The sequence below is a fragment of the Myotis nattereri genome, assembly GCF_964212035.1.
Source record: "Myotis nattereri genome assembly, chromosome: 1".
NCBI classification, from domain to species: Eukaryota; Metazoa; Chordata; class Mammalia; order Chiroptera; family Vespertilionidae; genus Myotis; species Myotis nattereri.
The window spans coordinates 107,847,447-107,983,935 of NC_138075.1; the positions used below are offsets into that span (position 1 = coordinate 107,847,447).

General features: G+C 42.3%; 1 protein-coding gene and 1 pseudogene across 3 annotated transcripts; one reads left to right on the top strand and one right to left on the bottom strand.

Annotated features, from left to right (window-relative positions):
* Nucleotides 1-4,721: 4,721 nt before the first annotated feature.
* TSPAN3 (tetraspanin 3) lies at nucleotides 4,722-88,434 on the bottom strand. 2 transcript variants are annotated; one of them, XM_081084368.1, is made up of 7 exons: nucleotides 88,098-88,434; nucleotides 42,206-42,397; nucleotides 41,903-41,977; nucleotides 39,493-39,594; nucleotides 38,391-38,543; nucleotides 36,031-36,114; nucleotides 4,722-5,611 (listed from the first exon to the last, which is right to left on the bottom strand). In XM_081084368.1, the coding sequence occupies exons 1-7, from the start codon at nucleotides 88,158-88,160 to the stop codon at nucleotides 5,519-5,521; spliced, it is 762 nt and encodes a 253-aa protein (XP_080940494.1). In that variant the 5' UTR covers nucleotides 88,161-88,434; the 3' UTR covers nucleotides 4,722-5,518. The 2 variants fall into 2 exon arrangements, with proteins under 2 accessions (XP_080940494.1, XP_080940493.1); XM_081084367.1 differs by lacking the exon at nucleotides 88,098-88,434 and adding an exon at nucleotides 87,652-87,802.
* Nucleotides 52,172-52,694, top strand: LOC308528179 (nuclear transport factor 2-like; annotated as a pseudogene). Its single transcript has one exon. The product of its transcript is annotated as a nuclear transport factor 2-like (transcript).
* Nucleotides 88,435-136,489: the final 48,055 nt, after the last annotated feature.

The following is a 136,489-nucleotide window of genomic DNA, read 5'->3' on the forward strand; positions in this document are numbered from 1 at the left end:
ATGATAAGGCACAGGCTGCCCCATGGTAGGTCCTAGAAGCAGAACCAGGCTAGTCCTCTGCTAGTGTCACTTACCACAGCTTTCACTAGCGGGTGTGGGGCAGACAGGGTGGGAAAAGGCTTTGGGTCTCTGAAACAAAAATCATAGTGAGGTTTAAATCCTTCCTGAAATGTCATTTCTTTCATAAAGCACATCCTGAAATAATTGACCAAATGTCCACACCTGTCACTGACCCATCTGAGGTTTATACAAAGGGATATCTGGAGAGCTAAAAATGTAATCTAATGCTTGGTCTTATACCTCCCTGGAGAGAGAGAGAAAGAAGTCAGTGAATAAAGGCCTGGCTATGAAAATGCTTGCTCTGAGCACAAATGTTACCCAGGTACAAGATTTTGGCCTAGATATTTATCGTATCTGGCAGATGCCAGCAGTGTTTATGAGTTCCATAGGTGATGGGCAATGAGTGTTTCATAGCACCGTCTGCAATTCATTCAGGTAATCAGAGAATTTATACCAGAGAAAACACACACACACACACACACACACACACACACACACGAATCTAAGTCAGATTCACTGTTTCTACAGCTTTCTCCATTCTCTCTGTGCACCAGGTCACAACCTCAGCTTCTGGGAACCAATCGCATGGACAGTGTTCCCAACAGAGGAGATAGTGCCAGATAAAGGGGGAGCTGGCCTCTGTAACTGGGTGCATAAATAATCACAGCCCTCTTCCTGATAGAGGGCTGCTCAAAGGCAGAATGGAGCAGGGGAAAGCATGGCCTCTGAAGTCAGAACGTCAGGATCTGAATCCATGCTCATACTTCTTTGTGTATCCTCAGGAAAGTCACAATTTCTCTGGACCTAAGTTTCATCATCAGTAAAATGAGGGCAATAAGCCCCTGTGCAAATTGAAACTAGATAGGAGAGATAGTTGCACAACACTGTGAATGTACTAAATGACACTGAATTGTTCACTTTAACATGGTTAATTGATGCTATGTGAATGCACCTCAATAAAAAAGTCATTAAAATTTTAAATGCCTGACAGTATGTGTATGAAGGTGTTCACTGCAGCAAAGTTGAAATCAACCTGAATGATTATCTATTGTACATTGGTTACTCATGGTATTAATATACCCATCCAGTAAACAAAAAGGAATGATAAATCCTACAGTCTGACAGAAAGAGTAGCAAAATATGTTGTGAAGAGAAAAAGTGAACCTTGTAAAAGAGGATTCAGGTAATAGTGAAGCAATACCACAACCACAAGTCTGTATGTAGAGAAAGTACAGTTCACCCTCCAACAACAGGGGTGTTAAAAGAAATGGACCCTAGCCACCCACAGTAGAAAATCCACATAATTTTTGACTATCCCAAAACTTAACTATAGTCCCTTGGTATCTATGGGAGACTGGTTCCAGGAACTCCTGCAACACCAAAATCCATGGCTGCTTAAGTCCCTTATATAAAACTAGAGGCCCGGTGCACAAAAATTTGTGCACTGGCGAGGAAGGGGGGGGTGTTCCTCAGCCCCACTTGTGCCCTCTCACAGTCTGGGACCCCTTGGGAGATAACCACCTGCTGGCTTAGGCCTGCTCCCTGGGTGGCAGATGGCAGGCCCGATCCCTCGGTGCCTGCCCTGCCTCCCTGGGTCGCGCACACAGCAGGGCCGATCCGGGGGTTGGGGTGCTGCCCCGGTTTGGGTTGCACATGGGATACCTGGGCAGGCCGGCCGATCGCTGCTGCCCTGCCTGGACGCCCCGGATCAGATCGCACACGGACGCCTGTAGCCCCAGGTTGCAGATAGCAGGCCCGGATGGCGGCAGGGCAGGCGGGATGGCGCTGTCCTGCCCCACCGCCCTGGGTTGCAAATAGCAGGCCCAAATGGCAGCGGGGCAGGAGGGATGGCACTGTCCCACCCTGCCTGCAGTATGCAAATTAGCCGCCATCTTTGTTGGCGGTTAATTTGCATATCGCACTGATTAGCCGATGGGAGGCGTAGCGAAGGTGTGGTCAATTACCATGTTTGTCTATTATTAGATAGGACTAGTGGCTCAGTGTGCAAAATTGCACGCAGTAGTCCACCCGCTGTCCATCACAGGAGCCAGTGGGAGCTGTACTGCTTCCATGGGAGGGAGGCAGGAGGTGGGAGGAAGCCGAGCTGCTTCTGCGGGAGGTGGGAGGGAGCTGTGCCACTTCTGTGGGAGGTGGAAGAGAGCCACCACCACCCACGGGAGCTAGGCATGCAATCAGGGGATGGTGCTGGCCCCTATTGCCCTGCCACTGGTCACCGCCACCCCCCCCACCCATCACCATCCCCTCCTTCTGCCTGCTGGCACGTGCCTTGGCTAGCCTCGTGCTACCTGCTCACTGGCCCCCACCCCCCACTGACTGGTTGTTCTGCCATTCGGTCGATTTGCATACTATGCTTTTATTATATAGGATATATATATATATATATATATATATATATATATATAATCATTGATGTTTCTAACTCTCTATCCCTCTCCTTTCCTCTCTGTGAAAAATCAATAAAATATATTTTTAAAAAAATTAAAAAGGCAATAGGATATAGGGGTGGGCAAACTTTTTGACTCGAGGGCCACAATGGGTTCTTAAACTGGACTCAGAAGAAGGAGCTGCGGCCGTGTTTCCTGACGTTGCCATGTTAACACTGCTGCTGGTGAAGGAGCGGAGGGGAGAGCAAGAGAACCCTCCGCTCTTTCGGCTCTACGAGCCAGATAGAACAGCCAAACGGGCCAGATCCGGCCCGCGGGCCGTAGTTTGCCCACAGCTGGGATATAGCAATGGTTCTCAGCCTTCATTGCGTTCTGGAAGTACCCAGACACCTGCAGTTCTGTTTCCCAGATGACTCCAAAGTACAGACAAGGGTGGGAAACACTGACACAGTGGGAGAGCTCGATCATTAAATTCATACACAGCAAGTAGCTCTTCTACCCTCAGAAGAATAAGCACTGTGGGACAGGGTGTCAGGATAATGAAGACTTGTAGTCTTAGCTCTGTGTGGCATGGCAGAAACTCTGGAGACATTAAGCAGGTAGAAGTTGAATTTGTATGGAACTGGCCAACATGGACAGATTCCCATTCAGTGGTTTCCAGACAAAGGAAAAAAGACAATTCCAGGACTATGCTAGGAATTATGCACAACTTAAAGGTGGCAGAAACTAGAATGGTTTAACAGGTCCCAAAGTAACCATCTTTTTTGACTTCACTGGTAACATGGTCTATTTAGGTGTAACTTTCAGGGCACAGGGGAGGAAGCTGCTCTTTCACCAGGCAAGCAGAGTGGAGTCAGTGAATGAGGGATGTATGGAATTAGTCTCTTGGACAAGTTCAAGGAGTGAGCTAGCAATTGGCACATTTTCCCAAAGCACTTTCCTACTCTAGAGGCTCAGTTCTGTCATGCAGAAATCACTGAGGGCAATCAACATCACAGTCCATACTGCTCACCTCGGCTCCACTCTGTGAGAGGGTAGCCATGGAATGGTACATAATGAAACCTGGAAGGGGGAGGGGGAGAAACAGGGCTGGGTGCAGAAGGTGGCTGTAAAAGATCATGAAGATAAGCAAAATATTCTTACCCACTGTGCAAGAGGTGGGACAGGTTAGTGGAACATATGAAATCTCCTATAGTTCTCAGAAATCATGAAAGTTTTAACTTCCACTCTGTGAACAGGAGTTAGTTTGTTCTCCTCTCCTTTCTCACATCTCCATTTTTCAGGCAGGACAGACTTGCATGATATTCCAGTATCTCAAAACTGATAGGTTCAAACTGAATTTGAACTCCTAGATGTGGTCCTTTCTTGCTCCCTACCTCTGTGACTAATTCTGTTTCCTTAGTTGGCTGAACCCGAAACCTGGGACTCATCCTAGACACCTTCCTTCCACTCCTTTCTCTCTCTCCCACATTGAACCAATGATAAAATTCTGCCATTCTCCCTCAAATTCCCTAAACCCAGCCCCTCACTAGCTCCAAAAGTGCCCTACTCCATGCTCTTCAGCTCTCTACTGAACCATCCAATCCACCTCACGGAAGTCTAGTCATATCCCCTCCAGTCTGTCCTCCCCACCACAGCCATAGCCACAGGGGTCTCTAAAACAGGTCCACTCATATCACACATACTGCCTCCACCCATAAGTAAAGTCTGACTCTCCATAGGATGTCATGTAAGACTCTAGAGGACCCAGGCTTTGCCACTTCTTTTTCAAGCCTTGTATTTTAAGATCCAGGCACAATGAGCTACTGGTAGCTCCCTGTACATTCCATCCCACTTCACACTCCTGGTACCATCTTCCACAAAGCCTATCCAGCTACTGAGCTTGGACCTCTTCTCTAGGAAGTTGCCCCTGACTTCTCTAGGCACCTCCTTTAGGTTTCCATTCTTTTGTCACTACAATCACTGTATTGTATGAAAATTATCTGCTTCTATGTATGTCTGCTATACTAGGACTCCACATACCTCGAAGGCAAAGACAGCATAATCATTGTACCGCCAGCACCATGCACAAGTAGATGCTCCATATTTGTGAGATATATGAAACTGAAAAGCATCTGTGCATTTTGAATACCAAGGCCTTTAGAATTTGGCAAGAGATATAAATAAAACACATGCAAATCATGATGAACTGTACATGGCACCAATATATAAATCACTGAAATGCCCCCAAATAATTAAAAACTACATAACTACATGTTAAGGGGTAATACAGAGTTTATTGAATTATATTTTTCTATTTACAACTGAGATCACATCTACACACTATTTTGCTAGCCTACATGGTACATTATTTCTAACAAAATTAGACTTATAATGAATGGGCCCAATCATACAAACACATACACACACACACACACACACACACACACACTCTGTTTTAAAACAGTAGTGCATACTTTGTACTCCTCCTATAAAGCCAGCTTTAATTAAAAACTTCTAGTTTCAAAGATCAATCTGATTTTGAAGATGAACTAAGGTATACATTGTATAATTCTAAAATCTATTTTAGCCATTTTGTATAGTTGCTGTCTTATTGGGCTATGGTATATAGTTTAAAAAAAAAAAACTGATGAGGGCACCATCTGATGTTAACCCCCCCTCCCCCCCAAAAAAAAACGTTTGGCCAAGAGTTGTCCATTGTGGTACTTCAAGGATCCAGTGGTACTTCAGCAGCAGTTCCATTGCTGCCTGGAGGTAACAGAAGCAGTCCACATCCTCCTTTAATTCTACCACACTACACAACTTGCAAATGGCTCTGAAGTTAGAACATATACCACTTTACTTAAAAACTTGGGGATGTGAAGAGTCCGTTAGAACAGGGGAAAAGGAAGTCTTAAATGGGTAGGAAAGTAAGTGGGCATGTGAAGTACCAAGCTGCTCTGTCTGACATGTGTGCTTAAACTAAATAAACTGTGGAGGCCAACAGCAGTAGAAATGCTCAATTCACCTTCCAAATTAGAACAAGACTAAAAAGCTCAGGCTTGAGTTTTCTATTATGCATAGGTTCCGCCAGTGATGAGGAGCTCATAGGCTGGATCTCTACTCCTTCTGCACAATACGATGCATGCACACAGCATGCCCAGCAGCTGTGGGAAGAAAAAAACAATGGAAAAGAAAAGCTGAGAACCTTTATATGGCAAGTATATATTTCTTTGTTGGCAATGAAGCTATTTCAAAGTTCAGTGACTTCAAATCATCAAAAAAGCAGTAACGAGAGTAAGAGAAGCAACATGTAATGAACACATTATCGTTTCAGGAACTAAGTACCAAGTTTTAGCTTCCCTCATTTATATCTAAGAACAATTTGTGAAGCTAGCCAAGAATCAAGGCTCTCCCTACTGCCATCCCCACTCCCAATCCAGAGCAATGCTGTACAAAAGAACTCTGTGCAATGGTAGAAACCTTCTCTATTTGAGCTGTCAAATATGGTAGCCACTAGCCACTGCAACAAAAGAATTGTGTTTTTATTTTATTTAAATTAATTTAAACTTAGACATGTGTGACTTAGTGTTTACATATGTTACCACACTGGATAGCAAAGTTCTAGAAAGTAGAATGATCAAGGCTATTTGTTGAGAAAACTTAATGGTGGTCTTTTCGTGCATATGGATTTGGAGGAGACAGGTGTTATAACAGCCCACAAAATTCAGTACATGTGTAGCGCAAAAGCTCTATGGCGGAAACCCCCCCCCAAAAAAAAAACACAAAAAAACACGTAATTTGCAGGTTTTGTTTCATTCACAATTATTTCTTATTTTTTAAATCCAGGTTTGGCTCTGAGGTATTACATACATATCACTTTGTAAAGGTCACAACTCCATCATTTTATTTTAATAAGCCCTAATCCTTCTGTAGTAGCAAATTGGAATAGTAATAAAGTCATGCCACATTATTTTGGATAAGCAAGATGACTAAACTGGATTAAACAGAAAACTATTCTAGAATTTTGACCTCACAAAATATAAGGCAGTTGACTTTTTACAAAATATAAACTAACAAAAGATCTAAATATGAGTAAGTTAATTTCCTTTTCTAATTTTTCACTGACACTGAAAGGTCTCAGTTATTTGGTTTTAAAAGGCAGGGCCCCTAACCACTCGACTGCCTGATCACCCCTAACCACCTCTGCCTGCTGCCTGATCATCCCTAACTGCTCCCTGGGGGATAGGACCAGCCAGAGTAAGGGGCCATAGTTATTCTGGTCTCTGGTCATTCCACCATTTTGGTCGCTGGGCTTTTATTATATAGGATGAATAGGTTACCAATGAGATAAAGGAAGAAATAAAAAAGTTCCTGAAAAAAAATTATAATGAACATAAAACAACACCAAATATATATAGAACAAAGTAAAAGCAGTAGTGAGAGGGGAGTTCATAGTATTACAGGCCAATTTCAAGAAACAAGAAAAAGCTCTAATAAGCTATCTAACCCTGTAATTAAAAGTACTACAAAGAGAACAATAAAAAATGCTCAGAGTAAGTACAAGAAAGGAAATAATAAAGATCAGAGAGGAAATACGTGACATAGGACATAAAACAATATAAAAGATCAATGAAACTCAGAGCTGATTCTTTGAAAAGATACACAAGATTTATGAACCTTTAGCCAGACTCAACAAGAAACAGAGGACCCTAATATATAAAATCAGAAATGAAAGAGGTGAAGCAACAACTGAATACAAAGGATTGTAAGAAAATACTATGAACAACTATATGCCAATAAATTGGACAATCTGGGTAAGTGGACAAATTCCTAGATCTATACAATCTTACAAAACTCAACCAGGAAGAATCAGAAAACCTGAATAGACTGATAAAAACTAATGAAATTGAATCAGTAATAAAATAATTCCCAGCAAACAAAAGTCCTGGACTGGGTGGCTTGACAAGGAAGTTTTACTAAACATTCAAAGAAGAACTAACACCTATCCTCCTCAAACTATTCTAAAAAAAATGAGGAGTAAAGAAGACGTCCAATCTATTTTTATGGGGCCACATTATCATAATTCCAAAACTAGACAAAGACATTAAAAAGAGAGAAAATTATAGGCCAATATCCCTGTTGAACATATATGCTAAAATTCTCAACAAAGCATTAGCAAAATTAGATCCAGCAATATATTAAAAAGATCATACACCATGACCAAATGGAATTTATTCCAGGGATGCAAGGCTGGTACAATATTCACAAATCAATAAATGTGACACATCACATAAACAAAATTAAAGATAAAAATCACATGATCATACCAATAGATGCAGGAAAAGGATTTAACAAAATCTAGCACTCATTTTTGATAAAACTTCTCAGCAAAGTCAGAATAAAGGGATCATACCTCAACATAATAAAGGCCTTATAGGACAAACCTACAGCCAACATCATACTCAATGGACAAAACTAAAAGTGTTTAACCTAAGAACAGGAAAAAGGGAGGGTTGCCCACTTTCACCACTCTTATTCAACATAGTACTGGAAGTCCTATCCACAGTGATCAGACAAGAAAAAGTAAAAAATCATAATTGAAAAGGAGAAAGTAAAACAGTCATTATTCATAGATGACATGGTATTGTACATAGAAAACCTTAAAGGTGCCATAAATAAAAAAAAAAAACCTACTAGATTTAATAAATGAATTCAGAAAAGTAGTAAGATACTAAATTAACATCCAAAAATCTATGGCTTTTTCATACATGAATAATGAACTCTCAGAAAGAGAAACTAAACAAACAATCCCATTTACCATCTCAACAAAACAAATAAGATACCTGGGAATAAATATAACCAAGAAGGTAAAAGACCTGTACTCAGAAAAGTACCGGACATTGAGGGAATTATCAGTGGTGGCGGAGTAAGTGGATGCTACACAGATATGCTCTCAGGAACAAACTGGAATTACAACTAAAAAACATCCTGAATAATCAACTGAAGACTAGCTGGAAAGAACCCTGATAACTAAGGACAGAAAGTGGAGACTGCATAGAAACTGGTAGGAAGGGCAGAGGCACGGAAGGGCAGAGGCACGAAAGGGCTGGCTGAGCTCCCACAGACAGCAGCCAAAGTTCCGGAGAGATTTCTCAGCTGTGGGGGATTGCCACTGAGAACTCTGGAATCTAATCTCTAAACTGGGCCCCCCAGCAGTGAACTCCAGAACTGAAAAAGGTGCCCACATAACATCTGGCTGAGAAAAGCAGCAGGATTATTGACTGCCAGGGAAAAGAAATCTGGAAATGCAGGCGCCCTCTTAAATGGCCAACACAAAATATTTCATGTGCAGCCATTCACCTTGTGCTCCAGCAGAGGGAGGGCAGAGTGGGCTGGAGCTGTGTGAGCAGAAAAGAGGGTCGGAGGCTCCTGGGTTAGAGCTCAGAAGGCAGACACCCTGATTTCACGTGCTGAATCATTCTCTCACTCTGCAGAGGTCATCTTTCTCAGACAGATATTTGCTATCGAAGCACTTTTGCCTGGGGGGAAGACATTTGACCCACTCTATTGGAAAACACCGTGCCCCATGGTGGGAATTTCTGAGGCCCATTAAAAGACTGAGAATAACAATTAGCCTCCAGGCAGAAGCAATTGCCCCACCCTGTTGGAAAAATTCATGCTGCACTTTTGGACAATTACCTGAGGGCTACCCAAGGCTGAATCTAATCAGTCTGTAGGCAGAAGTGGTCCCTGAAGGCTTTGAGCCTTTGCCTGATCTAATTAGTAAGAAACTGTTTGACACTGTTCTGCACTAGACATTGAGAGGCATAGCAGATCTACCTAATATACAGTCACAACTCCAAACAGGCAGCCAAAATGAGGAAACAAAAAAAAAAAGAAAGAAAGAAAGAAAGAACAAGAGAATTCTCCAGAAGGATAAATGAAATGGCCATAAGATATGTATCTGATATATAAGTTAGAATAATGATAGTAAAGATGCTCAACAGCATGAGAAAAGATATAGTAACTATGAAAAAAGAACAGTCAGAAATAAAGAATGACATAGCACTAATAAAAACACATTGGAAGGAATACACACAGGTTAGGAGAAGCTGAAGATTGGATCAGTGAATTAGAAGGCAAGGTATAAAAAAACCACTCAATCAGAGAACTGAAACTAAAAAAAGAAGGACAGCATAAGGGAGCTGTGGGACAACATGAATCATAATAGTATTCACATAGTAGTTGTGCCAGGAGAGGAAGAAATGGGGCAAGGGATAGAGAACATATTTGAAGAAATAATGGCACAAAACTTCCCAAAACCTGGTGAAGGAAAAAGTCACACAAGTCCAGGAGGCACAGGGAGTCCCAAGCAAGAAGAACACAAAGAAGCACACACCCAGACACATCATAATTAAAACACCAAAATTTAAAGACAAAGAGAGAATTTTAAAGGCAGCAAGAGAAAAGCAAATTGTTACCTACAAAAAAGCTCCCATAAGGCTGTCATTTGATTTCTCATCAGAAACTCTACAGGCCAGAAGGAAATGGCATGAAGTACTCAAGGTCATGGAAAGCAAGGATCTGAAACCAAGATTACTATATCTAGCCAGGAAATCATGCAAAACACATGGTGAAATAAAGAGCTTCCCAGAAAAAAGAAAAAAAAAGGCATCACCACCAAACCAGTATTATAAGAAATGCTAAAGGGATTGCTGTAATGAGAATAGAGAAAGAAATCTAGGCATACAGAAACAAAATGGCAATAAATAAATACCTATGAATAAACTTAAATGTAAATGCATTAAATGCTCCAATCAAAAGACATAGGGTAGTTGAATGGATACAAAAACATGACCCAACTATATGCTGTCTACAAGAGACCCACATCAGAATAAGAGGATAAGAGTGAAGGAATGGAAAATTTTTTCCATGCAAAGGAAATTAAAAAAAAAAAAAAGAGAGAAGCTGGGGTAGCAATACTCATATTGGACAAAACAGACTTCAAAATGAAGGCCATCACAAGAGACAACAAAGGTCCCTACAAAATATCCAACGGGAGGATATAACCCTGGTAAAAATATATTCACCCAATATAGGAGCACCTAAATATATAAAAAAACTTCTAGAGGACATACATTAAGGGAGAGGTCAACAGCAATACAGTTATGTAGGGGATTTTAACACCTCACTGACTTTACTGGATAGATCTTTCAGAAAAAAAAATTAACAAGGAAACAGTGACTCTAAAGGACACACTGGATCAAATGGATTTAAGTCACAGTTATAAAATATTTCACCCCAAAGCTGAAGAATATACATTCTTCTCAAGTGCACATGGGTCATTCCCAAAGATAGACCACATATTAGGACACAAAACAAGTCTCTGTAAGTTGAAGAAGGCTGAACTAATATTAAGCATATTCTCAGATCACAGTGTAATTAAATTAGAAATCAACAATAATAAAAACACCCCAAAACATTCAAACACTTGCAGGCTAAATAGCATGTTATTAAACAATAGAGGAGACAAAATGGCGGTGGTACAGATGGCTGTGTCTCAAGCCTTGACCCAGAGCAGCTGAAACGAGTAATATCCAGCCCGAACTGGCAAAGGAAACTCAGCTGGGCGACGGTTTGCAGCCAAAAAAGAGCAGAGGACCCCTGGAGAAAGGTAAAATCAAGGCTCTGGGAAGGATAATCTGCCAGACCTCTGAGCCCTGAGGGTAAGAGGGAATCCACACAGCACCAGCTTGAGCCACGTCCCTTGGGACAAGCACAGTGTCTGACTGTGGAAAGAAGGTCTGCAGAACCGCTAGACTGCAGGGGACTCTAGATCTGGGTCCACAGTCAGGAAAAGCTGAAGAGTGCCAGCAAGAGAGGAGCATGCAGAGGAGCAGCCTTTCCCCCCTCGCAGGGGATTCTAGATGTGGATCCACAGTCATTAAAGGCTGAAGAGTGCCGGCAGGAGAGGGGCGTGCAGAGGTGCAGCCTCTGTGGCTTGTGCCTTTCTTCATTGAGCCTAGTTCATAGGACCTTTCGGATACAGACACTTACCCGTGGATGGAGTGTGGAAGAAGTTGCAGAATTGTGGAATCTGGGGAGAGAGGGGGATCCAGGAGAAGTGGCAGCAAGTTTGGTGCTGAGTCATGCCTGAGCCTGGGACCTGGGCAGCCATTTTGTCCTAAAGAGATAGCCCTTCCTCCAGTATCCAGGCAACTAATACAGCCACACCTATCTTCCACCCTGAATGGTACAAAGGATTGAAAAAAAACCTAAATAGTCCCTGAGATTCCAAAGGGACTGGTCTAAAGAGAAACTTTCAGTCCCAACAACCGGAACCTGAGAAACACTACAGTACAGAAGACTGGGATCTTAAGCCAGCCAAAGGATTACTTCACTTTTTCATTTTTATTTTTATTTTTTTATTATTATTTTGTTTCCTTTCTTTCCTTTGTTTTCCTGTTTTTGTTTGTTGCTTTATTTTCTTTTTCTTTTCACATTATTTTTCCATTACTCTATTTTATTTTATTTTTATTTGCTATTTTTATACCATTTTAGAAATAAATTTTTTTGTAAATTTATTTTCTTTTTATTCTCTTCTCTCTTATCCACCCATCCCCTTTCTACTTCCTCTATACTGAACTGAGATCCTCCTCATATTCATCCAATTCTTAACCTTATCTTCTGTATATAAGGTCAGCCTCTACAGATTCTGACCCTACCCTCTTTGCTGGGGGTTTGGTGCTTGTATTTTTTAAAAAAATATATTTTATTGATTTTTCACAGAGAGGAAGGGAGAGAGATAGAGAGTTAGAAACATCAATGAGAGAGAAACATCGATCAGCTGCCTCCTGCACATCTCCTACTGGGGATGTGCCCGCAACCCAGGTACATGCCCTTGACCGGAATCGAACCTGGGACCTTTCAGTCCACAAGCCGACGCTCTATCCACTGAGCCAAACTGGTTTCGGCTGGTGCTTGTATTTTTTGTTTGTTTGTTTTGTTTGTTTATCTATTGGTTCTGTCATGTTTATATATATATATATATATATATATATATATATATATATATATATATATATATATATATGGGGTTTTTTTTCCTCATTTTTCTTTTTTTCTTTTCTTTCTTATCTTTTTCTCTCTCTTTGGTATCATTTATGCTCTCTTTTCTCACCCCTAATTCTCTTTTCTCAGGTGTTCACTTATAGTGGGGTTATTATTGTCATGAGTACATTCGTGCTTTGTTCCCTTTGTGTTGTTGTGTCTTGTTGAGGTGAATTTTATCCTGTCTGGCCAGGTGCTAGAGAGCGAGCCTCATAACAAGACATCTGGAGAGGAAACTCCATCCACGAATGCATCAATAACACCCCAGACCCAACTACAGAGGCAGAAAGAAGGCGGCAGTGACGGAGAGAGTGTGAGTCACTGAGGGACCAAAAGAGGAGTGTGTGGTCATGTGGGATGTGTGTGTGTGTATGTGAGTGAGGCACAGTTAGATCCCGCAGGACCTTCAGGGGCAGGCTAAACAGGCTCGCCTAACTAGGCAGCCTCTGCTACTGCTGTAAACAGTACCAGGAGGCCGGCTCGTCCTCAGAGGCCTAGCCTTTTTAAGGGGAAAGCTGCTGTAATTGGGAGTCAGGTCTCATCTCCACCCAGGGTGCCCTCAGATAACACCTGGAACTCTACAGACACCCCTGCCAGGGACCTACTACCTCAGTTGTGGTCCACGGTCAACGAGTCTCCAGCCACCCTGGGCGCAGGTTCCTGTGAGTTCTGAAGCGTGATTCCCTCTGACTGGTCCAACGCCTTAGCCCAGGGCACTGCAACCACGTGAGCAGCAACCACGTGAGCAGCCCACTCCTGCCCAAGGAGCAGCATCTGTGTGAGCAGCCCGCTATCCCATCTGAGGAGCAGCAACCACGTGAGCAGCCTGCCGTCTGAGGAGCAGCAGCTGCATGGGCAGCCTGCCCACAATTGCGGAGTGGCAGCCCCACGCAGCCCACCCCCATCCAAGGAGCAGCAGCTGCGCAGCCAACACTGCACCTGTCTGAGGAGCACTAGGTGTGTGAGAAACCTGCCCCCATCTGAGGAGGAGCAGGTGCATGAGCAGCCTGCCCCCATACCCGCAGTTGCTGTGTGAGCAGCCCATACCCGTATGAGAAACAGCAGCACCATGAGCAGCCCGCCCCCATTCAAGGAGCAGTAGCCACCCGAACAGCCTGCCCCAGCCCGAGGAACAGCAGCCACACGAGCAGACTGTCCAATCCGAGGAGCGGAAACCGTGTGCAGTCCACACTGGTCTGAGGAACAACGGACACACGCAGCCTGCACCTGTCTGACAAGCAGCAGCTGGATGAGCATCCTGCCCCCATCCGAGGAGCAGCAGCCACACAAGCAGCCCACCCACCTTCCAAGGAGCAGCAGCCATGCAAGGAGACTGCCACCATCCGAGGAGCAGCAGCTGCACATGAAGCTTGCCCCTGTCCGAGGAGCAGCAGGCACACAAGCAGACTGCCCACATCTGAGGAGTGGCAGCCCTACACAGCACACACTGGTCAAAGGAGCAGCAGCAACAAGCAGTCTGCACCTGTCCAACGAGCAGCAGCTGGGTGAGCATCCCGCCCCCATCCAAGGAGCAGCAGCTGCATGTGCAGCTCACTCCTGCCCGAGGAGCAGCAGCCATGCAAGCAGCCTGTCCCCCATCTGAGGAGCACCAGCTACGCAAGAAGCCTGCACCTGTACAAGGAGCAGGAGCCCTGTAAGCAGTGTGCACATGTCCAAAGAGCAGCATGCCCCATCTGAGGAACAGCAGCAGCATGCAGCCAGCCCTGACCCAAGAAGCACCAGCCACGTGAGCAGTCCGCACCCATCTGAGGAGCAAAAGCCAGTGAACAGCCCGCCCCTGTCCAAGGAGCAGCAGCCACGCCCAGCCTGCCCCTATCTGAGGAGAAGCAGACTCATGATCAGCCCATCCCTATCCAAGGAACAGCAGCTGTGTGAGGAGCCTCCCCTACCAGCCAGAGGGGACACCACTGCTGGGAACAGCACCCATCAGAGGAGCCGCAGCAAAAAGAGGAGCATCCACTACCATGACCACCTGAGGAGCAACTACAGCCTGAGGAGCCACGGCCACACAAGGAGCACACCCTGCACAACTCAACATCTAGATCAGTTGGTGAGACCAAAAATGGGTAGACAAAGAAACCCCAAAAGGAAACAAAAGGAGGAATTGCCAGAAAAGCAGCTAAGTGAAACAGAGGCATGCAATATGTCAGAAAAAGAATTCAGAATAAGGGTCTTACAGTGCATAAACTGGTTGGAGGAAAAAATCAGCAACTTATGTAAGAGTCAAGAAGAAATGGATGAAAAAATCAATAACTTATGTAAGAATCAAGAAGAAATAAAGAGTTATATACCTGCCATAAAAATGACCGTGGAAAGTTTCAACAGAGTAGGAGAAGGGGAGGACCAAATAAGCGAATTAGAAGACAGGGAAGCAAAACACACCCAAACTGAACAGCAATTGGAGAAAAAAATTAAAAGACAGGGGGAGAACCTAAGGAAGCTATGGAACAACATGAAACAAAGCCACATACAAATAATAGTGCCAGAACAGGAAGAGGAACAAGGGTTAGAAAAGCTATTTGAAGAAATAATGTCAGAAAACTTCCCTGAGGTGGGGAAGAAAAAAGTCACACAAGCACAGAGAGGCCCAAATAAGATGAACCCAAAAAGACCCACACCAAGACACATCATAATTACCATGGCAAATGTTCAGGACAAAGACAGAAACTAAAGGCTGCAAGAGAGAGACATACAGTTACGTACAGGGCTCTCCCATTAGATTATCAAATGATTTCTCAACAGAAACACATCAGGCCAGAAAAGAATGGATGGAAATTTACGAAGTGATGCAAAGCAATGGACTCAATCCAAGAATACTCTATCCAGCAAGGCTATCATTCAAAATTGAAGGGAAATAAGAAGCTTCACAAACAAAAAAAGGCTAAGGGAGTTTATCACCACCAAGCCAGCAATGCAAGAAATCCTAAAGGGACTGGTGGAAAAGAAGAAATAACAAGCTAAGAAAGAAAACAGGCACAAAAAAATGGCTACAAACAAGTACCTTTCAATAATAACTTGAAATGTAATTGGACTAAATGCTCCAATCAAAAGACATCGAGTGGATGAATGGATAAAAAAACATGACCCAGATATATGCTGTCTACAAGAGACCAACCTCAGAATAAGGGACTCAAAAACTGAGAGTGAAGGGATGGAAAAATATCTTTAAAGCAAATGGCAATGAAAAAAAAGCTGGGGTAGCAATACTTATATCGGACAAAATAGACCTCAAAGTGAAGGCTATAACAAGAGATAAGGAAGGCCACTTCATAATACTTAAGGGATCAATACAACAAGAGGATATAACCCTGACAAACATATATGCAGCCAGTGCAGGAGCACCTAAATACATGAAAAAAAATCCTGGAAGATATCAAGGGAGAGATCGACAACAACACAATCATAGTAGGGGACTTTAATACACCACTGACATCACTGGATAAATCCTCTAGACAAAATATCAGCAAAGAAACTGCAAGCCTAAATGACTCACTAGATCAGTGATGGCGAACCTATGACACGTGTGTCTCATCTGTGAACTCATTTTGGGTGACACGTATCAAAAGACAAAAAATGGCATAATTCAAATATTTGCCTCTCGTAACAGCCAGAGTTAGGCATTACTCGAGTAATGTTATTACTCACGTTACTCATGAAATTCTAAAACCAGATGTAAACATGTACATCGGTGTTGCATAGCAAAATACATAGTGAAAACATCCAAGATATATTGTTCCAATATTGACATTAATATAAAAAGGTTAAGAATTGCACTATAAAGAGATTAATCTTTACTCATGAATACATTTCTAGGCAGCTACACCTCTATAAAAGTCAATCAAATTCCATCATTAAATTTGTAAGATGCTCTGCAAATTTAACATCAGCAAGTTACTGTATTGCTCACTCCATAGCTCAGCATGGAAAAGCCCTCAGTGACGGGGAATTTATTAAGGAAACATTTCTAAGATGTGCACCAGCTCTATTTCACGATATGAAAAATAAAGATGATATTATTAAAAGAATTTCTGAGTTACCACTCAGTAGAAATACTATCAAAGACAGAATAATAGATCTTAACAAAAATGTACAACATCAATTAAAACAAGACTTAAATAGTTGTAAATATTTTTCGATTTCTCTTGATGAAACTACTGATGTCACATCAAGTGCTCGGTTGGCCATTATTGCTAGATATTCTGATGGTCTCACAATGAGAGAAGAGTTGATAAAGTTAGAATCAGTGCCAATAAGTACATCAGGAAATGAAATATGTAAGGCTGTTATAAAAACATTCAGTGACCTAAACATTGATATTTCTAAAATTGTGTCAGTCATGACAAATGGGGCACCAAATATGGTGGGGAAAAATGTGGGATTTCGGAAATTGTTTCTGGAAGCTATTAGACATACATGTGTACCTTTTCATTGCATTATCCATCAGGAGGTGTTGTGTGCCAAATTGAGATTCTCAGAATTGAATGATTTAATGTCAGTTGTAAGAAAAATTGTGAATTTTACAGCTTCTCGGCCCCTTCACAAGCGAGAATTTTCTGCACTTTTACAGGAAGTTGATTCAACCTACAGTGGACTACTGATGTTCAATAATGTGAGATGAAAAAGCTAAAGGAGTTCATCACCACCAAACCAGGAAGCTCTTTATCTGACCTTCAATTCTACATGATAGCTTTGCTGGGTAGAGTAATCTTGGTTGTAGGTTCTTGCTATACATCACTTTGAATATTTCTTGCCACTCCCTTCTGGCCTGCATGGTTTCTGTTGAGAAATCAGCTGACAGTCGTATGGGTACTCCCTTGTAGGTAACTAATTGTTTTTCCCCTGCTGTTTTTAAGATTCTCTCTATGTTTTTAGCCCTTGGCATTTTAATTATTATGTGTCTTGGTGTGGTCCTCTTTGAATTCCTCTTATTTGGGGTTCTCTTCACTTCCTGGACTTGTAAGTCTATTTCTTTCATCAGGTAGGGGAAGTTTTCTGTCATGATTTCTTCTAATAGGCTTTCAGGATCTTGCTCTCTCTCTTCTTCTGGCACCCCGATAATTTGGATGTTGGTACGTTTGAAGTTGTCCCAGAGGCTCCTTAACTATCTTCATATTTTTGGATTCTTTTTTCGTTTTGCTTTTCCGGTTGGGTGTTTTTTGCTTCTTTGTATTTCAAATCTTTGACTTGATTCTTGGGATCCTCTAGTCTGTGGTTGGATCTCTGTATATTATTTTTAATTTCAGGCAGTGTTTGTTTAATTTCGCACTGGTCCTTTTCCAGGTTTTTGGCATTTTCATTAAGATACTTGAAGGTCTCACTAAGTTCCTCGGCGGTTCGTAGGAGGTTCTTGAGTAGCCTTATAACTGTGGTTTTGAACTCTATGTCCTCCATTAGTTTGCTTTCCTCCATTTCTTTCATTTGTGACATGTTTCTTTGTCTCCACATTTTTGGCTGACTGCGAGGACCCGCTGTGTCTACAGTGGAAGAACTGCTGTGCTGGAGACAACCTTATGAGGTAGGACTTGCTTCAGTGCTCACTGAGTCTGCTTCTTGAGTGTGTCCCTTATGGATGTGAGGAGTTGAAACTGGTATCTGGCCAGGGGTACCCTGGCTCCTGGATCTCTAAGTCAACCACTGTGTGAATCCACCCAGCAGGACCTACAGCTATATCAGCAGATTTCTCCTCCTCTTTGTTTGGGGTTTGGAAGTATTGGAGCTCTCTAACCCAGCTGCAATTTGTTAAGTTAGGCTGAAAAAGCGCAGGTGATTCTTTTGTGCAGCTGGGCACAGCTTGGGTGGAGATGTAAATTGAGTGGGGCGGGGACTCAGAAAATCAGCAAGGTGGAACAAACAGCAATGGCTATTGTCAGCCGTCTCCACCACTCCGCGTCACTGCGTCCCGAGTCCCTCTGCATCCCCGAGTCCCACGCCCACACAGCAACAATGATCCCTGCGAGAAGCTCTGCGAGAAAACCACCCTCGCTTTCCAAACTGCTGCAAGACAGTCCAGTTTCTCCCCATAGGAATCTGGAACCCCAGAGTCTCGCCATAAATGAGTTCAGTGCATTTGAGAGCTTATAACCCCTTCCGATTGAAAAAAACTACGCACCCAGGTGCATCCGCCTCGCGCGCGCCTTTCTACCTCTGTTCTTGGCACCTCTGCACCTCCTACCCGGTCTCAATGAGCTTTTTTCTTTCCTTCTAGTTGTAGAACTTCCACTCGGCCATCTTTCCTATGGTTCTGTATGATAGCTACTTTGTCTTATACTTGTAGTTTTAATGTTGTTGTGGGGGGCAGCATGTACAGGTTTATACCTTTTGCGACCATCTTGGTTCTCCAAAACTTAAAAATTTTCAAGCGAGATATTGAAACTAAAACTTTTAAGTATTTTCCTCGGATAAAAAAGTATTTCGAGAAGGCCACTACAACGAGTGTAATGGAGTCCATACTTATGTACCAAAATATACTAAACTCGTTATTTGAACAGTTCAGTGAAAGATTCGACCAATTTAGAAGCCTAGAACAGACCATTAAAATAATTAAGTATCCGCATGTAGTTGCTTACAGTACTTTGGAATTAAAGGATTTCCAATGGATGCAAATTGATGATTTAGAGATGCAACTTGCAGATTTTGAAGGTAGCATTTGGACTCATGTGTTTGTTGACTTAAGGTAGAAACTTGAAAATCTGGATTGACATCGTTTGACTAATGAAGAGTGCAACTACAAACAAGAAATTTTGAGTGCTTGGAACAGAGTACCTGACACTTTTAGCGACATAAAAAAATCTAGTGAGCCCTAGTTGGTTTGGCTCACTGGATAGAGCGTCGGACTGCGGACTGAAGGGTCCCAGATTGGATTCCAGTCAAGCGCATGTACATTGGTTGCGGGCACATCCACAGTAGGGGGTGTGCAGGAGGCAGCTGATAGATGCTTCTCTCTCACTGATGTTTCTAACTCTCTATCCCTCTCCCTTCCTCTCTGTAAAAAAATCAATAAAATATATTTTTAAAAAAATCTAGCGATGGCTTTGCTAACAATTTTTTCATCAACCTATTTTTATGAGACTTTGTTCTCAGCATTAAATAATATTAAAATGAACAAAAGAAACCGGCTAACAAATGAAGTTAGTGGCGCTTGCTTGGCCTTGAAGGGCACCAAGTATGAACCTGCAATCGAAGAATTAGCAGACAAACTTCAGCACCAAAAAAGTCACTAATTTCTAGTTTTCGTACCATTTGATTATCATTGTTTTTATTTTTTTCCTAAATGTACATTGCTTTTCTGTTTTTGTTCATTTTATAGATATTTTTGGTTCATTTTTCGTTGTTCAATGGCATTTAAATATATAAAATTAATATAAAAAATATGTCTTTTTTTACTATGGTTGCAAATATCAAAAAAAAAAATTATGAATAGTTCTATATGTGACACGGCACCAGAGTTAAGTTAGGGTTTTTCAAAATTTTGACACACCAAACTCAAAAGGTTCGCTATCACTGCACTAGATCAAATAGACTTAATTGACATATTCAGAACATTTCACCCCAAAGCCATAGAATATACGTTCTTCTCAAGTGCACATGGGAAAATCTCAAAAATAGACCACATACTGGGTAACAAGCAAAGTTTCACCAAATTCAAGAAGATTGAAATCATATCAAGCATTTTCTCAGATCAAAATGGTATATTAGAAATAAACTACAATAAAAACAACCCCAAAAATTCAAACACTTGTAAGTTGAGAAGTATTATATTAAACAATGATTGGGTTACCAAAGAGATCAAAGAAGAAATTAAAAACATTCTGGAAACTAATGACAATAAAAACACAACAATCCAAAATCTATGGGACACATGAAAGCAGTCCTGAGAGGAAAGTTTATAGCTATGAAAGCCTACCTTAAAAAACAAGAAAAAAAAGTAATAATTCATCTTACTCTACAACTCAAAAAATTAGAAAGAGAGCAACAGGAAAAGCCTACAGTATCCAGAAGGAAGGATATAATAAAGATCAGAGCAGAAATAAATGACATAGAGACCAAAAAAAATAATATAAATGAACAATGAAATGAAGAGCTGGTTCTTTGAAAAGATAAATAAGATTGATGAACCTCCAGCCAGGCTCACCAAGAAGTAAAGAGAGAGGACCCAAATAAACAAACTCAGAAATGAACGAAGAGAAATAACAACAGACCCAACAGAAATACATATGATTGTTAAAAAATACTATGGACAACTCTACTCCAACAAACTAGACAACCTGAAGGAAATGGACATATTCCTAGAAAAATACAACCTTCCAAAACTCAATCAGAAAGATTTTAAAAATCTCAATAGGCCGATAACTATGGAAGAAATTGAAGAAGGCATCAAAAAGCTTCCAGCAAACAAAAGCCCAGGGCCAGACGGCTTCACAGGGGAGTTTTACTCAACATTCAAGGAAGAACTAAAACCTATCCTCTTCAGACTATTCCAAAAATCCAAGAGGAAGGAACACTTCCAAGCACATTCTATGAAGCCAGCATCACCCTAATACCAAGGTAAAGACAACACAATGAAAGAGAATTACAGGCCAATATCCCTCATGAACATAGATGTCAAAATTCTAGCAAATCGGATCCAGCAGTACATCAGAAAGATCATACACCATGACCAACTAGGGAGTATCCCAGGGAAGCAAGGATGGTACAATATCTGCAAATCAATAAACAAGATACATCACATAAACAAATTGAGAGATAAAAATCACATAGTCATATCAATTGATGCAGAAAAAGCATTTGACAAAATCCAACACACTTTCTTGATAAAAACGCTCAGCAACATGGAATAGAAGGGTCATACCTCAACATAATAAAAGCCAACATCATACTCAATGGGCAAAACCTAAAACCATTTCCCCTAAGAACAGGAACAAGACAGGGATGCCCACTCTCACCACTCCTGTTCGACATAGTACTGAAAGTATTAGCCACTGCAACTGGACAAGAAGAAGAAATAAAAGGCATCCAAATTGGAAAAGAAGAAGTAAAATTGTCCTTATTCGCTGATGCCATATTATACACAAAAAAACCCTAAAGACTTCATCAAAAAACTATTAGACATAATAAATGAATTCGGCAATGTAGCAGGATACAAAATTAACACCAAAAAATCTATGGCATTTCTATACACCAATAGTGAACTTACAGAAAGAGAGACTAAAAAAGCAATCCCATTTACCATCGCACCAAAAAAATTAAGATACCTAGGAATAAACTTAACTAAAGAGGTAAAAGACCTCTTCTCAGAAAACTACAGGACATTGAAAAAAGAGATAGAGGAAGACATAAACAGATGGAAGAACATACCATGTTCATGGATTGGTAGAATCAACATCATTAAAATGTCCACACTACCCAAAGCAATCTATAAATTCAATGCACTTCCCATTAAAATACCAACTGCATATTTCACAGACAAAGAACGAACTCTCCAAAAATTCATCTGGAATAAAAAAAAGACCCGAATAGCTGCAGCTATTCTGAGAAAGAACACAGTAGGTGGGATCTCAATACCAGATATCAAGCTGTATTACAAAGCCACTGTTTTCAAAACTGCCTGGTACTGGCAAAAGAACAGACATATAGATCAATGGAATAGAATAGAGAGCCCAGAAATCGACCTGAACCAATATGCTCAATTAATATTTGACAAAGGAGGAAAAAACATGCAATGGAGTCAAGACAGTCTCTTCAATAAATGGTGTTAGCAAAATTGGACAGATACATGCAAAAAAATAAAACTAGACCACCAACTTACACCATACACAAAAATAAACTCTATATGGATAAAGGACTTAAGTGTAAGACGGGAAACCATGAAAATACTAGAGGAATCCAAAGGTAACAAAATCTCAGACATATGCCGAAGCAATGTCTTCACCGATATAGCTCCTAGGGCAGTGATGGCGAACCTATGACACGCGTGTCAGAGGTGACACGCGAACTCATTCTTTGGTTGATTTTTCTTTGTTAAATGGCATTTAGATATATAAAATAAATATCAAAAATATAAATATTTGTTTTACTCTGGTTGCAAATATCAAAAAATTTCTATATGTGACATGGCACCAGAGTTAAGTTAGGGTTTTTCAAAATGCTGACACACCGAGCTCAAAAGGTTTGCCATCCCTGTCCTAGGGCATTGGAAACTGAAGAGAAAATGAATAACTGGGACTACTTCAATATAAAAATATTCTGCACAGCCAAGAAACCATCAACTAAACAACAAGAAATCCCACTGCATGGGAGAACATATTTGCCAATGTTATCACCGATAAGGGTTTAATCTCTAACATTTATAGGGAACTCATACAACTTAACAAAAGGAAGATAAACAATCCAATCAAAAAATGGGCAAAGGACCTAAATAGACACTTTTCAAAAGAGGGCATTCAGAAATCCAAGAGACACATGAAAACATGCTCAAAGTCACTAATCATTCGAGAGATGCAAATCAAAACAACAATGAGGTACCATCTCACACCTGTCAGAATGGCTATAATCAACAAATCAACAAATGACAAGTGCTGAAGAGGATGTGGAGAAAAAGGAACACTCGTGCACTGCTTGTGGGAATGCAGACTGGTGCAGCCACTATGGAAGACAGTATGGGGTTTCCTCAAAAAGTTAAAAATGCAACTCCCATTTGACCCAGTGATCCCTGTTGAGGGATGTTTAATGAACCAAAGACGCAGAGGTAAGACGAGCACACAGGATGATTGATGCCGGACCAAGGGCTACAGATTGCTCAGGCATTTAGCAAACTCTGCACTCTCACTATCACTTTTATTGGGGTTTGGTACTAGGTTAGTGTGTCAGCAGTTAATCAACTAAATCTTGTTTTGTTCTATATTATTATAATAGCCTATTGAAGACAACTTGCAGCTGTGCCCTCCCTTTCTGCTGTACATCCACGACTATATAATCTTAGCCTTTATCAGGGAGGTAAATGTTCCTGGAACTCAAGTTGTGTGCAACCTTGACCCAGCGTGACTCGCTTGCAAATCACGCTGTGCTCCTGATAGAACATTCACTTCTCCTTGGCAGGACTTCAGATCCTTGTTTACAAATGTCCAGCTACAGATGCCACTTCTAGGAATATATCCCAAGAAAACAGAAACACCAAACAGAAAGGATATATGCACCCCTATGTTCATAGCAGCACAATTTACCATAGCTAAGATCTGGCAACAGCCTAAGTGCCCATCAGCAGATGAATGGATTAGAAAACCGTGGTACATCTATACGATGGAATACTATGCTGCTCTAAAAAGGAAGGAACTCTTACCATTTGCAACCTCATGGATGGAACTGGAGAGCATTATGCTAAGTGAAATAAGCCAGTCAATGAAGGAAAAATACCACATGATCTCACTCATTCATGGATAATAGAGACCATTATAAACTTTTGAACAATAATAGATACAGAGGCAGAGCTGCCTCAAACAGATTGTCAAACTGCAGCGGGAAGGCCAGGGAGGGTTGGGGGGCAGGAGGTAGGGGGGTAAGAGATCAACTAAAGGACTTGTATGCATGCATATAAGCATAACCAGTGGACATAAGACATTGGGGGCTAGGGGAGGCTAGGGGACTGTCTAGGGCGGGGGGATAAAATGGACACATATGTAATACCCTTTGTAATACTTTAAGCAATAAATTAAAAAAAAAAAAACAACTAAAAATGGAACTCCCATTTTACCCCGTGATCCCACTTCTAGGAATATATCCCAAGAAACTGGAAACACCAATTAGAAAGGATATATGCACCCCTATGTTCATAGCAGCACAATTCACCATAGCTAATATTTGGAAATAGCCTAAGGGCCCATCAGTAGATGAGTGGATTAAAAAACAGTGGTACATCTACACAGTGGAATACTACGGGGCGATAAAAACAAAGGTGTTCTTACCATTTGCAACAGCATGGATGGAACTGGAGAGCATTATGGTAAATGAAATAAGCCAGTCAGAGAAATATAAATATCACATGATCTCACTCATTTGTGGAATATAATGAACAATATAAACTGATGAACAAAAACAGATCCAGAGACAGAGAAGCATCAATCAGACCGTCAAACCTCAGAGGGAATTTAGGGGAGGATAGGTATTAGGGGGAGAGATCAACCAAAGGACTTATATGGTAGCATATAGTCCTAACTAATGGACACAGACAACAGGAGGGTGAGGGCATGAGTGGGGGGGGGGGGTAATGTGTGGATAAGGACACATATGTAATAACTTAATCAATAAAAAAACTGGAAAAAAAACAATAAATAAGTTACCAATGGGATCAAGAAATAAATAAACTTCCTGGAAACAAATGAAAATGAACACACAACAACCCCAAATCTCTGGGACACAGCAAAAGCAGCCCTGATAGGGAAGTTCTGAGGTAACAGCACAGGCCTGCCTCAAAAAAAGAAAAAGGAGAAGAAATATTAAGAATAAACTATTTAACCCTACAACTTAAAGAATCAGAAAGAGAACAACAAGAAAAGCCCAAAGTAGAAGGAAGGAAAATAATAGAGATCGGAGCATTAATAAATGACATGGAGACTAAAAAAATAACACATAAAATCGATGAGACCAAGAGCTGATTCTTTCAAAAGACAAACAAGATTGATGAAACTTTAGCCAGACTCATCAAGAAACAAAAACAGAAGACTCATATAAATGAAATCAGAAAAAAAAGTGAAGAAGTAACCACTGACTCCACAGAAATACAAAGGATTGTACGATTATACTAGGAGCAACTATATGCCAACAAGAAGCTGGACAATGTGGATAAAATGGACAAATTAGTAGAAAAATACAATCTTCCAAAAAGGAATCACAAAGAATCAGAAAATCTTAATAGGTCAATAAAAACTTATGAAATAGAAGCAGTAACCAAAAAACTCCCAGCAAACAAAAGCCCGGGTCTGGATAGCTTCACAGGGGAGATTTACTAAATACTCAAAGAAGAACTAACACCTACCATCCTCAAACTATTCCAAAAAATCCAAAAGGAAGGAATACTTCCAAGCTCTTTTTATGAGGCCAGTATTATCCTAATTCCAAAACCAGATAAAGACACTACAAGCAAAGAGAATTACAGGCCAATATCCCGGATAAACATACATGCTAAAATCCTCAACAAAATATTAGCAAATCAGATCTAGTAATGTATTAAAAAGATTATACACCATAACCACATGGGATTTATTCCAGGGATTCAAGGCTAGTATAATGTTCACAAATCAATTAACATGATACATCACATAAACAAACTGAAAGACAAATATCACATAATCATACTAATAGATGCAGGCAGAGCATTCAACAAAATCCAACACATATTTTTTATAAAAACTCTCAGCAAAGTGGGACTAGATGGAGCACATCTCAAAATAATAAAGGCTACATATGACAAACCTACAACTAACATCATACTCAATGGGAAAAAACTAAAACCATTTTCTGTAAGAACAAGAACAAGACAGGGATGTCCACTTTCACCACTCTTATTCAACATAGTACTAGAAATCCTAGCCACAGTGATTGGATAAGAAAAAGAAATGAAAGGCATCCAAATTGGAATGGTAGAAGTAAGACAGTCATTATTCACAGATGACATGATATTGTACACATAAAACCCTAAAGACTCCACCACAAAACTACTAGATTTAATAAATGAATTTGACAGTGTAGCAGGATACAAAATCAACACTCAAAAATCAATGGCTTTTTTTATACACCAATAATGAATTCTCAGAAGAAGAAACTAAACAAACAATCCCATTTACCATTGCAACAAAAAATAAGATACTTAGGAATAAACTTAAACCAAGGAGTTATAAAATACTTGTACTCAGAAAACTACAAAACATTGAAGAGAGAGAGAGAGAGAGAGAGAGAGAGAGAGAGGAAGATATAAACAAGTGGAAGAATATACCGTGTTCGTGGATCGGTAGACTTAACATCATTAAAATGTCCTTATTACCCAAAGCAATCTACATATTCAATGCAATCCCTATTAAAATACCAGCATCATATTTCACAGACCTACACCAAACACTCCAAAAATTTATATGGAACCAAAGAAGACCCAGAATAGCTGCAGCAACCTTGAGAAAGAAGAACAAACTTGGAGGAATCATAATACCAGATTCAAATTATACTACAAAGCCACCGTAATCAAAACAGCCTTGGGTATTGGCCCAAGAACAGGCATATAGATCAATGGAACACGAAAGAGACCCTAGAAATCAACCCAAGCGATTACACTCAATATTTGACAAGGAGGCAGGAGCATACAATGGAGTAAAAACAGTCTCTTCAATAAATGGTGTTGGGAAAACTGGACAGATACACACACAAAAATGAAACTAGACCACCAACTTACACCATACACAAGAATAAAACTCAAAATGGATGAAAGACTTCAATTTAAGTCAGGAAACCATAAAAATCCTAGAAGAAACCATAGGCAGCAAAATGTCAGAAATCTTTTGTAGCAATATGTTTACGGATACATCTCCTAGAGCAGTGGTTCTCAACCTGCGGGTCGCGACCCTTTTGGGGGTCGAACAACCCTTTCACAGGGGTCACCTAAGACCATTAGAAAACACATATATAATTACATATTGTTTTTGTGATTAATCACTATGGTTTAATTATGTTCAATTTGTAACAATGAAAATACATCCTGCATATGAGATATTAAAATACGATTCATAACAGTAGCAAAATTACAGTTATGAAGTAGCAATGAAAGTAATTTTATGGTTGGGGGTCACCACAACATGAGGAACTATATTAAAGGGTTGTGGCATTAGGAAGGTTGAGAACAACTGTCCTAGAGCAAAAGAAACTAAGGAGAAAATTAACAAATGAGATTACATCAAAATAAAAAGCTAATGCACAGCAAAAGAAACCATGAACAAAACAAAAAGGAGCCCACCTTATGAGAGAACATATTTGACAATGATACATCTGATAAACGGCTAATATCCAAAATATATAAGGAACTCATTCAACTTAACAAAAGGAAGAGAAACAATATGATTTAAAAAATGGGCAAAGAACCTAAATAGACACTTCTCCAAAGTGGACATACAGATGGCCAAGAAACATATGGAAAAATGCTCAAAGTCACTGATCATCAGAGAGATGCAAATTAAAACAACAATGAGGTATCTTCTCAAACCTGTCAGAATGGCTACCATCAACAAATCAGCAAATGACAAGTGCTGGAGAGGATGTGGAGAAAAGGGAACCCTAGTACACTGCTGGTGGGAATGAAAACTGGTGCAGCCATTTTGGAAAACAGTATGGAGTTCCCTCAAAAAATTAAATATGTAACTGCCATTTGACCCAATGATCCCACGTCTAGGAATATATCCTAAGAAACCTGAAGCACCAGTCAGAAAGAATGTATGCACCCCTACGTTCATAGCAGCACAATTTACAATAGCTAAGATCTGGAAATATCCCAAGTGCCCATCAATAAACGTGTGTATACAAAAGCTGTGGTACATTCATACCATGGAATACTACACAACAATAAAAAAGAAGAATCTCTTACCCTTTGAGACAGCATGGAGGGACCTGGAGTGTATGATGCAAAGTGAAATAAGCAAGCCAGAGAAAGACAAGTAGCACATGATCTCACTCATATGTGGAACCTAAATAACAAAATAAACTGATGGATGAAGTGGATCCAGAAACACAGAAGCATGGAACAGAGTGCGGAATCTCGGAAGGAAGGCGAGGGTAGGAGGTGGTCAACCAAAGAATTTGTATGCATATATGCATAACCTTTGGAAACAGACAATAGGGTGGCGAAGGTCTTGGGCAGGGGAAGGAGGCGGGGGGGAGGGGACATATGTAATACTTTCAGCAGTAAAGATTTAAAAAGAAAGAAAGAAAACTATAGGACATGGAAAAAAGAAATAGAGGAAGATACAAACAAATGGAAGCATATTCTGTGTTCATGGATTGTAAGAATTAACATCATTAAAATGTCCATACTGCCCAAAGCAATCTATAGATTCAACACAATTCCTATTCAAATACCATCAGCATATTTCACAGATTTAGAACAAATATTCCAAAAAATTATATGGAACCAAAAAAGACTCTGAATAACCACAGTAATCTTGAAAAAGAAGAAGAAAGATGGAGGGACCACAATTCCAGATACCAAACTATACTCCAAAGCTTTTGTAAAAAAAACCAGCCTGATACTGGCCCAGGAACAGGCATATAGATCAATAGATTATAATAGAGACCTCCGAAATCGATCCAAGCCATTACACTCAATTAATATTTGGCAAAGGAGGCCAGAGCAAATAATGGAGTCAAGACAATCTCTTCAATAAATGGTGCTGGGAAAATTGGATTGGTACATGCAATAAAATGAAATTAGAGCACCAATTTATACCATACACAAGAAAAAAGTCAAAATAGATAAAAGACTTAAACGTAAGACACAAAAACCATAAAAATCCTACAAGAAAACATAGACAGTAAAATCTCAGACATCTCATGTAACAAAATCTCCCATACATCTCTTAGGGCAGTGGTCGGCAAACTGCGGCTCGAGAGCCACATGCAGCTCTTTGGCCCCTTGAGTGTGGCTCTTCCATAAAATACCACATGCGGGCGCACATGTACAGTGCGACTGAAACTTCGCAGCCCATGTGCAGAAGTCGGTATTTTGTGGAAGAGCCCCACTCAAGGGGCCAAAGAGCCGCATGTGGCTCGTGAGCCGCAGTTGGCCGACCACTATCCTAGGGCAAGATAAACTAAGGAAAAAAATAAACAAATGGGATTACATAAAAAAAAAAGCTACTGCACAGTAAAAGAAACCATCCTCAAAATGCAAAGGGAACCCACTATATGGGAAAACATATTCACCAAGGATATATTTGATATAGGGTTAATTTCCAAAATATATAAAGAACTCATACAACTCAACACCAGGAAAACAGACAATCCAATTAAAAGATGAGTGACCTCAATAGACAATTCTCCAAAGAGGACATACAGATGCCAATAAACATATGAAAAATGCGCAACATCACTAGTCACCAGAGAGATGCAAATTAAAACAACAATGAGGTATCACCTCACACCTGCAAGAATGACTACCATCAATAAATCAACATGTGCTGGCAAGGATGTGGAGAAAAAGGAACCCTAGTATATTGCTGGTGGAAATGCAGCCACTGTGGAAAACAGTATGGAGTTTCCTCAAAAAATTAAAAATGGAATTGTCAAAAAAAAAAAAATGGAATTGTCATATGACCCAGTGATTCCACTTTTGGGAATATATCCTAAGAATCCTGAAACACCAAACATAACGAATATATATGCAACCCCTATGTTTATAGCAGTGTTATTTACAATAGCTAAGATCTGGAACCAGCCCAAGTGCCCATGAATAGAAGAGTGGATAAAAAAACACTGTGGTACATTTTCACAATGCACTTGTTAAAAAGAAGAATTTCTCACCCTTTGGGACAGCATGGATTGGACCTGGAGAATATTATGCTATGTGAAATAAGCCAATCAGATAAAGACAAATATCATATGATCTCACTCACATATGGAATCTAATGAACATAATAAACTGACAAACAAAACAGGTCCAGAGGCATAGATACATATCTCAGTGGGAGGATGGAGGAGATGGGAAGAGATTAACCAAAGTAGTTATATACGCATATGCAGAGAAAATGGATACAGACAATAGTATGGTGAAGGCCCAGGGTAGGGCAGGAATGAGAGGAAGGAAGTTAAGGAAGGTGGGGGAGGAATTGGGGAACATCTGTATTACTCTCAACAATAAAAAAATAAATAAAAAGCAAGCTCCAAAGGTTATATACCACATGGTTTAATTTATAAAACATTTTTAAATGACAAAATTTTAGAAATGGAGTACAGATTAGTGGTTGCCAGGTTAACTGGGCAAAGGCACAGAAGAGAGAGGGATACAACTACAGAAGGGTACCAAATGGTACCAGGTGGGATTCTTGTGGTATTGGATCTGTTCAGTATCTTGGTTGGTGGTGTTCGATACAGGAACCTACACAGGTCATAAAATTGTATAGAACTGAATATATACACATAGACATCAGAAATCTGAATAAAATTGGTAAATTGTATCATTGCCAATACCCAGGTTGTGATATACTATAGTTGGGTAAAACGTTATCACTAAAGGAAAATGCACAAAGCATACATGCACTCTACTCTGTCTGTACACTTCCAGATGCACCTAACAAAACTAAGTTTCAAATACAGAAGAGGTTAGAACCTGTTTTATTTTAAGGTCTTTTCTGTAAAAAATTATAACTGCTCCTATTAGTATAAGAAACTAGAATTGTAGAACCAGTTCCTGATTTATGTATATCCTATATAATAAAAGCATAGTATGCAAATTGTCCCCTCAACCAGGAGTTCCTCCAGGAGTTCAACCAGGGGGTGTGGCCAGCCAGGGGAAAGGGAGGGAGGCCCAGGCCAGTGGCGGCAGGTGGCTGAGGGAAGGGAGCGAAGCCCCGACAGTGGCAGGTGGCCAGGGGAAGGGAGGGAGTACCTAGCAGGCAGCCAGCAGCCAGCAGCTGCTAGGGACCCTACCAGTGCACAAATTTTGTGCACTGGGGCTCTAGTAAACATATAAAACCCTTAAGGACAGAAAAACAAGAATTGAAAGGAGAAAAATATTTTTAAAAGACTAAAATAAAGCTATTTCCAAACTGAAGTAAAGCAATATAATTTTTTTTAATCCTATAAAGTTCTATTAAAATATCTCCAACAATATACTATCACAACAGTTTGTATTTTGAACAGCTCACTCACTAATCAAGTCAAGAAAATAAGGCAGCCCTAGCTCGTTTGGTTTGGTGGATAGAGTGTCACCCTGAGGAGAGAAGGGTCCCAGGTTCGATTCTAGTTAAGGGCACATGCCTGGGTTGTGCAATGTGCCCCCAATGGGGGGCATCCAGGAGGCAGCCAACCAATGATTCTCTCTCATCATTGATGTTTCTATCTCTCCCTCTCCCTTCCTCTCTGAAATTAATTAAATATCTACTTATATAAAAACCCTGGGTGTAACATCACGGCCAGAACCGTGACCAACCAGAAGGAAGTCAGTCCTGCAGGAGTGTCTTGGAAACGGCTGCGCCCACCCCCAGCTGTTTCCTGGAGGGTGAGGTTTCAGGCAGGAACCCGCCCTCAGGGTGAGGTTTCAGGCAGGAACTGGCCCTCAGGGTGAGTTTTCAGGCAGGAACCCGCCCTCGGAGCAGAGCATGGAAGTGAAATGATTTGTAATGAATCTATTATTGAAGCTACCTTTGGAAATACTATATCTATAGATCAATGGTTTTCAACCACGGCTGCACATTAGACTCACCTGAGAATCTTTTTAAAATCCTGATTCCGGGCCTCATCCTCCAGACATTCTGTTTCTTTGTTACTAATGTTGTGGCCCCACCCCATACAAAGAAACAATTTCTGGAGGATGAGGCCCAGAAATCAGGATTTTAAAAGATTACCAGGTGATTCTAATGTGCAGCCAAGGTTGAGGACCACTGTTATAGATAATATTAAAAATATATCTAAACATGCAATTCTTTGTCCAAAAAATGAGCATGTTCAAAAAGTAAATGAAGAAATTTTGGATATACTTGATGGAGATTTTCACACATATTTAAGTGATGATTCCATTGATTCCACAGATGATGCTGAAAAGGAAAATTTTCCCATCGAATTTCTTAATAGTATTACTCCTTCGGGAATGCCATGTCATAAATTAAAATTGAAAGTGGGTGCAATCATCTTGCTATTGAGAAATCTCAATAGTAAATGGGGTCTTTGTAATGGTACCAGATTTATTATCAAAAGATTACGACCTAACATTATCAAAGCTGAAGTATTAACAGGATCTGCAGAGGGAGAAGTTGTTCTGATTCCAAGAGTTAATTTATCCCCATCTGACACTGGCCTCCCATTTAAATTGCTTCAATGACGGTTTCCCGTGATGCCAGCATTTATGATGACTATTAATCACATGGACAAACTCTACAGAGTAGGCATATTCCTACCTGAACCCATTTTCGCACGTGGTCAGTTATACTTTGCTTTCTCTTGAGTTTGAAGAGCATGTGACGTTACAGTTAAAGTTTTAAATACTTCATCACAAGGGAAATTAGTCCAGCACTCTGAAAGTGTTTTCACTCTTAATGTGGTGTACAGGGAGATATTAGAATAAGTTTAATCACTTTATCAGTCATTGTTTGCATCACTGTTGTTTTTATATCATGTTTCTGTTGTTTTCATATCATGTTTTTGTTGTTTTCATATCATGCATCTGTTGTTGTTATATCCTTTTGTTACTATTTATTAATAAATTTATATATTATTTTCATATATATTTTACTAATTTCCTTTCATATCTCACACTTCTATTATAGAGAAAGGGCGAACAGCAATATTAAAATATCTCTGCTAATTAATTCCCTTTTTTAAAAAAAATATATTTTATTGATTTTTTTACAGAGAGGAAGGGAGAGGGATAGAGAGTTAGAAACATTGATGAGAGAGAAACATCGATCAGCTGACTCCTGCATACTCCCCACTGGGGATGTGCCCGCAGCCAAGGTACATGCCCTTGACCAGAATCGAACCTGGGACCCTTGAGTCCGCAGGCCGATGCTCTATCCACTGAGCCAAACCGGTTAGGGCAAATAATTCCCTTTTAATGTGCACAAATTTCATGCACCGGGCTACTAGTACATATATATATATGAATAAATATATATATCCTATCTAATAATAGACAAACATGGTAATTGACCGTACCTTCGCTACGCCTCCCATTGGCTAATCAGCATGATATGCAATTAACCACCAACAAAGATGGAGGCTAATTTGCATACTGCAGGCAGGGCGGGACAGCAAGAGCTGGTGCGAGCCGCCATCCAGGCCCCATGTGCGACCCCAGAAGCCGCCTGCCTGCCGTCCGGGACCCGAATTCGGCACCTGGGCCACAGACCAGCGCCCGTGTGCAGCCGCAGAAGCCGCCTGCCTGCCGCATCCCACCATGATCCACTGAGTTATGAGGCCAGAGAGCAAGGAGAACTTCCACCCCTGAGTCAATGTGGGGAGCGGAGGACACAGCCTCCCCTCCTAAAGTCACCAAAGGACAGGACCTAACCTAAGCCACATCCTCTGAGACAGCCCGGCAGGCACCACTGACCCTCCCTGCAGGCTGGTTCCCCCTCCCCCTTCCCCTGTCCCTGCACAGCTCCCATAGCCCCCCTCCCCCCCACCCCCCCCCACCCTTGCTGGATGAGTCAGGCACAACAGGTTTGCAGCCATAGGGGTGATTTAGCAGCTAATAAAAAATGAAAAATGCGAGAACGAACAAATGAAGCAGCTACTGCAGTGGGGAAAAGACGTTCATCAAATTCTTTGTCTCTGAGAAACTGAGGCAGCCAGCACAGGCCCCTGCATGGGACAAGGCTTCTGCTTCTAAAGAAATGTCCTGGGGTTAGAGGTGAGGGGGTGCTGCCTTTCCCATCTCGGAGCTCTCGGAGGAGTCTGTGCTCCCCCTCCTGGTATTCTTAACACCTAGAGACCCCTCCCCAATCCAGGGCAGGAATGTTCCACGCTGACTGCCTCCAGAAAGCAGAGAACAAAGAGGCACTTCTTGACTTCAAGCCTCTAAACCAGTGGTTCTCAACCTTGGCTGAACATTAGAATCACCTGGGAATCTTTTTAAAATCCTGATTTCTGGGCCTCATCCTCCGGAAATTCTGTTTCTTTGTTATGGGGTGAGACCACAACATTAGTAACAAAGAAACAGCATTTCCGGAGGATGAGGCCCAGAAATCAGGATTTTAAAGATTTCCAGGTGATTCTAATGTGCAGCCAAGGTTGAGAACCACTGCTCTAAACAGACTTGACCACTGCAGGCAAAGACCTGCAGCTGAGAGGGGACAGGTTCTGGGTGTCGAGGTCCAGAGCATGGAAGGCCTCCTGGGGTAGCAGTGGATCTGGAAGCCTGTATGCTGGGTCAGAGACACCCCTGCTTCCCACCCTCCCCTGCCCTGCACATAGACGTGCCTGGATTGGGTGAGGAGGAGAAGGAGAACTAGAGGGAAGGAACGCTGAGTGTTTGTTGGCGGCCATGTAAAAAGGACTGTGACCCTCCCCTCCCGCTGAGTCACTCCCTAAGGCAGCAGGAGACGGAGGGTCTGAGAGCAGCCACACAGCTTTGTGGCCGTGATCCAGGCACCAAGATGGTGTCCATGCAACAGGGCTGAGGAGGTGTCAGAGGACCTCACCCCAGAAAGCCCAATAGCTCTTTGTGTGAGAGAGAGAAGGTGGCAGGGAGGGAGGGAGAGAGCACATTGGACTCCAGAGGCCTCCAGGCCCAGATGAGGAGAATATACCAGGGATCAGCATGGACATGAGCTCTGAGGTGAGGGTCAGGGGCAGCGGGTGGGGCAGCCCAGACAGAAGCCTGAGGCCAGATGTCCTGACCTGCTCGGTTCTCTGGCGCCTCTGCCTGAGACACACACTGTCTGACATGGAAGCACAGCTCCAGAGAAGGGGGGTGGGGAACCCAAGTTAAATGATATTTTGTTTTTGTTTTTTCACTTGGCAGAATGGGGGCTGAAGGTGAAGTTAGGTTTGGTTACTAAACAATAAAGAAAGCAACATTTCTTGCACACCCGACTGTGTGGTCTGAGATTGCTGCTCAGACCGAGAAAAAGTTGTAAAATGAAGTACTAATCTCTAGGGTTTAGGTCAGACCGAGGAGTAGTGCCACTCAGCCAGAAGCTGGCTCATGGCTGGCCAGTGCAGAGGTGGTGGCAGGAGCCTCTCCCACCTCCGTGGCAGCACTAAGAATGTCCAAGTAACAGTTTAGGCCCAATCCCTTGGGGGCCTAAGCCTTTAGTCGGACGTCCCCCGAGGACTCCCTGGCTGCCAGAAGGATGTCTGACTGCAAGCTTAGGCCTGATCCCCCGGGGAGTGGGCCTAAGTCAACAGGTGGACATCCCCCAAGGGGTCCTGGACTGCAAATGGGCACAGGCCGGGCTGAGGGACTGCCCCCCGAGTGGACAAATTTTTTGTGCACCAGGCCTCGTTTGTGTGTGTGTGTGTGTGTGTGTGTGTGTATTTTTCTTTTCAGAAAAGAAAAAAAGGCAGAGTCCTCTCAAAAATAATCCCCCCATCCAGACCTCTGGTTTCTTGAAACCATTCTGGGTCTAGGCCTAAAAATGGAAATAGAAGATGTTGGAAACTGGTGCCTGGTATCTCAATCACTTTCACTTAGTAATTAAAACCATTCAGGGCTGACATCAGAGAATCAGTACACTCTGATCATAACTGCTTGGCTAGCTGTGCTTACCTGAATAGCTGCAAATGCCAGGGCTGCCCAGATAACATGCATCATGATTTCTTGTAGCTTCTTCACAACTAGAGCCTCACACCCCTGAAACACAAAGTCATCCCTATTAGATGTCTCTTTTAAAACTGAAAGCTACACAGTCACATACTACCATCCACTGGCAGAAATGGAAATCACAAAAACCAAAAGACAGAAAAAGAAGACCCATGCATTTAAAAATAATTTACAGTAAAATAAAATAGCCCAAAAGAGAAGCAAAAGTCATGAAGATGTAAACTACAGCATACAGAATATAGTCAACCAGTGGCCCAGTGCATGAAATTTGTGCACAGGTGGGGAGGGGGTTCCCTCAGCCCTGCCTGCACCCTCTCCAATCAGGGAACCCTTGGGGGATGTCCAACCGCAATCTGGGACTGCTGGCTCCTAACCGCTCACTTGCCTGCCTGCCTGCCTGCCTGATTGCCCCTAACCCCTCTGCCTGCTTGCCTGATCACCCCTAACCCCTCTACCTGCCTGCCTGCCTGATCACTCCTAACTGCTCTCCCCTGCTGGCCTAATCTCACCCCCAACTGCCCTCCCCTGCCAGCCTGATTGCCCTACCTGCCTCTGCCTGCCTCATTGCCCCTAACTGCCCTCCCCTGCCGGACTGATCTCGCCCCCAACTACCCTCCCCTGCCAGCCTGATCTCGCCCCAACTGCTGTCCCCTGCCAGCCTGATTGCCCCTAACCCCTGCCGGCCTGATCTTGCCCCCAACTTCCCTCCCTTGATGGCCTGATTGCCCCTAACTGCCTCTGCCTCGGCCGCCACCACCATGGCTTTGTCCAGAAGGAAGTCGGGCATCCAGAAGATGGCCGGTTGACCCAGTCTAATTAGCATATTACCCTTTTATTAGTATAGATAGATTATATAGGATAGGATTCCTTAAATGGTGAGGCGGTGGGGAGGGGAGCCTTTTTCAGCAGGAGGAGATGTTCTTTGCAAACAAAAAGACATAACCCCTATATCTGGACTGATAGCCAGCCATATGCACTACACTGCTAAACCAGTCATTAAAAAATTGAACCGCTTTCTTATACCTTACACCAAACAGCTGTTGCCCTTAAAACCCCTCCTCGGCCCCCACCTTAGGTTCTGCCTTCATAGTTCACCCAGATTAGGTTCTGATTGGTCGGTTTCTATGCCAATCAAGGTCAAAAGCTCGCCTCCTAGTCAGCCACTGGCTCATGGCACTTCACCCAGATTTGGTTATGATTGGTCAGTTTCTATGCCAGTCAGCATCTCCAGGCCTATCTCTGGGCCTGATCAAAGAGGCAGGGCTGATCAGTAGCCCCCAGGGAGGGCCTGAGAGAAACAGAGGCGTGGCTGCTGGCAAAGCCTGGAGAGAAAAAGAGGAAACAGCTGATCAACAGCTGCCATGGAGGCTGTGGATCAGACCCTGCCTCTCTCTCTGCAGGCCTCTTTCCAGGCTTGTCCACAGCCCCCTTGGCAGTCAGTGCTGGGTCACCACGGCAACCCAGCACCAACTTCCAGTGTTCCGTGGAGCCTTGGTCATTGTGGACATTACGGACCCTGGCTCTTTATATACATAGATAATATTGTGATAACTATATATGGTGTCAGGTGGTTATTAGGCTTATTGGGGAGATCACTTTGTAAGCTATATAAATGTCCACCATACTATACATCTGAAACTATATAATATTGTATGTAAACTATAATTGAAAAAAATTTTTAAATTTAAAAAGCTATAACTACAATCTGTACATAATATAATTTAAATCCTTAAAAAAAATAATTGAAAGCAGGGACTCAAAAGAATATTTGCATATCTATCTTCACAGCAACATTATTCACAATAGCCAAAAGGGGAAAGAACCCAAGTGTCCATCCATGAACGAGTGGATAAGCAAAATGTGGTCTATCTACAATGGAATATTATTCAGCCTTAAAAAGGGATGAAATTCTGACTCATGCTACAACATGGATGAATCTTGAAGACATAGTGAGTAAAAAAATAAGCCAGGCACAATATGACAAGTTTTGTATGATTGCTTATATGAGGTACCTAAAGTAATCAAAATCATAGACAAAGTAGAATGGTGGTTGTCAGGGACTCAGGGAAGAGAAAATGGAATGTTATTTAATGGGCGCAGAGTTTCAGTGTGCAAAAGAGAAAGAGTTCTGCAGATGGGTGGTGGTGAATATATTCAATACTACTGAGTTGTACACTTTAAAATGGTTAAGATGGCTTTTTAAAAAAAGACAAGCAAAACAAGGTAGAAAAGAAGTTCCAGGTAGAGATACAGAGAAAAACAGGTTACCAGGCTAGATTCAAGTTTTAGCCAAGGAACTGACTTACCTCAGCATAGAGGTTAGAGGGATGGGCCAGACTGCCATTACAGCTGCTGGCAGTCTCCCTGCAACAGCTAAGAGGGACACTCTGATTTTTGGTTTCTTTGAACCAGTCTGTATTTTCCCAGTCTGAGTAGTTGTGAATTCCACAACAGTGCAGCTATTGGAAAAGAGAATAGAGATATTACTCCTCACAAAATACATATACCTTTGTTGAACTTTAGAGTTCTGTGCACTGAAGAACCTTAAGTTACTCTAGAACAGTGATATCCCAATAAATCTTTTTGCATTGATAGAAATGTTCTATGACTGCATGTCCAACATGGCAGCCACTAGCCACATAAGGTTATTGAGCACTTAGAATGCGGCTGGTGTGACTAAGGAACTGAGTTTTTTATTTTAATTTAAGTAGCTACATATGGCTAGTGCCTCTAGAATGTCAATATGAAGAGCACAATGCTGACAAGAGGTAGTTTATAGCTAAGAAAAATCTCCCTATCTTACATGTGAAATACCTGGTTCTGAGTTAAATACTATTTCCAATGACAGAGTGTTTAAAATATTTTATCTAAAATGTCTGTGATTTGCTTTAAGATAATCTAGCAAAAGATATGTGGGGGTAATAGATGAAACAAGATTAATAAACAAAACACTGACAATCTGGAGATAGGTTTATGAGCATAAAGATCTACTATACTATTCTATTTCAATGTATGTTTCAAATTGCCCATACTTTTTTTTTTTTTTTTTACTGTTTTTTCAGTTACCTTTTCTGGTCTTGCTGTTAAAAGATAGATAAGAAGATCTCCCACCTCTTCTTAAGTTCATCTGGACTCCCACCTTCCCTGTGGCACATACCTCTCTTCCATCACCACCTCTCTGGCTAATTAGATTTTGGGGGGAAAAGTCAGATACATTTTATCTGACTTTGACTAGGTAATGGTGGAAAACAACTTTTCAAGGGTGAAGATAAAAACACTGAACACATCATAAAGTTAACCATGACTGTGAAAGTACATGACTAATTTACATAGTAATAGCATAGTAAGTATCATATTGACCCAACAGTGATTGGCCCTCAAAAACAAATTCACCTCAAGAGAGCTCACCTGTCTCTGTACATAATCAATAGCCCGGCTAGCAGCATCAGGGTTGGTTCCATTATAGGTCTTATATACTTTCTGAATGCTGTGGTCAACCTCATTTTCCACCTGAATAAAAACAAACAATTCGGCCCCTCTAAAATACTAGGAAAAATAATATTAGTCAAGGCTCTAACTAAGATGCATAAATAGCATATTTGCAAAATTGCCAGATATCTCTGTAAATTTCTTATAAGAAAAAGTTTTCTCCCTTCCTGGTTCTATACATATTCAGGTAAAGATTCAGACATTTTATATCACATAGATTAAGCTTCAAAGAAAAGATTGTGTGCAAAGTGTCAGGCTAACAATCCACTCAAAAGGGAGAAAGCAGTTGAGCCTTGAGATAGATGTCTTAAATAATAAATAGACTGCCTCCTCCTCCTTCATTTTTTTTTAATCCTCACCTGAAGGTATTTTTTTCCATTTAGAGAGTGGAAGTGAGGAAGAGCAGGAGGGAGGGATTGTGGGAAGGAGGGGGAGAGAAAGAGAGACAGAGACATCAATGTGAGAGACACATCAACTGGTTGCCTCCCACATACACCCCAAATCAAACCTGCAACTCCAGTCATGTGCCCTTTACCAGGAATTGAACCTGCGACCTTCCAGTTTGTGGGCTGACACTCTAACCACTGACCTCACTGGCCAGGGCGACTGCCTTTTTTAAAAATATATTTTTATTTATTTCAGAGAGGAAGGGAGAGGGCGAGATAGAAACATCAATGATGAGAGAGAATCATTGATTGGCTGCCTCCTGCTCCCCTCCCCTGCTACTGCGGATTGAGCCCACAACCCAGTCATGTGCCTTTGACTGGAATTGAACCTGGAACCCTTCAGTCTGCAGGCCAACACTTTATCCACTGAGCCAAACCAGCTAGAGCTGCCTTCTTTTTAAATAAGTTTTCAGTGTAGTCTCAGAAGACCTAGGCATTTTCCTTTCCTTAAGGAGGTAAAAATAAAATAATTTAAAAAACACCACATGCCTGGCCAGAGTGGCTCAGTGGTTGAGCATTGAGTTCATTAGTTTGATCCCTGAATTGTAGGCTTGACCCATAGTAGGGGGTGTGCAAGAGGTAGCCGATCAATGATTCTCTTATCATTGATGTTTCTATCTCTCTCTGAAATCAATTAAAAATAAAAATAAAAAACACATGAAAAAAAAACCACCACAAGACACTTTTGGGACAAATTATTAAACTTGGCCAAATATGCAAAAGTAATCAGCAGGTAAATAAATCAGTCTTTAGAAATGACATTTTCCTACTAATTACTAAAGTGTCACTTAACAAATTTTGTACCTGATTCCCCTTACCCTTTTAAGATTATTAAACTTATTTGATAATTTTATCAGTGATGTCAGGATACTATAAAATTGATAACCAGATCATAGGTAGGAGCATAATCCACTGCATTCTTTTTTTGTCATGGTTGCTCAATACCTTATGTATCAATGATTTGAATATTAAATTGGAATATCATGCCTTTGATTTAAAACCATACCTTACAATGAGTCTATACCATGGCTCTAAAGTTATGCCCAAATTAATCAATTTAAAGAAGTCTGTTTAGCCTTAAATGGTACTATAAGTGGAAAGCAAAAGCAGGCAAAGTAGAAAGGAAAGAGGAAAGAAAAGAAAATGACAAGGAAAGAGGTACAAGAAGGGAGTGGCTGCAATAGCTGCCTTGGTGTTCGAGTTGGCAGGACACCTTGTTCCTTAGGATGAGGTAGAAGGTAGGATCACAACTCATAACCATCTTTTTTGCTAAGGCATTTTTAAAAGAGGCAATTGAAAACAAAACAGAAATCAGGAAAATTTGCATTTCCCCTCTTATATAGAGAATCTATGGACTGAGGAAATTTGAACAAACTTCTTGGTTGACCAATTATTCATCTGTAGCTCATTCTGAAATAATTTAAAGAAAACTGAAAATGTATAAACTAGAACAGTAGTAGAATCAACACTTTGCTATATAAAACAAGACTAGAAATCTTGACATATTAACTTTAGATGTTTAAAGCAGTGGCTAAACCAGCCGTGGGCAAACTACGGCCCGCGGGCCGGATCCGGCCCATTTGAAATGAATAAAACTAAAAAAAAAAAAAAAAAAAAAAAAAAAGACCGTACCCTTTTATGTAATGATGTTTACTTTGAATTTATATTAGTTCACACAAACACTCCATCCATGCTTTTGTTCCGGCCCTCCGGTCCAGTTTAAGAACCCATTATGGCCCTCGAGTCAAAAAGTTTGCCCACCCCTGGGCTAAACTGAAGTATGGCAAAAGAAAATGTTTACTTTGATAAAGTGAATTTGGTCTATTTCACCTGAAATACTTAAACCACCTTTTAAAGCATATAAATTATAGTAGACAACATACCTTTGCTCTGTAAACATATCCCAAAACCACTACAACAACTTCTGTGACAAAAACGAAGAGTAGGATGATGACAAACTGCAAGGAAACATAGTCAAAAATTAAATACAAATAAAAATAGCACTAAATACTCTCCTGATAAACAATTATCTAAGATAACAGTTACAAGTTTAAGACAAGTGCTAATTCTATTCCAACAATAGGAGCCAGTCTATGCAGTGTCATGCTTAATTCAAAGCAAGTAACACAAATGAAATATTCCCACATAATACGATGACACATATAGTCAATGAAGCACTAACTTACCGTGGCCAATCCACAGCGACTTTCCCGGATTGTGGCACAGCAGCCAATTAGCCCAATAATGAAAAGCAAAGCTCCTACAGCTATAATCACTACAGCAGGGATGAGAGTGTACACATCTTCAAAGAAGTGGTCATAGTCATCATAAGTGATGAAGACATAGGCTCCCACATAGCATAAAATGCCAGCTGCCCCCTGTGAAAAACAAGGTCAGAATGCTGGTAAGTCTCTAAGGGCTGCTGGTAAAATGTTCCAGTAGGTTATAATTCAGTGAGATTTCCCATCACTTTTAAATCTATCTGTACACTTTTTTCAGAGGCTGAAAAGTCTCCTATTATTCATTAGCAAGAACATTTCTTTACTTAAGTTGAAAAGTTTTCCAAACTCCAGCTACTTTCCATTCATTGCTGCTTCACTTAGGGACAAGAAACCACAAATCCAGTAATGATGACAAGAATGAATCTCACAAACACCCCAAATGTTTATTTGTAGCTCAATTACAATACCATACAAATCAAAGAGGTGGTAAGGGAGATACCTTTGCTTAACACAGGTGCCCTCAATAAAAAAGGAAATTAGATACAAGTGGCAGGGCCAGGATGTGACTCCAGCAATCTGACTCCAGAATCTGAATTTATAACCTACTAGAGGCCCAGCGCACAAAATTCATGCACTCGGGGGTGGAGGGTGGGGGGGTGTCCCTCAGCCCGGCCTGTGCCATTTCGCAGTCTGGGAGCCGTCAGGGGGATGTCCGACTGATGGCTTAGGCCTGTCAGTTGGACATCCTTAGTGCTGCCGCGGAGGCAGGAGAGGCTGCCACTACCACCGCTGTGCTTGCCAGTCATGAGCCCAGCTTCTGGCTGAGCAGCGCTCTCCCTGTGGGAGCTCACTGACCACCAGGGGACAGCTCATTCATTGAGCATCTGCCCCCTAGTGGTCAGTGTGCATCAAAGCAACTGGTCGTTCTGTCATTCAGTCAATTTGCATATTAGCTTTTTATTATATAGGACTAGAGGCCCAGTGCACGAAATTCATGCTCGGGGGGGGGGGGGCTGTCCCTCAGCCCGGCCTGCACCCTCTCCAATCTGGGACACCTTGGGGGACATCCCTCTCACAATCCGGGACTGCTGGCTCCCAACTGCTAGCCTGCCTGCCAGCCTGATCACCCGCTAACTGCTCCCCTGCCGGCCTGATCAACACCTAACTACTTCCCTGCCAGCCCAATTGCCCCCAACTGCCTGCCTCTGCCAGCCTGGTCACTGCTAACTGCCCTCCCCTGCCGGCCTGGTCATCCTTAACTGCCCTCCCCAGCAGGCCTGGTCACCCAAAATGCCCTCCCCTGCTGGTCGGATCGACCCTAACTGCCATTCCCTGCTGGCCTGATCTCACACCTAACTGCTCTCCCCTGCCTGATCATCGGGGTCCAGGGTGCAGATAATGGGATTCCTGGCTGGCAGTCCACTGACAGCAAGCTATCCAATGGCCAATTCTGCAAGGAATGGGGCTCCCTCCTCCCTCCTATCAGAGTCCAGTTTGAAAGCCGGCCACGCCCCCCATCGCGTGAGACCCAGAATTCCACCATGCCGCAGCTGCCCAGGGCCCACAGCCCCCTCTCACCGTGGTGCCACGGCGTCCCAGGGCCCACAGCCCCCCAGCAGTCAGTGCTGGGTCACTGCGGCACCCGTAGCAGTGGCTATCAGTGCTGGGTCGCCGTGATGCCCACAGCAGCGGCAGTCAGTGCTGGGTCACCATGGTGCCCACAGGAGCTGGCAGAAGGGAGGGACCGAGATGTCTGCAATTCAGCCCACTCACCAGTCCCTGCCCACCCGAGCCTGCTGCGCACGCAGCCTGGCATTCAGTCATCTGTTCGGTTATTTTGGACATTACAGACCCTGGCTCTTTATATATATAGACTAGAGGCCCAGTGCACAAAAATTTGTGCACTCAGGGAGGGAGGCCCGTCAGCCCGGCCTGTGCCCTCTCACAGTCTGGGACCCCTTGGGGGATGTCCACCTGCTGGCTTAGGCCCACTCCCCAGAGCATTGGGCCTAAGCTGGCAATCAGACATCCCTCTGGCAGCCCGGGAGCCCTCGGGGAATGTCCACTTGCCAGCAGGGAGCAAGCCTAAGCTGAAGTCAGACATCCTTAGTGCTGCTGAGGAGGCAGGAAAGGCTCCCACCACCACCGCTGTACTGGCAGCCATCAGCCTGGCTTGTGGCTGAGCAGAGCTCGCCCTGTGGGAGCACACTGACCACCAGGGGGCAGCTCTTGCATTGAGCGTCTGCACCCTGGTGGTCAGTGTGTGTCACAGTGACCAGTCATTCCCAGTCGTTCTGCTGTTAGGGTCAATTTGCATATTACCCTTTTATTATATAGGATAGAGGCCTGGTGCATGGGTGGGGGCTGGCTGGTTTGCCCTGAAGGGTGCCCCGGATCAGGGTGAGGGTACCGCTGGGGTGCCTGGCCAGCCTGTGTGAGGGGCTGAGGGCCATTTTCAAGCTGTCCACACCCCCTTTTGGGTGGGGGTCCCTGCTGGAGTGCCTGACCAGCCTGGGTGAGGGGCTAAGGGCTGTTTTCAGACTGGCCACACCCCTTCAGGGCAGAGGGTCTTGCTGGGGTGCTTGGCCAGTCTGGGTGAGGGGTTGATGGCTGTTTGCAGACTGGCCAAGCCCCCCAGTGGGGACCCTCACCCCGTGAGGGTGTGGCCATCCTGGGTGAGGGCCTGATGGCTGTTTGCAGGCTGGCCAAGGCCCCCAGCCACCCAAACTCCCAGTAGAGGCTGGCTAGAAGCAGGTATCTGGGATTTATTTATCTTCTATCATTGAAACTTTGTTGCCTTGAGTGGAGGCCACAGCCGGTCAGGGCTGGCAGGAAGCTTGGTTTCCTCCATCGCTGGGGTAACCAGGCCTTCTGCTTGCTCCACCTACATGGCTGCCGATCGCCATCTTGGTTGGGTGAATTTGCATATAGTCGCTCTGATTGGCTGGTGGGCATGGCTTGGGTGTAGCGAAGGTATGATCAATTTGCATGTTACTCTTTTATTAGATTAGATATCTGTCTCTTTGGGAAAAGAAAAAATAATAATACCTAGTAACCATGATACCCATTACCAAAAACTTGCTGTCCTAGTCAAGGTTGTGAAATGGTAAAGCCAGAGGACTCAGTTATAGCAAACTTTGCAAACCCTTAGGGTCTATTTAGTCTTTAGAAGAGTTCTTCTCAAGCTAATGTGAATAGGAATCATCTGAGGATCTTATTAAACAACTAGAGGCCCGGCGCATGAAATTCGTGCACAAATATGGTCCCTAGGCCTGGCCTGCGATCAGGGCCATCTTCCCCGGTGGCTGGCAGTTGGCCCCGCCCTCCACTGCTACCCACCCACAGTTCCCTGTTCGCTATCAGGAGATCAGAGCCTGCTGGCCAGCGAAGGGACTGAGAGGTTGGCCAGCAGGCCCCAATCGAGTGATCGTGGCCTGCAGGCTGAGGGCAGCTCCTGCTTTGAGCAACTGGCCCCTGGTGGTCAGTGCACATCATAGTGACTGGTCATTCGCCATCCGGTCAATTTGCATATTACCTTTTAATTATATAGGATAGACTGATTTAGTAGGTCTGGGGTTGAAGCCTGATATTCTGCATTTCCAGCAAGTTCCCAGGGATGCTGATGTTGCTAATTCTTGGACTACACTTTGACTAACAAGGTTATAGAGCACCTGTAGGGAAAATGTTGCAGTAAGTCAGGGAACAGATATGCCTTATTTCAGCTGCTGCTCTAGCCACCATTCTCCAGCTGCAGTTTTATATACAGCCTCCTCTTGCAATTGTTGATTTTGCTATTTTTAAAAATATATTTTTTTATTGATTTCAGAGAGGAAGGAAGAGGGAAAGAAAGATAGAAACATCCAGGATGAGAGAGAATCATGGATCAGCTGCATCGTCCAAGTCCCCCACTGGGGATCGAGCCCACAGCCCAGGCATGTGCCCGTGACCGGAATCAAACCAGGGACCTTTCAGTTTGCAGGCCGATGCTCTATCCACTGAGCCAATCCGGCTAGGGTGATTTTGCTATTATTATGTACCAACTCAATGCTGACAGTCCAATACCACTTGCTTATATGTGAATAACCAAATACAGTGTGAGGCTAAGTATTAAAACATTTGGCTTAAAGAGTTATAATTTGTAGAGCACTTTGAGATTTTCACAGGAAAAAAATTACTTCACCATCCTTTAAAATTTAACGCCCAAATCATTAATTTTCAAACTATAAAATAGTCTCCACAATGACACTGCAAAATAATTCCTATCAACCTGAAAACTCAGTTTAGTTCTTAGGTCTAGTCCAGTGATGGCGAACCTATGACACGCGTGTCAGAGGTGACACACGAACTCATTTTTTTGGTTGATTTTTCTTTGTTAAATGGCATTTAAATATATAAAATAAATATCAAAAATATAAGTCTTTGTTTTACTATGGTTGCAAGTATCAAAAAATTTCTACATGTGACATGGCACCAGAATTAAGTTAGGGTTTTTCAAAATGCTGACACACCAAGCTCAAAAGGTTCGCCATCACTGGTCTAATCTATGGCACTCAATAAACTTGGGCATCGTCAGTAAATTTTCTTACACTAGGTCATTAGAATCATTATCAGATCTGGTAGAAAAAGGCTACATTTATGTAAAGTTGAGAAAGTAACATGTTTTTTAAATAACATGGACTTTTTTTTTAAGACAACTATAATAATGGAGGCAATTTTTAAAAATATATTATTTTTAGAGTTTCCAGTCAAGATGAAGGAATAGGTGCAGGCCATGACCACATCAAAATTACAACTAAATTATAGAACAACCAACCTGGAGAACCATTTGAAGACTAGCTAAACAAAAATCCTATAACTAACAACAGACATAAGTCATATTAAGACTAGTAGAAGGGGCAGAGAGACAAAATGGGCCAACCCCACACACATGTGAGGCAGTTGAGAAACCAGAGGGATATCTCAGCTGCAAAGGTGTCCCTGAGGAACCACAAGTGCCAAGAAGAGAAGCCCCCACAACATCTGGCCATAAAAATCAGTGGGGCTTGGCTGGCGTGGCTCAGTGGTTGAGTGTCGACCTATGAACCAAGAGGTCGCAGTTTGATTCCCAGTCAAGACATGCAGGCTTGATCCCCAGTGGGGGTCGTACAGGAGGCAGGTGATCAGTGATTCTCATCGATGTTTCTATCTCTCTCTCCCTCTCCCTTACTCTCTGAAGTCAATAAAAATATATTTTTAAAAAATCAGTGGGGATTTTGTCCCTCTGGGTGAAGACTGTAAACTCAGCTATCCTCTTAAAGAGCCTGCACACAAACTCTTGCTCGCACTCACCTTGGACTTTGGTACAGGGACAATGACTCAGGGGATGCCAGATACTTGTAGGGAGAAACTGAGTTGTGTGGTTCAGGGCAAGTGCTGGAGGGATAGCAGCTATTGTCCCTATGTTGAGCCCTCCTCCCTCATGGCCAATAGGCACCATCTTTCCTGTGTTCAGCACTCTCTCCAAGTCAGCCAAATCTGAATCTCCTTTAGCCAGGTGAACACCACTCAATTCATCCTGACAACTCCCCGAAACCCTGTCCCACCAAAAAGTTCCATAGGCAAGTGGCAGTTAGCCTTGGTGTACCATCAGATGCTTGCTGACTAGTGTCAAGCTCAGCACTGACATCAAATCTAAATCTGCATGAACATGGTGACCACCACTCACTCCACCCTGCTGACTCCCTGAGATTCCACCACATCCAACTTGTGATGCCCAAGGCTCTTTCAGAGGCTGCCTGATGAGTAGAGGATCAAATTAGTAATTTGGAAGACAAGGTAGCGGACAACACCAAATCAGAAAAGGAAAACGTAATAATAAATGAGGGTAGCTTAAAGGACCTCTGGGATGACATCAAGCATAACAATATTCACATCATAGGGCTACCAGAAGCAGAAAAGAGAAAAACAAGAGATTTAGAACATTTTGAAAAAATTATGAATGAAAACTTCCATATGCTAGTGAAAGAAAGAAATTTCCAAGTGCAGGAGGTGCAGAGACGCTAAATAAGATGATCTAAACAGGCCCATACAAAGACACATCATAATTAAAATGATGAAAAAAAATTAAAGACAAAAAGAGAATCTTAAAAGCAGCAAGAGGGTAAGAATGGCAACTGAGAACCAAGATGGCGACATAGGTTAACGCCGGAGTTTGCTGCCTTGAACAACTACTTCAAAAGTGAAACTAACAGACAGAACGGACATCACCCAGAACCACAGGAACGCTGGCTGAGTGGAAGTCCTACAACTAGGAGGAAAGAGAAACACATACGGACACTCAGAGAAGGCGCAGTGCTGAAGTCAAATTCTGAGGTGCAGAGTGCACAGAGCAGGCTGGCGGCGAAGGGCGCGGTTGCCGTTTTCAATCGGGAGGGAGTCGCAGACTCTGAGCTCCAGATACAGGCGAGTCTTTAGGGACCCAGACTCAAACGGGAGAAGCAGGACTGTCTGGCTTCGGTCAGAGCGAGTGCAGCTTTCTCTCCAAGCTTTGCAGCGGATGCTGGGACACAGGGAGGCAGAGCCCCTGGGGACAGGACTGAGAGCCACCATAACTGCTCTTCCGGCCCACCCTGTTGACCCTGTGCGACCGGCCCCGCCCAAGCCCTGCACAGAGGCATTTGCCGGATAGCCTCAGGCAAACGTCAGATTAGCACCTCCCTAGAGGACAGAAGTTCTCTCACTGCAGACACAGCTGATTCTCATAGCCACTTGGCCTGGAGGTCAAACCCTCCCTGGTATTAGCTACAACAATCAAGGTTGAACTATAAGACTGCGCACAAAGACCACTAGGGGGTGCACCAAGGAAGCATAACAAAATGCGGAGACAAAGAAACAGGACAAAATTGTCAATGGAAGATATAGAGTTTAGAACCACACTTTTAAGGTCTCTCAAGAACTGTTTAGAAGCCGCCGATAAACTTAATGAGATCTACAAGAAAACTAATGAGACCCTCGATGTTATATTGGGGAACCAACTAGAAATTAAGCATACACGGACTGAAATAACGAATATTATACAGACTCCCGACAGCAGACCAGAGGAGCGCAAGAATCAAGTCAATGATTTGAAATGCGAGGAAGCAAAAAACACCCAACCGGAAAAGCAAAATGAAAAAAGAATCCAAAAATGAGAGGATAGCGTAAGGAGCCTCTGGGACAGCTTCAAGCGTACCAACATCAGAATTATAGGGGTGCCAGAAGATGAGACAGAGGAAGATATTGAAAACCTATTTGAAGAAATAATGACAGAAAACTTCCCCCACCTGGTGAAAGAAATGGACTTACAGGTCCAAGAAGCGCAGAGAACCCCAAACAAAAGGAATCCAAAGAGGACCACACCAAGACACATCATAATTAAAATGCCAAGAGCAAAAGATAAAGAGAGAATCTTAAAAACAGCAAGAGAAAGAAACTCAGTTACCTACAAGGGAATACCCATACGACTGTCAGCTGATTTCTCAACAGAAACTTTACAGGCCAGGAGGGAGTGGCAAGAAATATTCAAAGTGATGAATACCAAGAACCTACAACCAAGATTACTTTATCCAGCAAAGCTATCATTCAGAATTGAAGGTCAGATAAAGAGCTTCACAGATAAGGAAAAGCTAAAGGAGTTCATCACCACCAAACCAGGATTAGATGAAATGCTGAAAGGTATCCTTTAAGAAGAGGAAGAGGAAGAAAAAGGTAAAGATACAAATTATGAACAACAAACATGCATCTATCAACAAGTGAATCTAAGAATCAAGTGAATAAATAATCTGATGAACAGAATGAACTGGTGATTATAATAGAATCAGGGACATAGAAAGGGAATGGACTGACTATTCTTGGGTGGGAAAGGGGTGTGGGAGATGCGGGAAGAGACTGGACAAAAATCATGCACCTATGGATGAGGACAGTGGGTGGGGAGGGCAGAGGGTGGGGCGGGAACTGGGAGGAGGGGAGTTATGGGGGGGAAAAAAGAGGAACAAATGTAATAATCTGAACAATAAAGATTTAATAAAAAAAAAACAAGCAGCAAGAGAAAGACAGTTACCTACAAGGGAACTCCTATAGACTGTCAGTTCATTTCACAACAGAAACTGCCAGGCCAAAAGTGAGTGGCACAAAATATTCAAAATGATGAAAAGGAAGGACCTATAACAAAGACTAATGATAACCAGTAAGGTTATCATTAAAATGGAAGGTGAGATAAAGAGCTTCCCAGACAAGAAAAAGTTAAAGGAGTGGATCACCAACAAACCAGTATTACAATAAATATTAAAGAAACTTTTTTTTAAGGGGGGAGGTAAAGGAACAAATATAAAAAATAAAATTGCAATAGATACGTACCTATCCTTAATCACTTTCAATGTAAATGAATTAAATCCTGCAAACAAAAACATAGGGTACCTGAATGGATAAGAAAACAAGACCCATATATATGCTGTCTACAAGAGATCCACTTCAGAAACACACAAACTAAAAGTAGAGGGATAAAAGGATATTTCATACAACAAACTTTAAAACAATGGTTATAATAAGAGAAAAAGAAGAACGCTGCATAAAGATAATGTTGGATCAATCCAACAAGAGGATACAAACCTTGGAAGACATATGCCCCCTAGATAAATAAAGCAAATATTTGTGGACATAAATGGAGAGATAGACACTAATACAGAGTAGAGAACTTTAACACCCTACTGACAGCACTGGATAATCTTCAAAACAGAACATAAATAAGAAAATAGCAGATTTAAATGATACATTAAATTGGATAGATTTAAGTGATATTTTCAGAGCATTCACACCAAAACAGTAGAACATACATTCCTTTCAAATACACATGGAACATTTTTCAAAATCGACCACATGTTAGGACACAAAACAGGTATCAATAGATTTAAGTACACAAATCATAGCAAGCATCTTCTCTAACAAAAAATGTCTAAAACTAGAAATCAATTACAAGGCAAAAACAAACACATACATAAGGGTAAATAACATGTTAGTAAGCAATCAATGGGTTAACAATGATATAAAATATACCTTGAGACAAATGAAAATAAATACACAATAACACAAAATCTATAGGACACAGTGAAAGCTATCCTAAGAGAGAAATTCATATCAATATATTCCTACCTCAAAAAAAACCAAGAAACATCTCCAAAAAACAAAAAATCTAACCATAAGCCTAAAGGAACTAAAAAGGACAAACAAGGCTAGACTCATCAAAAAACAGAGAGAGGACCTAAATACATAAAATTAAAAAATGAAAGAAGTGAAATAACAACTGGCATCACAGAAATACAAAGGATTGTTAGAAAACACGATATGCCAACAAATTGGACAACTTGGGTAAAATGGGCAAATTCCTAGAAACATATCATCTTCCAAAACTCAATCAGGAAGAATCAGAAAGCCTGAATAGACAGATAACAACTGATGAAATTGAAGCAATAATAATTTTTTAAAAATCTCCCAGCAAACAAAAGTCATGGATAGGATGGCTTCACAGGCAAGTTTTAGCAAACATTTAAAGAACTAACACCAATCCTCTTCAAACTATTCCAGAAAATTAAAGAATAAATAAGACTTCCAATCCATTTTGATGAGGTAAGCATGATCATCATAATTCTAAAACCAGATAAAGACAATACAAAGAAAGAAAATTACAGGCCAATACCCCTGATGAACATATATGCTAAAATCCTCAACAAAATATTAGCAAATAGGATGCAGCAATACATTAAGAAGATCATACACAATGATCTTTTTATTTATTCCAGGGATACACGGCTGGTACAACATTTGCAAATCAATAAATGTGTTACGTCATATAAACAAAATGAAGGATTAAAATCACATGATTATTTTAATAGATGCAAACTAGATTTTTGACCCACAATGCAGAGAATTTGGAGCACTAGCAGAGGCTGGGTGAGCTCCAGAGTGGGAGACAAGTCAATTTGGGATCAGATTGGATCCAGCTTCATTCAACATTACTACCAGTTATTTGATAACAACAGAACCCAACTAGGCGCAATTTACATCGATGCATCATTCCTTACATGGGAAGGACAACAATTCCAGGGGAAAGCTGCCACTGTGGAGAAGCTGTCTAGCCTTCAGTTCCAGAAAATCCAAGCATCACAGTGCAGGACCAACAGCCCACACCAGATAGCTACTCCGCAGCATGGTTGTGGGCCAGCTTGAGGCCGATGAAAACCCCATCATAGAGTTCCATCAAATGTTCTTATTGAAGAACATCAACGATGTTTGAGTTTGCACCAATGACAGGTTCAGGCTGGCCCTGCACAACTTCGGTTTTCCTCCTCCCACTCATGCTGTTTCCTCCTCCCTCCTCTTCCAGATACTATTCACACTCCTCCAGATGCTCCAAATAGCATACACAAATACGCAGGACTGAGGTGCTAGTGGGCACAGTGCACTGCTGCTACCTAGGTATTGTGCATGATGTTTGGACGCTAGACTAGTTACATCTGACAGGAGAAGTTTGTGTTGTGCCAATGCATGCCTTGGAAACACTTAAGTATGCAAAAGGTTGTCTTTTTTTTAAAAAAAATCTAATGACAAGTTGCTCTAGTAACAAGGAGAAATCAGCTACTTCACTGTCCAGATATTGACTTATGCAAATTAAAAAGACAATGAGGTACCACCTCACACCTGCCACATTGGCTACCATCAATAAATCAACAAACAAGAGCTGGCATAGATGTGAAGAAAAGACAACCTTAGTACACTGCTGGTGGGAATGCAGATTGCTGCAGCCACTATGGGAAAGAGTATGAAGTTTCCTCAAAAAATTTAAAATGGAACTGCCTTTTGACCCAATGATTCCCCTTGCAGGAATATATCTTAAGAATCCCGAAACACCAATCAGAAAGAATATAGCAGGAGGGGCAAGATGGCTGCAGCCTAATAATATTTTACAGCTAAAATTACTGCACACTCAGCTTGAAAAAATAAGAGAAGCATAGCTGATTGGATATATTTTGCCTAAGGAGCACTGAAGAAACAACATAGAGACTGTTAAGAGATGGAGAGTTGTAGAAAGGTGGAGCCCCCATGGAGCTAGTGCTCAGCTGAGAGGCCCGAGTGATAATTGGCTGCAAAGCTCCCTCACCTTGGAAGTACGGACTTCCATCCCCATACAGGGATCCCAAACCCAGAGCAGCAGAGACAGGAAGGAGAGCCTGTATAGCATCAGGCAAAGAGATCCAGGGGAACTCTGTCTGCCTGGGAGGCAGGGTCTTCACCTTCTCAGTCAAAGAGGACAGCTATTGCTGGCAGCCCTAAAGGAAGTCATTCACCCTAGGCTCTGACTATGGGTAAAGGCTGTGCTGCAGTGTTTGGCTCCAAAAAAAAGGGGGTGGGGGGCTGAGGATTGTACCCAGCAGTGACTTTGAGTGACCCTCTGTTTTCCTGAAAGGCTTTCTATAGAGCCCCAGAGAGTGAATAAACTGTGTGGGGTGAGAAAGGGGGAGAAGATTCTCCCACTTGGAGGTGGATTCTCCCACATCCAGTGAGGTCTCTCCTCCCACTTATGGAGCCACAAGAACTGCTCCAACATGTGGTGTTGATGGCAGGGCATATCGTGGATTTTTGACCCACACTGCAGAGACCTGGGAGCACAAGTAGAGTGGGAAATCTCAGCCCCAGATTTACTGAGACCAGATGTGGAGAGAGAACTGAGTCCTGCATGGGGCTGACGTTAAAACCCCTTCTGATTGAACTGGGCCCCTGGTGATTCCCCAAGACCCTACCCTAACCAACTTACAGGCCCACCAACCTGCCTCCAGTGGCTTTTCCATACAAAGGGCCTGTCTTAGCTCATGCTGTAGAATTTCAAAATCTCTCAAAGGTTCATATACTCCAAATAAGTACCATCTGGCTTTGGGGTGTCCCATACTTCTTGCTAAGCAGACTCAAGCCCAGCACTAGTGGCAGCAGGCTTCAGTTCACAGATTAGCTTCCCAAAGGAACCTCCAAGCCCAGCCCAAGTGGCAACCTTCTGCAGGTCACTTTGTTGCTCATACCAAGTTGCACAAGGCAGGGTACAGGCAGCAGTTGACCTTGGCCAGGACCACGCCCCTCATAAAAGGCCCAGAACCAATAAATGTGGTGGCCAGCTTCAGAGAACACCACATACCCAACACCTCCACAAACAACACACCCAAATGGCAGACTCAGCAGGCACCAGAGTCCTGATACAGCAAAATCTTCTTCCATAGGGTCAGCCCCTGACAGTAGCTACTCCACTGTAGTCACTGCTGAGCCACACAACCAATCAGCCTGAGGGTCCACCTTTACCAATGACTTGCCAACAGCAATCAGGCTCAACTATGACAGGAGATTACACATAACCTACACAGGGACACACCTGCCTCGGGTGACAAGAAAGATTGTGCCAATGGACCCCACAGGACACCTACTACATCAAGGCACTTTACCAAGACTAGGAGTCATAGCACCTCTATCTAATTCATAAAAACAAACACAGGAAGGCAGCCAAAATAAGGAGACAGACACATGTCCAAAATGAAAAATAGAACAAAACTACAGAAAAAAAAATAAAACAAAATGGAGACAAGTACTCTACCTAATGTAGTTCAAAACACTGGTTAAAAGGATGCTCAATTATCTCAGACAGAACTTCAACAAAAAGATGGGCAATATATATAGGGAGATAGAAAAATAAAGACAACCAGTCAGAAATAAAGAATACAATAGCAGAAATGAAGAATACATTAGAGGGAATCAACAGTAGATTATATGAAGCAGATGACAGAATCAGCCATTTGGAAGACAAGGTAGTAGAAAACACCTAATCAGGACAGCAAAAAAAAAAAAAAAAATCAAAATAATGATCATAGTTTAAGAAGCCTCTGAGACAACATCAAGTGTACCAACATTCACATCATAGGGATACCAGAAAGAGAAGAGGGAGAGAGCAAAAAATTTAAAATCAATTGGAATAATGACAAATACTTCCCTAACCTGGTGAAAGAAATAGACATACAAGCCCGGAAAGCACAGAAGATGAACCAAAAGAAACATACACCAAGACCCAGCATTACTGAAACAGCAAAGGTTAAAGACAAAGAGGAAATCTTAAAAGCAGCAAGAGAAAGGCAGTTAACTACAAAGGAGCTCTCATAAGACTTCCAGCTGATTTCTCAACAGAAATATTTCAGGCCAGACATGACTGGCACAAAATATTTAAAGTGATGAAAAGCAAAGACTTACAACCAAACTTAGTCTTCCACCAAGGCCACTTTCAAGGAGAAATAAAGAGTTTTCCAGACAAAAGAAAGCTAAAAGAGTTCATTGCCACTATACAAGTATTATAAGAAATGTTAAGAGAAGGAAAAAATGGAGGTGGAATAGAAGGGCGTGTCCCAAGACTTGTCCCAGAGCAGATGGAATGAGCAGCTGAAACGAATAACATCCACTCCGAATTGGCGAAGGAGACTCAGCTGGTGAGACAATTTGTAGCCGGAAAGGGCAGAGGACCTCTGGAGAAAGCCTAGGGTACTGCAACCACGCAAGCAGCAGACAAGTGAGCAGCCCGCTCCTGTTTAAGAAGCAGCAGTACCATGAGCAGCCCGCTCCAGGCCAAAGAGCAGCAGCCTCACGTGGCCTGCCCCTGTCCAAGGAGTAGCAGCTGTGTGAGCGGCCCACTCCCCCATCCGAGGAGCAGCAACCACATGAGCAGCCTGCACCCATCCAAGGAGCAGCAGACGCATGAGCAGCCAGCCCACAACTGAGGGGCAGCAGCCCACAAAGATTGCACCCTGCACACGTCCAAGGAGCACCAGCTGTGCAAGCAACCTGCCCCCATACGAAGAAAAGCAGCCACACGAGCAGCCTGCCCCCGTTTGAGGAGCAGCAACTGTGTGAGCAGGCGGCCCTCATCCAAGGAGCAGCAGCTACACACAGCCCGCACCCATCCAATGAGCAGCAGCCAGGTGAGAGGCCTCCTCCTGTCCAAGGAGCAAAAGCAATATGTGCAGCTAACTCCTGTCCGTGGAACAGCAGCTACACATGCAGCCCGTCCCCTGTCTGAGGAGTAGCAGATATGCGAGCAGCCTGCCCCCATCCGAGGAGCAGCAGCTGCAAGAGCAGCCCTCCCACATACGAGGAGCAGCAGCCCTGCGAGCAACCTGCCCCTGTCCAAGGAGCAGCAGCCTCACAAGCAGCCCACCCCATCAGAGAAGCAACGGTCGCATGCAGTCAGCCCCATCCATGAAGCAGCAGCCACCTGAGCAGCACACACCCACCTGAGGAGCAGCAACCATGTGCATCCTGCCCCCATCCGAGGAGCAGCAGCCTCATGATCAGCCCACCCCTGTCCGAGGAGCAGCAGGTGTGCGAGTAGCCTCCCCACACCAGCCAGAGGAGCCACCACTGCTGCAAACAGCACCCACCAGAGGAGCCACTGCCAAATGAGGAGCAACCGCTGCCAAATGAGGAGCAACCGCTGCCAAATGAGGAGCAGCCGCTGCTGTGGCCACGCAAGGAGCAACGGCAGACCAAGGAGCCACTGCCACCCAAGGAGTAGCCCCCATACGACTCAACATCTAGATCCATCAGTAAGGTCAAAATGGGTACACAAAGAAACCCCCAAATGAAAGAAAAGGAGGGATCGCCCGAAAAGCAGCTAAGTGAAACAGAGGCATGCAATATGTCAAAAAAAGAATTCAGAATAGAAGTCATGCAGTTCATAAACCAGGTGGATGAAAAAATCAAAAACTTATGTAAGAGTCAAGAAGAAATAAAGAGTGATATAGCAGCAATAAAAAACACCATGGAAACTTTCAACAGTAGACTAGGAGAAGGGGAGAACAGTATAAGCAAATTACAAGACAGGGAAGCAAAACACACCCAAACTGAACTGCAATTGGAGAAAAAATTAAAAGACAGGTGGAGAGTCTAAGGGAGCTATGGGACAATATGAAACGAAGCCACATACGAATAATAGGGGTTCCAGAACAACAGGAAGAGGAACAGGGTTAGAAAACCTATTTGAAGAAATAAAGTCAGAAAACTTCTCTAAGGTGGGAAAGAAAAAAGTCACACAGCACAGAGAGGCCCAAACAAGATGAACCCAAAAAGACCCACACCAAGACACATCATAATTACCATGGCAAATGTTCAGGACAAAGACAGAATCTAAAGGCTGCAAGAGAGAGACATACAGTTACGTACAAGGGCTCTCCCATTAGATTATCAAATGATTTCTCAACAGAAACACATCAGGCCAGAAAAGAATGGACAGAAATTTACAAAGTGATGCAAAGCAAAGGACTGAATCCAAGAATACTCTATCCAGCAAGGCTATCATTCAAAATTGAAGGGGAAATAAGAAGCTTCACAGACAAAAAAAGGCTAAAGGATTTTATCACCACCAAGCCAGTAATGCAAGGCATGTTAAAGGGACTGTTGTAAAAAGAAGAAATATAAAGCTAAGAAAGAATACAAGCACAAAAATAAAAATAGCTATAAAAAAGTACCTATCAGTAATAACTTTAAATGTAAATGGACTAAATGCTCCAATCAAAAGACATCGAGTGGCTGAATGGATAAAAAAAACATGACCCATATATATGCTGTCTACAAGAGACCCACCTCAGAACAAGGGACTCACACAGACTGAAAGTGAAGGGATGGAAAAATATATTTTAGGCAAATGGAAATGAAAAAAAGTTAGGATAGCAATACTTATATCCGACAAAAATAGACCTCAAAATGAAGGCCATAACAAGAGATAAGGAAGGCCACTTCATAATACTAAAGGGATGGCTACAACAAGAGCATGTAACCCTGATAACCATATATGTACCCAATGCAGGAACACCCAAATACATAAAGAAAAGAAAAAAAAAACTCCTGGAAGATATCAAGGGAGAGATTGACAACAATACAAACATGAAAGGGGACTTTAATACTGCACTGACATCCCTGGATAAATCCTCTAGACCAGCTGTGGGCAAACTACGGCCCATGGGCTGGATCCGGCAAGTTTGAAATGAATAAAACTAAAAAAAAAAAAAAGACCGTACCCTTTTATGTAATGATGTTTACTTTGAATTTATATTAGTTCACACAAACACTCCATCCATGCTTTTGTTCCGGCCCTCCAGTCCAGTTTAAGAACCCATTGTGGCCCTCGAGTCAAAAAGTTTGCCCACCCCTGCTCTAGACCAGAGGTTCTCAACCTTCTGGCCCTTTAAATACATTTCCTCATGTTGTGACCCAACCATATCTTATTTTCATTGCTACTTCATAACTGTAATGTTGCTACTGTTCTGAATCATAATATAAATGTCTGATATGCAAGATGGTCTTAGGCAACCCCTGTGAAAGGGTCATTTGACAGCGAAGTGGTCGAGATCCACAGGTTGAGAACTGCTGCTCTAGACAAAAGATCAGCAAAGAAACAGCAATCCTAAATGACTCACTACATCAGATGGACTTAATTGACATCTTCAGAACATTTCACCCCAAAGCTATAGAATATGCATTCTTCTCAAGTGCACATGGGATATTGTCAAAATTAGACCACATATTGGGTCACAAGTAAAGTCTCACCAAATTCAAGAAGATTGAAATCATATCAAGCATCTTCTAAGACCACAATTTTGTATTGTTAGAAATAAACTACAATAAAAACAATCCAAAAAATTCAAGCAATTAGAAGCTGACTAGCATGCTCTTAAATAATGATTGGGTTACCAAAGAGATCAAAGAAGAAATTAAAAACATCCTGGAAACTAATGACAATGAAAACACAACAATCCAAAATCTATGGAACACAATGAAACCATTCCTGAGAGGGAACTTTATAGCTCTACAGGCCTACCTCAAAAAAACAAGAAAAAAATGGTAGTAAATCACCTAAGTCTACAACTTAAAGAATTAGAAAGAGAGCAACAAGAAAAGTCCAGAGTGAGCAGAAGGAAGGATAGAATAAAGATCAGAGCAGAAATGAATGACATAGAGACCAAAAAAACAATACAAACGAAGACCTGGTTCTTTGAAAGGATAAACAAGACTGATGAACCTCTAGCCAGGCTCACCAAGAAGCAAATTAGAGGACTCAAATAAACAAAATCAGAAATTAAAGAGGTGAAAAAACAACGGACCCCACAGAAATACAAAGGATTGTTAAAAAATACTATGAACAACTCTATTCCAACAAACTAGACAACAGGGAGGAAATGGACATACTCCTAGAAAAATACAACCTTCCAAAAATCAATCAGGAAGAATTTAAAAATCTCAATAAGACGATATCTATGGAAGAAATTGAGGCAGTCATCAAAAAGTTTCCACAGCCCTAACTGGTTTGGCTCATTAGATAGAGCGTTAGCCTGCAGCGTGAAGGGTCTCAGGTTCGATTAAGGTCAAGGGCATGTACTTGTTTGTGGGCACATCCCCAGTAGGCAGCAGGAGGCAGCTTCAATGTTTCTCTCTCATTGATGTTTCTAACTCTCTATACCTCTACCTCTCTGTAAAAAAATCAATAAAAATATATTTAAAAAAAAAAGCTTCCACAAACACAATCCTGGGGCCAGTCGGCTTCTCAGGGGAGTTTTACCAAACATTCAAGGAAAAACTAAAACCTATCCTCCTCAGACTACTCCAAAAAATTCAAGAGAAAGAAACACTTCCAAGCTCATTCTATGAAGCCAGCATCACCCTAATACCAAAACCAGATAAAGACAACACAATGAAAGAGAATTACAGGCTAATATCCCTCATGAACATAGATGCCAAAATCCTCAACAAAATTCTAACAAATCGGATCCAGCAGTACATCAGAAAGATCATACACCATGACCAAGTAGGATTTATCCCGGAGATGCAAGGATGGTACAATATCTGAAAATCAATAAACATGATACATCACATAAACAAATTGAAAGATAAAAATCACAGTCACATCAATTGACGCAGAAAATGCATTTGACAAAATCCAACACCCTTTTTTGATAAAAACGCACAGCAACGTTGGAATAGAAGGATCATACCTCAACATAATAAAAACCATATATGACAAACCCACAGCCAACATCATAATCAATGGGCAAAAACTAAAACCCTTTCCCCTAAGAACAGGAACAAGACAGGGGTGCCCACTCTCACCACTCCTGCTCGCCATAGTACTGGAAGTACTAACCATTGCGATCAGACAAGAAGAAGAAATGAAATGCGTCCAAATTGGAAAAGAAGAAGTAAAACTGTCCGTATTTGCAGATGACATGATACTGTACATAGAAAACCCTAAGGACTCCATCAAAAAATTATTAGACTTAATAAACGAATTTGGCAATGTAGCAGGATACAAAATTAATGCCAAGAAATCTATGGCATTTCTATATACCAATAATGAACTTACAGAAAGAGAGACTAAAAGAGCAATCCCATTTACCATCACACCAAAAATATTAAGATATCTATGAATAAACTTAACAAAGGAGGTAAAAGACCTAGATGTGGAAAACTACAGGACAATGAAAAAAGACACAGAGGAAGACATAAACAGATGGATGAACATACCGTGCTCATGGATCGGTAGAATCAACATCATTACAATGTCCATACTACCCAAAGCAATCTACAGATTCAATTCACTCCTCATTAAAATAACAACGGCATATTTCACAGACCTAGAACGAACTCTCCAAAAATTCATCTGAAATTAAAAAAGACCCTGAATAGCTGCAGAAATCCTGAGAAAGAAGAACAAAGTGGGTGGGATCTCAATACCAGATATCAAGCTGTATTACAAAGCAACTATTCTCAAAACAGCCTGGTACTAACACAAGAACAGACATATAGATCAATGGAATGGAATAGAGAACCCAGAAATCGACCCAAACCACTATGCTCAATTAGTATTTGACAACAGAGGCATGAACGTACAATGGAGTCAAGACAGTCTCATCGCCGAAACCGGTTTGGCTCAGTGGTTAGAGCGTCAGCCTGCGGACTGAAGGGTCCCAGGTTCGATTCCGGTCAAGGGCATGTACCTCGGTTGTGGGCACATCCCCAGTAGGAGATGTGCAGAAGGCAGCTGATCGATGTTTCTCTCTCATCGATGTTTCTAACTCTCTATCTCTCTCCCTTCCTCTCTGTAAAAATTCAATAAAATATATATATATATTTTAAAAAAGACAGTCTCATCAATAAATGGTGTTGGGAAAATTGGACAGATACTTGCAAAAAAATGAAACTAGACCACCAACTTATACCATACACAAAACTAAACTCAAATGGATGAAGGACATAAACATAAGACAGGAAACCATGAAAATACTAGAGGAATCCACAGGCAGCAAAACTTCAGACATATGCTGAAGCAATTTCTTCACTGATACTGCTCCTAGTGCAATGGAAACTAAAGAGGAAATAAACAAATGGGACTACATCAAAATAAAAAGCTTTTGAATAGCAAAAGAAACCATCAACAAAACAAGAAAGCCCACTACAGAGGAGAGCATATTTGCCAATGTTGTCACTAATAAGGGTTTACTCTCCAACAGGGAACTCATACAACTTAACAAAAGGAAGATAAACAACTCAATCAAAAAATGGACAACGGAACTAAATAGATATTTTTCAAAAAAAGACAGAAGGAAGGCCAAGAGACATATGAAAACATGCTCAAAGTCACTAATTATCCGAGACATGTAAATCAAAACAACAATGCGGTACCATCGCACACCTGTCAGAATGGTTATCAACAACAAATCAACAAACAAGTGTTGGAGAGGATGTGGAGAAAAAGGAACCCTTCTGCACTGCTGGTGGGAATGCAGACTGGTGCAGCCACTGTGGAGAACAGTATGCAGCTTACTCAAAAAACTAAAAATGGAACTTCCATTAGACCCTGTGATCCCACTTCTTGGACTATATCCCAAGAAACTGGAAACACCAATTAGAAAGGATATATGCACCCCTAAGTTCACAGCAACACAATTCAGCATAGCTAAGATTTGGAAACAGTCTAAGTGCCCATCAGCAGATGAGTGGATTAAAAAACTGTGGTACATCTACACAATGGAATACTACGCTGGTGTAAAAAGGGAGTTCTTACCATTTGAAACAGCATGGATGGAACCGGAGAGCATTATGTTAAGTGAAATAAGCCAGTCAAAGAAAGATAAATATCACATGATCTCACTCATTTATGGAATATAATGAACAACATAAACTGATGAACAAAAACAGATCCAGAGAGAGAGAAGCATCGATCAGACTGTTAAACCTCAGAGGGAAGTTAGGGGAGGGTGGGTGTAAGGGGGAGAGATCAACCAAAGGATTTGTGTGCATGCATATAAGCCTAACCAATGGACACAGACAACCGGGGGGTGGGGAGTAGGGGAGTACGGGGGCAGTGGGGAGATAAGGACTTAAATATAATACCTTAATCAATAAAGAAATTTTTTAAAAAAGTAATGCATGAGCACACACAGAAAAAGAAATGTACAAGGACTTCCTTAAAAGGAAAAAAATAAGAGATAAAAATATAATAATAAAATAAGAATGACAGCCCTGACTGGTTTGGCTCAGTTAATAGGGCATCGGCCTGTGGACTGAAGGGTCCCAGGTTCGATTCCAGTTAAGGGCATGTACCTTGGTTGCGGGCACATTCCCAGTAGGGGGTGTGCAGGAGGCAGCTGATTGATGCTTCTCTCTCATGGATGTTTCTAACTATCCCTTTCCCTTCCTCTCTGTAAAAAATCAATAAAATATATATTTTTTAAAAAATAAGAATGACAACATATCTATTAACAATTATTTTAAATGTAAATAGATTAAATGCTCCAATTAAAGACATACAATGGCTAAATGGAGAGAAAAGAAAGACCCTTACATATGCTGCATAGAAGACACCCACTTTCGATCAAAAGACACATACAGACTGAAAGTAAGGGATGGAGAAAGAAATTTCATGCAAGTGAAAATAATAATTTTGAAAAAGCTAGGATAGCAATACTCAGGTCAAAGTAGACTTTGAAACAAAGGCTATAGTAAGAGACAATGAAGGACCCAGCAATTCTATTTCTGGACATTTATTTAAAGAAACCTAAAACAGTAATTCAAAAAGACATGCATCCCTATGTTCATTGCAATGTTTTTTTACAATAACCAAGATATAGAAACAACATAAGTTCCATCCATAGATGAATGAATATAGAAGTGGTACATACAATGGAATATGACTCAGCCATCAAAAAATAATGAAATCTTGACATCTGCAACATGGATGGACCCAAAGGGTATGATGCTAAGTGAAATAACAGGGAAAGATAAATATTACATGATTTCACTTATATGTGGAATCTAAAACAACATAGTAGACAAAAACACAACAGACACAAACTCATGGATATGGAGAACATTTTGATGATTCCCAGATGGTAGGAGGCTTAAGAGGATGAGTGTAAAGGGGAAAGGAATTAAGAGGTACAAATTGGTAGTTACAAAATAGTCACAGTGATACAAAGTACAGCAGAGGGAATATAGAAAAAAAATTATAATAACTATGGTTTCAGATGGGTACTAGATTTATCAAGGTGATCACTTTGTAAGTTATATAAGTCTAATCACTACATTGCATGCCTGAAACTAATATTGTATATCAACTGTAACTGAAAAATAAAAATTATTTTTAAAAAGGAAAAACAATGTTTGTGGCATGTCAGAAGAAAAACACCTATATATCATCATATACAGTCATTTCAAAACACCACCAAAATAATAATGTTTATCCCTGGGTGGTGTAATTATAGTAATGTGGGGGGTTTTTTTTTACTACTTTTTAATGTCTTCTTTAAAACGTAAATAATCTGAATTTTTGGAAACGTTAGCTGTGCTGTCAACTTTGGAAAAACTATCCCAGTTGTACTGTGTTGGGTTGGCATTATGCAGGAATTAACAGCCATATCAGTCTAGAAATGTCAACATAATTTTTTCCATTTGTACAGGGGTAACACACTGTGTTAAATATGTAAGGTCTTAATGTACATGGGTTTGATTACGGAAACTAATAGAGCATTCTCTAAGTTATGAAAAAAATAAATATATCACTTGCATAATCACTTGATATATTTATTGCGTAATGTTTAAAATTATGTCTGACATTGAGACCTTGTTTTTCTCTCACAATAAATTCATATGTCTGTCCTTAACCATCAACATAAAATAGGCATCTGCTCAATCCCAAATATCAGGAACCTCTGCCAAACTGCTCCATTTATCACTTTTCATGGGTCTATCTAGCTTTGATACATCTTTAGCTGTTTTCTGATTATCTAACACAATTCTGATTCTTTCAATATACACTATCTTTTTCCCCCAGAAATTTTACCTTTCAAGAAAACAAGTAAAAAAAAAATCCTACTTCTGACATCATTATCAAAATCACTGTCATTATTGCCATTATTCTTTTTTTTTTTTTCCTACATGCACAATGGGAACTGGACTAAGAATATTAGAATACAAACTCCCATTCAGAAAGGGAGGGGTGGTAAATACATAGCAGTCTCTGGTGCATGGCACTAGAGAACTCCTTTTTTTGGCCTGGATTTTGTTCTTTGTGAGAAACTCTCTAATCCATTGCATCCTATAGTCCTTTGCTCTTGACCACCTGGGTGGTTATTTTCTGTTCATTAGCCTTTAGGCCACACTATTGCTGAGCACTGGAAATATGCCCTCTCTGGGCCATATATCTTTGAAACTACTTTGCTATTGTGCAAGTTTTAACACCTCAAAGATTATATTAACAGACAAAGGCCTTCCAGGTTAGCTCATGAATTCTTTGGCAGTACAAATACCTCAAAAACTTTGTAGCTACAGTGGATAGAGCGTCAGCCTACAGACTGAAGGGTCCCGGGGACGATTCCAGTCAAGGGCATGTACCTTGGTTGTGGGCACACCCCCATGAGGGGGTGTGCAGGAGGCAGCTGATCGGTGTTTCTCTCTCATCAATGTTTCTGACTCTCTATCCCTCTCTCTTCCTCTCTGTAAAAACTCAATAAAATATATAAATTATAACCAGAAAACAAAAACAAAAACAAAAAAAAACTTTGTAGCTATTAATTGACTTGCTTCTTAGTTCCCTGTGCCAGTAAATCAAACCCAAAGATCTTTACTAGAATTTGTCTGTAGATAAGCTTTCTTTCTTTCTCATTCCCTCAAAGACATTTTTAAAGAGGATATGAAATCATTTATTGATTACACATGATGATGGAAGATACAGGAGGGGAGACTTTAACAATGCTTAGTCTGCAGCAGAAAGGAGTGATCTAGGAGAAACCAAGATGGCGGCATAGGTAAACACCGGAGATTGCTGCCTCGCACAAACACTTCAAAAATACAACTAAAAGACAGAACGGACATCATCCAGAACCACAGGAAGGCTGGCTGAGTGGAAATTCTACAACTAGAAGGAAAGAGAAAAGCATACTGAGACTCAGAGGAGGTGTGGTGTAGAAGTAAAATACAGAGGTATGGAGGCGCATGCGGAAGAGGGCTGGCGGCTGAGGACATGGTTGTCTTTTTCAACCAGGAGGGAGTCTCAAGCTCTGAACTCAAGTTCTGGGAGAGTCTCTGGGGACCCAGACTCATACGGGAGAAACTGGACTGTCTGGCATCGGTCGGAACTCAGGGGTGCTTGCAGTGATTGCTGGGACACTGAGAAGCAGGGCCTCTGAGGGCAGGACTGAGAGCAGCCAGAACTGCTCCCTCCGCCCTGTTGATCCCCTTGGACCCAGCCCCGCCCAAGCTGCCCACGGAGGCTTTTGCATATGAAAGGCCTGGCGTTTTGCAATCTGATAATTACCTAACAAACTGCAGCTGGCCCAACGCCAGACAGCAACTTGCATTGCTTCACAGCTGGCTCCTGCTGGATAGCCTCAGGAAGAGGCTAAATTAGCACCTCCTTAGAGATCCAGGAACCAGTGTGCCCAGTGGTCAGAGTGGGACCATCCAGATTGCAGCTCCTCAGATACATAAAGGACACACTCAGGGGGCAGACTCAGTGAGCACCAAAGCCCCATTAAAGCAAGTCTTGCCCGGAGAGGTGTCTCCAGCAAAGAAATTCTCCCACTGCAGACACAGCTGATTCTCACAGCCAATTGGCCTGGAGGTCAATTCCTCCCAGTGTTACCTACAACAATCAAGTCTTAACTACAACAAGACTGTGCACAAAGCCCACAAGGGGGTTCACCAAGAGTGTCTACCTCAGGTAATTGGGGAGGCTGAGTCACTGGGCCCTATAGGAAACCTAGCACAGAAAGCCACTCTATCAACACAGCGAAGCATAAAAAAATGCAGAGACAAAGAAACAGGACACAAATGACAGAAATGGAGGAAAGCAAACTACTGGATATAGAGTTCAAAACCACACTCTTAAGGTTTTTCAAGAATTTTCTAGAAACCGCCGATAAACGTAATGAGACCCTCAAGAAATCTAGTGAGACCCCCGAGGTTGTGATAAAGGACCAACTAGAAATTAAGCATACACTGACTGAAATAAAGAATAATATACAGAGATCCAACAGCAGACTAGAGGATCACAAGAATCAAGTCAAAGACTTGAAATATGAAGAAGTAAAGAACACCCAACCGGAAAAGCAAAATGAAAAAAGAATCCAAAAATACAAAGATAGTTTAAGGAGCCTCTGGGACACCTTCAAGCATACCAACATCCGAATTATAGGGGTGCCAGAAGAAGAGAGAGAGCAAGATATTGAAAACCTATTTGAAGAAATCATGACAGAAAACTGACCCTACCTGGTGAAAGAAATAGACTTACAAGTCCAGGAAGCACAGAGAACCCCTAACAAAAGGAATCCAAAGAGGACCACACCAAGACACATCATAATTAAAATGCCAAGAGCAAAAGACAAAGAGAATCTTAAAAGCAGCAAGAGAAAGACAGTCAGTTACCTACAAGGGAGTACCTATACAACTGTCAGCTGATTTCTCAACAGAAACTTTGCAGGCCAGAAGGGAGTGGCAAGAATTATTCAAAGTGATGAATAACAAGAACCTCCAACCAAGATTACTTTATCCAGCAAAGCTATCATTCAGAATTGAAGGTCGGATAAAGAGCTTCACAGATAAGAAAAAACTAAAGGAGTTCATCACAACTAAATCAGTATTATATGAAATGCTGAAAGGTATCCTTTAAAAAGAGGAAGAAGAAGAAAAAGATAAAGATACAAATTATGAACAACAAATACACATCTATCAACAAGTGAATCTAAAAATCAAGTGAATAAATAATCTGATGAACAGAATAAACGTGGTTATAATAGAATCAGGGACATAGAAAAGGAGTGGACAGGCTATTCTTGGGGGGAAAGGGGTGTGGGGGATGGGGGAAGAGACTGAACAAAAATGGTGCACCTATGGATAAGGACAGTGGGGGGGGTGGAAGAAGGGGGGGAACTGGGTGGAGGGGAGCTATGGGGGGAAAAAGAGGAAAAACTGTAATAACCTGAACAATAAAGATTTAATTTTAAAAAAAAGAAAGAAAAAAGAAAGAAAAGAGTGATCTAATGAATGTACCTCTCAAAGACTTTTGATATCTTATTTCATGCTGAGACTAAAACCATCTTTGGATACTGACATCTGATAGCCTGTGACCAACTCTACCACAGACCCTGAAATCTACCATAGCCACCCACTGTAAAGGTCAAATCTTTGATTTTGTCAGTACCAAAAATGACCAGCCTTTGTAATATCAATTTCAAACATCCCACTTTTTGATCATGAGTCTCTAACATTCTCTAACTCGACCAGGACCTACAAACCACTGACCCCTAACCCCTGCAAAGTGCCCCTCAGTTCCCTCGTGTTTTCTTTTCGTGTTTGTGTGTGTGTGTGTGTGTGTGTGTGATTTTGAGAGTACATTTATTAAAGCTGGGGACAGTGAAACAAGGAAGAACCAAGGGTAGAAGCAAGAAAGAGAGACTAGAAATGTTATGGGTAACAAGTGAGAGCAAAGGCAGGGCTGCTGTCAGCTCACTGGAGTGTCAGAGAAAAGGGGGCCTTGGTTCAAGTGGTTAGCCTGGGAGAAACTGCTGCTGCCTCTATTTGCAAGTCTCATGAAGTCCCTTGGAGTTTAGGAGATGCATGAGTGTGGGGTAAGAAGAGGGAGAAGGGGAAAGCCTGGGCATACTTCCAAGAGGAGAATGCACCAGTTCCCTCGTGTGTTCATCTCCCCCTTTACCTGTATTAGATTCTGTGGTCTCTTTAAAAGCACACCCTTATATAAACCCTCAATTCCTTTGTCCCCGTAACTTAGTTGTACTTCCCTGGGAAAACTTGACCCCTGGGAAAACTTAATCCCTAGCTAAATGTAGCTCTCTGCCTATTCTATCCTGAACCCAGGCAGCTGTTGTTTCTCCTTTAATTTTTAAAATTACAGTTTACATTCAATATTATTTTGTATTAGTTTCAGGTGTACAGCACAGTGGTCAGACAATCATATACTTCACAACATGCTCCCCCAACATTTCTAGTACTCACATGGCCATACACAGTTATTACATTATTGACTATATTTCCTATACTTTACATACCTGTGACTATTTTGTAACTAACAAGTTATACTTCTTAATCCCTTTCCCTTTTTCATCCAGTCCCCTAAACTGCCTCCCCTCTGGTAACCATCAGACTGTTTTCAGTATCTATGAGTCTGTTTCAATTTTATTTGTTCACTTATTTTGTTCTTTAGCTTCCACATATAAGTGAAATCATATGGTACTTGTCTTTCTGTAACAAGATAGTAAGAAGCTAGGAAAATTCTTGGGCAAGTGGAATAGGGAAACTAAGTCAAGAAAATTAAACAAAGCCAAACAGATTGGGAAGCTAGCAGCCAGCTTGCAGCAAGACCTTATCTTCCCCAACCAAGGACACTTGAAAACAAATGGTTATTAAATACCTCTCCACTCTAACCAGAGAATACATAACTTAAATCACCCTGGAACTACTAAATTGGGAAGGGGGAAGGAAGAAAGGAGATTTTTATCTCACCCACTAAACAAAGAAGTCAGCAGTCTTGTGACTTACTAGATGTTCTTACAAATTCTGGAAAAAGCCACAACAAACTAAAAGGGGACCCTTGAAATCTAGTCTGTGCCCAAGATATTCTGCAAAGGAACCTTGAAACCTGTAGACAGAACACAACCTCTGCAACTTCACCGAGTGGCACACTCAGATTAGCTGAATGCCCACCTGTGCTTTATACCAGGTATATTTTGATAAAAATTGCTTGCAGTGCTTCTTTAATAAAATAGCTTGCTTTACTACAATGCTGTGTCAGCTGTCACTTGTTTGAAATCTTTCCTACAAGACTGACAGAACTGAGGAGGAGACAGCCCTCTCCCTTCAAGTCAGGGGGCTATCCAATAACATCTTTTCTGGTGTTCCTGGTGTCCTATAATCCTATCTAATAATAGACAAACATGGTAATTGACCATACCTTTGCTATGCCTCCCATTAGCTAAACAGTGCAATATGCAAATTAACTTCCAACAAAGATGGCGGCTAATTTGCATGCTGCAGGCAGGGCAGGACAGAGCAGCCGCCAGCGCAAGCTGCCATCCCAGGCCACAGGCCAGCCCCAGAAGCCGGTGATCGGGGGGAGATGGGGGTCCCCTGCCCAGGCCTGACACCTCTGGCGGAGGCGTCAGGCCTGGGCAAGAGGCCGAACCAGCGATCAGAGGGTGATGGAGGCTGACGCCTCTGGCCGAGGCGTCAGGCCTGGTCGGGGGGCAAAGCTGGCAATTGGAGGAGCCTGGGGGTCCCCTGCCCAGGCCTGATGCCTAGGCCAGAGGCGTCAGGCCTGGGTGGGGAACAGAGCCGGCGATCAGAGGGAGATGGGGGTCCCCTGCCCAGGCTTGACACCTCTGGCGGAGGCATCAGGCCTGGGCAAGGGGCCAATCCAGCGATCAGAGGGTGATGGGGGTCGAAGCCTCTGGCCAAGGCATCAGGCCTGGGTGAGGGGCCGATCTAGCGAACAGAAGGAGATGGGGATCCCCTGCCCAGGCCTGACACCTGGGCCAGGGGCGTCAGGCCTGGGCCGGGGCAGAGCCAGTGATGCAGGGGAGATGGGGGTCCCCTGCCCAGGCCTGAAGCCTGGGCCAGAGGCATCAGGCCTGGGCGGGGAGCGGAGCCGGCAATCGGAGGGGTCTGGGGGACCCCTGCCCAGGCCTGACGCCTCTGACTGAGGCGTCAGGCCTGGGTGAGGAGCCGATCCGGTGATCGAAGGGTAATGGGGGTCGACGCCTCTAGCAAGGCGTCAGGCCTGAGCAAGGGCGGAGCCGGCGATGGGAGGGAGATGGGGGTCCCCTGCCCAGACCTGATGCCTGAGCCAGAGGCGTCAGGACTAGGGCCGGGGGAGAAGAGGGGGGAGGGCAAGCCGGCAATTGGTGTGGACTACAGAGGAAACACCTTTTCTGACCGCTCATTGGTTAAGCTCCCTGTATGCCGCTGGTAATACTCTTAGTAACTTGGGTAATAAGAATCCAAAAAGGTGATCTAGGGTTTTGAACCACACTACTGGTGAAAAAAACGAAGGTCCGCTGCTGGAGAGCTAAGAAATGTCATATCTTGCCCTAGCCGGTTTGGCTCAGTGGATAATGCCTTGGCCTGCTGATGGCAGGGTCTGAGTTCAATTCTGACCAAGGGCATGGACCTAGGTTGCAGGCTCCTCCCTGGCCGGGGCCCATGCAGGAGGCAACCAATCAAAGTGTTCCTCTCACTTTGATGTTTCTCTCTGTCTTTCCCTTTCTCTTCCACATTCTCTAAAAATCAGTGGAAACATATCCTCAGGTGAGGATAAAAAAAATAATAAAGAAATTATTATTATATGAAAAACACATCTTGAAAATGCCTAAAGAAAGTTGTCATTTTTTCATGGTGAATGGACTGGAGTCCGTGTTGATGAAAAAACCTTGCTGGCTGCCCTGGCTGGCAGTGGCTGCAGCAGCGGGGTGATGGGGCTGGTGCCTTCCCCTGATCAGCCCAGTCACCTCCCACAAAGGGAGGCCAGACTGCAGCTTAGGCCCTATCTCCAAGGGGAGCAGGGAGCAGGCCTAAGCCATCACTAGGACATCCGCTGAGGGCTCCCAGTATGTGAGGGGGGGCAGGCTGGGCTGAGGGATACCCCCACCCCAGTGCACAAATTTCATGCATCGGGCCCCTACTATTTCTATAACTGACTTTTTTACTTAGCATAATACCCTCTAGGTTCATCCATGCTGTTGCAAATAGTAAGATTTCAATCGTTTTTGTGGCTAAGTGATATTCCATTGTATATATGTACCACAGCATGTTTATCATTCATTCACTGATGGAAACTTGGGTTGCTTTCATATTGTAGGTATTGTAAATATCACTACAATTAACAAAGAAATATATATGTTCTTTTACTTTTTTTTTAATTTAAACAGCTTAACTTTATTTTTTTATTTGTATTTTTTTCTTTTTTTTAATCTTTACTTTCTTTATTGGTTAAGGTATTACAAATGTGTCCTCATCCCCCCCATTAACCCCCAACTTCCCCCACCCCCAACTCATGCTCTCATCCCCCTGTTGTCTGTGTCCATTGGTTTGGCTTATATGCATGCATACAAGTCCTTTAGTTGATCTCTTCCCCTTACCCCCACCCTCCCCTACTTTCCCTCTGGGGATTGATAGTCTGATCGCTGTTTCTCTGTCTTTGGATCTGTCCCTGTTCATCAGTCTATGTTGTTCTCTATATTACACAAATGAGTGAGATCATGTGGTATTTATCTTTCTCTGACTGGCTTATTTCACTTAGCATAATGCTCTCCAGTTCCATCCACGCTGTTGCAAATGGCAGGAGTTCCTTCTTTTTTACCGCAGCGTAGTATTCCATTGTGTAGATGTACCACTGTTTTTTAATCCACTCATCTGCTGATGGGCACTTAGGCTGTTTCCAAATCTTAGCTATGGTGAATTGAGCTAGTATGAACATAGGGGTACATATATCCTTTCTGATTGGTGTTTCTGGCTTCTTGGGATATATTCCTAGAAGTGGGATCACTGGGTCGAATGGGAGTTCCATTTTTAGTTTTTTGAGGAAACTCCATACTGTTCTCCACAGTGGCTGCACCAGTCTGCATTCCCACCAGCAGTGCAGAAGGGTTCCTTTTTCTCCACATCCTTTCCAACACTTGTTTGTTGATTTGTTGATGATAGCCATTCTGGCGGGTATGAGATGATACCGCATTGTCATTTTGATTAGCATCTCTCGTATAATTAGTGATTTTGAGCATGTTGTCATATGTCTTTTGGCCTTCTGTATGTCCTCTTTCAAAAAGTGTCTAATTAGGTCCATTGCCCATTTTTTGATTGGATTGTTTATCTTCCGTTTGTTAAGTTGCATGAGTTCCCTGTAAATGTTGGAGATTAAACCCTTATTGGTGATATCATTGGGAAATATGTTCTCCCATGCAGTGGGTGTTCTTGTTGTTTTGTTGATAGTGTCCTTTGCTGTACAAAAGCTTTTTATTTTGATGTAGCCCCATCTGTTTATTTTCTCTTTAGTATCCATTGCCCTAGGAGCATATCCTTTGGCCTATGTTTGCGATTTCGCTGCCTGTGGATTCCTCTAGTATTTTTATGGTTTCCCGTCTTATGTTTAAGTCTTTTATCCATTTTTAGTTTATTTTTGTGTATGGTGTGAGTTGGTGGTCTAGTTTCATCTTTTTGCATGTATCTGTCCAATTTCCCCAACACCATTTATTGAAGAGACTGTCTTGACTCCATATATATGTTCTTTTAAATTAGTGTCTTGGGTTTCTTCGAATATATTCTCAAAAGTGGAATTGCTCAATCATAGGCAGTTCTATATAATGTTTTCCATAGAGGCTGCACCAATCTGCCTTCCCATCAACAGTGTATGAGGGTTCCCTTTTCTCCACATCCTCACCAGCACTTGTTGTTGATATACTGATGATAGTCATTTTGACAGGTGTAAGGTGATATCTCACTGTGATTTTAATTTGCATTTTTCTGATGATTAGTCACATGAGCACCTTTTCATATGTCTATAGGCAATCTGTATATAACTTTGAGAAGTGTCTATTCAAGTCCTCTGCCCATTTTTGGATTTACTTGGATTGCTTTTTTTCTTTTTGGTGTTGAGTTGTAGGAGCTCTTTATAAATTTTGGATATTAACCCCTTTTGGATATAACATTGGCAAATATCTTTTCCCATTCAGTAGATTGTCTGTTTTATTAATGATTTACTTGGCTGCACAGAAACTTTTAGTTTGATGTAGTCCCATTTATTCTTTTGTTTCCCTTGCCTGATGCAATAGATCAGAAAAAAAAAATTGCTACAAGAAATGTCTGAGATTTTACTACCTATGTTTTCTTCTAGGATTTGTATGGCTCTGAGTCTAACATTTAAGTCTAATCCATTTTTAATTTATTCTTGTATATGGCATATCTGTCCAAGTTACCAAACACCATTTGTTGAATACAATGTCTTTATCCCATTGTATGTTTTTGACTCCTTTGTCAAATATTAATGACCATTAAAGTGTAGGTTTATTTCGGGACTCTCATTTCTGTTCCATTGATCTAGTGCCTGTTTTTATGCCAGTACCATGCTGTTCTGATTACTATAGCTTTGTAGTATAGTTTGATATCAGGTACTGTGATACCTAAAATTTTGTTGTTTTTTAATCAAGACTGCTGTTGCTATTCGAGGTCTTTTGTGGTTGTATATAAATTTTTTGAATCATTTGTTCTAGCTCTGAAATATGGCATTGGTATTTTGATAAAAATTGCATTGAATCTATACATTGCTTTGGATAGTATGGACATTTTAATGATGTTAATTCCTTCTATCCATGATCATAGTATATGCTTCCATTGATTTGTATCTTCTTCAATTTCCTTCTTCAGTTTCTTTTAATTTTCCAAATACAAGTCTTTTATCACCTTTGTTCAATTTCTTCCTAGGTATGTTTGCTGTTGTTGTAATTGTAAATGAGATTATTTTCTTAGTTTCCCTTTCTGATAGTTCATTATTAGTGTGTAAAAATGCAAATAATTTCTGAAATTTTGTATTCTGAATTACTAAATTCATTTATCAGTTCTTCTAGTTTTTGGTAGAATCTTTGGGGTTCTCTATGTATATCATGTCATCTGCAAATAATGACAGTTTTACTTCTTCCTTTCCAATCTGGATGCCTTTTCTTCTTGTCTGAGTTCTGTAACTAGGATTTCCAACACTATCTACACTAATAAAAGAGAAAGATGTAAACTGACCGTACCTTTGCGACACCCACCAGCCAATCAGGAGTGAGTATGCAAATTAACCCAACAAAGATGGTGGGTTAATTTGCATATGCAGGTGCTGAGTGGCCTGGGCCAGGGCAGCCTCTTGCGTGTGCACCAGCACCAAGCAGTCTGGGTCCCGGGGACGGGCATCCTCAGGACTCAGGCCCCTGAGCCTGTAGGCCCGCACGTAGGCCCAGAGCAGCTTGGGTCCCGGAACGACCCCCAGCCACTCCGGACCTATGTGCACAGGCGCCAAGCAGCCAGGGGCAGGGCGGGAACGCCCTCCACATCACTGTGGCTGGCCTGTGGGCAGCACGCACGTACCAAGTGGCCAGGGGGTGGGGCCGGACTGGGGCGTTCCCACCCCCCTGGCTGCTCTGGGCCTACCCACATAGGCGCCGAGAAGCCTGGGTCCTGGGGATGCCACTGGAGTGTCTGGTCCTGTCAGCCCAGCCTGGGGGCAGTTGAAGTCCCCAGTCCTTTTCGTTTCAGCAGCCCCTGGACAGGAAGCAAAATCCAAGAGCGCAGGGTGGGCACCAGGAATTCTGAGAATCATAGTTCTGGTGGCAGACGTGTTGTGGCTTCTCCTAGACACTAGAGCAAAGTGTGCCTGGAGCAAGTTACAGTTGCGGGTTGGGGATGGAGGGAGAGCAAAGATGAAAGACATAAGTAAAGTCAGAGTGTTGAGGAAAAATTAAAAGGAAGATATCCTGCAACTTTTAGGAAATTTCCACCAATGGAGAAAAAAAAAAAAAAAGAGCTCTATTATTCTGTGAGCACAAAACCAAACTGGGTTGCGGTCTCAGACATTTCGCTCACATGATTGCAAAGACAGAAACTCCCAAATTGGAGAGGGATCTTCTGAGGGCTCCCAGATTGGAGAGGGTGCAGATCGGGCTGAGGGACCCATCCCCCATGCACGAATCTTTGTGCACCAGGACCCTAGTGTTAAATAAGAATATTGAAAGTCAACTTCCCTGTCTTGTTCTTAGTATTAAAGGAAATGTTTTTAGCTCTAGCTGGTTTGGTTCAGTGGATAGAGTGTCAGCCTGCAGACTGAAAGATCCCTGGTTCAATTCTGGTCGAGGGCACATGCCTGAGTTGTGGGCTCAATCCCCAGTAAGGGACATACAGAAGGTAGCAAATCAATGATTCTCTCACATCATTGATGTTTCTATCTCTCTCTCCCTCTCCCTTCCTCTGAAATCAATAAAAATACATTTTTTTTAAAAAAAGGAAATGTTGCCCTGACCAGTTTGGCTCAGTGGATAGAGTGTCAGCCTGCGGACTGAAAGGTCCCAGGTTCAATTCCGGCCAAGGGCATGTACCTTGGTTGCAGGCACATCCCCAGTAGGAGGTGTGCAAGAGGCAGCTGATCGATGTTTCTCTCTCTCGATGTTTCTAACTCTCTATCCCTCTCTCTTCCTCTCTGTGAAAAATCAATAAAATATATTTTTTAAAAAAAAAGGAAATGTTTTTAGTTTTTCCCCATTGAATATGATGTTAGTTGTGGGTCTGCCATATATGGCCTTTAATATGTTGAGGCATGTTCCCTCTACTCCCACTTTGCTGAGTTTTAATCATAAATGAGTGCCAAATGTTATCAAATTCTTTTTCTGCATCTGCTAATCATATAATTTTTATCCTTCATTTTGTTTATGTGGTCTATCACATTATTGATTTGCTGATATTGTACCAATGTTGCATCCCCAGAATAAATCCCACCTGATCATGTTGTATGATATTTTTAATATAGTGCTCAATTCGATATTCTGTTGAGGAATTTAGCATCTATATTCATCAGGGAAACTGGCCTGTAATTTTATTTCCTTGTAATGTCTTTATCTGATTTTGGATTTAGGGTAATGCTGACCTCATAAAATGAGCTTGGAGTCTTCCCTCCTGTGGAATTTTTAGGAATGGTTTGGGAAGGATGGATGCTATTCTTCTTTAAATGCTTGGTAAAATTCACTGTGAAGCCATCTGGTCTATAACAATTGTTTGTTGGGATGTGTGTTTTGGTTTGTTTTACTGTTTCAATTTTATTAATTGTAATCAGTCAGTTCAGATTTTCTGTCTCTTCTTTCAGTTTTGGAAGATTGTATGTTTCTTGAAATTTATCCATATCTTCTAAATCACCCAATTTTGGGCACATAGTTATCTGTAATATTTTTTTATAATCCTTTATATTTTTATGGTGTCATTGTTATTCCTCTTCTTTCATTTTTGGTTTGGGTCCTCTCTTTTTTTTATTTTTCATGAGTCTACTTCAGTGATGGCAACCCTATGACACGTGTGTCAGAGGTGACACGCGAACTCATTTTTTTGGTTGATTTTTCTTTGTTAAATGGCATTTTAAATATATAAAATAAATATCAAAAATATCAGTCTTTGTTTTACTATGGTTGCAAATATCAAAAAATTTCTACATGTGACACAGCACCAGAGTTAAGTTAGAGTTTTTCAAAATGCTGACATGCCGAGTTCAAAAGGTTCGCCATCACTGGTCTAGTTAAAGGTTTATAAATCTTGCCCTAACCGGTTTGGCTCAGTGGATAGAGCATCTGCCTGCGGACTTAAGGGTCCCGGGTTCGATTCTGGTCAAGGGCATGTACCTTGGGTGCGGGCACATCCCCAGTGGGGAGTGTGCAGGAGGCAGTTTATCGATGTTTCTCTCTCGTCAATGTTTCTAACTCTCTATCCCTCTCCCTTCCTCTCTGTAAAAAAATCAATAAAATATATTTTTTTTAAAAAAAGGTTTATAAATCTTATTTATCTTTTCAAAGAACCAGCTCTTGGTTTCACTGATCTTTTGTATTGTTTTTGTAGACTCTGTTTCATTTATCTCTGTTCTAATCATTATTATTTCCTCCCGTCTACTCACTTAGGGCTTTGTTTGTTGTTCTTTCTATAATTTCTTTAGGCGTAAGGTTAGATTGTTTGAGATTTTTCTTGTTTCTTGAGGTGGAATGTATTACTATGAATTTCCCTCTTAGGACTGCTTTTATTGTATCCCGCAGATTTTTTTGTTGTTGTGTTCTCATTTTCACTTATCTCAAGGTCATTTAGCCTCCTTGTGTTTGTGTGAATTTCAGTTTTTTCCTTGTAATTAATTTCTAGTTTCATACCACTGTGTTTGGAAAGCATGCTTGATATGATTTCAATCTTCTTAAATTTATTGAGACTTGTTTGCAGCCTATCCTGTGTCTATCCTGAAATATGTTTCATGTGCAGTTAAGAGAATGTATAATCTGCTGCTTTGGAGTAAAATGCACTGAAAATATCAATTAAATACATGTGAACTAGTGTGCAATTTAAGCCACTGTTTCCTTGGAGATTTTCTGTCTGGAAGATCTATTCATTGATGTCAATGCGTGTTAAAAAATCCCCTACTCCAACTGTATTAGTGTCTATCTCTCCATTTACATCTATCAATATTTGCTTTATGTATGTAGGTGCTGCTACATTGGCTCCATAAATATTTACAAAGGTTATAGCCTCTTGTTGAATTGATCCCTCTATCATTATGTAATATCCTTCTCTGTCTATTATAGCCACCCTATGTTTTTTTTTCATTTCCATTTGCATGAATATCTATTTTCATCCCTATACTTTTTTGTGAGGTTGGTCTTTTCTAGAGATTATACATATGGGTCATGTTTTTTCTGAGGTTGGTCTTTTCTAGAGATTATACGTATGGGCCACTCACCTACTCTATGTCTTTTTATTTGAGTTTTTAATCCATTTACATTTAAAGTGATTATTGATAGGTACACACTTACTGCCACTTTATTCTATACTAGAGGCCCGGTGCACGGATTCGTGCATGTTGGGATTGGGGGGGGGGGGGGGCCTCAGCCTGGCCTGTGCCCTCTTGCAATCTGGGACCCCTTGAGGGATGTAGCAGTGTTTCAAACAGCATGGGGTCAGGGAGGAGCCCAAGCAGGCGCTGCAATGCTCGCACTCATCCCAGCCCACTGCACCTACTGCTGCTGCTTGGTAGCACTGCCACGGAGTCAAGAGAGGCTCCTGCTGCTGCAAGTGTGCTCGCCAGCCATGAGACCAGCTTCTGGCTGAGTGGTGCTCCCGCTGTGGGAGTACAAAGACCAATAGGGGGCAGCTCCTATGTGGAGCGTCTGCCCCCTGGTGGTCAGTGCGCATCATAGTGACTGGTCGACCGGTTGTTCTGATTGTTCAGTCATAATGGTTGCTCAGGCTGTATGTATGTATGTATGTATGTGCGTGCGTGTGTGTGTGTGTGTGTGTGTGTATAGTATAATTTATAATTATGCTCTTTTTTTCTCTTCTTAAAAAACTTTAACATTTCTTAAAATACTGGTTTGGTGGTAATGAATTCCTTTAGTGTTTTCTTGTCTGGGAAGCACTTTATTTCCCCTTCAATTTTATTGTCTACCTCATTTTTAAATGATAGCCTTTCTAGGTAGTGTAGTCTTGGTTATAGGTTCTTGCTTTTCATAATTTTTAATATTTCGTTCCAATCCCATCTGGCCTGAAATTTTTCCACTGAGAAATCAGCTGACAGTCTTAAGGAAGTTCCTTATAGATAACTGTCTTTCTTTTGCCACTTTTAAAAGTCTCACTGTTTTTAACCTTTGCCATTTTAATTATGATTTGTCTTAGTATGGGCCTCTTTATATTCATCTTGTTTGTGCCTCTCTACTCTTCCTGGATTTGTATGTATTTTTCCTTCACCGGTTAGGGAAGTTTTTGTCATTATTTCTTCAAATAGGTTATTAGTTCATTGCTCTGTCTTTTCTCCTTTTGGTACTCCTATGATGTGGATGTTGTTACAGTTGAGGTTGTCCCAGAGGTCCCTTAAACTATCCTCATTTTTTTTAATTCTTTTTTTCTTTTTGCTGCTCTGCTTGGCTATTTTCTGCGACCTTGTCCCCCTAATTGCTGCTTCGATCCTCTGCTTCATCTAACCTGATGTTGATTCCTTCTGATTTATTCTTCATTTCAGATACTGTATATTTTATTTCTGACTTATTCTTTACTATGGTTTCTATGTCCTTTTTTTATGCTATCTAAGTTCTCACTGAGTCCATCTATTCTTCCCCTACATTCTTTGAGCATCCTTATAACCATTGTTTTGAACTCTGTCTCTGGTAGATTGCTTGCCTCTAGTTCATTTAGTTCTATTTCTGGGGATTTCTCCTGTTTTTTCATTTTAGGTCTGTTTCTTTGTGTCTCCATCTTGGCTGCCTCTCTATGTTTTTTCTGTGTATTAGGTACATTTGCTATGTCTCCCAATGTTGGTACTGTGACCTTATGCCACAGGTGTCTTGTAGGTATTGCTATCACTCTTTAAAAAGATATATTTTAATCCTTTTATACCTCTATTACTTTGATAATATCCCCTAGGTTATGTTCCTTAATTCTGCTCTGTTTTCACTTTTTCTCTATTTGTTTTTTATAGTCATTGATTATCCAGTTAACAAAGTTGTTCTACTTAATACAATTTATACCTAACAGTTGGACGACCCAAACATTCAGGTGGCATTAAAATTGGAGATCAGGCCAAAACCGGTTTGGCTCAGTGGATAGAGCGTCGGCCTGCGGACTCAAGGGTCCCAGGTTCGATTCTGGTCAAGGGCATGTACCTGGGTTGCGGGCACATCCCCAGTGGGGGGTGTGCAGGAGGCACCTGATCGATGTTTCTCATCGATGTTTCTAACTCTCTATCCCTCTTCCTTCCTCTCTGTAAAAAATCAATAAAATATATTTTAAAAAAAAAATTGGAGATCAGACCACAGTCAAATTATTATAGCAGTGTGGTAATTGGCTATTTTCAGGATGCAGGGCTCTAGGGATCATCTGAGAAGCATGGAATTTAAACATGCAGTTTTGCAGGTTTTTTGTGTTTTTTGTTTGTTTGTTTGTTTTTGAGACCCTCTGTCACCATACCCTACTCTAACTGTAACAAGAATCCATTGTTACTATAGGAGCTTGGGGTGCTTAAACTTTATAATATTAGAGTGTGTTCAGGCTTGGGTTATGTGTTTAATCAGTAGTAGCAACAAAAATACAATATATTGGCATTTACTATCCCATCCTCCCTGCTCTCCCCCCCCCCCCCTCAGTAAATCAAAAACAAATGTATTAATGCAAATAATTTTCTCATATATTGATTCTACCAAGTTATTAAGGATTGGGGGGAGAAGGAAATGAAAATATTGTTAAATAAAAACTTGAAACTGTCCATAGGTATGATCTGGGGAGTCGGGTGGGGTGGAAGATGTACCTACAAATTAAATTTAATGAAGTATTAGATTTTGCCTGTCTGTCTTCCCTATCTTCCCACGAGCTTTTGGAAAGCATGAACTATGTCTTTTTGCTCTTAATATACCTCAGAAAAGGATAAAGCATATGAACAAGCATTAATTGAGTGAATAATTCTTAGGGTATACTTGTTTGGTGCAAGTATACATTTCTGCAGAATCCTAATCTGAGTTGGAATTTATGGAATAAAATTTATTAAAATATTTCAAAGCATAATAAATATTCTAAAAAGCTATTAACCTATTCCTTATATTGTTATTAAGATAGCTTTTCTGCATATGGTCTCTTAGCTGATTCCAAGTTCCCAATGCTATGAGTTCTTTCAGTTAATGATTATTCAGAGTCACAAGACACTTGGTCAGTGGACAGATAACTGAGAACTTAGTAAAACTAGAAACATTCCTTTTCTTAACTGTCAGAGAAAAGTTAAAAACATGTTTCCTATTATGTACTATGACATGCTTACTGTCAATGTTAGCTTCTAGTGACTGACAAATAGCTATGGGGGAAAAAAAATCTGTGTACATTCCAATGACACAATCTCTGTCAAAGTAACCATCCTATATAATAAAAGCCTAATATGCTAAGTGTCTGGTCATCCGGTCGGCCATTCAACCAATCAAAGCATAATATGCTAATGATATGTTAAGGCCGCTCAACCACTCGCTATGACATGCACTGACCACCAGAGGGCAGATGCTCTGACCGGTGGGTTAGCTTGCTGCTGAGGTCCAGCGAATCGGGACTGAGCAAGACGGGTTGGACACGTCCTGGAGCCCTCCCACAATCCCTCCCTGGCTGGCCAACCTCCCATGTCCTTCCCTGGCCCTAATCGTGCATCAGTGGGCTCCCTCGGCCTGACCTGTGCCTTCTCACAATCCGGGCTGAGGGACCCACCCCCCCTGAGTGCACGAATTTCATGCACCAGGCCTCTAGTTCATAATGATAGACATGCAAGAGGAATAGAAACAACTTCCAGGATATCAACTGAAGGTTCCAGTTTAAAGTATCATATTCCTGGCCGGAGCTCCAGTGGCGCAATCGGTTAGCACGCGGTACTTATAAAGTATCATATTCCCAAGTCAAATGTGTAGGAAACACAAAATATGTATAAGGAGATTTGTGAAAAGAAGCTTCCTTGAGCCTGGTCAGTGTAACTCAGTGGTTGAGTATCAAGCTATGAACCAAGGAGGTCACCATTCAATTCCTGGTCAGGGCACATGCCCAGGTTATGGGCTCAATCCCCAGTAGGGGGTGTGTAGGAGGCAGCCAATCAATGATTCTCTCATCACTGGTGTTTCTATCTCTCCTTCCCCCTTCTTCTCTGAAGTCAATAAAAATATATTTAATAAAAAGTTGTCTTTGAAATATTTCATTATAAAAAATGTTTTAAACAAAAGCATGAAGACATAGTTAAACCTTCTTTTGAATATATCAAGTATATTCTTGCCTTAGGGTCTATAGACTGTTCCATCTTGAATTCCCCCCATTTTCCCGAAATCACCCCAAAACCAGCTCCTTTTTATACTCCAGATTAAATCTCATCTCTTTGAAAAAGCCTTCTTTACCAGCCTAAGGCACTCTATCACATAACCCTGTTTTTTAACCCTCTGCATACTACATCACTTTTCTTGCTTATTTTTAGTTATCTGTCTTATTCCTCCATAAAGAAGTTCTATAAGTCCAAGATCTTCACTATCTTTTTCACCATTTTATCAATAATACAAGCACAAACTAAGAGCTCAAATATTTGTTATATTTGTTTAGCAAAACGATTTTCCTGAATTATGTGTATCAGAAGGAAGTATGATATGAAAAGCTCTTTTTAAATGAGATAAATTTTAAAGGTTACATATAGCTTCCAAATACTATTTGTATGTATAGAGTATTTCATATGAGCAAATGATAATTAGTGAAGGTGCCACATTCTAAAGTTGTTCCTAAAGGCATTTAAAAGGTGTCTGACCTTCCTGTGGTACTTCCTACTCCATAGGTGTTTTCTTGTTACTATCACCTCTTATACAGATGAAAAACAATAGCCTAAATAGATGTGCCAGAGTATAAATTCTACAAGCATGGACAAAGCTTTCTCTTGCAGTCCCTATACAGCATAAGACACTTATGAGCAAAATTAATACTAGCCCATTGGTTTTTCACATAGGGTAGAATAAATAAAGGTAATTTTTATAACATGGAACATGATTAAGTACTCAAATAACTTTATCAGAATAAAAACCTGAACATTAAAAAGTACTGATTTAAACTTGTTTTAGATGAAGCCTCCTGGGTCAGAGCAAGTGACCTACCCAAGCAATAATCCAGTATGACCTTGGTACAAAGGTGTAGTTAATAACTGTTACAATAGCATTCAATATTTAATCATGTACCAAATGCTACTAATCATCCTCCATAAACCATCGTGGGTCTAGCACTAATATACTTACATTTTAAAGCTATGTCACTCCATAAAAACAGAGATCTAAGTTGTATATCCTTTCCCTTGTCCAAAATTATCTTTCATGCCACAAGCACTAATATTCTGGAATATAATGAGGAACTCTGTTTCCATTAGACAACCTTGAGGATTTTAGGAACGGTTATTTCCCCTTTTATTGTGTGGCTTTCCACAGTAACTTTCTTAGACTCCACTGTCCAAAATAACGTAGACTAAGTCAACTTAGTGTGGAGCCTACATATGTCAGGAACATACTATTTCCACATCACAGCTCACTGAGCCAACTCCCAAATGAACTAGGATAACAAGATATTAAAAGATGCGGTTTACGCCCTGACCGGTTTGGATCAGTGGATAGAGCGTTGGCCTGCGGACTGAAGGGTCCCAGGTTTGATTCTTGGTTGTGGGCACATCCCCAGTAGGGGGTGTGCAGGAGGCAGCTGATCGATGTTTCTCTCTCATTGATGTTTCTAACTCTCTATCCCTCTCCCTTCCTCTCTGTAAAAAAAAAAATCAATAAAATATGTATTTTTTTTTAAAAAGATGCAGTTTAAAGATCTTGCCAAAGCAATTAAGCTTTAATACTTAACCACAATCACCATTACCACCTGATAGTGAGGAGCCAGTACAACAGAGTTAAAAAGTTTCCCAAGGCAACCTAAATAAGCTTTTAATAAGCCCTTTGCAGGGGATATTTATTTTTCCAATTATTCATTAAGGCCTTAAAAGGAGGGAGGGAGCCAGTATATAAGGATACACTTATTAAAACTGAAGAATACATTACAAATTGCTAGGGAGAACCAGTTAACATCTGTTTTATGTACTCCCTCATAATGGCCTAATTTTTTTAAAATGACAAGTTAAAGAGTGCATTTTAAATACTGGTATAGGTTCTATACAAAATTAAAATCAGTATGTTTTAGAGAAAGTACCTCTAACATAACCTAATGAGATACTTTCCCTTTCCAAAACTTTTGAAATCACACTTTGCTCTAACACTAAGAGCTCTAAGTATACAACAACTTGAGTTTGAACGCAGGCTCTGTCACCCCTTGATGCCTTCAGTAACCCTTAATGCCCTCATCTGTAAAATAAGCATAATAATATTCCTGCCAGATTGACTTGATGTGAAAACACTTCATGTAAAGTGCTTAGCACAGTGCCTAGGTGTAATAAGCACTCAAATGTTAGCTATCATTACCATCATCATCATCAGATTCCAATGTCTGTCCCTAAACTAAACATTTGGTGGGAGACAGACCTAAAAATACTGTTTTCTCATAAGGTTGCACTAATCTGCTCTATGTCACAATATTTTCCCCTGCATGTCTGCTTAGCTTCCTTATTACAGCTCACAAAAGCTTTACTATCCTTGCTAACCTAGATAAAGGGTATTTTTACTACATAGTATAACTTTAGGCCTGGAATAACCTACTAAGAAATGCACAACTGAATATCAACATAACCTTTTTCACTCAAGAAAGTACCAAAGGTACATATGCTAACACAATTTCCAAAGATTCATGAGCAATCACTTAGAATTAACTGATACTTTAAGAGTAAATAAAAATCTAATTATTTATTTAAAGAAAATGGCTCCTTTATTTCCAATATTTTATTACATTAACAATTCCAGTCCCTGAGCTTAAATAGCCTAGAATTCATCTGATAGATTATTCTTCAAAATTAAATAGTCATGCCCATAAAAATCACAAGAAACTAAAGGTTACAAAGTGAAGTGTCTCCCTAAGTATCCTATCTAATAAAAGAGAAACATGGTAATTGGTGTACGACCACTACCCTTCCCATTGGCTAATCAGGGCGATATGCAAATTAACTGTCAACCAAGATGGCGGGCAGCAGCCAGGCAGCTTGAAACTAACATGAGGCTTGCTTGCTTCAGTGACGGAGGACTCCAACGTTCCCCACCCGCCACTGCAGGCCTCTGAGCTGCAAGCAACTATGTAACAAACATAGAAGCTAAACAAAACCCCAGAAACCTGCCAGGCTTCAGCCAGCAGGATGGCAACATTGTAAGCAAAGGCCAGAAACCTACTTTCAGCAGCGGAGGCCTAAGAGCTGGAGCCAAGCCTCAAAGCTAAAGCTGGCACAGAATAAAAAGAAAAAAAGGAGCGGTTGGGAGCTTCAGTCACCCCCAGCCTGAAAACAGCCCTCAGCCCCTCACCCAGACTGGCCAGGCACCCCAGTGGGGACCCCCACCCTGAAGGGTGTGTGACCAGCTGCAAACAGCCATCATCCCCTCACCCAGGCTGGCCAGGTACCCCAGTGGGGACCCCCACCCTGATCCAGGACACCCTTCAGGGCAAACCAGCTGGCACCCACCCATGCACCAGGCCTCTACCCTATATAGTAAAAGGGTAATATGCCTCCCAGCACCAGGATCAGCGGAGCCACGAGGCCTCCCGGCAATGGGATCAGCGTGACAGGGGGCAGCGCCCAAACCCCCTGATCGCCCTGCGGCTCTGTGTGTGACAGGGTGCGGCGCCCCCCCCCCCCCCCCCGCCACGGGCCCTGCTCTGTGTGTGACGGGGTAGAGCCATAACCTCCCCATCGGCCCTGCCCTGAGTGTGAGAGTGGCGGCACCCCAACCCTCTGATCGGCCCCGCTCTGTGGGTGATAGAGGGCGGCGCCCTAACCCCCTGATGGACCCTGCTCTGTGCGTGACGGGGCTGCGCCCAACCCCCTGATTGGCCCTGCTCTGTGCGTGACAGGGTACAGAGACCCAACCCCCCTGATGGGCCCTGCTCTGTGAGTGACAGGGGGGCAGCGCCCCAACCGCCTGATTGGCCCTGCTCTGTGCGTGACAGGGGGTGGCGTCGCAACCTCCCCATAGACCCTGCCTTGAGTGTGACAGGGGACGGTGCCCCAACCCCCCAATTGGCCCTATCCTGAGCGTGACTGAGGGTGGCATCGCAACCTCCCAATCTGCCCTGCTCTGTGCATGACAGGGGGTGGCGCCCCAACTCCCCAATCAGCCCTGCTCTGAGCCCGACCAGGGGCTGCACCTAGGGATTGGGCCTGCCCTCTGCCACCCGGGAGCAGCCTAAGCCAGCAGGTCGTTATCTCCCGAGGGGTCCCAGACTGCGAGAGGGCACAGGCCGGGCTGAGGAACCCACCCCCACCCCCCACCACCACCACCGAGTGCACAAATTTTTGTGCACCGGGCCTCTAGTCTTAGTAATAATAGAGTGTTTATTATTTGGGGATCCCTGAAAATACCTTTTAAAAAGGCTTGTAACTCAAATTAATGTATGAAAAACACTAATTAAAAAAGAAGAAATCATGAATGTAGTGTTGGGGAAAAGGGAATGGTGTGGGTGGAGGTGGGTAAAGGGGACATCTGTAATAGTGTCAACAACAAAAAATCATGAAAACCCCAATGTCACGTGAGAGATTTTGAATAGGTACTATCAGTCAGGACTCTTTCCATCACACCATAAATACCGGAAAAGACTATGACATTGCACATGTGTGTATAGGTGCCTTATTATATATGCTACACTAGTGGGGATATAAAAAGTTTCCTCCTTGAGAGGGGAGGGGAAGATGGGAGTTGTAAGAAGAAAAGAATTTTTTCCAAAATAGGTATGTGTGTGGCAAGGAGAATTTGAATGGGCACATACAAAAGTATGGGAAGTGACAACGTTCCAGGAGTGTCCTCAGACTGTGGAAAGAGAAGTCTGTCCAGGGCAGCAAGTGTTTAAGAATATGGCCAGTCATGATGAAGGAAAGGTGACTAAGGTCATCAGCTGTAATACCAGGAGATTGAACCTTACTTCACTGCTAATTTTGGGGGGGGGGGGGGGGGGTTGTTTGTTTTTTAAATAAAGTGATGTGAGGGAAGAATGCTTAATAAGATTTATCCAGGTGCAAGGTCGAGAGGATTAGAGGATAGAGAGACTGATTGTAGCAATACAGGTTACTACAAAAGTCCCTGGTGAGATAACTTGAACTAAGATGAAGTGGCTATAAACACTCCTTTCTTTGGGTGTTTTTAAAAAATCAACAACTCACAAGCCACCATTTATTGAAAGTGAGCTCATCACTTTTTAAATCTTGTGATTTCTGAATCATATTTAAGAGAGGTTTATAACCTCAGGCTTCCCATACCCATGACCCAAACAGTTTTATTTTCTTGGTCAACGGATTATTTGACTTATCAAATCGAAGCCATTCAGTTTTGGGGCTGCTAACCAGCCAATCAGTTCTCCATTCACAAAGAGCTCTAAGTCAAAGTCCTCACCGAGTTGGCAGCGTTCCCGCATAGGTTCACCTTTTGCTCACAAGCCTTAGGCCGACAACGAAAGCGGAGCCTGGCCCTTTGGGGAATAAATATCCTCTTTCCAGCCTGAGGTCCGGAATGAATCTGCATCGAGAGCTCTCCGTTCAGCAGGCTGCTCCTGGGGAAGAACCTGAGACTGGGCCAAGCCTCTCCGCGTGAAGCCCCCAGCCCAGAGACAGTCAAGCACTAAGGCCCGAACGCGGAGGCCGCCAGAAGCCCCTAAGGGTCCCTTCCTCGCCCTCCAGGCACAGGGCCTAGGAGGGATCTCACAAAGCCGTCCCTCTGTCATAGGCCCCGTCACCCCCGACCCCAAGTCGCTGCTGCAGTCCCCGCCGGACCCTTCAGATGCCTCAACCCAGGCCTCACCGCCGGCGCGCTCCCCTTCTCCGCCCACCAGCTCCGCTCACCCAGAAGATAAGGTTGAGAAACACCAGCACAGTCTTGGAGGAGGTGATGCCGCACTGACCCATGGTGCCGACAGTCGCTGGGGCCCTGCTTGGGGAGCCGGGTGCGCCGACCCAGCAAGGCCACAATGGCTAGGGCGCCTCCCGGCTGGGATCTGCACAGGCTTGATTGTGGCTGCCCCCAGCCCCGGCGTCCTTGCACAGCCCGCGCCCCAGCAAGCACCTGGCTCCTTTGCGCAGCCGCTCGAGTGGGGAAGGGGGGGAGCGGAGGAGGAGGCACGCTGCTCCCTAGCAACCGAGTTGAACCGGACCGGAAGCTTAGGCCAATCACTCTCTAGGCGGGCTACAGCGAGGCCGTGCCTCTTAAAGGAGCCAAAGACTCAGCTACTTTTGGCCTCTGGCCACCCTTGGATGCAAATGGCTCATTAGGGAAATTTTATTGGAGGAAATTCTCCTCATAGAGCCACATTTACTATGCCAGCCCACAGTAGGTAGTCTTTTTACCTAAGCCATTTCCCCTGTCAACCCTCCGCCCATGGTTATTGGCATCAGTTTAACACCTACAGGAATCCCCAATTGGGGGTGCAGTGAAAAAGTGACTTTATTCAATGCAAACAGCTATCATGATTCAGCACAGTTGTGGAACAGCATGACTGTGGAGCACCGCAATAATGTTACAGCTCAATTATAGAATAGCACTACTGTGGGGTTGATTCTGGCAGGAGGCTGCCCTCGGGCAAGGCCCCTCTCTGGCTAGACAGCTCAGCTCTGAGCTGGTTCAAGCTGGTCTGCTTCAACTCACCCTGCTGTGAGGTGCCCTGAAAACAGACCTTTGGTGTTTCAGCTCCAATCAGGAAACTTCATCCTGCAGTCTCCTTCACACAAGAGAACTTGGGCTCTCCCAGACAATGGAAAACTGACTTATATAAAGAGAAGTCCCTGTCCCTGGTCCCTGATTGGTCTGTTCTCATGTTAAATAAGGACCCCAAATCCTCACAATTTAATTGGTCCAAAAAGCACTGTCATGATTGGTTGTATATAGCTGTCCTTATTGGTTAGTGAAGATGCTAATAAGGCTATAAGTGTATGGCTCCGATTGGACAGGAAAAGTTTCAGTCTTACTGGTTGAAATACTATTCCAGGAACTCCTTTTTAAGGTCTGGCTCAGTTGGCAGAAACAATGTAGGCAGGCAGATTAGTGCAGGTTTATCCCTGAAGCTGGTTTGCATGGGAGGCCTATTTAGAAGTGGCTGCTAGGTTCTATTTTTACATTTGTGTCCAGTTAGTCACCAGGAGTCCTTTTTGGTAGCTATCTTCTTTCTCAATATTGACACCCCATAAGGAAGTTGCAGACAGTAATCTCTCCCACTCCACATCAAAATTTTTTCTAAGCCCTGTTTGGGAGAAGTGCAATGAACATCAACAAATAGTTATGGAGAACTTATTTGCCATGTGCTTGGCTCTCGGAATAGTCGTCAGAAAGGAGGAAAAGCACCCAAGCTGATTTGGCTCAGTGGATAGAGCATTGGCCTGCAGACTCAAGGGTACCAGGTTTGATTCCGGTCAAGGGCATGTACCTTGGTTGCAGGCACATCCCCAGTAGGGAGTGTCCAGGAGGCAGCTGATCGATGTTTCTCTCTCATCGATGTTTCTAACTCTCTATCCCTCTCCCTTCCTCTCTGTAAAAAATCAATAAAATATATTTTTTAAAAAGAAAGGAGAAAAAGCTGGTGATGGAGCTGACAAGGCAGAGACGTGTTTGTGCGGGAGTATAGTTGGGGCAAGGTAACACATCAAGTCTATTCCAGGGTAGGACATTTTGGACCAAGATTAGAGAAATATCATTTTGCATTGTAATTTTTCACAATATTCCCCTAATTATTTGGATCATCATAATTAATACTTTTTGAGAGCTTACCCTGTGTCCAAGTCTTTATAGCTATTAGCTCATTTAACCTCATCACAACCTAAGGTGGAAGATACTATGATTGTGAGCCCCATGATTGGGTATTGAGGCTTAGAAAGATGAACAAACTAGCCCAGAGCCAAAAAGAGAATAGTAGGTGGTCTTATGCAGAAACCATGTTCTCAGCCACACAGGGAAACTGTGTTACTTTCCTGCCATTGCAACCCTGCACTGGTTCCTTGATTAGGCTCATTTAGCCCTAGCGATTGTGGCTCAATATTTAGAGCATCAGTCCACACACCAAAGGATCATGGGTTAGATTCCTATGATCAAGGGCATACTAGTATACCTAGATTGCAGGTTCAATCCCCGGCCAGCAGATAATAGATGTGTCCCTTTCACATTGATATGTCTCTCTCTCTCTCCCACCCACTTCCACTGTCTCTAAAAATCAATTGAAAAAATATCCTCAGGTGAGGATTAACAAGATGCCCATTACTTTTCCTCAATCATCTCATTCTCTCACAATCTCCCTGCCTACTCTTAGCAATATATTCCCATCTCCACATCCTATTCCTTTTCACCAAGCAGTAGCAGGCATTTATTCACTCATCAAACTTTTTGCAAGTGCACCTCTGTACTCACTGTTCTAGATGGTGGGTATTTCATAGTGAGCAAGAGAAATTCTTGCTCTCATGGAGCTTAAATTCTGGTAGAGGAGGCACACCTTAAACAAATAGGTAAGTAGGTTTATGACATGATATTGGGCAGAGAAAGGGGATAGAGCAGCCGTGGGCAAACTATGGCCCGCGGGCTGGATCCGGCCTGTTTGAAATGAATAAAACTATTGAAAAAAAAAGACCGTACCCTTTTATGTAATGATTTTTACTTTGAATTTATATTAGTTCACACAAACACTCCATCCATGCTTTTGATCCGGCCCTACGGTCCAGTTTAAGAACCATTGTGGCCCTCGAGTCAAAAAGTTTGCCCACCCCTGGGATAGAGAGTAATAAGGGAAGTTCTTTCTGAGGGAAGGACATTGGAGAAACCTGAAGTTAGGAAGCAGGCCACGTGAATATTTGGATAAATAATATAGGTGGGAATCCTATATAATAAAAGAGAAACATGCAAATTAGCTGTCCCTCTGCTATGCTCAAGTCATGCCCACCAGCCATGCCCACCAGCCAATCAGAGTGATATGCAAATTAACCCGACAAAGATGGTGAGCAGGCAACCCTCACCGCCCTGCCCCAGCCGATCCCGGCCAGTGGGCAGCGCGCACAGGGACAGAGCTGGGGTTGGGCGGGGCAGGATGCCTGTCTTCCACCCAGCCCTGGCCACTCCAGGCCAGTGCACAGCCAGTGGAGGAAAGGAGCGGCTGGGGCGGGGCGGAACGCCTGGCTTCCGCCCGGCCCCGGTCACTCCAGGCAGGTGAGCAGCGCACACTGGTGTCCCGCCCCACCCAGGCTGCTCCAGGCCTGTGGGAAGCACTCGGAGAGCCTCTGGGCAGGGGAGGCAGGCTGGCGGAGGGCAGCCTGTACTCCCCACATGGCTACAGTGGCAGCTGTGAGTGAGCCAAGCTGAGCCTGTAGGCTGAGCTGAAATAGCGCCTGCAGGCCATCAGCAGAGGATTGGCTGCGCAAGTCCCACCTCCTGGCCCAGAAGGTGTGTGATCGCAGGGACAGCCACCATGGTGGGCCAGATTGACATCCTCCTGGCGGTACCACAGGGGTTTGTGAATCTGGGAAGCCACAGACCTCCAGTGCACACATCCTCTCCTCCCCCTTCCCCTCCCCCAGCCCCCCGCCCCCCCTCGCCCGCATGCGAACATCCCCCAGCACACCTGCAACAGTCCCGGACCAAGGCACGCACAAGTTCCCCCGCCCCTCCGCCGCACTTCCATCAACCCCAGCATGCCTAAGTCCCCCACAGGATGTGCAGACGTCCCCTCCGGCACGCTCATGTCCTTTGGAGAGTGTCTGGATGTTCTGGGTGCTGAGGGTGGTCACCTGTGAGATGACAGTGAGAGGGCGGAGTGGTGACGCCCTGTTCCCTCAGAGGCCAGTGCAGCTATGAGATCATCTCTGTGGGGCTAATGAACGTGCTGAGGTGAGAGCAGGTGCAGACAGACATACCTGGTGGGCATGGGCAGTCCTTGCTGAGGTGCCTTCAGTCAGTGGTCAGCATTCAAGATCAAGAACCCAGAGGCGGCGAGGAGTTCCATCCTCTTAGTGAAACAGTGAGATAGTAGGGGTGACTGCAGAGGAGGAATGTGCACTTTGGGTGCTGGCGCCCATGAGTGAAGGCCGCCCTGACTGAGCCTCACTTGCTTGGGGCCTAGCACACTCCTGCCAGGCAGCGGGTGACAGGACGTGCTTTTCCAAGTTAATGAGAGAAAACATTGATTCTCCCGCTGCCCGCGAAGGTGGAAAATGAATTGGGAGGACATGCGGGGAGTGAGCGAGGTTCCCTGTCTTAGGGTTCCAAATCCGCTGTTGGTTCCTTTCACCACTGACTGGAGATATACAGGGTGTCTCCCCAAAATGTATACACACTTTGAATACCTACTAATTCCAATGGTTTTAGCATGGGAAGAAAGAAACAGCAATGGAGTTATCATCTGTTAAAAGTGTGGGCAAAAACAGGCAGTCGGACATTCTCTGAGGGGTCCCAGATTAGAGTGGGTGCAGGCCAGACTGAGGGGTCCCCTCCCCCACCGCCACCCCAGTGCACGAATTTCGTGCACTGAGCTACTAGTAGCAGCCATAAAGGCCCTGAGGCAGGAACATGTTTCTACAAAAAGAAGTACTGAAGAACCTGGTGTGCTGGAGGTCAGTGAAGGGTAGAGAATGAAGTCAGCAAGATCAGATCACCAAGGGCCTAGTAAGCCATGTGTGATGGGAAGATACTGCAAGGCTCTGAGCAGATCATCTTGAGGAGGAAATTGGTCTTGCAAGGCGTATGAGGCCATAAAAACTGTGAACAATGCACTGCCTTGGGCGGGGAGGGAGGTCGTTATCACTGGCCCCAGGACAGATCATCTGGGGGCCTTCCTGTAAGCCCAAGAAAGGGGGAGGAACCATATCTGCAAGACAAAGACCTCAGAAGGTTATAAAAAGCGAAGCCTCTGCATGTTACTTCACTCTGATTTGGAAATTATTCCCGGAGTCCACTAGTGTTAATAAACAGGGTCCCTCCATTTCTCTAGGAAGCATGCTTGGTATTTCTTTGGCCTTCTGCAACATATGGTTCCCTGAAAACATGGGAAGCTAACCATGTTTGGCTCTTGCCTCGGGTGAGTGGATGGGGTTTGGGGCCCAGGGGCATGTGACAGGCCTCCAGAAGGCGCGCTCTGCTGATTTTAGAAGAAATGAACCGGGGGGAACTCCAGGAGCTCCAGAACCTCAGCCCAGGACCCGGCCCGTATCTGGAGAAAGTGGATGGACACCTCTGGACCTGTCGACAGAATCTGTAAGGTAGGGGCCCCAGTCAGTCAGGCCCACTCCAAGTGAGTGGAAGGGGGAGCTTGATCACCTCCCCGGAAGTCATAGGACTTCATCAGGTAAATCAGGAATCAGGTCAAAACTTGGGCTGTCTGGTATATAAATGTGGGACTCCGGAGGTGAGTGCATTCAGATTTAATTAAAGAATTATGAGTTCACTCTGCTGTTTGTTGGTGTGGGACTAGCCAATTTGCTACCGTGAAGGGGGACTGGATGCAGTCTTAAGTCCTCTGGTAGGTTCTCACCAAGATTTTGGTCGAGAATTCTGTTCTGGGGCATGGGTGCTGGGAGTGCCCCTACGCCTATCTGGGGAGTTGAGCATTGTTTCATTTATCTGCTCAGCTCCAGTCTGGCTAGTCTACAGAGAGAGTGTGAGTACGGATGTTTGTCTGTCTTGGCATAATTATCTGCTCATTAACTGGTCTATGTGAAGCGAAAGCTACTTTGACTTATTCTGAATTTCTGTTGATTCGTCTGGCTGAACGTTTGGGCTGAAACTGTGATGGTCTGCAAAAGTCTCTAGCAGCTGCGAGATTTATTTTTCTCAGAGATGTTTGCTCTCTATGACATGAGCCACCTAAAGCATAACTAAGGCTGAAGTTATTATTAACTGTCTATTGACCCCATTAACCCTGGTTGTGTGTCTTGTGTGGTCTGTTGTCTTTGTGGTTGTGTGTTTTGTTTGACTTGCCATTTTCAGTTATTTATTAGGATCCTCATAGAGGACATAACCTTGTCTCTCCCTTCCTCCCTCATCCTGATTCTGACAGCATCTGGAACTGGATTAAAGATCTTTTCTTTCAGGAGGCCCTCCAGGCTTTCAGTTGCAAAAAATCTCCCTACACACCCTTATCCTCATCTGCTATCTTTCCAGGCTGACTAAGAGTCATTTTTCTCCACAGGTCAGACCCCAGCCTCCAGGAGGGAGGACTACTACAGCGGTAGTCTGTGGTTTACTCCAAAACTCCCACTGTTTAAAGGGAGACAAACAACTGGACTGGGGGACAGAGGGATGGTCGGAGAGATCAGAAGTCGTAAAGGAGGAGGATTTAAGATCCTCTAAGGCAGTGGTTCTCAACCTTGGCTGCACATTAAAATCACCTGGGAATCTTTTTAAAATCCTGATTTCTGGGCCTCATCCTCCAGAAATTCTGTTTCTTTGTTACTAATGTTGTGACCCCACCCCCATAACAAAGAAACAGAATTTCCGGAGGATGAGGCCCAGAAATGAGAATTTTACAAAGATTCCCACGTGATTCTAATGTGCAGCCAAGGTTGAAAACCACTGGCTTAGAGTAAAGAGGAAAAATCTGTGAGGGAAAGCAACTGTCACAGAAAGAAAAAAAGTATCCTTAAATGTAAAAAGCCTAAATAAATATACAGGATCTCAGACCATTTGCCTTGTTTCAGGACAGAGTAAATGGTGAATGCAGAAAAAGGGGAGGGATGGTGGCAGTTAATTATGAAGCAGGGAGAAGTCTGGTTGCTGCTCTGCCACAAAGGGAACTGGCGGGAAGACAAGGATGGCAGGGCACTATAACTAGTATACAGGGATAACAAAAGGGCAAAGGAAAGGCACTCTCCCTGGACCCAGGAGCCATCAGGACTTTGAAATTCTCCAAGAGGGGAGGAGTCTGACTCAGAGACTGGCCGAGACCCCATTGGGTTAGAACAGTAATTCTCAACCTGTGGGTCGCAACCCCTTTGGCAGTGAAATAACCCTTTCACAGGGGTCGCCTAAGACCATCCTGCATATCAGATATCTACATTATGATTCATAAGTGTAGCAACTTTACAATTATGAAGTAGCAACAAAAATAATTTTATGGTTGGGTCACAACATGAGGAACTGTATTTAAAGGGCCAGAAGGTTGAGAACCACTGGATTAAAAGAACCAGAGGCGCCGAAACCGGTTTGGCTCAGTGGATAGAGCGTCGGCTTGCGGACTGAAAGGTCCCAGGTTCGATTCCGGTCAAGGGCATGTGCCTGGGTTGCGGGCACATCCCCAGTAGGAGATGTGCAGGAGGCGGCTGATCGATGTTTCTCTCTCATCGATGTTTCTAACTCTCTATCTCTCTCCCTTCCTCTCTGTAAAAAATCAATAAAATATATTTAAAAAAAAAAAAAAAAAAAAGAACCAGAGGCTGTATATTGAACTTATAAACGGCAGTTTGCTAGGCAGAGGTCCAAGTCCAGTTGTATAGGGGTTAAGCTGCCTGTGTAAAGCAAAACAACTTTCTCCCCTGCCAGAATACATTTTAGGGAAATTGGGCAGACTGTTTGTGGCTAGAAAGAAGAACTGGCCACCATGCACAGCCCTGATAGTGGCCTGCAAAAAACTGTATAATAGACTTAGATGATGCCTGCATCTTCATGGACATGGCTTCAGAGAGACAAGGACAATTTTGCTTTGTGTGGAAAGGTCAAGAATAGAATTTAGTCACCTCCCTAAGATGTTTGTATAGCCCTACCATGTGTCATGTTTAGTAGCAGAATATTTAGCTGTCAGAAGCGGCCAAGGTGCCAATGTTATACTTCATTATGTAAATGTAGTAATCTTTAATTCTCTTACAGATTTAAATGCAGTTGTCAAAAGGGCAGGTGCCCAACTGGGCAAAGAAGAATACCCATCAGGTTTTGGTCTCTATTGAGAGACAGTTGACAGCCTGTATACTGCCTTGTAGGCTTGTGTGACCATGCCCATGTGAGGGCACAAACCTCAACTTTGGGAAAGTGGGGGAGGCCTGTTTAGAACAGAGGGAAGTAGTGAAGTGGTGAGTACTAGCCCTCTGTTACAGGAATTACAGACTCTGTGAGGTCTTATGACATGTGAGACCCTGTAAAGACATAAAGCTCCCTTAGTCCTTTCCGAGAGGACAAGTCAAATAAGGGGAGCCCTACTACAGGGACAGCTGTGACTATCTATTTGACTATAGACACATTGTAAATTTCTTCTTGCCATTTGAAGACACTTATATTACTCTGAAGAGTCCATGAAAAGGACTGACAAGGAAAATCAGAAGATCTTAAAGTGGGTCAGTATATTTTTCTCCTTATATAATTCCTCTGAAATTTGGCAATGCTTAATAAATCATGGCAATACATTTCATTGCATAAATTCAATAAAACCAGTTCCTAATAGTGGTTTTATTAACCGAAAACTTTGACTGGAGTATCATGTTTTAAAGAGACCTGAAGACTTGAAGCCAATAAGAGTGCCATGGAAAAAGCCTGGTATCCTGCTTGGGAGCCCTGAAAATGGCTGGTGCTGGAGCGTCAGGCCCATGCTCTGCCATCACTGGCAGTTGGTCAGAGTAGAAGGGAAGCAATAAGGATGCCTCTGCCTCCCTGCAAACCTCCACGCACTCTGGGCTGAGACGAGTAGGAAGGTTACTGAGATGGGCCTTAAAGCCTAGGGCATGGTCCTGGGTAGAGCTACTGCAGGTGAGGAATTCACCTAACTCAGCAGATACTGCAGGTAGGCCTGATGGCAGCTGGATGGCTCGGCTTCCTGGCCCTAAGGGGCACACTAAGATTCAATCATGAAATTCCAGCAAAGGTAGTCAGTTACCATTCTTGTTGTGTTTTTGAAAACAATCAGGCCAAATTGAATACAATAGAAAAATTGGTCTTGACTTGGCTCTTTTAATAAACATAGAGGTAATTTTGAGGAGAAAAATTCTATTTCAATAGAGGTTATTAAAACAGAAATGTTTTCTTTCTCTTCCACCAGACCATTTGTTACAGTTTGTCTCTGCCAGGTCACAAGCCCACCTTCTTCTGTGACCAGGCCTCATCGTCCCTCTGACAGACAGCAAGGATCTCTTGGCTATGAGAGAAAACTCCATCCCTCCTCAGCATGAAGCAGCTACAGAAGAAATTCAACGTCCATTTTCCCTGAAAGAATTCAGAGCCAAGATCCTTGAGGTAATATATTAGGCAGTAAGACAGACATCAGCAGAGCAAGGATGATGGGCACTACCAGATGTGTATGTGAGACAAGGGACATAGCCAAAGGGGTCCTCGCCCAAAGTCTTGGGCCTTGGAAAAGACCAGTAGTTGTCCAAGAGACTCAACCCTGTTGCATTTGGTTAGTCTGCTTGCCTCTGGGCAGTAGCAGCCACAACTATGTGGTTGAAGCTTTGCTCGGGAGCACACCAGATGTCAAATGCTCGAGTCATCCAGTTTCAGGCTCTTCTGCTACCAGCCTCCTTCCTGATGATGACCCTGAGGAACCTCTACATAACTGTCTAGAGGTCAATGACTTTGTAAAGACAGCCCACCTGGGCCTCACTGACACCCACTGGCATCGCTGGATGAGGTACTATTCATGGACGGGAGCAGTTCTATCCAGGAAGGAATCAGGTATGCGGGGGGCAGTGGTGGTTGCTTTGGACTGAACCATCTGATCTCAGGCACTCACTCGCAGGACTTCGGCACAGAAGGCCAAGTTGATTGCCCTTATTCAGGCTCTCTGGTGGGCAGGAAAAGAATAAGTGACAATTTGTGTATGCGATTGCAACAGCTCACTTGTGGAGTGCTATTGCAGGGTATGGGGACTCCACAGAGGCAAGAGGGAACTGAAGCAGCCTGGAAGACTGCCCTGGAAACCAGTGGGGCCTCTACAGATTCTGGTGGGTAAAGGCTGAAATCCATAACTAATTTTTACTCAAATTCTTACAGGCTTTACAGTCTACCCAGAAAGCAATCCAGAAGCAAGTCTGAGATGTTCTGCCTTCCAACCTGGTGACTCTTTGGGTAAAGACCACTCAAGGACTGACTCCTACCTGGAGGGGACCACATACCATTATCCTGACCACCCCCACCACTCTCAAGGTTGCAGAACTGAACTCCTGGATACCAGAAACACCCCCTGTGGATTCGTTGCTCCACAAGGCTAAAAGAAGCTTGTAGGACAAGTGGGAGGGGAAATGAGGAGGAAACTGGTCTTGCAAGGTGTGTCAGGCCATAGGAACTGTGAACAATGCACTGCCCTGGGGCGGGGGAGGGGGGGTAGATCATTATCACTGGCCCCAGGATAGATCATCAACACCTAGGGGCCTTCCTGTAAGCCCAAGAAAGGGGGAGGAACCATATCTGCAAGACAAAGACCCCAGAAGGTTATAAAAATTAAAGCCTCTGTGTGTTCACTCTGATTTGGAAATTATTCCCGGAGTCCACTAGTGCTAATAAATGGGGTCCCTCCCTTTCTCTAGGAAGCATGCTTGGTATTTCTTTGGCCTTCTGCAACAATCTAACTTAAGTTTTTAACCATTCTTGCCACACTGTACATGTCTTGTTAAAATTTAAGAAATCAATTAATCAATCATGACTCTCAGGTAAGATTCCTTTCAAGTGTGTATGTCCTTGCTGATCCCAACCCTCTACAAATTTATCCTCTGCTTTACTGTTATTGCTTCTCCTCCTTCCCTAAAACATCTCCTTTGCATTTCTTCATCCTCATCCCAACCCTTCCCATTTTCCAGAAGAGGCCTTCATGGATTCACCATTTCCTGGCTCCTGAACCTCTATCCTATCCCTCCATATTCGGATGGGTCTTCATCTATCTCCCCACCACACACCCCCCACATTAGAGTCACCTGGGTCATACAGACAGATTTTCTGTAGCTGGGCCTCAGGGAATTGGTCATTTTTAACTGCATCCCAGGTGCTTCTAATGTAATACAGGTTTGCAAACCACTGTTCTAAGTTTATAAACATGCTTAAGTCTCTCCATCCTAACAAGCTAACAAGGTTAGTGCTCTCTCTCTCTCATCTCTCTCTCCCCTCTTCTTAGCTAAAGTCTCTGAAAGATCATGTAGTTCCACACATCTCAGACTTGACTGTGCACAAGAACAACCTGAGAACTTGTGAAAATGCACAGTTTGATTAGAAGATCGGGCTGGCGCCTGTGGGAAGTGAAACATTCTCTGTAACAAAGGGCTGGACTTCTGGTCTTGAACCTCTTGCTTCTAACTCACGTTTTAAATCACTGATATGTGCATTCACCCCACAGCACCACTGAAATTGTTCCTGCTAATGTTACCAATGACGAATCTGTTACCCTTCTCTGAGGCAACATATGTAATGGTGAAGAACACAGACTCAGGAACCAGATATCTTGGATTCAAAATACAGGCCTCCTCCCCATTTACTAGGTACATGACCTCTCTGTGCCTCATTATCTTCATCTTAGGGAAGGAACATTGATGATAACACCTTCCTAGCATTGCTGTCATGAGAACTGAGTTAACAGTGCCTGGCACACAAGTGCTTTGGTAGAGTCAGTTGTTTTCATCCTATAAGATTTCTCAGCAGCATTTGACTTTATGAGTTCTCCAGGCTTAAAATTCTCTCCTCCCTTAACTATCTTAGTTCTCTGACAATCTCTCTGGCAGCTCCTCTTTCTTGCCACCATCCCCCCACCTTGGTCATGGTGTTTCCCAGGATTCTGCTTGGACTCTGACGTTTCTCAACCCACCTGGACATAGTGGGGAACCCATCTTACCCCGTCCCTTGGATTCAATTACCAGGTACTATCTAAGTATGGAGCATACTTGGTGGTCTAGTTTCATTTTTTTGCAAGTATCTGTCCAGTTTTCCTAACACCATTTATTGAAGAGACTGTCTTGACTCTATTGTATGCTCTTGCCTCCTTTGTCGAATATTAATTGGGCATATTGGTTCGGATTGATTTCTGGGTTCTCTATTCTATTCCATTGATCTATATGTCTGTTTTTGTGCCAGTACCACGCTATTTTAAGAACAGTGGCTTTGTAATACAGCTTGATATCTGGTATTGAGATCCCACCAACTTTGTTCATCTTTCTCAGGATTGCTGTAGCTATCTGAGGTCTATTTTTATTCCAGATGAATTTTTGGAACATTCGTTCTAGATCTGTGAAATATGCCATTGGTATTTTAATGGGGAGTGCATTGAATCTATAGATTGCTTTGGGTAGTATGGACATTTTGATGATGTTGATTCTACCAATCCATGAATATGGTATGTTCTTCCATCTGTTTATGTCTTCTTCTATCTCTTTTTTCAGTGTCCTGTAGTTTTCTGTGTATAGGGCTTTTACCTCCTTAGTCAATTTTATTCCCAGGCATCTTAATTTTTTTGGTGCGATGGTCAATGGGATTGCTTTTTTAGTTTCTTTTTCTGTAAGTTCACTATTGGTGTAAAGAAATGCCTTAGATTTCTTGGCATTAATTTTGTATCCTGCTACATTGCCAAATTCGTTTATTAAGTCTAATAATTTTTTGATAGAGTCTTTAGGGTTTTCTATGTACAGTATCATGTCATTTGCAAATAAGGCCAGTTTTACTTCTTCTTTTCAAATTTGGATGTCTTTTATTTCTTCTTGTCTGATCGCAATGGCTAGTACTTCCAGTACTATGTCGAACAGGAGTGGTGAGAGTGGGCATCCCTGTCTTTTTCCTGTTCTTAGGGGAAATGGTTTTAGGTTTTGCCCATTGAGTATGATGTTGGTTGTGGGTTTGTGATGGGGGGGGGGGGTGGGGAGGGGGCAGCATTCTCTCTTCCCATGACCAGTGCCGAAAGAGAGAATGAGGGGGTTTATGAATTTTTATTAGAACACGACAAGGGTTAAGAAATGAATTAAAGAGACAAGACACAGAAATAGAAGAAGCTGGGACCGGGTGTGGCGTCTGCCCACCACCGGAGCGCCCCAACACCAGAAGTAAGCTTAATATATACTCAAAGTAACAGGAAGATACATCACATCTGGGTGGGCCTTGAGTTGCTGGATCCACCCACTTAGCACCTCCCCGGAGAAAGGTCAGAATGAGTGATGTCCTTGCCTCTTGAATAGGACCATCCCTTGGGCGTGGCTTTGCCTGCACCCTGGGTTCAGTTGACAATATTTAAAAACGCATGATGTGCTTGCCAGTGGCCCTTCACTCTTTGTCATATATGGCTTTTATTATATTGAGGTATGATCCTTCTATTCCCACGTTGCTGAGCGTTTTTATCAAGAAAGGGTGTTGGATTTTTTCAAATGCTTTTTCTGCGTCAATTGATATGACTATGTGATTTTTATCTCTCAATTGGTTTATGTGAGGTATCACGTTTATTGATTTGCAGATATTGTACCATCCTTGCATCTCCGGGATAAATCCTACTTGCTCATGGTGTATGATCTTTCTGATGTACTGCTGGATCCGATTTGCTAGAACTTTGTTGAGGATTTTGGCATCTATGTTCATGAGGGATATTGGCCTGTAATTCGCTTTCATTGTGTTGTCTTTACATGGTTTTGGTATTAGGGTGATGCTGGCTTCATAAAATGAGCTTGGAAGTGTTCCTTCCTCTTGAATTTTTTGGAATAGTCTGAGGGGGATAGTTTTTATTTCTTCCTTGAATGTTTGATAAAACTCCCCTGTGAAGCCGTCTGGCCCTGGGCTTTTGTTTGCTGCAAGCCTTTTGATGACTGCTTCAATTTCTTCCATAGTTATTGGCCTATTGAGATTTTTAGAATCTTCTGAATTGAGTTTTGGAAGGTTGTATTTTTCTAGAATATGTCCATTTTTTCCAGGTTGTCTAGTTTGTTGGAGTAGAGTTGTTCATAGTATTTTTTAACAATCTTATGAATTTCTGTGGGGTCTGTTGTTATTTCGACTTTCATTTCTGATTTTGTTTTTTTGGGTCCTCTCTCTTTGCTTCTTGGTGAGCCTGGCTAGAGGTTCATCAATCTTGTTTATCCTTTCAAAGAACCAGCTCTTGGTTTCATTGATCTTTTGTATTTTTTTTGGTTTCTATGTCATTTGTTTCTGCTCTGATCTTTATTATCTCCTTCCTTCTGCTTACAGTGGGCTTTTCCTGTTGCTCTCTTTCTAATTCTTTGAGTTGTAGAGCTAGATGACTTACTATAATTTTTTCTTGTTTTTTGAGGTAGACCTGTAGAGCTATAAACTTCCCTCTCAGGACTACTTTCATTATGTCCCATAGATTTTGGATTGTTGTGTTTTTATTGTCATTAGTTTGCAGGATGTTTTTAATTTCTCCTTTGATCTCATTGGTAACCCAATCATTATTTAGTAGCATGCTATTCAGCTTCCAAATGTTTGAGTTTTTTAGATTGTTTTTATTATAGTTTATTTCTGATATTATGCCATTGTGGTCTGAGAAGATGCTTGGTATAATTTCAATCTTCTTGAATTTGGTGAGACTTTGCTTTTGACCCAATACGTGGACTATTTTTGAAAATGTCCTGTGTGCACTTGAGAAGAACGTATATTCCATGGCTTTGGGGTGAAATGTTCTGAAGATGTCAATTAAGTCCATCTGACCTAGTGAGTCATTTAGGATTGTTGTTTCTATGCTGATTTTTTGTCTAGAGCAGAGGTGGGCAAACTTTTTGACTCGAGGACCACAATGGGTTCTTAAACTGGACTGGAGGGCCAGAACAAAAGCATGGATGGAGTGTTTGTGTGAACTAATATAAATTGAAAGTAAACATCATTACATAAAAGGGTACGGTCTTTTATTTTTTTTTAGTTTTATTCATTTCAAACGGGCCGGATCCGGCCCGTGGGCTGTAGTTTGCCCATGGCTGGTCTAGAGGGTTTATCCAGTGATGTCAGTGGTCTTTTTAAGTCCCCTACTATGATTGTATTGCTTTCCCCCTCTCCCTTGATATCTTCCAGGATTTTTATTATGTATCTGGGTGCTCCTGCATTGGGTGCATATATGTTTATCAGGGTTATATGTTCTTGTTGTATCAATCCCTTTGGTATTATGAAGTGACCTTCCCTATCTCTTGTTATAGCCTTCACTTTGAGGTCTATTTTGTCAGATATAAGTATTGCTACCTCAGCTTTTTTTCATTTCCATTTGCCTGATAGATATTTTTCCATCCCTTCACTTTCAGTCTCTACGAGTTCCTTTTTCTAAGGTGGGTCTCCTGTAGACAGCATATAATGGGTCATGTTTTCTTATCCATTCATCTACTTGATGTCTTTTGATTGGAGCATTTAATCCATTTACGTTTAACTTTATTATTGAAAGGTACTTGTTTGTAGTAATTTCTATTTTTGTGCCTGTGTTCTTTCTTACCTTTTTATTTCTTCTTTCTACAGAATTCCCTTTAGCATTTCTTACATTGCTGGTTTGGTAATGATATACTCCTTAGCCTTTTTTTGTTTGTTTGTTTGTTTGTTGTTGTTTTTTTGTCTGTGAAGCTCCTGATTTCTCCTTCAATATTGATTCATAATCTTGCTGGATAGAGTATTCTTGGATTCAGTCCTTTGCTTTGCAACATTTTGTATACCTCCTTCCATTCCCTTCTAGCTTGATGTGTTTCTGTTGAGAAATCATTTGATAATCTGATAGGGGATCCTTTGTAGGTAACTCTCTGTCTCTCTCTCTTGCAGCCTTTAAGATTGTCTCTTTGTCATTAACATTTGCTATTGTAATTATGAATTGTTTTGCTGTGGGTCTTTTGGGATTCATCTTTCTTTGGACTCTCTGTACTTGTGTAACTTTTTTCTTCCCCATATCAGGGAAGTTTTCTGTCATTATTTCTTCAAATATATTTTCTAATCCTTGATGCTTTTCTTATCCTTCTGGCAGTCCTATTATGCGTATGTTACTTCATTTCATGTTGTTCCAAAGCTCCCTTAGGCTCACCTCCTGCTTTTTAATTTTTTTCTCCAGTTGCTGTTCAGATTGGGCTTGTTTCTCTACCTTATTTTCTAACTCACTAATTCGGTCCTCTGCTTCTTCTAGTCTACTGTTGAAACCTTCCATGGTGTTTCTGATTGTAGCTATATCAATTTTCATTTCTTCCTGATTTTTGCATAGGTTGTTGATTTTCTCAGCCAGCCAGTGAATGAATTGTACAACCATTACTCTGAATTCTTTTTCTGTCATGTTGCATGCTTTAATTTCACTAATTTCCTTTCTTGGTGACTCCTCATTTTCTTTCCTCTGGGGATATTGTTATCTCCCCATTTTGACTATCACCAGAAGCTTCAAACATCGAGTTGCGTGGGCCTAGGCTGTATGTAGTGGAGCTTCGCACCACCCTATTGTCACTGAAGAGCTCTGACACTAAGATGTGTGGCTGTGATGTGTTGGTGGGAACCAGGCTCGCCCAGAACCAGCATTACCAGCGCTCAGTGTGGCCTTGTGTGCGCATCTAGAATCAGGGACCCTGCCTGCACCACAGTGAAACGAGACACCCTGACATGTGTTGAAAATCAGAGCCCCCCACCGTGTGCCAGGAGTCAGAGTTCCCCAAGAATCCAGTATCTCAGCCTTGCACTGAGAATCAGGGTCCCTGTGTGCACATGCACCAAAAATTGGAGTCATTGGCTCTTAGTGTGAATGCACTGGGAATCAGGGATCCCAGGGGTCCCATGATAAGAAATAGAGTCAAGTCACTGGTGCTTAGTGCTGCCTCCTGCTCAGAGAATCGTGATCCTGGTCAGCTTGGGGGACTTCAGTGAGCGGTTGCCCAGAATTAAAGTCAGGTGGCACTGCTGCCCTGCATGATCGTTGGGTTTGGTCACCTGATTGCATTGTGGGGAACAGATTCCCAGTGTCCCTGCACTCCTAGGCTCAAGTTCCTGTAGCGGCTCTGTGGCAGTGCGAGGGGCGGGTCTATCAGTTACTATGGCACTGCCTGAGAGCCTTCAGGGAGGGGGATGGGCTCTGTTACCCACAGAAATCTGTGGCCGGGATGTCTGGATTCTTGGTGTCTGTGGGTCTATAGCTGTGGTCGCAGGTCTCTGTCCCCAGTGCCTGCAGGGTCCTGGTTTGTGTCTGAGAGCAGACTGGGTGGTGCTGAGGCCAGGATCCTAGTCTCAAGCAGATCTGTTTCTCAAGATGGCGTGGTCTCTGTGCCCATGCTGGCCGCCCAGGAGTGTCTGTGCTGGGAGCAGGGCTCTGCCGTCTAAGACTGCCTGGTTTGGCAGCCCCTTTGAAGACCTGCAGAATCTAACTGTCCCTAGCTCATACACACACACATCCACACACTCCTCTGTCGCTCCCTTGATCTCTTACACTCTCTCCCTCCCTACCTTCCTGCTGGTGGCCATCTTCCTAGACCACCCCTAACTGCTTCTGCCTGCCAGCCTGATCACCCACAGCTGCCCTCCCCTGCCACAACCTGCCTCCTTCGCTGGGACCCGTCTCCTCCCGCATGGGGCTGCGGGACCTCCAGGCCTCACCATGTGGAGCAGCCACTGGGCCCTGCCTCCACTGTGCATGTGCCATCTTGTGGTGGCCATCTTGTGGTGGCCATCTTGTGATGGCCATCTTGTGATGACGTTGAGCGTGAGGGCCACCTAGGCTTTTAGTAGTATAGATTGCCAGTGAGCATCATATGTACTGTCCAGTTGGTCAGATGGTTGGACAGATGAACAGTCAGACAGATGGGTAAAGGAAGATGAGAGAAGGCATTCTAGGAAATGTATAACATGTTCAGATGCTGGGAAGGCAGTTTTGGAGAACTGAAAGTAGTTTAGTATGACCAGAGCCCCACCCAGGAATTTAGTTACAAAGAATTCTTTAGCCAAGCTGGAGTTTTGTCTCTATTCAGTAGGCAATGAGAATTACTAAAATCCTTTAAGTAAGTTCAGAAAATCATTCTGGGTGACATCTTGTTCTTCTTGTTTTGTTTTGTTTTGTTTTGTTTTGTTTTTTAAGCCATGTAGTATTTAATTTGTGTCAAGAACACACCTGGAAAGCTGCTGAATATTCTATTGAGATCTCCTACTGGGACCTCCCCTAAACTCTCCACCCTTAAAATCATTAGGAGGGAGGACCCAGCACCTTATCCCTCCTGGGTTCAAGCCTGCACCTTTCCCTTCCCCATCCCCCCAAGGCACATCATCTTTACCTTCCTTACTTCTAAGCTCCAAGGGTCCTTCTATTTCCTTAACCCATTTCTTCTACCACTCACTTCTTCCACCTCTGTGATTTTCTAAATAAATGTTCTCTTATAGTTTGAGTGTTAGCTCTGAATTCTTTCCTAGCCAGAGCTCAAATACTGAGGTTGCTGAATCCAGGTCTGGTCTGCCCCCACTGATCTAACACCTGGTGCCATGCCTGGCACCCCCAACACAACAATCACTCCTTTCAAGTATATAGACACATTCAACACCATCTCAGCCTAAATCTGAAGCAAAATTCCTATGTGGAAGAGGTCCTAGCTCCAATTAATGGCCCCATAACCTAGATAATATTGCTAAGACAAAATATAAAAAAGGGCAGGGGGAGAAAGAGAAAGAGAGAGAGAGAGAGAGAGAGAGAGAGAGAGAGAGAGAGACACCCTGGCCTTTATAACAAAAAGTGGTGGGTCAATTCCTGGTTGTAGGGTGGTTGGGGTGCATATGGAGGTGATGGATTGATGTTTCTTTTTCACATTGATGTTTCTCTCTCTTTTCCTCCCTTTTCCTAAGATAATTTTTTTTTTTTAAAAAAGGTATTTCAGAAGATGTGAGTACTGGAGGAAGAATAAAATTAGAAACACAATATGCTGAAAAATAGAATAAAGACGTGTGAGAGGCAGAGAAAAGAGTAAAGGGGAAGTGTGATTCTGAGAAGCAAGCCCAAGAGAGCCCCAAAGGCCAAGGTGGGGCAGGTATTCATCAAATGGTAAGCATGGGGTAGGACTGAGATTGGAGATGGTACTATCCATGAGCAAATGGTTAAAGGAAGGGAGGCAGACTGAGGCCCCACCCTGACAACTTTGCACTCAGGATCTACTGGTGGCAGCCCACATTGCGATATTCCTTTAAAAACTCTTAAGGAATTCTGGGGGAAGCTCAGGTGGAGCCAGATACACACAGGGAGAGACTGAATTGTGTGGCTTTAGGGCAGGGTTGTTGTTGTTGTTTTCACCAAACACCTGACTGATGCCACAGTTCCTATATTGGGCCCACCAATCCTACCATGGCTGCCCTAGCCTGACTCTGCCAACTTTCTGAGGCCCACCTTGAGAAGATCACACATGGTTTTGGGATCTACTGGTGGTGGCCAGCAGGGCCCACATTGCAGTCTTTCTTTAAAAACTCTAAGAAATTCCAGGCAAACTCAGGGGCTGCCAGAGACACACAGAGAGAGGCCAAGTTGTGTGGCGTTAGAGCAAGGGATGTCTTCCTGAACACTCAACAGGTACCACATTTTCAGTGCAAAGTCCTCCCTCTACATAACCAAATTTTAATCAGTTTTAGCCTGATGAACTCTACTGGCTCAACCCTGATTACTCCCAGAGACTTCACTCCACCACAAAGGTCTGAAGGCTCTAGACAGGTGGTGCCTAGCCTTGAGACAGGCCAGTAATCCAGGACAAGTGGAATAGGGAAATTGAGACAAATAGCTGAACAAATTGGCAGAGCAATTTACAGCAGATACAGAAGGTCACCTCCCTAGCAGCTCCAGATCCAGAAAAGCAGTAAGCCAGGTGGGCAGTGCCAGGCCCAGCTGCAGTGACTGATGAACCCCTGCCCTGGCTCTGAACAATAAATGGAGATCACACGCCTGAAAAAGCACACCTAGAAAATTGATGAATATTCTTCTAAGACCTCCCCTGAGAATTCTCCTAAGATTCTTGCCTGCAAGAAAGATAAAAGCCTCAAGACAAAGGACCCAGCATGTGCTCTCCCTCTGGGAAGCATGCTCACACCATTCCCTCCCACCCTTTTCTTTCCCCACTTCTTCCTCCAAAGGCACACATTTCCTAAACCCTAAGGGACCCCACAAGACTTGCAACCAGGTGAGCAATGGGCAGCAGCAGATCATCACAGCTAACCCCCTGAACCTGTCTCCAAGGCCCCTTTTCTCTGACTTCCCAGTGAGCCAAAGTAGCTCAGCCTAGGCTCTCCTGTTGCTTCTTCTATGCTAAACCCCTCCTTGTTTTACTGGCCCCAGCTTTAATAAATACTCCCTCAGAGTCAGCTGGACTCCTTTTGTGAAATTTTCCCGCATGAAGACAAGAATCCACACACCAATGGCTGGCCCTAAGTAGACCCTCCCAGGGCCAGGTCCCTTGTCCAGTAACAGTCTTGATATACCCAGATACTTTTGTAGAGTGGTCTCAGACCCAGCACTGGCACCAAGTTTAAATCTGTATTAACCTGGTAAACCACACTCGCCTCATTTGGCGACTCACTGAGAACCTGCCTCACACAACTCAGGTACCGCCAGGCAGCTAGCAAGTGGAGGAAGATCTCAGGGTCCCTTAGGCCTTTGCTGACCTGCACTCAACCCAACACTGGTAACAGCCAGCCTTGGTATGCAACTTGGCCCCTTATATACATACCCAGGCACAGTGTAGGTATCTATAATTCATGGATCACTATATAGCTCATAACAGGTAGCCCAGTGCCAGTCATGGTGTGAGAAATGGCTCACCTGTCTGAATTTCAAATGATGGACTAGGAAACAAAAGTGAGCCCTAATGGGTTTGGTTCAGTGGATAGAGTGTTGGTCTATGGACTGAAGGGTCCCAGGTTCAATTCTGGTCAAGGGCATATGCCTGGGTTGCCAGCTGAATCTCCAGAGGGAGACTGTGGAGCATGGTTATGGTGTTTTGGCCAGGTTCAAGCCTTGGACTAATGAAAGGACAGGGTCCTCTCATTGCCACATGCAAGTCCCAGCTGGAGGGCAGAGTCCTCCCAGCACAATTATAGCCAACGGCTGTGGTTGTAAGCTTGAACCTATGGTCCAAACACGTAGCCCCACTTGCCTTGTGATAGAGTTCGGGTGCATGTAGTTGAGTGAGGTTGAAACTCACGAGAGTGCTGTAAACAACGTGATCACGCCCCTACTTTGCCTCGTGGCATCTGCTATAAAATAAAGACACAGCTTGTGGGCGCCGTGGTTGTCTCCTCATCAGGGAAGCAGCCTCCCACCGAGACCCAGCTATTATTCTCTTGTCTGTCTTTCCTTAATCCTTTCACCCCCCCACTCGGGATCACCCTTGGTCGTGCTGGCGTGGCACAGGAGACCTGCAGGAGGGAGCCAATCAATGATTCTCATCATTGATGTTTCGATCTCCTTCTTCCTCTCTGAAATCAATTTTTTTTAAAAAAGAAGTATGGCAAAAATGAGACTTTTAATACACTCTCAAGAGCAGACATCCATTGTACAGGCATACACATGCAGCAGGAAACATAGCCTATTTAGTCCCTCCTCCAGTTCCTCATTGGCTGAGTACTATGAGGTCTCCTATTTCCTCATACATCACCTAGGTCTTGCTGTCTCCTATTGGGCCATTAAAAAAATGGGACTGGGGCCTTTCTAGTTGTCTGTACCTCCCTTCTCTAGTCAAGGCCAGTGCCTCTGGGATTTCCACCATGTTGGCCTGTGTGCACAGTTCTCTTCCCTCCTCCCTTCATTCTGTTTGTCTTGGGAAATTCAGTAAATTCCATCAAAAGCTGACCATGCTGGAGATGGATCACAGAGGTCCATTTCCTACAAAGTCCCTCATCTTTTTTTTTTCTTTTACTCTAAATGACCCTATCTTCATCAGCTGTTTTAAAATATGTTGGCTTTCTTAGAGGAAGGGAGAGGGAGAGAGGATCTACACAGGTTCCTCCGTGGCCGGCTTCAGAACAGTTGGAGTGGTGATAAGTATGTCGCAGGGTATCTTCTATTTCTCCTTCAGTTGGCCCACTGTCCTTGCTCAGCTCATGCCTGTCTAACTGCCTACCACATCTCCCCTCAAGGATCTTGGCTCTTAATTCTTTCAGGGAAAAGGGGCAGGCATTGTGTATCTTACTGCTTCCTGCTGAGGAGGGACAAAGGTTTCTCTCAGAGCCAAGAGGTCCTTGCTCTCTATCAGAGGAATGAGGCCTGGACATAGAAGGAAGTGGGCTTTTAACCTGGTGGAGACAAACTGTTATAAAATTTCAAAAGTTAGAACAGCAAGAATTATGATAAATGGGAGGGACAAGATGGCAAATGGCAAGAAGGTAGGAAGGGAGTGTGTGAAAGGGTGGAGGAGCGATAGAGGAGTTTGTGGACATGTGCAGTATGTCTGAGAGCTAGAGACAGATCCTGCAGGTCTTCCAAGGGGCTGCCAAACCAGGCAGTCTATCTGCAGAGCCCCGCTCCCAGCGCAGACACTCCTGGGCAGCCAGCGCGGGCCCAGAGACCACACTATCTTGAGAAAAAGAGCTGCTTGAGACTAGGATTCTGGCCTCAGCACCATCCAGTCTGCTCTCAGAGGCAAACTAGGACCCTGCAGCCACTGGGGACAGAGACCTGCAACCACCTCCCTGTGGCATAAGAACTGCAAAGCCCTCTCTGCACAAACACACAGTAGCAGCAGCTCTACCTGAAATTGAGCCTGTGTGCAGAGACATAGGAAGTTTGTTTCTCGCAACCAGACCCCCACATCCACACGGGGAGGCTGCACTGAATTTGAGCTTGGGTTCGCGAATGCGGGGAGTTTGTTTCCCGCGATCAGACTGCGCCCACATGGGGAGGCTGCATTGAATTTGACCCTGTGTGCATGAACATTGGGAGTTTGTTTCCCACAACCAGACTCCGCACCCATACAGGGAGGCTGCACTGAACTTGAGCCTGTGTGTGCAAATTCGAGGAGTTTACTCCCCGAGACCAGACCCCACACCCACACAGGGAGGCAATGCCACCTGACTTTGATTCAGGGGAAGTGCACACAGAAGGCTATTTTCCACAGGGCAGGAGTGGACCTTTTGGTGACACAGTGCGACTGGGCAACCCAATCCCCCCAAGTAGACCAGGGACACTGATTCTCTACGCAAGAGACAGCACTGAGCACCAGTGACTTGACTCTGCTTCTTATCACCCGTGCCTGAGATCCCTGATTCCCAGTGTATTTACACTAAGGGCCAGTGATTCCAACTCTTTTTTTTTTTTTTTTTGCTTAAAGTATTACAAAGGGTATTAAATATGTGTCCTTTTTTTCCCCCCTGCCCATGACAATCCCCTGGCCTCCCCTTCCCCCCAGTGTCTTATGTCCATTGGTTATGCTTTATGCATGCATACAAGTACTTCGGTTGATCTCTTACCCCCCTCCCTTCTTCCCCCCAAACCTCCCCAGTCTTCCCACTGCAGTTTGACAATCAGTTTGAGGCAGCTCTGCCTCTGTATCTATTATTGTTCATAAGTTTATAATGGTCTTTATTATCCATGAATGGGTGAGATCATGTGGTATTTTTCCTTCATTGACTGGCTTATTTCACTTAGCATAATGCTCTCCAGTTCCATCCATGCCGTTACAAAAGGTAAGAGTTCCTTCTTTTTTACAGCAGCATAGTATTCCATCGTGTAGATGTACCACAGTTTCCTAATCCATTCTCTACTGACGGGCACTTAGACTGTTTCCAGATCTTAGCTATTGTAAATTGTGCTGCTATGAACATATGGGTGCATATATACTTTCTGATTGGTGTTTCTGGTTTCTTGGGATATATTCCTAGAAGAGGAATCACAGCGTCAAATGGGAGTTCCATTTTTAGTTTTTTGAGGAAACTCCATACTGTTGTCCACAGTGGCTGCACCAGTCTGCATTCCCATCAGCAGTGCACGAGTGTTCCTTTTTCTCCACATCCTCTCCAGCACTTGTCCTTTGTTGATTTGTTGATGATAGCCATTCTGACAGATGTGAGATGGTACCTCATTGTTGTTTTGATTTGCATCTCTCCAATGATTAGTGACTTTGAGCATGTTTTCATATGTCTCTTGGCTTTCTGAATGTCCTCTTTTGAAAGGTGTCTATTTAGGTCCTTTGCCCATTTTTTGATTGGATTGTTTATCTTCCTTTTGTTAAGTTATATGAATTCCCTATAAATTCTGGAGATTAGGCCCTTATCAGATATGACATTGGCAAATATGTTTTCCCACGCAGTGGGTTTTCTTGTTGTTTTGTTGATGGTTTCTTTTGCTGTGCAGAAGCTTTTTATTTTGATGTAGTCCCATTTGTTCATTTTCTTTTTAGTTTCAAGTGCCCTAGGAGCTGTATCAGTGAAGAAATTGCTTCCGCATATGTCTGAGATATTATTGCCTTTGGATTCTTCTAGAATTTTTATGGTTTCCCGTCGTACATTTAAGTCCTTTATCCATTTTGAGTTTATTTTTGTGTATGGTGTAAGTTGGTGGTCTAGTTTCATTTTCTTGCATATATCTGTCCAATTTTCCCAACACCATTTATTGAAGAGACTATCTTGACTCCATTGTATGTTCTTGCCTCCTTTGTCAAATATTAATTGAGCATATTGGTTCGGGCCAATTTCTGGGCTCTCTATTTTATTCCATTGATCTATATGTCTGTTCTTGTGCCATACCAGGCAGTTTTGAGAACAGTGGTTTTGTAATACAGCTTTATATCTGGTATTGAGATCCCACCTACTTTGTTCTTTCTCAGGATCGCTGCAGCTATTCGGGGTCTTTTTTTATTCCAGATGAATTTTTGGAGAGTTTGTTCTAGATCTGTGAAGTACTCCTTTGGTATTTTAATGGGAAGTGCGTTGAATTTATAGATTGCTTTAGGTAGTATGGACATTTTAATGATGTTGATTTTACCAATCCATGAACATAGTATGTTCTTCCATCTGTTTATGTCTTTCTTTATCTCTTTTTTCAACGTCCTGTAGTTTTCTGAGTAGAGGTCTTTTACCTCTTTATTTAAGTTTATTCCTAGGTAGCTTAATTTTTTTTGGTGTGATGATAAATGGGATTGTTTTTTTAGTTTCTCTTTCTGAAAGTTCACTATTGGTGTATAGAAATGCCTCAGATTTCTTGTGGTTAATTTTGTATCCTGCAACATTGCCAAATTCGTGTATTAATTCTAGTAGTTTTTTGATGGAGTCTCTAGGGTTTTGTATGTATAATATCACGTCGTCTGCAAATAAGGACAGTTTTACTTCCTCTTTTCCAATTTGGATGCCTTTTATTTCTTCTTCTTGTCTAATTGCAATGGCTAATACTTCCAGGACTATGTTGAACAGGAGTGGTGAGAGTGGGCATCCCTGTCTTGTTCCTGTCCTTAGGGGAAACAACTCTTGGTGCATGCACAAACAGGGACCCTGATTCTCGGTGTAATGATGCACCAAGGAACACAGACTCTGATACTCAATTCTCGGTGCAGGCACGGGGGGTCTCTGACTCCTAACACACGCTAGAGGACTCTGATTTTTGGCACACACCATGGGGTCTCTGTTTCAGCGTGGTACGGGGGGCAAGGGGGAGGTCCCTGATTCTACGTGTGCACACAAGGCCACACTAAATGCCTGTGACTCTGAACCTGGACGAGCATGACCCCCACAAACCCAGCCACACATCTTGGTGTTGGAGATCTTCAATGACACTTGAGGGTGTTAAGCTCCAACTGCACATGTCTCAGGCTCCCACAACTCAACATTTGAACCTTCTGGTGACAGTCAGAATGGGGAGAAAATGAAATAATCACTAGAGGAAAGAAAATGAGGAATCGCAAAGAAAAGAAATAAGTAAAACAGAAGCATGTAACATGACAGAAAAAGAATTCAGAATAATGGTTGTACAATTCATACACCAGACGGATGAGAAAATCAACAACCTATGCAAAAATCAGGAAGAAATGAAAAGTGATATAGCTACAATCAGAAACACCATGGAAGGTTTCAAGAGTAGACTAGAAGCAGAGGACCAGATTAGTGAGTTAGAAGATAAGGTAGAGAAACAAGCCCAATCTGAACAGCAACTGGAGAAAAAAATTAAAAAGCAGAAGGAGAGCCTAAGGGAGATTTGGCACAATGCAAAATGAAGTAACATGAATAATAAGGTTGACAGAAGGACAAAAAGAGCATCAAGGATTAGAAAATATATTTGAAGAAATAATGACAGAAAACTTTCCCAATATGGGGAAGAAAAAAGTTACACAAGTACAGAGCATCCAAAGAAAGATGAATCCCAAAAGACCTACACCAAACACTTCATAATTACAATAGCAAATGTTAATGGCAAAGAGAGAATCTTAAAGGCTGCAAGGGAGAGACAGAGCGTTACATACAAAGAATCCCCCATCAGATTATCAAATGATTTCTCAACAGAAACACATCAAGCCAGAAGTGAATGGAAGGAGGTATACAAAGTGATGCAAAGCAAAGGACTGAATCCAAGAATACTCTATCCAGAAAGACCATAAATCAATATTGAAGGGGAAATCAGAAGCTTCACAGACAAAAAAAAGCTAAGGGAATTTATCATTACCAAGCCAGCAATGCAGGAAATGCTAAAGGGACTGCTGTAAAAAGAAGAAATAAAAAGGTAAGAAGGAACACAGGCACACAAAAAATAAAAATGGCTACAAACAAGTAACTATCAATAATAACGTTAAACGTAAATGGATTAAATGCTCCAATCAAAAGACATCAAGTGGATGAATGGATAAGAAAACATGACCCATATATATGCTGTCTACAGGAGACCCTCCTTAGAACAAGGGACTCACACAGACTGAAAGTGAAGGGATGGAAAAATATCTATCAGGAAAATGGAAATGAAAAAAAAGGTGGGGTATCAATACTCATATCTGACAAAATAGACCTCAAAGTGAAGACCATAACAAGAGACAAAAAAGGCCACTTCATAATTCTAAACGGATCGATACAAAAAGAGGATATAACTCTAGTGAACATTTATGCACCCAATTCTGGAGCACCCAAATACATAAAAAAAAACTTCTGGACGATATCAGGGGTGAGATTGACAGCAACACAATCATAGTAGGAGACTTTGATACCCCATGAACATCACTGGATAAACCCTCTAAACTAAACAAATAATTAGCAAAGAAACATCATTCTTAAATGACTCACTAGATCAGATAAACTTAATAGACATCTTTAAATCATTACACCCCAAAACTACAGAATATATATTCTTCTCAAGCACACATGAGACATTTTCAAAGATAGACCAAATATTAGGACACAGGCAAAGTCTCTCTAAATTCAAGAGGATTGAAATCATATCAAGCATCTTCTCAGATCACAATGGCATAAAATTAGAAATAAACTACAGTAAAAACAATCACGAAAATTCAAACACTTAGAGGCTGAATAGCATACTATTAAACAATGTGTGGGTTAACAAAGAAATTGAAGAAGAAATAAAATACATCCTGGAAACAAATGACATTGAAAACACAACAATCCAAAATCTTTGGGACACAATGAAAGCAGTCCCGAGAGGGAACTTTATAGCTCTACAAGCCTACCTCAAAACAAACAAACAAACAAGCAAACAAAACAACAACAACAACAACAACAAAACCAAGAAAAACTGATAATAAACCATCTAATTCTGAAATTTGAAGAATTAGAAAGAGAGCAACAACAAAAGTCTAGAATGAGCAGAAGAATGGAGATAATAAAAATCAGAGCAGAAATAAATGACATAGAAACCAGAAAACCAATACAAAACATCAATGAAATCAAGAACTGGTTCTTTGAAAGGATAATGAAGACTGATGAACCTCCAGTCAGGCTTACCAGGAAGCAAAGAGAGAGGACTCAAATAAACAAAATCAGAAACCAAAGAAGTAAAATAACAACAGACCACACAGAAATACGAAGAATCATAAAAAACATACTTTGAGCAACTCTACTCCAACAAACAGGTAAACCTAGAAGAAATGGACATATTCCTAAAAACATATGACCTTCCAAAGCTAAACAAGGAGGAATCAAAAAATATGAATAGGCTGATAACAATAGAGGAAATTGAAGCAGTAATCATAAAACGTCCAACACACAAAAGCCCGGGGGCAGACAGCTTCATAGGGGAGTTTTATAAAACATTCAAAGAAGAAATGAAACCTATTTTCCTCAGACTATTCCAAAAAATTCAAGAGAAAGGAGCACTCCCAAGCTCTTTCTATGAAGCCAGCATTACCCTAATCCCCAAACCAGATAAAGACAATACAAAGAAAGAAAATTACAAGCCAATATCCCTCATGAACATAGATAACAAAATTCTAGCAAATCCAATCCAGCATTACATTAGAAAGATATTACACCACAACCAAGTGGAATTTATTCCAGGGATGCAAGGATGGTACAATATCCACAAATCAATAAATGTAATACATCATATAAACAAACTGAGAGATAAAAACCATATAATCATCTCAACTGATGCAAAAAAACCCATTTGACAAAATACAACACCCTTTCTTGATAAAAACCCTCAGCAAGGTGGGAATAGAAGGACCATATCTCAACATAATAAAAGCCAAATATGAAAAACCCACAGCCAATATCATACTCAATGGGTAAAAACTAAAACCATTTTCCCTAAGAACAGGAACAAGACAGGGATGCCGATTCTCACCACTCATGTTCGACATAGTACTGGAAGTACTAGCCATTGCTATCAGACAAGAAGAAGAAATAAAAGACATCCAAATTTGAAAAGAAGTAAAACTGTCATTCGCAGATGACATGATATTGTACATAGAAAACTCCAAAGACTACATCAAAAAATTACTAGACTTAATAAATGAATTTGGCAATGTAGCAGGATAAAAACTATTACCCAGAAGTCTATGGCTTTTCTATTCACCAATAAAGAACTCACAGAAAGAGAAATTAAAAAAGCAATTCCATTTACCATTGCAAGAAAAAAATTAAGATACCTAGGAATAAACTTAAACAAAGAGATAAAGGACCTATACTCAGAAAATTTCAGAACGCTGAAAAAAAAGATAGAGGAAGACATGAACAAATGGAAGAATATACCATGTTCATGGATTGGTAGAATCAACATCCTTAAAATGTCCATACTACCCAAAACAATCTATATATTCAATGCAATCCCCATTAAAATATCAATGGCATACTTCAAAGACATAGAACGAATTCTCCAAAAATTCATCTGGAATAAAAAAAAGACCCAGAATAGCGGCAGTAGTCTTGAGAAAGAACAATGTTGGAAGGATCACACACGAGATATTAAGGTATACTAAAAAGCCGTTGTTCTCAAAACTGCCTGTTACTGGCACAAGAAAAGACATATAGACCAGTGGAACAGATCAGAGAACCCAGAAATCAACACAAACTATTATGCTCAATTAAAATTTGACAAAGGAGGCAAGAGCATACAATGGAGTCAAGATAGTCTCTTCAATAAATGGTGTTGGAAAAACTGGACAGATACTCACATAAAAATGAAACTAGACCACCAACTTACACCATACAAAAAAATAAACTCAAAATGGATAAAGGACTTAAACGTAAGATGGGAAACCATACAAATTTTAGAAGAAGCCATAGGCAGCAAAATAGCAGACATTTGTCGTAGCAATATATTTAACAACTCAGCTCCTAAGGCAATGAAACAAAGGAGAAAATAAACAAATGGGACTACATCAAAATAAAAAAGCTTCTGCACAGCAAAAGAAACCATCAACAAAACAACAAGAAAGCCCACTGCATAGGAGAACGTATTTGCCAATGTTATCTCTGATAAGGGTTTAATCTCCAACATTTACAGGGAACTCATACAACTTGACAAAAGGAAGATAGACAATCCAATAAAAAAAATGGGCAAAGGACCTACAATCCCATTTTTAAGGTAGAGTAAAACCAGATCTAGAAGAACCTTTTTTTTTTTAACTTTGTATTTAGGTATTTAATGCTGTGCAGCATAATACAAAACAAACCAAAGGGATTGATTTCTATGACTAGGTGTTATTCATTGTGTCAACCTAGAGCAGGGGGCTGGTGGGAGAGGCTGTTCTCCAAAGAGAACTGAGGTGGACTTAGTGCTGGGCAACTAAATCATGGCCTGTTTCTCCCCAACTAAATGTGCTGGGAAGGAGCCAATGATTTCTTTTTATTTTAATTTTTCTTTATTGATTAGAGTATTACAAATGTATTCTTATCTCCCCCATTGTCACCCATCCCATTAATCCTGCCCTCACCCTCACCCCCTGTTGTCTGTGTCTATTGCTTATGATTATATGCATGTATACAAGTCCTTTGGTTGATCTCTCCCCCTTACCCTCACTCTCCCCTCCTTTACCTCTGAGGTTTGAGCATCTGATCAATGCTTCTCTGTCTCTAGATCTGTTTTTGTTCATCAGTTTATGTGGTTCATTATAATCCACAAATGTGAGATCATGTGATATTTATCTTTCTCTGACTGACTTATTTCACTTAACATAATGCTCTCCAGTTCCATCCATGCTGTTGCAAATGGTAGGAGTTCCTTTTAGAGCATCATAGTATTCTATTGTGTAGATGTGCCAGTTTTTTAATCCACTCATCTGCTGATGGGCACTTAGGCTGTTTCCAAATCTTAGCTATTGTAAATTGTGCTGCTATGAACATAGGGCTGCATATATCCTTTCTGATTGGTGTTTCTAGTTTCTTGGGATATATTCCTAGAAGTGGGATCACTGGGTCAAATGGGAGTTCCATTTTTAGTTTTTTGAGGAAACTCCATACTGTTGTCCACAGTGGCTGCCACCAGTCTGCATTCCCACCAGCAGTGAAGGATGGTTCCTTTTTCTCCATATCTTCACCAACATTTGTCATTTGTTGATTTGTTGATGATAGCCTTCTGACAGGTGTGAAATTGTACTGCATTTTGATTTGCACCTCTCAGATGATTAGTGACTTTGAGCATGTTTTCATATGTCTCTTGGCCGTCCTTATGTCTTCTTTCAAAAAGTAACTTTTTAGGTTAGTTGCCCATTTTTTTATTGGGTTGTTTATCTTCCCTTTGTTAAGTTGTATGAGTTCCCAGTAAATGTTGGAGATTAAACCCTTATCGGTGATAACATTGACAAATATGTTTTCCCATGCAGTGGGCTTCTTATTGTTTTGTTGATGGTTTCTTTTGCTGTGCAGAAGCTTTTTATTTTGATGTAGTCCCATTTGTTTATTTTCTCTTTAGTTTCCATTGGCCTAGGAGCTGTGTAGGTGAAGATATTGCTTTGGCATATATCTGAGATGTTTTGCCTGTGGATTCCTCTAATATTTTTATGGTTTTTCATCTTACGTTTAAGTCCTTTATCCATTTTGAGTTTATTTTTGTATATGGTGTATGTTGGTGGTCTAGTTTCATTTTTATACATGTGTCTGATCAAATTTCCCAACACCATTTGTTGAAGAGACTGTCTTGACTCCATTGTATGTTCTTGCCTCCTTTGTCAAATATTAAGCATAGTGGTTTGGATCAATTTCTGGGTTCTCTATTCTATTTCATGGCTCTATATGTCTGTTCTTGTGCCAGTACCAGGCAGTGTTGAGAAAAGTGGCTTAGTAATACAGCTTGATATCTGGTATTGAGATCCCTCCTACTTGTTCTTCTTTATCAGGATTGCTGCAGCTATGGTATTTGGGGTCTTTTTTTATTCCATATGAATTTTTGGAGAGTTCATTCTTGGTCTGTGAAATATGCTATTGGTATTTTAATGGGAAGTGCGTTGAATCTATAGATTGCTTTGGGTAGTATGGACATTTTAATGATGTTGGTTCTACCAACCCATGAACATGGTATGTTCTTCCGTCTGTTTATGTCTTCCTCTATCTCTTTTTTCAATGCCCTGTAGTTTTCTGAGTTAGAGGTCTTTTACCTTTTTAGTTAAGTTTATTTCTAGGGTATCTTAATTTTTTTGTGTGCAATGGTAAATGGGGTTCTTTTTTAAATCTCTCTTTCTATAAGTTCACTACTGGTGTATCAAAATGCCATAGATTTCTTGGCATTAATTTTGTATCCCGCTACATTGCCAAGTTCATTTATTAAGTCTAATTATTTTTTTAATATATTTTTTATTGATTAATATATTACATATGTGTCCTTGTCCCCACGTTACCCTCTACCCCCCCCCCCCATGCCCTCAAGTTCTAATTATTTTTAATGGAATCTTTAGGGTTTTCTATGTACAGTATCATGTCATCTGCAAATAATGACAATTTTACTTCTTCTTTTCCAACTTGGATGCCTTTTATTTCCTCTTCTTGTCTGATCACTTTGGCTAGCACTTCCAGTACTATGTTGAACAAGAGTAGTGAAAGCGGGTGTCCCTGTCTTGTTCCAGTTCTTAAGGGAAAAGGTTTTAGTTTTTGCACATTGAGTATAATGTTGCCTGTAGGTTTGTCATATAAAGCTTTTATTATGTTGAGGTATGATCCTTCTATTCCCACTTTGCTGAGCGTTTTTATCAGAAAAGGGTATTGGACATTGTCAAATGCCTTTTCTGCATCAATTGATATGACTATGTGATTTTTATCTCTCAATTTGTTTATGTAATGTATCACATTTATTGATTTGTGGATATTGTACCAGCCTTGTATCCCTGAAATAAATCCCACTTGGTCATGGTGTATGATCTTTGTAATGTCATGATGGATCTGGTTTGCCAGAATTTTGTTTAGGATTTTAGCATCCATGTTCATCAGGGATATTGGCCTATAATTTTCTTTCTTTGTGGTGTCCTTATCTGATTTTGGAATTAGGGTAATACTGCCTTCATATAAAGAGCTTGGAAGTGTGCCTTCCTCTTGAATATTTTTGAAATACTCTGAGAATGATTGGTTTTAGTTCTTCTTTGAATGTTCAGTAAAACATTCCTGTGAAGTTATCTGGTCCAGGGCTTTTGTTTGCTGGAAGCTTTTTGATTACTATTTCAATTTCATCAGTAGTTATTGACCTATTCAGGTTTTTTGATTCTTCATGATTGAGTTTTTGAAGCTTGTATTTTTCTAGCAATGTGTCTATTTCATCGTGGTTGTCCAGTTTGTTGGAATAGAGTTGTTCATAGTACTTTTTTTTACAATCCTTTGTATATCAGTGAGGTCTGTTATTACTTCACCTCATTCATTTCTGATTTTGTTTAATGGGTCCTCCTCTTTGTTTCTTGGTGATCCAGGCTAGAGGTTCATCAATCTTGTTTATCCTTTCAAAGAACGAGCTCTTGGTTTCATTGATCTTTTGTATTGTTTTTTTGGTCTCTATGTCATTTATTTCTGCTCTGATATTTATTATTTCTTTCCTTTGGGATACTGTGGGCTTTCCTTGTTGCTCTCTTTCTAATTCTTTAAGTTGCAAGGTTAGATAACTTATTACCATTTTTCCTTGTTTTTTGAGATAGGCCTGTAGAGCTATGAACTTCCCTCTCAGGACTACTTTCGTTGTGTCCCATAGATTTTGGATTGTTGTGTTTTCATTGTCATTAGTTTCCAGGTTGCTTTTTATTTCTTCTTTGATATCTTTGGTAACCCAATCATTGTTTCATAACATGCTATTTAGCTTCCAAGTGTTTGATTTTTTTCATTGTTTTTTGTACTTGATTTCTAGTTTTATGCCATTGAGATCTGAGAAGATGCTTGTTATGATTTCTATCATCTTGAATCTGAAGAAACTTTTTGCCTGTGTCCTAATATGTGGTCTATCTTTGAAAATGTCTTGTGTGCACTGGAGAAGAATGTATATTCTGTAGCTTTGGGGTGAAAAATTCTGAAGATGTCAATTAAGTCCATCTGATTTAGTGAGTCATTTAGGATTGCTGTATCTTTGCTGATTTTTTGTCTAGAGTATTTATCCAGTGGTGTCAGTGGGGGTATGAAAATCCCCTACTATGACTGTAGTGTTATTGATCTCTCTTGACATCTTCCAGAAGTTGTTTTATGTATTTGGGTGCTCCTGTATTGGGTGCATATATTTTTACCAAAGTTATATCTTCTTGTTGAATTGCTCCCTTTAGTATTATGTAGTGGCCTTCCTTATCTCTTGTTATGGCCTTTAATTTGAGGTCTATTTTGTCAGATATAAGTATCACAACCCCAGCTTTTTTTTCATTTCCATTTTCCTGAAATAATTTTTCCATCCCTTCACTTTCAGTCTTTGTGAATCCTTTTTTCTGAGGTGGTCTCTTGCAGACAGAAAATATATGGGTATTGTTTTCTTATCTATTCAGCTACCCTATGTCTTTTGATTTGAGCATTTATTGATTTTTTACCGAGAGGAAGGGAGAGGGATAGAGAGTTAGAAACATCGATGAGAGAGAAACATCTATCAGCTGCCTCCTGCACACCCCCTACTGAGGATGTGCCCACAACCAAGGTACATGCCCTTGGAATAGAGCCTGGGACCCTTCAGTCTGCAGGCCAATGCTCTATCCACTGAGCCAAACCAGTTAGGGCTTGGTGTCAGTCTTTTGGGTTTCATCATGTTTGGGACTCTTTGTGCTTCTTGGAGTTGCGTAGTATTTTTCTTGCTAATATCAGGGAAGTTTTCTGTCATTATTTCTTCAAACAGGTTTTCTATTCCTTGCTTCTCTTCCTCTCCTTCTGGTACCCCTATTATGTGAATGTTGTTTCGTTTTGTGTAGTCCCAAACTCTCTTAGGCTCTCCTCTTGCTTTTTAAATCTTCTTTCCAGTTGCTGCTGTGTTTGTGTGTTTTTTCCTACTTTGTCTTCTAATTTGCTGATGTGGTCCTCAGCCTCTTTTAGTCTACTGTTTAAGCCTTCCATTGTGTTCTTTATTGCATCTATGTTCTTTTTCATTTCCTCTTGGTTCCTTTTCACATTGGTGACATTCTCTTTCAGCTCCTTATCATTCTCATTGAGTTGTGTGTATTTGTCATCCAGCCATTTGAGCATCCTTATAATCATCACTCTGAATTCTTTCGCTGACATGTTACTAGCCTTAATTTCATTTAGCCTCACCTTTCTGGTGACTCCTCTTTTTCTTTCCTTTGGGGATTACTTCTTTGTTTTCCCATGTTTTGCTGTAACATTTTAACTGTAGATCCATTTGCTTTGCTACCCAGGTTCTTTTGGAGATGGTGCTACTGGTGTGATCTCTCAAGTCTCCTGGGCTTGGTAATCTAGCGTAGCTCCCTACTTGAGCTATTTACGTTCTCTTGATGTAGGCCTATGAGCTGGAAAGGCATAACTGCAGTGTCTAGAAGTCAGCAGCCATGGGCGGCAGAGGAAGGTGTTCCAATTTTTGCTATCTTGCACCCTTGGTTGAAATCACATGTGCCCAGTGGGGATTCACAGTGGAATCCAGGAGCCGTCTGTTAGAGTGGTGGGGCTCATGAGGCCTGTGCTCTGAAAGGGCGTGACTGTGGTGTCCAGAGTTCTGAAGTTGTGGGGTGGGCAGACTCAGTTTTTTCTGTTGCCTCTGTGGTTGGATACACATGCCCCCAGTGGCAGCTCACAGGGGCACCCATGGTGCGTTTGCCAGTAGGGTGTACTGACACACTCTGAAGGGTCCTGGCACTGAAGCCACGGGAATGTGGTATCTGTGGGCAGGTATTCAGAAGAGGGAATTCAGAGTTTCTACAGCCCAGCAGTGCATCCCTGTTTGTATAAGTGCATGCCCAGCAGGGGCACACAGCAATACCCAAGGGCTGCCTGTGGAGCAGTGAGGTTGGGAGGCCTGTTCTCTGGAAAAGCATGTGCCTGTAGTGTCCAGAGTTCTGCAGCTGTGGGGTGGGAAGACTCAGTTTTTGCTGCTGCGCCTTTGGTGGTGGCTCACAGGGGCACCCATGATGTGTTTGCCAGTGCGGTGCACTGAAACACTCTGAAGGGCCCTGGCACTGAAGCCGCACAATTGAGGTGTCTGTGGGCAGGTATCCAGAATGAGTGAATTCAGAATTTCTACTGCCGGGGGAATACGTCCCTGTTTGTCCAAGATCACACCCAGTGGGGGATCACAGCAGCTCTCAGGAGTGCCCTGTGGATCGATGGGCTCAGGGGGTCTGCTCACTGGAAATGCACAACTGTGGCAGTGCATTTATTGGCAAAGAGCTCTGATGCATTCCGAGGGGACCTGGCACTGAAGTTGTGCAGCTGGGGTGTCTGTGGGCAGTTATTCAGGAAGAGAGAATTCAGAATTTCTACTGTGGGGCAGTGTGTCCTGTCTGTACAAAATCACACCCAGTGGGGGCTCATAGTGGCTCCCAAGAAATGCCTATTGTGTGGTGTGCCCAGGAGGCCTGCACACTGGAAACACATGTCTGTGGTGTCCGGAGGTCGGTGGCTAGGGAAGGGGGAAGTTGTACTTACTGCTGCAGGAGCAGTGCACCTTTGAAGCTGGAGGTCCCAGGGTCCGCGGGTCTGCAGGTAGGGCAGCAGAATTTTGGCTGGAGTGGCTGCCAGGTCGCAGGCAGTGTCTGAGGCCTGTCTGGGTGGTGGTGCTGATGAGTTCCTAGAAGTGGCCACTCTCCCCTTCAAGATGGCATGTGCTCCATGCCTGAGTCCTGCAGTTCAGGGAGTGCCCGTGGTGGTGGTAGTCTCTCCCTGTCCAAGAGAGCCTGGTTGGCTAGACCCTTCTGCTCCTGCTGGATTTAACTCACTCACACACATCCACCACACATATCCACACACTCTCCTTTCATCCCCTCACTCACTCACTTCCTCTCCCTCACCTCTGTCCTGCCAGCCGCCAACTTTGTCCTTCTCTCCAATGATTTTTTAATGTGACAACTGTTTCCTAGAACAGGGGGCTCTAAAATCCTGGTAGCAGAGGACTGTGGTCCAAACCAAGGCAAAAGAAACAGGCTATGTCAGGGAAGCATGGTAACTGCCTGGCAAAAGAGACAAACTCGGGGCCCCATGTGGAAAAGGGCATTCTTTGCACCTCAATGACATTGCAGAACCAGTGTAACACCAAGAGACTTTTTTAAAAGTTGGGGGGGGGGGGGGCAGGGGGAGGATGGGAATAAAACCCTGGAAGAACTTTTGATTGCACTCAACCTGTATTACTTTTCAGTCAACCAGTGCAAGGGAGGGAAGCAACTAGCCCCAGAGCACCACTGAGTCTGTCCCTCCCACCTCCTCTCCCTGACTCTTTTTGGCAGCCAGCCCAGGTTTCAGCTGAGGACATACAGATCCCTGAAAAAACAGAGACATCTCTCTAGAGGGCTGTTTTCTCTTTATGAAGGAAAATTTTATACTGGAGGTACATGGGAAGCTTTTCAAATAAAGAAACTATAACTCTATTACATTTATATATGCATATTATTAAACTAGATTCTGATATGCTTTCAGTTATAACTAATTGTTATTAGTTATAATATTGTGGAATATTGTGTTTTGCAGAAAGGACAAGATTCCATGTCATTTGCTTTATAATGAAATCCATAACTGTGTCATTTAAAATTCCTTCTTGTCATTTGGAAACAGTCACTGTTTTGTTATAATGCAATTGGAAAATGTTATATCTTCTAAGGAATCCATGGAAAGGACTGGCAAGGAAAATCAGAAGATCTTAAAGCAAGTTGGTATATTTTTCTCCCTATATGCTCTCTCCAAAATTTAGCAATTCTTAATGAGTGAATCTTGGCAATGCATTTCTTTGCATAAATTCAATAAGACCAACTTCCAATAGTGGTTTTATTGACCGAAAACTTTGATTGGATTATCATGTTTAAAAGAGTCATGTCTGGACTCTCGAGACTTGAAGCCAATAAGAGGGCCAGAGAAAATCCTGGTATATTGCTTTTTAGCCCTGAAAATGGATGACACTGGAGCATTACGCCCATACCCAGCCATTGCTGGTCATCTGTTGGAGTGGGAGAGGAGTACAGAGGGCGCCTCTGAGTTCCCACCCAACACGCCATGCACACAGAGCTGTAATGAGTAGGAGGGCTGCTGTGGTGGGCCTTAAAGCCTAGGGCATGGCCCAGGTGGAGCCCCAGCAGATACAGATCTTGGTAAAGAATTTGCCTAACCCTGCAGATATGGCAGGCAGGCCTGACAGAAGCTGGATAGATTGGTTTCTATGCCCTGAGGGGCACTTTTAGATTCAATCATAAAATTCTAGCAAAGGTGGTCAATTGCTATTCTTCTTGTGTTTATGCAAAGGATCAGGCCAAATCGAAACTAGACATAATGCAATAGATAAATTTGTCTTAATTTTGCTCTTTAAAAAAATAAGGGTGATTTTAGGGAGGAAGATTACATTTCAACTAGAGTCCCGGTGCACAACATTTGTGCACAGGTAGGGTCCCTAGGCCTGTCTGGCAATCAGGGCTGATCTGTGTGGCAACTGGCAGGACAATCAGGGGTCCTCCCCTGGCACCCTCCTTGGCTGGCCTAGCGCCATCTGCTCGCTGGCCCCGCTCCCTGCCACCGCTGCTGGTCATTTCCCTCTGCGGGGCAACCAGCGGGGCGATCGGGGAGTCCCTGCTGCCACCCACCTTGGCTGGCCTGGTGCCTGTTACCTACAGGCAGCTCCTGCATTGAGCGTCTTCCCCTGGTGGTCAGTGCACATCATAGCAACCAGTCGTTCCACCAGTTGTTTCAAATATTAGGCTTTGATTATATAAGATAGGAATTTTTAGAATTGAAATGTTTTTGTTTGCTTTCTTCCCTCCCACGAGGCCATTTATCAAAATTATTTTTTTATTATTGTTTAAAGTATTACAAATAATAGTACATGTCTCCTTTTTTTTTTTAATTGACCATCCCATTTTCTCACACCCTCCATTGGTTATGCTCATATGCATGCATACAAGTCCTTCAGTTGATCTCTTAAATTTAAATTAAAAAAAGAAAATGGGATTGTAAAGATTAAATTATTTTGCCAAATAAAGCTGATAAATAGGAAAGACTGTAGTTTGACAGTCTGTTCAATGCTTCTCTGCCTCTGTATCTATTTTTGTTCATCAGTTTATAATGTTCTTTATTATCCATAAATGAGTGAGATCATGTGGTATTTTTCTTTCACTGACTGGATTATTTAACTTAGCATAATGCTCTCCAGTTCCATCCATGCTGTTGCAAACAGTAAGAATTCATTCTTTTTTTATAGCAACTTAGTATTCCATTGTGTAGATATACCACAGTTTTCTAATCCACTCATCTGCTGATGGGAATTTAGGCTGTTTCCAAATCTTAGCTATGGTAGGTTGTGCTGCTATGAACATAGGGGTGCATATATCCTTTCTGATTGGTGTTTCTGTTTTCTAGGGATATATTCCTAGAAGTGGTATTACTGGGTCAAATGGCAGCTCCATTTTTAACTTTTTGAGGAAATGCCATACTGCTTTTCAGTGGCTGCATCATTCTGCATTCCCACTAGCAGTGAAGGATGGTTCCTTTTTCTCCTAATCCTCTCCAGCATTTGTCGTTGGTTGATTTGTTGATGATAGACATTCTGACAAGTGTGAGGTGGTACCTCTTTGTTGTTTTGATTTTCATCTCTCCAATATTAGTTACTTTGAGAATGTTTTCATATGTCTCTTGGCTTTCTGAATGTCCTCTTTTGAAAAGTGTCTATTTAGGTCCTTTGCCCATTTTTTCAATTGGGTTGTTTGTCTTCCTTTTGTTAAGTTGTATGAGTTGCCTGTAAATGTTGGAGATTAAACATCAGCGATAACATTGGCAAATATGTTCTCCCACGCAGTGGGCTTTCTTGTTGTTTTGTTGATGGTTTCTTTTGCTGTGCAGAAGCTTTTTATTTTGATGTAGTCCCATTTGTTTATTTCCTCTTTAGTTTCCATTGCCCTAGGAGCTGTGTAGGTGAGATATTGCTTTGGCATATATCTGAGATTTTTCTGCCTGTGGATTCCTCTAATATTTTTATGGTTTTCCATCTTACGTTTAAGTCCTTTATCCATTTTGAGTTTATTTTTGTGTATGGTGCACTTTTCAAAAGAAGACATTCAGAAAGCCAAGAGACATATGAAAATATGCTCAAATTCACTCATCATCTGAGAGATGCAAATCAAAACGACAATGAGGTACCATCTCACACCTGTCAGAATGGCTATCATCAACAAATCAACAAATGACAAGTGCTGGAGAGGATGCGGAGAAAAAGGAACCCTCCTTCACTGCTAGTGGGAATGCAGACTGGTGGCAGCCACTGTGGACAACAGTATGACGTTTCCTCAAAAAGTTAAAAATGGAAACGCCATTTGACCCAGTAATACCACTTCTAGGAATATATCCCAAGGAAACAGAAACACCACTCAGAAAGGATATATGCACCCCTATGTTCATAGCAGCACAATTTACAATAGCTAAGATTTGGAAACAGCCTAAATGCCCATCAGCAGATGAATGGGTTAGAAAAGTGTGTTACATCTATACAATGGAATACTATTCTGCTGTAAAAAAGAAGGAATTCTTACCATTTGCAAAAGCATGGATGGAACTGGAGAGCATTATGCTAAGTGAAATAATCCAGTCAGTGAAAGAAAAATACCTCATGATCTCACTCATTTATGGATAATAAAGAACATTATAAACTGATGAACAAAAAGAGATACAGAGGCAAAGAAGCATCAAACAGACTGTCAAACTACAGTGGGAACACTGGGAGGGTTGGGGGGGGGAGGGGGTAAAAGATCAACCAAAGGACTTGTATGCATGCATATAAGCATAACCAATGAATGCAAGACACTGTGGCGGTGCGGGGGTGGGGGTGTGGGGGGTGGGGGGGTGTGGGGTGGGGGGGGGGTGAGGGCTTATGCCAGCGGGTATGGGAGGCTGGGGGAAGGTCAATGGGGGGAAAAAGGAGTCATATGTACTACTATTTGCAATACTTTAAACAATAAAATAAAATTTAAATTAAAAAAAGAAAATGGGATTGTAAAGATTAAATTATTTTGCCAAATAAAGCTGATAAATAGGAAAGCAATTTTGTGTCTGGTCGCCACAGTAAATTCTTAATGTTTTCTATTTTTTCCCTCTTGATTCTCTAGAATTTTCTTAAAAGACCAGCATGTCAATTATATATAGCCATGTGCTCTATTCCTTGCCCGTCAGAGGTTCTACTTTAACATTGGAAGGCTATTGGGACACTCAAATCTGGGCAGCCAAAATAACCAAAAAAGTCCTACTCCTACCCTTCAGTCTTCTTTCCATCCTAATAGTACTCCCCCTCACCACCACCCCCAAAAAGTCCCATCCTAACAAACTGAAAATATCTTCACTCTTTTATTAGTTACTCTAAACAAATTCAAGTCCAGTATTTATGGGCAAGGTCTATTCCTTCTCTAATTCTGTATGAGTCTTGTTTCTACATTCTGAAAACACTATGCACAATAGTAAATTAAAGGGAAATAAAAAAAACATTTTATTAAAATATATAAATATATACATGGTACAGCAAGGAAGAAAATATGCACAGAGAATATGGGCTCTGTCTCCTGACTAGGATGTATGACCTCCCTCCACTACTGTTTATTTCATTGACTTTGTCTTTAGCAAACACTTCAGCTGACAGGAGTTCTTTACCTGGTGAGATGGCCCCTAGACCATTATTCCTGAGGGGTCTGAGCCCTGGGTGGGCTTGTGTCATAGTCCTATTTCCATATTGACCACTACACATAGTAGTACTAACAGGCAGAGCAGAGGGTTCTCGCAGAGTCAATCTCATTTCTTTATGCCCCCATTGTAATAACCTCCCAGTACCCTTTGATAGTCTAAATCAATACTGCCCAATAGGACTTTCTTTTTTTTAATATATTTTATTGATTTTTTTACAGAGAGGAAGGGAGAGGGATAGAGTTAGAAACATCGATCAGCTGCCTCCTGCACACCCCCTCCTGAGGATGTACCCACAACCAAGGTACATACCCCTGACTGGAATCGAACCTGAGACCCTCCAGTCCTCAGGCCGACGCTCTATCCACTGAGCCAAACTGGTCAGGGCAACCCAATAGGACTTTCTGCAATGATGGAAATATCCCACATCTGCTTTGCCTAGTATGGTAGCCAATAGACACATGTAGGTATGGATCACTTGAAATCTGACTAGTGTGATCAAGGAACTAAATTTCTAATTTTGTTTAAGTTAATTTAAATGTAATTACCATAGATGGTTGGTGGATACAGCATTGGACAGCACAGATCTAAATCAATCATTCCAGCTAACACCATGACCTACTTTTGGGCCTATTCATCCAATGGCATGGAAAGCCCATAATGATTGCTTGGCAGTATTAGCTTTCTATTTAGTGGAATCATTATGAGCCCCAGATAGAAGATTTCCCTCCTTGTATATCAAAACCTTTAAACCAGCAGATGTAGAATTGTGGAAATGAGAAGCAAAGCTTTTTTAATAGTGACAAGCAAGATTCCCACATCCATGCCTTGGTGCCAAGATCACTGTAAATTGATTACTATAAATTAGTTGCTGGATGAGCTCATATACCACATCCTGGAGGACAGTGTCCCAAAGAGTTGTCCACCAGGATGCGTAACCAATCCTTCAAGAGTTTACTCCTCTGTCAGGCCAGCTCTCTTGATATAAGCTAAGAGACCAGTGAATCCCATGACCATTGGCCCATTGCTTCATGTGTTTGACTGTAAAGTGAGTTCCTTGGGCAGAAATAGTGCTGTGAGGCTTGTTCCAATGACATGTATTAATATCACTGATTCTGGTCTTGATGGAGACATGAAGGTGAGAAAATTTATATTCAACTCCAATGTAAATATTTATTCCAATGAGTACAAATTACTGCCTCTCCATGATGGAAGAAGTTCAATATAATAACCAACTTGCTGTCAAATAGCTGATTGGTTCTCTCTACTATAGTCTGATGTCAGATTTATAAAACTGGTTTCTGCTGCTAGAAATTAGACCCTTGTCAATGGCAGTGGCTGCTTCAGCTTGTCAGTGGCTGTTAAGTCCTTACTTGCATAGGTGGTCTCTGTTCCTGCCTCTATTTATTCCTGAGTGGGTCCAGCATCTGGGGGAAGAAGTTGATAGACACATCCATTCACCCACTGTGTGAACCACTTGACCACTTGGTTCTTGAAAACTTCCTGTACAGTGTGGACATTTTGGAGAGCATCCATGAAGGACAGAAGTAGTCTCTGTCTCTGACAGATTCATCCACATTCTATTACCCATACCACCTTGTCACCAATCTCTAATATTGTTCCTTCCAAATCCCTGGTCATCAAGCTACTGTTCATGAACCAACATAGATCTATGTCTCAGGCCATTTTTCCTTCAGAAAAAGTAGTTAATAAGATGTAATGTTATAAATTCTGCCCTTGAGAGGATTTCTCTTCCCCACCATCTTTTGGGTCCACCCCTGAGTGGGACAGTAGCACCACAGCAGTCCACTTCCAGTGGATCAGTTGTGTGTAAACCCTGCTCAATTATGTTCCTCCCCTGTAAACTTGCTGTAGAAAACATCTATGAAATTATATATGTAGATTGTGGTGGAGAATGAGGGGAGGGCAGGACCACAGTATATGAGATGTCCCCACTGCTGTGTTTGGCTGATAGGCCACCCATATGCTCAAGTGAACACACACCTACTGCAACTGTTTCCTCAGGGCAGTTTGTACCCCAGCCTTCCTACATCTATTCTAGTAATTATAATTCCAGTATGTACATATTTTGTGTGTTATATTTTTGTATGCCAGTCTTGCAAGAGTCTCTTTCCATCATCATATCCTGCATAGTTTAATTAAGATTATTAGTAGCTGAAAGATTTCAAATTTTACTTTGAAATCATCTAGGTATTAATGTGTTTGGTGGGTAGACAAGAAGAAATTGAGAGAAAATTTTCAGTTTCTTCTGTAGTTTTTGGAGCACTCTGATTTTCTACCATTCATTGAGTCAATGTTGGTAATTTACATATTTCTAGTAATTTATTCATTTTATCCATATTAGCTATCTATTTTATCCAAGTTTTCAAATTTTTGACATTGTGGTATACATATTATGTGCTTATAATCTCTACAATCTCTCCTTATCTGCAGCTATATCATTCCATTTGCCATTTCTAGTGAGACCTATTTGTGATTTCTCTCCTTTTCCTTAAATTTGCAATATGATCAGATCATAATTTTATCAATTTTGTTTTATTTCTCTTTATTTTACTAATTTTTACATTTTCATTCTTCCTCTCTTACTTTCCTGAAGGTATTTTATTGTACCTTTCCAACTTCTTGAATTATTCAGAACATTTTTTCAATGATTCTTACAATTATTCACTTAAATGTAAACTCCACAAAGAGAAACTTTCTCTCTCTTCATCACTGCTTTCTCCCCAGCACTTGAGAGCAGTGCTAGCCTATAATAGGCACTCAGAAAATCTTTGAGGAAGGAATGAATGATTTATTGATTTTACAAAAAAGAGTTTAAGACTATGACTGATATCAGATGAAGTGGGGTACTCTTCCCTACTGGGTGCTTCTTACCATATCCCAAGAAAAAGAAGTTTCTGAGACTCACACAGGAGAACAAATGATTTTTATTTGTGTGGAATTAAATCCCTGTGTTTTTAAAGTCCCATTTCCCTTAGTCCAGTCATAGAAAAAGTATAGCTAGAATTTCAGTAAGGTTCAGAGTTTCTTTTCATGTTTTTTTTAAATTAAATCTTTATTGTTCAGATTATTACAGTTGTTCCTCTTTTCGCCCCCATAGCTCCCTTCCAGCCAGTTCCGCCCTCACCACTCCCCCACTGTCCTCATCCATAGGTGCACGATTTTTGTCCAGTTTCTTCCCGCATCCCTCATACCCTTTTCCCCCTCAAGAATAGTCAGTCCACTCCCTTTCAATGCCCCTTATCCTATTATAATCACCAGTTTATTCTGTTGATCAGATTATTTATTCACTTGATTTTTAGATTCACTTGTTGATAGATGTGTGTTTGTTGTTCATAATTTGTATCTTTACCTTTTTCTTCTTCCTCCTCTTCTTAAAGGATACCTTTCAGCATTTCATATAATACTGATTTAGTTGTGATGAACTCCTTTAACTTTTCCTTATCTGTGAAGCTCTTTATCTGACCTTCAATTCTGAATGATAGCTTTGCTGGATAAAGTAATCTTGGTTGTAGGTTCTTGGTATTCATCACTTTGAATATTTCTTGCCATTCCCTTCTGGCCTGCAAAGTTTCTGTTGAGAAATCAGCTGACAGTCGTATGGGAACTCCCTTTCGGTAACTGACTGTCTTTCTCTTGCTGCTTTTAAGATTCTCTTTGTCTTTTGCTCTTGGCATTTTAATTATGATGTGTCTTGGTGTGGTCCTCTTTGGATTCCTTTTGTTTGGGGTTCTCTGTGCTTCCTGAACTTGTAAGTCTATTTCTTTCACCAGGTAGGGGAAGTTTTCTGTCACTATTTCTTCACATAGGTTTTCAATATCTTGCTCTTTCTCTTCTTCCGGCACCCCTATAATTCAGATGTTGGTACGCTTGAAGGTGTCCCAGAGGCTCCTTACACTATCTTTGTATTTTTGGATTCTTTTTTCATTTTGCTTTTCTGGTTGGGTGTTCTTTACTTCTTCGTATTTCAGGTCTTTGACGTGATTCTTGCGATCCTCTAGTCTGCTGTTGGGAGTCTGTATAATATTCTTTATTTCAGTCAGTGTATGCTTAATTTCTAGTTGGTCCTTTTTCATATCCTCGAGGGTCTCACTAGACTTCTTGAGGGTCTCATTAAGTTTATCGGCGGTTTCTAGAAAATTCTTGAAAAACCTTAAAAGTGTGGTTTTGAACTCTATATCCAGTAGTTTGCTTTCCTCCATTTCTGTCATTTGTGTCCTGTTTCCTTGTCTCCGCATTTTTTATGCTTCCCTGTGTTGATAGAGTGGCTTTGTGTGCTAGGTGTCCTATAGGGCCCAGTGGCTCAGCCTCCCCAGTTACCTGAGGTGGACACTCTTGCTGCACCCCTTTATGAGCTTTGTGCACAGTCTTGTTGAATTTAAGCCTTGATTGTTGTAAGTATCACTGGGAGGAATTGACCTCCAGGCCAATTGGCTGAGAGTATCAGCTGTGTCTACAGTGGGAGAACTTCTGTGCTGAAGACACCCTTCTGGGGCAAGACTTGCTTCAGTGGGGCTTTGGTGCTCACTGAGTCTGCCCCCTGAGTGTGTCCCTTATGGATCTGGGGAGTTGTAATCTGGATGGTCGCACTCTCATCACTGGGTACACTGGCTCTTGGATCTAAGGAGGTGCTAATTTAGCCTCTTCCTGAGGCTACCCAGCAGGAGCTACGAAGAGATCTGCAGATTCCCCTTCCTTGTTTGGGGATTGGAAGTGCCCAAATGAGGCCCAGCTGTGAAGCAATGCAAGCTTCTGTGGGGCCTTGGGCCTTCTCTTGGAAGTTCTGGGTCTGTCTGGCCCAGCTGAAGTTTGTTAGGTAATTTTAGATTACAAAGGGCCAGGGCATTCATATGCAAAAGCCTCTGCCACAGCTTGGGTAGGGCGGGGTCTCCGGATCAACAGGGTGGAACAAGCAGCTATGGCTGATCCTCAGCCCTGCCCTAAGGAGCCCCACATCTCAGTGTCCCAGTAATTGCTGCAAGCACCTCTGAGAGAAGGCTGCCCTCGAGTTCCGAGTTCTGCCCACTGCCAGACCATCCAGTCTCTCCCCGCACAAGTCCAGAGACTTCCCGGAACTGGAGTTCAGAGCAGTCGGGGGCTTGTGACTCCCTCCGGATTCAAAAAGACAGCCATGTCCTCAGTCGCCAGCCCTTGCCACGTGCACCTCTGTACCTCTGCACTCCACCTCCACAGCTCCTCTGAGTCTCAGTGTGCTTTTCTCTTTCCTTCTAGTTGTAGAAAATTCCACTCAGCCAGCCTTCCTGTAGTTCTGGATGATGTCTGTTTTGTCTTTTAGTTGTATTTTTGAAGTGGTTGTGCGAGGCAGCAATTTCAGGTGTTTACCTATGCCGCCATCTTGGTTTCTCTCTCTGTTTCATGTTGAAGCTGAGTCCAGTTAGCATCAGGCTAGTTACACTCCATTAGTCCATGGTGTGTGGGGTCCACATGGCCTTGGGCCATTTGGGCAATGTCAGGAAGCCAAATGTGAGCCATGAGCCAAGTGTGCCAAGAGGAAATGAAAGAGCCAACTCCTTTGTTTAGGAGGTTATGTATCCCAGATTTTTTCTGGCTTGCAGCGGTCACACCTATTTTGGCCAATGGCCTGTTCCCAGTTGTGACTGACAGCAAAGCAAGCACCTTCCCAATCATCCCAACTTTACTAGGTATGTGTCTATCTTCCCTTTGTCCAGGCCCCTTCCCTCAATGTTTTGCAGGAAATATGCCTAAATGTCTGGCCTTCCCTTTGCTCCTTTCCTATTACAGACAGTCCTCGGGTTACGTCAGACTCGACGTACATTGTTTCCTGGTTGCATCACCATCTCCCATTTGAACAACATAAACTGATGAACAAAAACAGATCCAGAGACAGAGAAGCATCTATTAGATCGTCAAACCTCAGAGGGAGGGTGGGGGTAAGGGGGAGAGATCAACCAAAGGACTTATATGCAAGCATATAGGACTAACCAATGGACACAGACAACAGGGGGGTGAGGGCATGAGTGGGGGGATAGGGGGTAACGTGGGGATAAGGACACTTATGTAATAACTTAATCAATAAAAAAAGAATTTTAAAACAATAAAAAAAGAAATAAAAGTGTTGTAGAACAGGTATGGCAAAAAAATAAAGCTGCAATGACTAACAAAAAAAAAGTTCCGTCATTTCGACATATGTACATATGTGTTTTGTTTTTTATTATTTATTTACCACAAGTAAAGGTCAGGAATTGTTATCTTTCTTTTTTTAAAATTTATTTATTTATTTATTTATTTTTACAGAGAGGAAGGGAGAGGGATAGAGAGTTAGAAACATCGATGAGAGAGAAACATTGATCAGCTGCCTCCTGCACACCACCAACTGGGGATGTGCTCGCAACCAAGGTACATGCCCTTGACCAGAATCGAACCTGGGACCCTTCAGTCTGCAGGCCGACACTCTATCCACTGAGCCAAACCGGTTAAGGCTGTTATCTTTCTTTTAATTTTTTTTTTTCTGTTTCACTTCATTACTGCTGTGTATGTGCTCCATGTGAGTGACATAGGGGCTTATGTAGGTGGGTTCCGACTTATGGGGAAAATCGAATTACGTCGCACCATAGGAACGGATCTCTGACATAACCTGAGGACCTACTGTATTAAATAATTAGCTAATTACAATGGTATCATGACTCCTGCTCTGAGGAGATCTTCAGTCAGATTACCTAGGTTTTCATATGAAATATTCTCA

Bases quoted from the DNA above. Each gene is read 5' to 3' on its own strand.
- TSPAN3 (XM_081084367.1), bottom strand. From the start codon at position 87,780: ATGCAGATTCATTCCGGACCTCAGGCTGGAAAGAGGATATTTATTCCC. The intron at 42,398-87,651 runs GTGAGGACTTTG...TGTTTTTCACAG, and splicing joins GCGGGAACGCTGCCAACTCG to GGGGCAGCTGGCATTTTATG. The intron at 38,544-39,492 runs GTGAGCTCTCTT...CTTTTCCAATAG, and splicing joins TTGATTATGTACAGAGACAG to CTGCACTGTTGTGGAATTCA.